Source organism: Podarcis filfolensis, assembly GCF_964270895.1.
Source record: "Podarcis filfolensis genome assembly, chromosome: W".
Taxonomy (NCBI): domain Eukaryota; kingdom Metazoa; phylum Chordata; class Lepidosauria; order Squamata; family Lacertidae; genus Podarcis; species Podarcis filfolensis.
In genome coordinates this window covers 2,204,578-2,348,756 of record NC_139619.1, presented here as the reverse complement: position 1 = coordinate 2,348,756, position 144,179 = coordinate 2,204,578, and the positions used below count along the sequence as shown (strand labels likewise).

The following is a 144,179-nucleotide window of genomic DNA, read 5'->3' as shown; positions in this document are numbered from 1 at the left end:
TCCACTTCCAGTTGAGTGTAAATTGAGTCCCCTGCTGCTATGGGAAAGCACGCCTTGGTTTAAGAACGGACTTCCGGAACGGATTAAGTTCGTAAACCAGGGTACCACTGTATTCGGAATGTGGTTGCTCCATAGATTTGTATTGGTGTGCTTGGAAATTTTTTTCTCTTAATGGACTAACACTATGCCCTCGTTATTTTAACAATTTTCAAAGAGGTAGCCATGTTACTCTGTTGCAGCCTAAGCAACTAATTTCTTGGTCTTTAGGTGCCACTGGGCTTTCTGGGTTACTGCATGTCAGGGAATCAGGAGCAGGAGCACTGGGGAGAGAGGAATTGGAGAGCGAAGGGGAAGAATCCGAGGGAAGCGTAGGGGACTATGACAGTGGCCCGAGAGATTCCATGAGCTTCTCCAGCGAATCAGAAGATTCCCAGAAGGGGGCTCCGATGGTCAGGGCAAGGGGGGTCCCAGGGGGGACGCACCAGAAACAAGGAGCCAGAGGGGAACCCCAAAGCAGCAGTGGAGGATCGGGACCAGTTTCCCCACCAGAGCGTAGTGGGGGGGAAGAGTCACATGTGTCAGGGCCAGCGTCTCCTCCGGAGGGGAGGGAGAGTAAGTCAGGGCTGACCACGCCTCCATCGGGGAGTGGGGGAATGGAGGGGAGGTCAGTTGCAGCTAGCCCACCCGAAGGGGGAAGCAGTGACAGCAGCAGTGAAACGGTTAGGAGGAAAACTGCTGGCTGGGCGCGCGCGCCAAGTTCAAATGTGCAGGCGCGCGGGACAGCAGGAGACCCGGATGGGGAACCAGCTCCTAAAGCCCGCCGGAGGGAGGGAGAAGGCTCAGGGGAATCAGCGTCAGAAGAGGCTAGGAAGGGCGAGACCCCGGCGGGCAGGCGGACCCAGAGGAGGAAGGAGCAGCGGAAAAGGTGGAGCAAGGCGAGGGTCTTAAATTGGTGTACAGGGGGAGGAGATTCAGAAGGGTCATCAGCGGTCTGACATTTGAGACGTGGGGCTGCGCGCTGCGGCTCTGGAAGTGAAACTGAACTTCAATAAAGCCTTTTGTATTTAACAACAAAGCAGTGTTGGTCCTTTGTGAGCTGGGACCTTGGGCAGCCTTGACACTGCAGTTTTCTGTTTTTCTTTTGTCTGCCACCTCTTTGCCTTTCTGATGTATTGCTTCCTTTCCTGTTTGGTTTAATGCTTAAGCGTCTTTTCAGTATTTTTGTCTTGCCAGTTAGGCTGACTCATAAAACAGTTTGTTCTTCCTTGCCTGGATCTTCCAGGATCTTGGCTATATATCTTTTCTAAAACCTTGCACAGTTATTGAGAGTCCAAACGTGTGTTTGAAGACTGTGATTGAATTACAAGATGGCTAGGGATATGTTTGTGTGGCTGCTGAATAGACTCCATGTAAGTAAAGTACACAGCACCATTTTGTTAGGATATTTCTGTTCCACCTTAAAAGGGAGCAGGCTTTGTGAGTCACAGAGTCTGCGTATTTCCTGTTCACAGGAAGTTTATGTTGTGTCTTTGCTTTCGTTTCTCCTTCTGTGTCTGAGACACTGAAGCAGGCAGTCATGGTTTTTCTTTGTTCTGACCAACACTGAATAAACTTCTAAATAATGCTCTCCTGCGTGCATCTTTCGCTGTGCATTATCTGCTGATAGAGCGTGCATCAGCTCTGGAATGTGGCAAGCTATTTCTGGAGCTCGTGTCGCTAATTGCTGATACTGCGTTTCTACGAGAGATCGATGGATCGCAACAGAGACGACGTGGGGTCATGATGGACTTTGTCTCCCTGGCAGTATCCCAACAACAAGGTTTCGGGCCCAGATTCACGGCACTTACAGGAGAGTAAGACTGCGTTGAGGTATGTGGGAAAAGCGAAAGCAAATAAGGCTTTTCTGTTTGCCGCGGCAAGAGTCTTTGATGTCCGGCTGGCCTAATTGGCCTGGGAGCCGAGCCAAGCAGGCTTCGTGATTAATGGGAGCCAAGATAAGGAGTCTCTGAAGTGAAAAAGTCTCACGGCTCAAGTAAAGAGCTGGAATGGAGTTTTTCCAAGCCTCTGAAGCTGCTGAGTGCCCAAAGTTAAATCGGCACAATTATGAGACTTGGGCAAGTTGCTGTGAAAGTTTGCTGCGACAGTTTGGAGTGTGGCATACTGTGTGTGAAGCCCCTCCAGTTCCTCTGACAGATAGATGGAGGGCCCAAGATTCAAAGGCCATAGACCTAATAGTCTTATCCGTCTCTCTGGAGGATATTGCCACGCTGGCTGGCAACACGACTGCACGTCAGATGTGGAATGCTTTGAAAGTAGCTCATCTGCCGGTCATCCCAGCCCAGAGTTTGACTGTATCGGAGATCCTGGCTGTTTCCCAGAATGAGAGTGTATGCAGGGATGCCGAGGGCACCGGTTGCAAGCTGCAGGGGGAGCTGACTGTGATGTCATCCCAGGTAGCATTCCAGCCTCCAGGGGGAGCCAAGGAGTCGGCAGCTGAGAGCTCTGTTTCTCATGGGAGCCAAGGTCATCCTCACAGATACCGGAAGGCCAGAGGTAAACAGAGACAGATGCCTGCAGATGGCCCGAAGCAGAAGGGGGGTGTAAAGCCCAAGCCAGGGAAAAACAAGGCTTTGTTTGCTGGCACTGCTTCTCCAAAAGCCGAAGGCAAGTCTGATGGCCAGGAGCAGGGGGGCAAGCAGCAAAAGCCCACGCCGGTGGAAAACAAGGTTTTGCTTGCCAGAAAAGCTGCTCCAAAGGCCAAGGCCAGATTTATTGTAGATTCTGGATGCACCCGCCATTTGGCAAAAGATAAGCATCTGTTTATCTCTTTCAAACCTCAAGACGGAGAGATCCACCTGGCTGATGGAAAGACGTTGCAAATTGCAGGAGAAGGGACTGTGAAACTGGCAAGTCTGCACACTACCATCAGAGATGTACTTTATGTTCCAGGTGCTGCAGACAATTTGCTTAGTGTCCCACAGCTGACTGGGCGTGGTTTTGAGATTTCCTTCAAGAGGAGCGTCTGTGTCATCAGGAAAGGCAAAGAGGACATTTTGCTTGCAAAGTTTATGGATGGCTTATTCTGTATAACTTATGATGACAATGGTGCTGTTGCTGTGTCTAATGTTGATTCTTGTTGTGTTGCACAAACTAACAAAGTTCTTCATGCAGGATGCATTCATGAAGCACACAGAAGATTTTGTCACATGTCTTGGCAGGCACTGGCCAAGATGCCTGGATTGGTTCAGGGTTTGAACATCAAACCCTGTAAGTTTCACATGAAATGTGTATCTTGTGCAGAGAACAAGGTGAAGGTTGCTCCAAAAGGCCAGGAGTCTAGCAGGCAGGCTTCCAAACCCTACCAGCTAGTCCACGCTGACCTGGTTGGTCCACTTGCGCCCTCTTTGGGTGGAGCAAGGTACTTCGTGGTTCTTATTGATTCTTTTTCCAGGTACATTCATGTGTTTATGCTCGAGCAGAAATCGCAAGCGTTTCCTAGGTTCAAGGCATTCTGTGCTTGGTTGGAGAATGTTCACAGTAAACGTATCGGCTGTCTCTTTAGTGATCGGGGCGGGGAGTTCACTTCTCAGCAGTTTGAAGCTTTCCTGACTGAGAAGGGAATCCAGCATGACTTGTCAACACCTAGATCGCCATGGATGAATGGACTTGCAGAGCGAGCAAATCAGACTTTGCTTCAAGGCCTGAAAACCTTGTTGCATGATGCCAATCTCCCTGAGAAGTTTTGGGGGGAGGCTCTGTCAACATTTGTTTACACTTTTAATCGCAGACTGTCATCACCTATTGGTTGTACCCCCTATGAGAAGATGTTTGGTAAGAAACCTAACGTCAAGCACATGAGAATCTTTGGTTCTGACATATGGGTACACACCCCACAGAGCAACAAGCTTGGGAAGCGTGGGGCACATGGTTTGTTCATGGGGTACGAAAAAGGTGCATACAGTGGTGCCTCGCAAGACGAAATTAATTCGTTCCGCGAGTCTTTTCGTCTTGCGATGTTTTTCGTCTTGCGAAGCACGGTCAGTCGCAACTGCACCTCTTCAAGCGGTTTTTTTAAAAAAGGAAACAAACTCGCAAGACGTTTTCGTCTTGCGAAGCAAGCCCATAGGGAAAATCGTCTTGCGAAGCAACTCAAAAAACGAAAAACTCTTTCGTCTTGCAAGTTTTTCGACTTCCGAGGCATTCACCTTGCGAGGTACCACTGTACAGGGTATGGATGACTGACTCTAAGTCCATTAAGTTCACAAAGAGTGTTGAGTACAATCCTAAGTGGGGGGTAAATGTGGGAATTTTCCAGAGATACCCAGAGGAGGATGAAGGTGATGTGAAAAAGGCAGATGGTGTTGAGGTAGAAGAGGAAGATGAGGATGATGATGATGATGATCAGAGTTCGGATTCCAGTTCAGTGGGCGGCGCTGCTGCTGGTGTCAGCGACAGTGATGACACAGCAGACTACAAGAGCGCAAAGGCCTCAGTCAGACCATCTGATGCGTCTGACAATGAACTGGAAGAACCACTGTTCACCATTGGTCATTTTTCTCCTAAGAAGGAGGAGATGAGTCCAGAAGACTTGCGTCTAGTACGCAGGTCTGAAAGGGCGACCAAAGGCAGACCTCCAAAGAGATTTGCTGATGAGTTTGCTAAGACAGCAACTGCTGTTCTTAGTAGCTCAGAGAAGGTGTGGGAACCTTCAAGCTTCAAAGAGGTTCAGGAGTTAACCTCTAAAGATGCTGAGCCTTGGCTTAATGCCATGAAGGCTGAAGTTGATTCCTTGAATAGGAACCAAACTTGGGAACTGGTACCAGTAGTCCCAGGAATGAGACTGGTTGGCAGCAAATGGGTCTTCAATGCCAAGACAGACCAGAATGGCAAGGTTGTCAGACACAAAGCCAGATTGGTTGCCAGAGGTTTTTCACAGGTACCAGGACAGGATTACCCCGAGACCTACTCACCCACCGTCAAATATGAGAGCATTCGGCTAATGCTCAAGATTGCTGCAGAGGAGAAACTGCATGTTTCCCATCATGACATCAATACAGCTTTTTTGTACTGGGTTTTGGGGGAGGAGCTGTATATGCTTCCACCTGATGGAATGCAGATACAGAAAGGAATGGTCTGTAAACTTCGGAAATCCTTATATGGTCTCAAGCAGAGTGCCAGGTGTTGGAACACAAAACTCACTGAGACATTGCTTTCTCTAGGTTTTCACCAGGGCAAAGCTGATCCGTGTGTGTTTGTCAAGGAGGAGGGGCAAAACAAACTGTAGAATCATAGAATCATAGAGTTGGAAGAGACCACAAGGGCCATCGAGTCCAACCCCCTGCCAAGCAGGAAACACCATCAGAGCACTCCTGACATATGGTTGTCAAGCCTCTGCTTAAAGACCTCCAAAGAAGGAGACTCCACCACACTCCTTGGCAGCAAATTCCACTGTCGAACAGCTCTTATTGTCAGGAAGTTCTTCCTAATGTTTAGGTGGAATCTTCTTTCTTGTAGTTTGGATCTATTGCTCCATGTCCGCTTCTCTGGAGCAGCAGAAAACAACCTTTCTCCCTCCTCTATGTGACATCCTTTTATATATTTGAACATGGCTATCATATCACCCCTTAACCTCCTCTTCTCCAGGCTAAACATGCCCAGCTCCCTTAGCCGTTCCTCATAAGGCATCGTTTCCAGGCCTTTGACCATTTTGGTTGCCCTCCTCTGGACACGTTCCAGTTTGTCAGTGTCCTTCTTGAACTGTGGTGCCCAGAACTGGACACAGTACTCCAGGTGAGGTCTGACCAGAGCAGAATACAGTGGCACTATTACTTCCCTTGATCTAGATGCTATACTCCTATTGATGCAGCCCAGAATTGCATTGGCTTTTTTAGCTGCCGCGTCACACTGTTGGCTCATGTCAAGTTTGTGGTCAACCAAGACTCCTAGATCCTTTTCACATGTAGTGCTCTCAAGCCAGGTGTCACCCATCTTGTATTTGTGCCTCTCATTTTTTTTGCCCAAGTGCAATACTTTACATTTCTCCCTGTTAAAATTCATCTTGTTCGTTTTGGCCCAGTTCTCTAATCTGTCAAGGTCGTTTTGAAGTGTGATCCTGTCCTCTGGGGTGTTAGCCACCCCTCCCAGTTTGGTGTCATCTGCAAATTTGATCAGGATGTCCTTGAGTCCATCATCCAAGTCGTTGATAAAGATGTTGAATAAGACCGGGCCCAAGACAGAACCCTGTGGCACCCCACTAGTCACTCTTCTCCAGGATGAAGAGGAACCATTGATGAGCACCCTTTGGGTTCGGTCAGTCAGCCAGTTACAAATCCACTGAGTGGTAGCATAGTCAAGACCGCATTTTACCAGCTTCTTTACAAGAATATCATGGGGCACCTTGTCAAATGCCTTGCTGAAATCAAGGTAGGCTACATCCACTGCGTTCCCTTCATCTACCAGGCTTGTAATTCTGTCAAAAAACGAGATCAGGTTAGTCTGACATGACTTATTTTTCAGAAATCCATGCTGACTATTGGTGATCACAGCATTCCTTTCTAGGTGCTCACAGACTGTTTGCTTAATGATCTGCTCCAGAATCTTCCCTGGTATTGATGTCAGACTGACTGGGCGGTAATTATTTGGGTCCTCTCTTTTCCCCTTTTTGAAAATAGGGACAACATTTGCCCTCCTCCAGTCTGCCGGGACTTCGCCTGTTCTCCAGGAATTCTCAAAGATGACTGCCAGTGGTTCTGAGATCACATCTGCCAGTTCTTTTAATACTCTTGGATACAGTTCATCTGGCCCTGGAGACTTGAATACATCTAGACTAGCCAAGTATTCTTGTACTATCTCCTTAGTTATTCTGGGCTGTGTTTCCTCTGCTGAATCATTTGCTCCAAATTCTTCAGGTCGGGCATTGTTTTCTTTATCTGAGAAGACTGAAGCAAAGGCGGCATTGAGGAGTTCAGCCCTTTCTGTGTCCCCTGTTTGCATTTCACCATCTTCTCCTCTGAGTGACCCCACTGTTTCTTTGTTCTTCCTTTTGCTACGAACATACCCATAAAACCCTTTTTTGTTGCTTTTAACCTCTCTAGCAAGCCTGAGTTCATTCTGTGCTTTAGCTTTTCTGACTTTGTGTCTACACGTGCTGGCTATTTGTTTGAATTCCTCTTTGGTGGTTCCCCCCTTTTCCATTTTTTGTACACATCCTTTTTTAATCTTAACTCAGTTAAAAGTTCTTTAGATAGCCACCCTGGCTTCTTTAGGCACCTTCCATGTTTCCCTCTCATTGGTATTGCCTGAAGTTGTGCTTTTGCTATCTCCCTCTTAACAAACTCCCAGCCATCATGAACTCCCTTTCCTTTTAATATTACTGTCCATGGGATCTCACCCAGCACTTCCCTAAGTTTTATGAAGTCGGCTTTCTTAAAGTCAAGAAATTGAGTCCTAGTATGCTTGGCTGCTCCTTTCTGCTGTATAGTAAACTTTAGAAGAGCATGATCACTCACGCCTAATGATCCTTCCACTTCTACCCCACTAACCAGGTCATCAACATTGGTTAGGACCAGATCTAAAATGGCTGTTCCTCTTGTTGCTTCTCCCACTTTCTGGACAATGAAGTTGTCTTCAAGGCCAGTGGTCCCCCATTACTACTATCTCCCTTCCTTTTGCATGCTTGGCCATCTGTTCCAGGAAGGCATCATCTATGTCCTCCGTTTGGCTTGGGGATCTATAGTAAACTCCCACAATGAGGTCACTGTTCTTCTTCTCTCCCTTAATTTTGACCCAAATGCTCTCACTTTGGCTTTGAGGTTCTAAATCTTGGATCTCTTCACAGGTATACACATCCCTGACATATAACGCCACTCCTCCTCCTTTCTTGTCTGGTCTGTTTCTCTGAAATAGATTGTATCCCTCCATTATTACATTCCAATCATGGGACTTATCCCACCAGGTTTCAGTGATGCCTATTATGTCATATTTAGTTTGCTGTACCAAGAGCTCAAGCTCATCTTGTTTATTTCCCATGCTTTGCGCATTAGTGTACAGACATTGAAGTCCATTAATCATTCCCCCGTGTCTCTTATTTAAGGATTTTTTCCTCCCACCACTAGGTCTGCGTGCTGTTTGCTCCATTCGGTCTATGACATTTGGATGATCATCTTCATCAATTGATAGACTCCTACCTTCAGGAGCACTGTCTCTCTCCCCCACATTAGTCAGTTTAAAGCCCTCCTGATGAGGTTTCTGAGATTTTTGGCAAAAAACATTCCTCCCAACCGTTGTGAGGTGCAGCCCATCGCTTGCCAGAAGTCCATCTTCAAGAAACTGCAGTCCGTGATCTCAGAATCCAAACCGTTCCTGTTTACACCATTTGCGAAGCCAGTTGTTCACTTCCACTATTTTCCCCTCTCTCCCTGGGCCACGTCGTTCAACTGGGAGGACAGATGAGATGACAATTTGTGCATTTAATTGCTTCAATTTCCTGCCCAGAGCCTCGTAGTCTCTTTTGATCTTCTGGAGGCTATTGCTTGCAGTGTCATTGGTTCCCACATGAACCAAGAGGAAGGGGTATTTGTCAGTGGGTTTTATGATTCCTTGCAGTCGTTCAATTACATCTTGGATCTTAGCCCCGGGGAGACAGCACACTTCCCGAGACATCTTGTCAGGCCCACAGATCACTGCTTCTGTTCCCCTCAGTAGGGAATCCCCTATCACCACTACACGCCTCCTCTTAGGTTTGGTCGGGGTTCTTCCGTGAGCTGTCCATTCCAAGGTCGCCTGCACATTCCCTGAGGACTGACTTTGCTGCTCGTCTTCATATACCTGATCAACTGTAATGAGGGAGAGATCCTCAAATGGAGTCTGCTCTTCGTCTTCCATGCTAGGGGAGAGGACCTCAAAGCAATTGTGTATTTCTAAACAATCAGAGCGACCCCTGAGCCTCCTACTTCTTTGAGTCACGTTTCTCCATATATCTGGCTCCTGTGTTGGTGAACTAGCCTCCTTCTCAGGGGAGTCCCCTGTCTCCTCCTTGGTGGAGACGGTGTGCTCTGTTGCTTCCAAGAAGAGCTCCAGCTCTCTAATTCTTTGGAGCGTAGCTACACGTTCCTCCAGTTGCTGGACTTTGTCTTCTAAGAGGGCAATCAACATGCAATTGCTGCAGGTAAAGCTGCCTGCAACCTTTGGCAAGATGGCAAACATTGCGCAGGAATCGCAAGCGACTGCAGCTGTTCCCTCCCCCTCCATCTTGAGAACGTGTCGTTGGGGGTGGCTACAGCGGTCCTCCATCATAAAAAGCGTGAAGACAGGACAAATAACTCCCCCCAAAAAAACCTAGGTCTCCCCCAACAAGTGTTTGAGACTAGCTCCCCTAAATCTAAAAGATGGATCAAACTGCAAGAAAACCCTTTTTGCTCCTTCTTCAGCTGCTGCCCTGCAAGCTCTGATAAGCTCCTCCCACAGCTAATCACCTGCCTCAACAGAAACCCTGCCCCCTCTGACCTTTGCACAGGGAGAGCAGCTAATCAGCCACAAAGAAACACACACACGAGAAAACCCTTTTTGCTCCTTCTACAGCTGCTTCCCTACAAGCTCTGATATGAGATGAACTCAGACTCTTTATTGTGTAACTACCAAGTAAAGCCTGCCTTTCAGGGATCAAATGAACTGAAATGTGAGTAAACATTTTGTTACTTTACTCAGAAAGACTCTTGTGTCTTTATTCTTTGAAGAGGGATTAAAGGGGACACCAGGAAAAATAAAGTCACTCAGATTCGGGAAGAGGTAGACTCCACCGTGGCAGCAGGGCCGGGGCGGGAGAGTGCTAGAGTCCTGTCTAGTCAAGTTGCGTGGGATCAAGTCCAATCTGTTACCTCCGAGGATGTGGACAGGCTGCTTAGACAAGTGAAACCAACCACCTGTCTCCTTGACAGCCCATCCTGGCTCATAAAAGCAAGCCAGGAAGTGCTGGGCTGGGAGATGGGTGGTGAATGCTTTCCTCTGTGAGGGAGCCTTCCCAGACCCACTGAAAGAGGCAATTATTAAACCGCTTCTTAAAAAAGCAGCTTTGGACCCAGCCCATATGGCCAACTATTGCCCAGTCTCAAAACTTCCATTCTTGGGCAAGGTGATTGAGCGGGTGGCTGTGTTAGCATTTCACTCCACCGTCGCTGCATTTGAGATTGTTGTAAATCACGTGCCTGTCTGAGAAGACTATGGGAACGGAAGACAACCTTATCTCTCTTTCGTTGTATGTACTTTGGACTGTACTTTCACTTCTTCTGTTCTCTCGGAAGAGAACGGACACCATTATGCTGTAGTCTGTATATAGTGTGTAAATAAATAGTAGATTAGATCTCTGTTGTTTCACGCTTCTTGCTGTGTTATGCCAGAAGATTAGTGTGCATATGGCAGCTGGTATATGTCACTGAGTTCCCTGGAGATGAAGGGAGATGCCTTTTCCAGTGCTGTACACATCGGAGGATGCTCGGAGATACGGGGGCTTGCAGGCATCCCCAGGGCGTTTTCCTTTTTTTCCCCAAATTTTTTTTATTGGTTTTCACAATATTATAAACAAACAAACACAACAAACATAAATCATAGCCTTATTGAAAATTACACTTATTAACTTTGTTAAGTGACTTCCTCGCTTCCCCTTGGTTGAATTTCATTGCATGTCCTTTTAACGGTTTTCCAAATCCCAATTCTTATGAAATTTAACTTCAACATTAACATCCTTAAATCCTCACCTTATGGAATTAAACATATTAATTCATCACTTAACATAAATAAAATCCTAAGCCAATCAAGTATCTGCAAGCTGTTTTCAGTTAATTTAACTTAACAAATTTAACTAGATAATCATTAAATTTAATCCACTCTTCCTGATACTCCTCCTCCTTCTGGTCGCAGACTCTTCCGGTTAGGTTGGCTAGCTCCGAAAAATCCATCATCTTCATCTGCCATTCTTCTATCATTGGTAATTCTTGGGTTTTCCACTTTTTAGCTAACAAAATACGAGCAGCAGTTGTGGCATACAAAAATAATTTAACATCTTTCTTGGGCAATTCCAAACCTGTTATTCCAAGAAGAAAGGCCTCTGGTTTCTTTATAAATGTATATTTCAACATTTTTTTCAATTCATTATAAATCTTTTCCCAGAAGTCTTTCACCTTGGGACAGGTCCACCACATATGATAAAAGGTTCCTTTCTTTTCTTTACATTTCCAACATATATTGTCACAATTATGATATATCTTTGCTAATTTTACAGGAGTCAAATACCATCTATACATCATTTTCATTATATTTTCCTTTAACAGAGTACATGCGGTGAACTTGACCCCTTTCTTCCACAATCTTTCCCAGTCCTCAAACATTATATTATTTTCTTCATCTCTTGCCCAATCTATCACCACAGATTTAACTTGTTCATCTTTTGTGTGCCACTCCAACAATAGCTTGTACATTTTAGATAAATTTTTATCTTTTTTTTTAATGAAATATTTATTAGGATTTTCAAATTCAATACAAAAGAAATAAAAAAAACAAAAAACTACAAAAAAATAAAAAAGGAGAAATTTAAAAACACATAAAATTTACTATTCCATATTTTCATTACCATATTTCCCAGACTTCCCCACACTTCCCCTTCTTGCATTCCAGTTCAAGTTGTTTGTTCAACAGGTTCTTATCCCCAATTTTTAACCTTTTTATATTTAATTCATTTTTTTAAACTTATTTTAACTTATAAACATCAATATTTGTACCTCAATACACAAATCTTTTTCCTAAAATTGACCCTGATTCCATTCCACGAATTTCCCAATTTTCATATTAATAACCAAACAAAAAAAAAGACAGATCATAATTATACACCCTTTCGATTCTCAAACCCCACCACCCCCTTTCCCGGTTCCGATCCCCAACAAATGTCCAGTTTTAATCTTCTATCAGCCTGGAGATCTCACGTCCGAGGCTCTTAATTCTCTCTCAGTTCCTCTCTGCCGGTTTTTTTGATAGTCCTTAATATTAAACTCCAAACTTCGGAGGAGCTCTGTCTCAATAAAGTCCAAATTTCTTCCAGCCAGACCTCCATACTTAAAAGCAAGGTCCAAAAGTCCAATTGTCACCAAGACTCCAGCTTCCACTTTAATCAAATTTGTAATCCATAGATCTTCAGGTCTCCACACAAAGGAATCTCTCCATTCTTCCTTCACCAATTTAAACCAGGATTTCATCATCCAGTACTTATTTTCCTTTGTAATCATCCTGTCAGGCCTTTGGTTTGATTTTTTGTTTCCCTTTTTGAGCATGATGTCAGGCCTCTGGCTCTCCTTTGTCATTTGCAAGGTTACAGCTCCTCCTTCCTTCTCCTCAGGAACAACATATATCTCTTTCTCCACACTTTCAGAATTCTCAAAGTCCTCTTTTTGTCCAGCTGCATGGGCTTCCTGAGTCAAGTCCTTATCAAGTTCCGTAATGTTATTTACTTTTAAACTCAAGGTTGTTACATTTGTAGACAAAACCTCAATTTGGCCTTGTAACTTTCCCAGGAGAACAAATATTCTGTCCAGCCCAGCCTGAATTTTCCCTTTTCCAGCCATTCTTGTAATGTCCCAAATCCTCCTCTAGAGGGATTTAGTAACTTAGTATTCTTTCCAGTTAAAATCCAAAAGTCAGGTTAATTTGTATCAGTTCTTACTTATTTTCAACAAAATATAACCAAGTTGCAGCAACTGTATCCAGCAGAGACAGCAGACACAAAGTTCTCTTTTTCCTTTTTGACAGCTAAATTTGACAGCTGTCAAACTTCTCTATGTCTCCTCAGCAGGCTCTCTCGCGGATCACTCCCGGGTCCGGGGGGGGGGGTGGAACTTCAACTCTCAAAGTTAACTCTTATCCTCCAGCACAATTTCTTATACTTGTATCGCCAAATCATGAAATTGATATCTTTTATCGAAAAGACAATTCTCTCGACTTTAGTTAACTAGTCCTTGCTTTAGATCTTTTACAAGGCGGGGAGGCGGACTTCCTGTTTGCACCTTCCCCGATCGTGCCAAATTCCAAAGAAATTTCCTTAAAAAGTCCAATTTCCGTACTACTCACGGGTTGTTACTTTTAGGGTCCGATTGTTCACAGGAAGAAGTCAGCGCCCTCCGACCATGGCTCGCGGCTTCACTCCCCAGGAGAAGCAGTCGACTCTCAGCACCGCGCCACTCACCCCGTCCCCCGTTCCAAAGCCTTTAAAAAGGCTTCTTCACGGGTCGGGGGGGACGCAAATGGTGCCCGCTGAGTCACCAAGTTCACAGGCTTCCCCGCCTGTGATTTCTAAGGGTCCCCGCGTCGCCGCAGCGGCAAGACCCCGCTCCTGAAGAGCCGATTCCCTCCGGAGCTCGGAGGGAATCCGCCATTAGCCGTTCGCGCTAACCCGGAAGTCCTAGATAAATTTTTATCTTTAGTATCCAACAACTCGGTCTCCAACTTAGATTTTTCATAAGCAAAACCATTTTTCTTATCCAATTTATACAATTCATTGATCTGGTGGTAATGTAACCAGTTTAGCTTATCTTTAACTTGATCAAATGGTTTTAATTTGTAACCTCCTTCTTCTTCTGTTAATAAATCATAATATCTCAACCATTTGGTGTCCATATTTAGTTTTTTCTGGGCCTTTGTCTTCATTGGTGAAAACCATCTGGGCGTCTTTCTTTCTAAGAGTTCTTTATATTTTATACAAACATTATACAATGATGTCAGAGCTGCCCGAGATCCCAGCTCACAAAGGACCAACGCCGCTTCGTTGTTAAGTATGAAAGTCTTTATTGAAGTTCAGTTTCACTTCCACAGCCGCAGTGTGCAGCTCTACGTCTCAAACTCTAGACCGCTGAAGCTCCGTCTGAATCTCCTCCCCCCAGACACCAGTTTAAGACTCTAGCCTTGCTCCACCTGTTCCTCTGCTCTTTCCTCCTCTGGTTCCGCCTGTCCGTCGGGGTCTCGCCCTTTCTAGACTCTTCTGACGCTGAATCCCCTGAGTCTTCCCCCCCCCTCCGGTGGGCTTTAGGAGCTGGTTCCCAATCCGGGTCTCCTGCTGTCCCTCGCGCCTGTACATTTGAACTTGGCGCGCGCGCCCAGCCGGCAACTTTCCTCCTGACCGTTTCACTGCTGCTGTCACTGCTTCCCCCTTCGGGGAGGCTAGCTGCAACTGACCTCCCCTCCGTTCCCCCACTCTCCGATGGAGGTGTGGTCAGCCCTGACTCATCTTCTCTCCCCGCTGGAGGAGACGCTGGTCCTGACACATGTGACTCTTCCCCCCCACTACGCTCTGGTGGGGAAACTGGTCCTGATCCCCCGCTGCTGCTTTGGGGGTCCCCGCTGGCTCCTTGTTTCTGGTGCGTCCCCCCTGGGACCCCCCTTGCCCTGATAATCGGCGCCCCCTTCTGGGAATCTTCTGATTCGTTGGAGAAGCTCATGGAATCTCTCGGGTCACTGTCATACTCCCCTACGCTGCCCTCGGATTCTTCCCCTTCGCTCTCCATTTCCTCTCTCCCCTGTGCTCCTGCTCCCGAGCCCCTGACATCCATCCCCCCCTCGAAGCCCCCCCTTCCCCCCTCCCCCTCTTCGGGTGTGGGTTCCGGGTGCTCCAGTGCTGTGGGTGTGAGTGCGGGATACCGTTCTTCCCCCCCGGTGTACAGCTGGCCAGCGGGATCCGGCCAGACCGCAATGGGCTTGTCGACGTCGATTTCTTCTGCTTCCATCTCTCTGCTGTTGTGCTCGAATCCAGGATCCTCCCCCAACACGTCCATGCCCTTCCCTCCCCCTGGTACCTCGGGTGAGGCTGCGTGTAAGGGTCCCCGCAGCAGTTCCCTGCTCCACCCCACCTCCGGTTGATTGTCCCACCAATAGGAGCGGTCTGTGACAAACCCCGAGGGTGACCCCCTCCGGGGAGCTTGTTTCCGGCGTCGTCTCCTCAGCTGATGAAAAACCCTGGAACGTACTGGCTGAAAGTGTGGGTGTGAAAAGCCAGTCGTCGAAATACTCTGCTGGCATAGGTCTGTGTGGGAAGAGTGCATGGAACTCGTCTTTGAGGTAGTGCTCCTCCACGGCATAGCACGGTACCCACCTGTTGGCGCTGGCTGGGGTACCTTCCCTGGCGAGGAGATATTCCACTCCCTCTTCCCCCCACCTTGAGTCCAAAATCTCCGTGACCTCGTTGAGTGGCGTCGCCCTCTGTGACCCCTCCCCTGTTGGCGATTTGTTAAGTGGGTCTGGCGCGTTCCCTGGCGCCTGAAACCTGTGGGGTGCCCTGTAGGGTGTGAGCACTGACCTATGAAAGACTGGATGCATTCTGGAGCCCTCCGGGAGTGTCAACCGGAAGGCCACTGGATTGATTTGTGCCACGACCTGGTAAGGCCCCAGCTGCTTGTGTTTGAGCTTCCTCTTAGCTAACGTCCTGGCCGGCACTGCCTGGGCTGCTAACCAGACCCAGTCCCCCACCTGGATGTTTTCCCCGACTCTCCTGTGCCTGTCTGCCTGCATTTTGTAGGCGTGTTTCGCCAGTTCCAATTGCCTTCGGAGTTGCTCGTGGACCTCCTGTAACTCTGCTGCTAAGTGCTCTGCTCCCCGTGGCTCCCCCTCCCCCTTCGTCTCTAACCCCGGGAAGGTTCTGGGATGCCACCCATTGTTGGCGAAGAAAGGGGTCACCCCTGTAGACCCGTGCTTCGTGTTGTTGTAGGCAAACTCTGCCAGCGGTAGGTAGTCCACCCAGGTCGAGGGTTGTTGATTCACGTAGCATCGCAGGTACTGCTGCATGATGGCGTTGACCCTCTCCGCTTGTCCGTTGGTCTGCGGGTGTCGTGCCGACGCTAAGTTGATCTTGACGTTCAGGATGCCCAGCAGCTTCTGCCAGAAGCTCGAGATGAATTGGCGAACCCGGTCGGACAGGATGGACCGTGGCAAGCCGTGAGCTTTGAACACGTGGTCTATGAACAGCTTGGCGGTCTGTTCCGCTGTGGCCACCTTCGCGCAAGGAATGAAGTGCGCCATCTTGGTGAACATGTCTACGACCACGAGTACCGCTGTTTTGCCTCGCGAGCTGGGCAGATCTGTGACAAAGTCCAGGGCCACTTTCTCCCACGGTTCGAGCGGCGTCTGTAGGGGTTCTAGCAGACCCGCCGGCTTCCTGTGTACTGGCTTGGCCCTTTGGCAGGTGTCACACCTGGAGACGTAATCCGCGACTTCTCCCCTCATCTTGGGCCACCAAAAGTCTCTGGTTACTAATTCAGCCGTCTTGTCCTTGCCGAAGTGCCCAGCGCTGGGCGCGTCGTGTAACTGCTGCAGGACTTTCGCGCGGAGGTCGTCTCCGGGTACGTAGAGAGCCCCTTTGCGGATGAGCAGTCCGTCTCGTATCTGGAACTCGTCGTCCTTCGCTGTGCCTCTTCGCACCTCCTCCATCTTGGATTGTGCGAACGAATCCGTCTGCAGCGCTCGGCGCACCGCGTCCAAGTACACGGCGGCTGAAGCGCATGCCCACGCTTTCGGTGCGAAAATGTGTTTGGCCGCCACCGGTGCCGCTTCCTCGAGATACTGCGGCTTCCTGGATAGTGCATCCGCCATGACGTTGTTGTCTCCCGGGATGTATTCTATCCGGAAATCGAAATCCGCAAAGAACTCCGCCCAGCGGATGTGTCTCTGGTTCAGGAACCGTGCCGTGCGCCAATACTCCAGGTTCTTATGGTCCGTGCGGACCTGCACTGTGTGTCTGGCTCCGACAAGGAAGTGCCGCCACGCCTTGAAGGCTGCATGAATGGCCAGCAACTCCCTGTCCCAGATGGTGTAGTTCTGTTCCGACTTGCTGAGTTTCCTGGAGTAGAATGCGCACGGCCTCCAGTCCCCTTGCGGATCTTGCTGCAACAGGACCGCCCCCACCACTCTGTCCGAGGCGTCCGTCTCAACCCTCATTGGTTTGCTGGGGTTTACGTGTAGCAGCTGTTCTTCGGACGCGAAGAGACGCTTGAGTCTCCGAAAGGACTGCTCCGCCTGGTCCGTCCATGTGAACTTCTTCTTCTTGGAGCTGAGGGTGTCCGTGATGGCCGCCGTCTCTTTCGCGAACCCCTTGATGAACTTGCGATAAAAGTTGGCGAAGCCGACGAACTTCTGGACCTCCTTCCGATTGCGCGGGCTCTTCCAGTCCAACACCGCGCGGACCTTGGTGCTGTCCATGGCGAGTCCCTTGTCGGACAGCTTGTAGCCCAGGAAATCCACCTCCGTCATGTCGAACTGGCACTTCTCTAGTTTGGCGTAAAGTCTGTGCTCCCGTAGCCTCTGCAGGACCTCCTTGACGTCCCCCTCGTGAGCCTCCTGCGATTCCGAGAAGATCAGGATGTCGTCCAGGAAGCAGACGCACTTCTTGTAGAGGAGTCCCGCTAACACGTGATGCATGAAGGCTTGGAAACAATGGGAGCCATTTTGCAGACCAAACGGCATTACACGATATTCATAGGTGCCTAAAGGTGTAAACATGGCCGTCTTCCACTCATCGCCCTCCCGCATGCGTATAAGGTTGTACGCCCCTCGTAGATCCAACTTGGTGAAGAGTCGTCCCTTCCTCACCGTCGCGAGCAGGTCGTCGATCTTGGGCATGGGGAATGCTGTGGGCTTCGTCCTGGAATTGATGATTCTATAATCAACTACGAGCCTCCGTTGGGGCGTGTCTTTCTTCTTCACGAAAAACACGGGACTGCCCCCCACTGCTTTGGATTCTTGGATGAATCCCCGCTTCAAGTTGTGATCTATGAACTCCCTGAGTTCTTGCAGTTCGTCCTCAGACATGGAATACAGTTTTCCAGTCGGCAGCGTCGCCCCCGGCAGGAGGTCAATCTTGCAGTCGTAAGGCCTGTGGGGAGGCAGCTTATCCGCTTCCTTCTCGCAGAAGACCTCCAAAAACTCCTTGTACTTGTTGGGTACCGCTTGCACCATGCCTAGGTGTAGCTGCGGTTCATCCTCTTGCCCCTCCTCTTCCTGGCAGGTCCGGACGCAGTGTTCTGCGCAGTAGGAAGAGCAGAAGGTCAATTGCCGCTGGTACCATGATAATGCCGGGCTGTGCCTATCCAGCCAACTCATGCCCAACACTATGGGCGTGTCCGACAGGTGGGTGACGTTGAAGCTGATGACTTCGCGGTGGTTTCCAATTTGCATTACCATAGGCGGTGTTTGCTGTACCACCTCTCCTCCCAGTATCTTCCTGCCATCGACCGTGACGACGTTTAGGGGCATCGTGGCTGGTAGGAGTGCTATGCGATGTTGCTTGATGAAGTCCACTCCTACAAAGTCTGCGTTGCTACCAGAGTCAATGGTAATTGGGACTTCCAGGGTGAGCCCATTGGGCAGCTGGAGCGATGCGGTGAGTTGCACCACTGGTTTGGGTGGGAGGGGGTCTGTGGGCTGTAAAATCTCTGGGGACTGCTTCACTGACTCGCCTGGCTGGGCCCCAGTGCTTCTGCTTCCAACCAGGCTTCTTCGTTTCCCTGCAGCTGTTCCCCCTGCTGAACTGCTCCCCTTACTGTTGCTGAGGCTGCAGTGTGCTTCAGGATCCTCTGGGGACACTCTTTGGCCATGTGCTGTGCACTGTCGCAGATGTAACACTTCCTGCTCCCTCTAGGAGCCTTCGCCTTGACTGCTCCTGATGTTTGGGCTCTGCTTGCTGTCTGAGCCCTGGCACCACCTATCTCCATCAGCTCTTCTCCCCTCCCCAGTGGAGGCGTGGATAGCGCGCGCCCTGTCTCTCTGGGTAGGAAGGGAGTTGTTCTGGCTGGTGTGCTTGCCCTACGTCCCTCCTCCCTGCTCCAAGGGCGGTCTTCCAGGCGCACCCCTATCGCCAGCGCTCTCTGGACGACTTCTGTGGTGCTTTTAGGTCTTTCTCCCCTTGCCAGCTCATCTTTCACGGCCCCATTTAGTCCCTCCCAGAACAGATCCCTGACGGCAACGGAGTCCTTCTGCCAGCCCAGCATGTTCACTAACGCAAAAAAGCGTGAGTGATATTGTCTCACCCTGGCTTTCCCCTGCTGCAGCCCATGCATTTCCCTCCTGGCCACATCCACATCTACCGTTGATTTAAAACAAGCGTCCATAGCTTTGATAAATGCGTTGGAGACTTCCGGTCAGCGCCAGCGATCGCAATGGCGGATTTCCTCTGAACTCCGGAGGAAATCGGCTTCGTGGAGCTGGGGTTCTACCGCTACGGCGAAGCGGGGACCCGAAAAAAATCACAGGTGGGGAAGCCTGTGAACTGAAGGCTCGGCGGGCTCCATTTGTGGCCCCCCCCCGCGCTGCAAAGGAGCCTTTTTAAAGGCTCTGGAACGGACCGGGGGTAAAGGGTGCGGAGCTGAGAGCTGTCTACCCGTCTCCGCGAAGTGAAGCCGCACAGCCAGGGTCAGAGAGCGCTGATTTCTTTTCTGGTTAATTGGACTCGAAAACAACTACCCGTGAGTAGGAATTTGACAATATTGGGAAGAAAATTATTTAAAAATTCGGCCGAAACGGGAAAGGCAAAAACAGGAAGTCTGCCTTCCCGGACTGTTGACAGATTAAAGTAAAGACACTGCAAAGCTGGGACCTAGAAAGAGGAGTTGGGAGGATTAAAATACAGCATCTGAAGAGGGAAACTACCCCACTGTCAGCAGGAACGGTGGGGAGATACTGGAAAGACTTTTTAACCTGCAGGAAAAGGAAATTTAAAATACATCTGCTGTCTTTAAAACCTGGGAACGGACTGCCCATGAAAGGGAAGCCATCAGAGGGAACTGTCAAACGGAGTGTGGAATTAAAAATCTGATTTAGCTCTGCAAAAGATACAGTGTGGAAATATTTGGGAAAGGAAAGTAACATTTTGGGACTAAAAACTTGATACTAAGATACTGGGACTTTATTAGAACACTATTTGCTATAAAGTTGCAATAAGAAGTTGGATTTCTGACCCCTAGAGGCAACAATGTTGCAATGATTTTTTAAATAACAAGTTCTGCTGTGGGAAAATTTCTACTTTACCTAAACAAATCCTCCAAGCGTGTGACTGACCTTGGGAGTGTATGTGAGTGTTATGGCAGATAAAGCAGAGTTGACACAGGAAAAAACTACCAGGTCTGGAAGACAATACAAAGTTGACACTACAAGAAGGCCTTCAACAGGGAGTGTAGTGGGCACAGCAGGAGCTGCTGCCCCACAGGCAAAATTAAAGGTTATGTCAACTGATGAACTGTTGGCCCAAGCATTGGGTAAAATTGATGCATCTTTGGAAAAGTTGGCAAACAGGGTGGAAGAGACAAATAAACAGGTAGCAGAGGCTTGTGCAAAAATTGAAGCGAATACTTCTAGTATCAATGAATTAGGGAAAAAGGTGAACTCTAATACACAGTCTATTGAAAAATTACTGGAAGAATCGGCCTCAACTAAAAAATTGGCTGAAGAGGCCAAGGAAATTGCAACTGCTGTCCAGGAACAGATTCCACCGGTACATAAGAAGTTTGAAGAGTATGATTTGACGCTGTCCATGATAGATCTTGAAAGGAAAGCTAGAAATTTAAGAATAAGAGGTGTGCCAGAAAATGAGAACGAGAATTTGACAGAATTCCTTACAAAAGAATTCTCACAATTTTGGCAGAAGGACCTGGGGGAGGAAGAATTCACTATCGTGAGTGCTTTTAGACTTGGTAGAAGACAAGGAAAGAATAAAGCAAGAGACTGTTTGATAACTTTGAAAACAAAGGAGGAAAGGGATAAAATATTGAATCTACACTATCAAAGAACCTTGGAAATTGAGGACACCTTTGTGGAAATTTTTAAAGACATACCTAAACATATCTTGGAGGTAAGGGCCTATTACAGAGACCTGGTGACCCTGCTGAGGAAAAACAGAATTATCTTCAGGTGGGAATTCCCCCAAGGCCTATCTTTTAAATACAGAGGAAAGAAAATAAGAATAAGGACAGTAAATGACAAGGACAAGTTTCTGAAAGACCACGAAGAGGACTTACAGAAGGAAGTGGACTCTGCTGAGGATGTATTGATGCCAGGACAAGGACTTTTGGAGATTGCAAATCTGATATTTGGACGTTCCGGCCCAAGGAGAGACAAGCCACCGACAGAAGAAGAACAACAACTTGGTGCAGTAGGAGGGAAAACTAACTAACCAATCATGTCTCTGCAACTTTTAAGCTGGAATTGTAATGGACTTAACTCCCCTAGAAAGAGAAAAGAGATCTTTCATATATTAAAGAAAGAACATTTGGACTTGATTTGTTTACAAGAGACTCATGTTATGAGGCTACACAGGAAAATATTGGTTAATAAAAGATTAGGACAAGAATTTATTTCGTCTGATAAAGTTAAAAAAAGAGGAGTGGTAATTTACGCTAAGGAGAAATTTTTACCGAAATTTATCCTCAAAGATGAACAAGGAAGATATTTGGCTATTGAAATCCAGTTTCAAGGGGAGAAATTTTTGATAGTAGGTGTGTATGCACCAAATGAGGGGAAGTCGGAATTTTTCAAGAAGCTGCATGAGACTTTGATGGACTTTATGGACTATAATATAATTTTGATGGGGGACATGAATGGAGTCGTATCTACCAATATGGACAAGGCGCAAAAACAGGTAGTTACTAAAGATGGTAGACTACCAAAAACTTTCTTTGAAATGACTGATAATATGGACTTGATCGATAGCTGGAGAACTAAGAACCCCTTGGAGAGAGAAGGAACATTCTTCTCTGAAGCCAAGATGACATGGACCAGAATTGACCAAATTTGGATTACTAGAGGAATGGCACCAAAGATAAAAAAAAGTGGAAATCTGCCCCAAAACATGCTCCGACCATAACGCTGTAAAGATGGAGATGAAGTTAACAACAACCAGTACCTTCAGATGGAGGATGAATGACACCCTATTTAGAGATGAAGAAGTATACAACAAGGCCCAAAAGACTTTAAAAGACTATTTTGAATTAAACTTGCCAACAAATGTGGAAAAAAGAGTAATCTGGGATGCAAGTAAAGCCGTGATGAGAGGGTTTTTGATACAACAGAATGCATTAAAAAAGAGAAGGCAAAATGAGAAAAAAGATAAAATTTTGGAGAAAATTAAAGAAGGTGAGAAAAAATTGAGAGCCAAGCCGAAGTCACAAGAGATTCTGAGAGAAATAAAGATTTATCAAACACAATATATGGAGTTGATGAATCAGGAAATAGAATGGAAAATTAAACAAATGAGACAGAAGACATTTGAATCGGCGGACAAATGTGGGAAATTATTGGCTTGGCAATTGAAAAAAAGACAAAAATTAAATACAATTACAAACCTGGAAGTAGAAGGAAAAGATATAAACAACCCAAATGAGATTAGAAATTGTTTCCAGAAATACTTCAAGCAACTATATGCACAAGGGCCACAGAATGAAAGGGATATTGACGGATTTTTTAAAACAAATGGATTACAAAAAATTTCACAGGAAAGTAAAGTATTGTTGAACTGTAAAATAACAGATCAGGAGATAGAAGGTGCCATTTTAAATATGCAATTGGGCAAATCTCCGGGACCGGATGGACTGACTGCTAGATACTATAGATCCTTAAAGGATTGGATAGTACAACCTTTGAAGGAAGTCTGCAATGAGATTTTGGAAGGGAAAAGGGCACCAGAATCGTTGAAAGAGGCCTACATCACACTTATACCGAAAACAGAGACTGAAAAGACTCAACTTATGAACTACCGTCCCATATCCTTATTAAATGTGGATTACAAAATTTTTGCTGACATTTTGGCCAAGAGATTGAAAAGAGTATTGACTGAAGAGATACATAAGGACCAAGCGGGCTTTCTACTGGGAAGACACATATCTGATAATTTGAGGAATGTAATTGACATTTTGGAAAAGTTAGATGTGGACATAAATACTAAAGCTGTTTTGATATTTGTGGACGCGGAGAAAGCCTTTGACGGATGTCAGGGAATCAGGAGCAGGAGCAATGGGGAGAGAGGAATTGGAGAGCGAAGGGGAAGAATCCGAGGGCAGCGTAGGGGAGTATGACAGTGGCCCGAGAGATTCCATGAGCTTCTCCAGCGAATCAGAAGATTCCCAGAAGGGGGCGCCGATGGTCAGGGCAAGGGGGGTCCCAGGGGGGACGCACCAGAAGCAAGGAGCCAGAGGGGAACCCCAAAACAGCAGTGGAAGATCGAGACCAGTTTCCCCACCAGAGCGTAGTGGGGGGGAAGAGTCACATGTGTCAGGGCCAGCGTCTCCTCCAGAGAGGGAGTCAGGGCTGACCACGCCTCCATCGGAGAGTGGAGGAACGGAAGGGAGGTCAGTTGCAGCTAGCCCCCCTGAAGGGGGAAGCAGTGGCAGCAGCAGTGAAACGGTCAGGAGGAAAGCTGCTGGCTGGGCGCGCGCGCCAAGTTCAAATGTGCAGGCGCGCAGGACAGCAGGAGACCCGGATGGGGAACCAGCTCCTAAAGCCCGCCGGAGGGAGGGAGACGGCTCATGGGAATCAGCGTCAGAGGAGGCTAGAAAGGGCGAGACCCCGGCGGGCAGGCGGACCCAGAGGAGGAAAGAGCAGCGGAAAAGGTGGAGCAAGGCTAGAATCTTAAATTGGTGTCAAGGGGGAGGAGACTCAGACGGAGCATCAGCGGTCTAACGGTTGAGACGTAGAGCTGCGCGCTGCGGCTCTGGAAGTGAAACTGAACTTCAATAAAGACTTTGGTACTTAACAATGAAGCAGCGTTGGTCCTTTGTGAGCTGGGACCTAGGGTAGCTCTGACAACATTACTTGGAGTTTTATGAAAAAGAATCTTCAGGGTATGGGGGTAGGCCAAGGTTTTGAAAATGGTATAGGTGCAATATATTCTGAACAAAAGGCCAAATTAATTGTAAATAACGTGGTTACGGAACAATTTATGATTGAAAAAGGGACACGACAAGGATGCCCAATTTCCCCTTTACTTTTTATATCGGTCCTGGAGGTTTTGCTGAATATGATTAGAAGGGACCGGTTGGTTAAAGGCATACAGGTCGGAGCCAAACAGTATAAATTGAGAGCATTTGCAGATGACATAGTTTTGACGTTACAGGAGCCAGAATCTAGTACTAAAAGAGTGTTAGAATTAATTCAAGAATTTGGTCAGGTGGCACGATTTAAACTGAACAAGTCCAAAACTAAGGTTTTAGAGAAAAATATGACATTGTTTGAAAAAGAGAAATTTCAGAATGAAACAGGTTTATTAGTGGTGAGGAAGGTGAAATATCTGGGGATTAACATGACATCTAAAAATGGGAACTTATTCAAAAATAATAATGAGAAATGCTGGTTAGAAGTGAAAAAAGATCTCGAAATATGGTCAAATTTGAAGCTTTCCTTGATGGGTCGAATAGCAGCTATAAAGATGAATGTATTGCCTAAAATGTTGTTTTTGTTTCAAACACTACAAATTGTGGACAAGTTGGAATGTTTTAAGAAGTGGCAGAAAGATATTTCTAAATTTGTCTGGCAGGGCAAGAAGCCTAGGATAAAATATAAGATTTTAACTGATGCAAAAGAAAGGGGTGGCTTCACCCTGCCAGACTTCAGACTGTACTATGAGTCAGCAGCATTCTGCTGGTTGAAAGATTGGCTGCTTCTTGAAAACACGGACATCTTGGATTTAGAAGGTTTCAACAATGTTTTTGGATGGCATGCATATTTGTGGTATGACAAGGTTAAAGCTCACAAAGCATTTAAAAATCATATTGTTAGGAGATCTTTGTTTAATGTTTGGATTAGATACAAGGATGTACTGGAAAACAAAACCCCAAGGTGGTTGTCACCAATGGAAGCGAAAGCTCAGAAAAAACTCAATATGGAGGCCAGTTGGCCAAAATATTGGGAAATTTTGGAGCAAGAAGGAGATGGACTGAAACTGCAGAGCTTTGAGAAATTAAAAAACAAGGTCCGAGACTGGCTACGTTATTTTCAGATAAGGGAGGCATATAATTTGGACAGGAAAATTGGCTTCCAGGTGGAAAAATCTAAATTAGAAACAGAAGTGCTAGAACCTAAAACTAAGATCATGTCAAAAATGTATAACTTGCTGCTGAAATGGAATACACAGGATGAAACGGTTAAGTCAGCTATGATTAAATGGGCACAAGATGTTGGACATAACATTATGTTTGCTGACTGGGAACAGTTATGGACCACTGGTATGAAATTTACGGCATGTAATGCCTTAAGAGAGAATATTATGAAAATGATATACAGGTGGTACATGACCCCAGTCAAGCTTGCAAAAATATATCATTTGCCCGATAATAAATGCTGGAAATGTAAGGAGGTTGAAGGTACATTCTTTCACCTTTGGTGGACGTGCCCAAAGATTAAGGCCTTCTGGGAAATGATTTATAATGAAATGAAAAAGATATTTAAGTATACTTTTCTGAAAAAACCAGAGGCTTTTCTCCTGGGTATAGTCGGCCATTTGGTGCCAAAGAAGGACAGAACGTTTTTTATGTATGCTACAACGGCAGCAAGAGTACTCATAGCAAAGCACTGGAAGACTCAAGATCTACCCACTCTGGAAGAATGGCAGATGAAGTTGATTGACTGTATGGGGCTGGCAGAAATGACCGGCAGAATCCGAGACCAGGGAGAAAAGTCAGCAGAAGAAGATTGGAAGAAATTTAAGGAATATCTACAGAAATACTATAAAATTAATGAAGTCTGAAAAGATGTTGGTTTGAACTTTGGTGGTCTCTAGCTGTTATGATAAAGATAATGGGGATTATAATTGTTTTTGTTATTAAATTTAAAAAAGTTGAGTGGAAAATAAGGTGATATTCTAAAAGGAATGTTAAGAGATTAGGATTTGCTGAATTAACAAACTGAACTAGAGAACAAGAAGGGGAGGTATGAGGAAGTCAAAGAAACATGTGATTGAAAGACTGTTATGGAAACTGAATTGTTTTTAATATTTTACTTTTTCCTTTTCTTTTTGTGTTTATATAAAATTGGAAAACTTAATAAATATTCATTAAAAAAAAAAAGATAAATGCGTTGGAATCTTGGAGGGCGGGATCATTTTCGCGCCATAAATTCCGCAGCCACGATTTAGCTTCCCCATGCAGATGAGTAATTATGAAGCCTACTTTCTCTTCCTCATCTCTAAAGTCTTTCCGAAGCAAATTGAGCGCGAAAACTATGTCGGCTCTGAAGTTGGGATACTGCTGCAGGTTCCCGTCGAAGTGGGCTACTATGCTGCCCCCCCTCTTCCCGAGGCTAACTCCCTCCGGCTTGGGTCCTGGCAGCCCCTCCTTGCCCAAACGTTCCCACCTGGTCTGCAGATCCCGGCAGAGCGCTACTGCTTCTTCTTCTCTTTTCCTGGATGCTGCTACTTCTGCGTAAAGCGTCGTGACTGCGTTTTGCAGTTCTGTCACCTTCTCCTCTGTAGTCATCTTTGCCTATCTTCGTGAGCTCGCAAAACACCAAGTTTTGCCCCTCGCTGCGCCAACTCACGCTGCGAGGGTTAAATTCTATAGGAGACGGAGCTTACTGTCAGAGCTGCCCAAGATCCCAGCTCACAAAGGACCAACACCGCTTCGTTGTTAAGTACGAAAGTCTTTATTGAAGTTCAGTTTCACTTCCACAGCCGCAGCGTGCAGCTCTACGTCTCAAACTCTAGACCGCTGAAGCTCCGTCTGAATCTCCTCCCCCCAGACACCAGTTTAAGACTCTAGCCTTGCTCCACCTCTTCCTCTGCTCTTTCCTCCTCTGGTTCCGCCTGTCCGTCGGGGTCTCGCCCTTTCTAGACTCTTCTGACGCTGAATCCCCTGAGTCTCCCCCCCCCTCCGGCGGGCTTTAGGAGCTGGTTCCCAATCCGGGTCTCCTGCTGTCCCTCGCGCCTGTACATTTGAACTTGGCGCGCGCGCCCAGCCGGCAACTTTCCTCCTGACCGTTTCACTGCTGCTGTCACTGCTCCCCCCTTCGGGGAGGCTAGCTGCAACTGACCTCCCCTCCGTTCCCCCACTCTCCGATGGAGGCGTGGTCAGCCCTGACTCATCTTCTCTCCCCGCTGGAGGAGACGCTGGTCCTGACACATGTGACTCTTCCCCCCCCACTACGCTCTGGTGGGGAAACTGGTCCTGATCCCCCGCTGCTGCTTTGGGGGTCCTCGCTGGCTCCTTGTTTCTGGTGCGTCCCCCCTGGGACCCCCCTTGCCCTGATCATCGGCGCCCCCTTCTGGGAATCTTCTGATTCGCTGGAGAAGCTCATGGAATCTCTCGGGTCACTGTCATACTCCCCTACGCTGCCCTCGGATTCTTCCCCTTCGCTCTCCATTTCCTCTCTCCCCTGTGCTCCTGCTCCCGAGCCCCTGACAAATGATTTCCTAATTGCATGGTTTTTAAATGCATTATGGGCCTTTACCTTGTCATACCATAAATATGCATGCCAACCGAACACATTGTTCAATCCCTCCAAATCTAACTGGGCCAAAACAAACAAGATGAATTTTAACAGGGAGAAATGTAAAGTGTTGCACTTGGGCAAAAAAAATGAGAGGCACAAATACAAGATGGGTGACACCTGGCTTGAGAGCACTACATGTGAAAAGGATCTAGGAGTCTTGGTTGACCACAAACTTGACATGAGCCAACAGTGTGACGCGGCAGCTAAAAAAGCCAATGCAATTCTGGGCTGCATCAATAGGAGTATAGCATCTAGATCACGGGAAGTAATAGTGCCACTGTATTCTGCTCTGGTCAGACCTCACCTGGAGTACTGTGTCCAGTTCTGGGCACCACAGTTCAAGAAGGACACTGACAAACTGGAACGTGTCCAGAGGAGGGCAACCAAAATGGTCAAAGGCCTGGAAACGATGCCTTATGAGGAACGGCTAAGGGAGCTGGGCATGTTTAGCCTGGAGAAGAGGAGGTTAAGGGGTGATATGATAGCCATGTTCAAATATATAAAAGGATGTCACATAGAGGAGGGAGAAAGGTTGTTTTCTGCTGCTCCAGAGAAGCGGACACGGAGCAATGGATCCAAACTACAAGAAAGAAGATTCCACCTAAACATTAGGAAGAACTTTCTGACAGTAAGAGCTGTTTGACAGTGGAATTTGCTGCCAAGGAGTGTGGTGGAGTCTCCTTCTTTGGAGGTCTTTAAGCAGAGGCTTGACAACCATATGTCAGGAGTGCTCTGATGGTGTTTCCTGCTTGGCAGGGGGTTGGACTCGATGGCCCTTGTGGTCTCTTCCAACTCTATGATTCTATGATTCTATGATTCTATAATAGATCTGTGTCTTCTAGTTGCATCCATTCTTTAATCCAGCAAAGTGCAGCAGCTTCAAAATAGATTTTTAAATCTGGCGGGGAAAATCCCCCTCTTTCTTTAGAATCCGTAACTAATTTATATTTAATTCTGGGTTTCCTCCCCTGCCAGATAAATCTAGAGAGTGCTTTCTGCCATTCTTTAAAGCATTTCGCATTATCTATAATTGGGAGGGCTTGAAACAAAAAAAGCATCTTTGGCAGCACATTCATCTTAATCACAGAAATCCGGCCCATTAATGACAATTTTAAATTTGACCATATCTCCAAATCTCTCTTAATTTCATTCCATAATTTCTCATAATTATCTTTGTACAAGTTCAGATTTTCCCCAGACAACTTCACGCCCAAATATTTAACTTTTTTCACAAAATCTAGGCCCGTTTTTTCTTGTAATAGTTTTCTTTCTTCATTATCCAGATTTTTCTCAATTACTTTGGTCTTGCTCTTGTTTAATTTAAATCCTGCTACCTGACCAAACTCTTGTATCAGCTCCAGTGCTTTGACTGCACTGGAATCTGGATCTTGTAATGTCAGAACTAGATCATCAGCAAAGGCTTTTAATTTATATTGTTTCGAACCTACTGTAATACCTTTGACTTGTTCATCTTTTCTAATCGTAGACCTCCAGGACTGAAATAAACAGCAGAGGGGAAAGTGGGCACCCTTGCCTGGTTCCTTTCTCAATTCTAATTTCCTCTGAAACCACATTATTTACAATAATTTTGGCTTTTTGTTCTAGATAGATCGCTTTAATACCATTTAAAAAATCATGACCTATCCCCATACTCTCTAAATTATGTAACATAAAACTCCAAGAAACATTGTCAAAGGCTTTCTCTGCATCAATAAACATTAACATTGCTTTACAGCTCTTTCTTGCTTCTAACTTTTCCAAAATATCTACAACATTTGTAATGTTGTCTTTCATATGTCTTCCAGGCAGAAATCCTGCCTGGTCTTTATGAATATACTCAGATAAAACCTTCTTTAGCCTGTTGGCCAGTATGTTTGCAAAAATTTTATAATCCACATTGAGTAGGGAGATTGGTCTGTAGTTTTTAACATTGGATCTATCTTGACCCTGTTTAGGAATCAGAGTAATATAAGCTTGCTTCCAGGTTTCAGGTGCTTTACCCCCTCCCAAAATCGAATTAGATACTTCTACCAGAGGTTGAATGAGCCAGTCTTTCAATGTCTTATAATATTTCGCTGATAGACCATCAGGTCCTGGTGTCTTGCCAAGTTGCATTGAATTTATTGCCTGTTCCACTTCCTGGTTTGTAATTAAACCTTTTAGTAGATTCTTTTTATCCTCCGGAATCTGTTGCAACCCATTAGTCTTTATAAATTGCTCGATTTTCCCTATATCTTCTTTATCCTTTTTATACAGTTGTTTATGATATTTGTAAAAGCATTTTCTAATGTCTGCAGGGTTCTCTACAGATTTTCCTTCTGCATCAATGTTTGTAATAGTACTTTGTTTTTGTCTCTTCTTTAGTTGCTAGGCTAATAATTTCCCACATTTATTTGCAGATTTATATATATATATATATAAATTTTTATTGATTTTCCAACATATATCAAAACACAACACAACTAACAGTACACAAACAAACAAACATACAAACACGTATAATTTCATATCCTCTTTTTCTTAAACCTTGTTTCAACGACTTCCCCATGCCTCCCTTTTCTGCATCCCTGTTTTAAATTTTCCCAGCAACTCCTAATTTCAATTACTTATAATTCACTTTCTTTGATCCTTTTTCTCTTACCCAATTATTTGTCACTGCAATTCTGTTTTACATTACCCATAACATTTTAACACTCATTAATTTTACAACAGTTCTTAAGATAAATTTTAAATTTCTTCCAATCTTCTTCCACCGTCTCTTTCCCTTGGTCACGGATTCTGCCAGTCATCTCAGCCAGTCCCATATAGTCTATCACCTTCGTCTGCCACTCTTCCAGCGTGGGTAGTTCTTGTGTCTTCCAATACTTTGCTAAAAGAACTCTTGCTGCTGTTGTAGCATACATAAAGAACGTCCTATCTTTCCTTGACACCAATTGGCCTACCATGCCCAGGAGGAAGGCCTCTGGTTTCTTATGAAAAGTACACTTAAGTACTTTCTTGATTTCGTTATAGATCATTTCCCAGAAGGCCTTGATCCTTGGGCACGTCCACCAAAGGTGATAGAAGGTACCTTCAGTTTCCTTACATTTCCAGCATTTATTATTGGGCGTATAATAGATTTTTGCAAGCTTGACTGGGGTCATGTACCACCTGTACATCATTTTCATAATATTCTCTCTTAAGGCATTACATGCCGTAAACTTTATACCGGTGGTCCATAACTGTTCCCAGTCAGCAAACATAATGTCATGACCAATGTCTTGTGCCCATTTAATCATAGCTGATTTAACTATCTCATCTTGTGTATTCCATTTCAACAGCAAGTTATACATTCTTGACAAATTCTTAGTATTGGGTTCCAACAATTCAGTTTCTAATTTTGATCTCTCCACCTGAAAGCCGATTTTCCTGTCCTGTTTGAAAACTTCATTTATCTGATAATAATGAAGCCAGTCTCTTACTTTAGACTTCAGTTTCTCGTAACTCTGCAATTTCACTTTTCCCTCCTCTTGTTCTATGATTTCCCAGTATTTTGGCCATTTAGATTCCATATTAAGTTTTTTCACTTCCTTAGCTTCCATTGGTGACAACCACCTAGGGGTTTTGTTCTCCAACAAATCTTTATACCGAATCCAAACATTATATAATGCTTTCCTAACAATATGGTTTTTAAAACCTTTGTGAATTTTTACCTTGTCATACCATATATATGCATGCCAACCAAATCTATTGTTAAACCCTTCCAGATCCAAAATGTCTGTGTTCTCAAGAAGTAGCCAGTTTTTCAGCCAGCAAAAAGCCGCTGATTCATAATACAGTTTTAAGTCTGGCAGGGCAAACCCCCCTCTTTCTTTTGCATCAGTTAATATCTTAAATTTTATTCTGGGCTTTTTGCCCTGCCAGACAAATCTAGATATGTCTTTCTGCCACCTCTTGAAACAATCCATCTTGTCCACAATCTGCAGTGTTTGAAACAAAAACAACATTCTCGGCAAAACATTCATCCATTTATTTGCAGATTCAAAATTTCTTTGTCTCATCCTTCTTATCTTCCATTCAATTTCTTGATTTACTAACTGTGAATATTGAACCTGTAGGGCTTTAATTTCTTTTTGGATCTGCAAATTCTTTGGGTTTCCTCTAAGCTTCTTCTCTTTATCATTTAGTTGTTCCATAATTTTATCTTTTGTCTCATTCTGTGACTTTCTCCTAATTGTGTTTTGTTGTATCAGAAACCCTTTCATTACCGCTTTGCTGGCCTCCCAAATAATCCTTATTTCCGTTCCTTGATTCATATTAAGTTCAAAATAATCCTTTAGGGTTTTTTGGGCCTTATTAACAATTAATGAACTTCTCAACAGATCATCATTCAGTTGCCATCTGAAGGAGCCTCCCCAGGGCATTTTCCAACAGGTTGCGGAACAACTCCAGGCACGCCTGGAGGATGCGGACCATTTGGATCCCTTCCATTTGCGATTCAGGCTTCATCATGGGACTGAAACTGCCTTGGTCGTGCTGGTTGATGATCTCCGGCGGGCTAGGGACAGAGGTGAAAGCTGTTTCCTAGTTCTGCTGGATCTCTCAGCGGCCTTTGACACCATTGAACACGACATCCTTCTGGACCGTCTAGAGGGGGTGGGAGCTGGGGGCACTGTTAGACAGTGATTCCTCTCCTTCCTCCTGGGCCGTGTTCAGAAAGTGGAGTTAGGGGATGGATGTTCGGGCCCCTGGGCTCTCACTTGTGGGGTGCCTCAGCGTTCCGTCCTCTCCCCCATGTTTTCTAACATCTATCTGAAGCCTCTGGGAGAGATCATCAGGGGGTTTGGGCTATGTGTTCATCAGTATGCGAATGTTACCCAGCTCTACCTCTCTTCCAAATCAGAACCAGTGAAGGTCTTGTGTGAGTGTCTGGAGGTGGTTGCAGGATGGGTGGCGGCTAACAGATTGAGGCTGAATCCTAACAAGACAGAAGTACTGTTTTGGGGGGACAGGGGGCAGGTGGGTGTGGAGGACTCCCTGGTTCTGAATGGGGCAACTGTGCCCCTGAAGGACCAGATGCGCAGCCTGGGAGTCATTTTGAACTCACAGCTGTCCATGGAGGCACAGGTCAATTCTGTATCTACCAACTCCACCTGGTACGCAGGCTGAGACCCTACCTGTCTCACCAGAGTGGTGCATGCTCTAGTTATCTCCCGCTTGAACCATTGCAATGCGCTCTACATGGGGCTACCTTTGAAGGTGACCCGGAAACTGCAATTAATCCAGAATGCGGCAGCTAGACTGGTGACTGGGAGTGGCCGCCAGGAGCATATAACACCAGTCTTTTCTTCTTTCTTTTTTTTGAATTTTTTTATTAACAATTTCAACATAGCAAATTATCAAAACAAATCATCTTCCTTATTCCCCCCCATTTTTTCCCTCCCACCTCCCCAACAAACCCTCCCTCCCTCCCTCCCCCCTACGACTTCCCTCAGCTCCTCTCTGATTTCTCATCCAGTGTTAACTTTTGCATATTATAAAACTGTATACATCCTTATATTATCTATCTTCTATGTTATCCCTCAATAAATTTGTGTATGTTTATTCAAAACCTGCCAGGGAGTCCAATTCATTTTGTTGTTTTTTTAGGTAATTTGTAAAAGGTTCCCATTCTTCTTTGAAGTCACAGTTGTCCTTGTCTCGTAGTTTGCATGTCAATTTCGCCAGTTCTGCATAGTTCATCAGTTTCTCTTGCCACTGTTCTTTTGTCAGGATTTCCTCATTCTTCCATCCTTGTGCAATCAAGACTCTTGCCGCTGTTGTCACATACATAAATAAGTTATTTCTTTTCCTTGGCAGGTCTTTCCCTACAATCCTTAACAAAAGTGCTTCTGGTTTTTTTTACAAATGTTAATTTAAACATTTTCTTCAACTCATTATATATCATTTCCCCAAAATTTTTAATTTCTCTACATTCCCACCGCATTTGGTAAAAAGTCCCTTCTATTTCTTTACACTTCCAGCATACATTTGACCCGGTTTTATACATTCCTGCAATCTGTACTGGTGTTATATACCATCTATACATCACTTTCATATAATTTTCTTTCAAAAGAGAACAGTCTGTAAATTTTAAATCTATTCTCCACAATTTAACCCAATCTTCAAATTGTATATTATGTCCTATATCTTGTGCCCATTTGATCATGACCGATTTCACCTCATCTTTTGTTTCCCATTCTAGCAGAATAATATATGCACCGTTCAGCAACTTCACTTTTCCTTCTATCAGTTCCTTTTGAAATCTAGAAGTAGTATAACTAAATCCTTTCTTGTTGTCTTCTTTGTATATCTTGTGTAATTGCCTGTAAGGTAACCAACTCTGAAAATGATCTTTTATTTCCTCATACTCTTTTAGCTTCCATTTTCCTTCTCGGTCCTTTAGTAAATCACTGTATGTAAGCCATTTTCCTTTTTTACCAAGTGGCTTGAGCAGCAAAGCTTCAAGTGGTGAGAGCCACCAAGGTGTCTTCTGTTCTATTAAATCTTTATATCTCTCCCAAACCCTCATTAATGATTTCCTAATTATATGATTATAAAATCCTTTATGTACTTTTCCTTTCCCATACCATAGATATGCATGCCATCCGAATCTATTATCATGACCTTCCAAATCCAATGCTTCTTGCTTTTCCAGCTTTATCCAGTCCCTAATCCATATCAAACATGCAGCCTCATAATACAATTTAAGGTATGGGAGGGCAGGCCAAACCGCCTCTTTCTTTTGTATCTGTAAGTAACTTATACTTTATCCTTGGCCTTTTGCCCCCCCCCCCCCAGATAAACTTTGAAATTTCCTTCTGCCATTTTTTAAGGCAATCATCTTTTACCATTACTGGGACTGACTGGAACAGAAATAGCATTTTTGGCAAAACATTCATTTTTACCACTACTATTTTTCCTAGCAGGGAGAGGTTCATTCTGCTCCATAATTCTCAATTTCTTTTTATCTCGAGCCACACTTTTTCATAATTATCTTTGTAAATATTTATGTTTCTTGATGTTAACCATATCCCTAAATATTTGACCTTTTTATGGACTTCTATCTCGATATTTTGCTCCAACTCTTTTTTCTCTTCTTCCTTCAAACTTTTGACTAATAATTTAGTTTTATTCCTATTTACTTTAAATCCTGCCACTTCCCCAAATTTTGAATCTTTTCTATAACTCCAGGGAGATAATTTTTTGGACATATAACATCAGTCTTGAAAGACCTACATTGGCTCCCAGTATGTTTCCAATCACAATTCAAAGTGTTGGTGCTGACCTTTAAAGCCCTAAATGGCCTCGGCCCAGTATACTTGAAGGAGCATCTCCACCCCCATCGTTCAGCCCAGACACTGAGGTCCAGCTGCGAGGGCCTTCTGCCGGTTCCCTCACTGCAAGATGTGAGGTTACATGGAACCAGGCAGAGGGCCTTCTCAGTGGTGGCACCTGCCCTGTGGAATGCCCTCCCATCAGATGTCAAGGAAATAAACAACTATCTGACTTTTAGAAGACATTTGAAGGCAGCCCTGTTTAGGGAAGTTTTTAATGTTTGATGTTTTATTCTGTTTTTAATCTGTTGGGAGCTGCCCAGAGTGGTGCCCATAATAATCTAATGCGACCCCGCAGAAACCAGGCTCCCTGGTTTACTGAGGAGCTCCGGAAAATGAAGCGGGACCTCAGACGGCTAGAGCGAGTATGGCAGGGTGCCCGCGATGGAGCCTCAAGAACATCTTATAGGGTTTTTATGAAAACCTACGAGATGGCAGTGAAGGCCGCTAAGAAGTCTTACTTCTCGGCCTCTGTTGCATCCGCTAGCTCTCGCCCGGCACAATTATTTAGTATAATTAGGTCTTTAACGTCCCTTGAGGGACAGCCAAATTTAAATAACAATTTGACACACAGCTGTGAGGCATTTGCGAGCTTTTTTGCGGAGAAGGTCCTGTTGCTCCACTGTGACCTCCCTGCCAATTTGGATATAATAACGGAACTGGAGGCCCCTCGACTGTCCTCGGGTCCAGTATTGGACCACTTTGACCGGATATCCCCAGCCAATGTGGACAGACTCCTCCGAGCTGGAAAGCCCACCACCTGTCCTCTTGACCCGTGCCCGTCTTGGCTGATTAGAGCGTGTCCAGACGAGGTGCGGGCCCCCCTGGGGGGTATCATCAATTTGTCCCTTGGCACCGGGATATTTCCAGGGGAATTGAAGGAGGCAGTGGTGCGCCCGCTCTTAAAGAAAACATCATTAGATCCCTTACATCTATTCAATCACCGCCCGGTTTCGAATCTTCCATTCCTGGGTAAGGTGATTGAGAGAGCAGTTGCTGAACAGCTTGGTGGGTTTCTGGATGAAACATCGGCTTTGGATCCATTCCAGTCCGGCTTCCGCGCTGGTCATGGGACCGAGACAGCTCTGGTCGCCCTAACAGATGATCTCCGCAGGCAGCTGGATCGAGGCGGGTCGGGGCTGCTGATTCTTCTAGACCTGTCAGCAGCCTTCAACATGGTCGATCACGAACTCCTGGACCACCGCCTCGCCGACGTGGGGATCCAGGGCACAGTCCTTCAGTGGCTGTGCTCGTTTCTCTCTGGTCGGGGACAGAAGGTGGCGCTTGGGGGGGAATTGTCATCGCACCACTCCTTGCTGTGGAGTGCCTCAGGGTGCGATACTCTCCCCGATACTTTTCAACATCTTTATGCGCCCCCTCGCCCAGCTTGTCCGGAGTTTTGGGCTGGGCTGCCATCAGTATGCTGATGACACCCAACTCTATCTGTTGATGGATGGCCATCCTGACTCGGCCCCAGACACACTGATCAGATGTTTGGAAGCTGTGGCTGGATGGTTATGTGGGAGTCGGTTGAAGTTAAATCTTTCGAAGACAGAGGTCCTTTGGCTGGGTCGGGACGATATGGGATTGGGGGGGCAACTCCCATCTCTTACGGGGGCGCAATTAGTGCCAGCACCGTCCTTTAAGAGTTTGGGTGTAATCTTTGACACCTCCCTTTCCATGGAGGCGCAGATTGCAGCTATAACAAAGGCGGCATTTTTTCATCTCCGCCAAGCTAAGCAGTTGGCTCCTTACCTCTCTCACCCTGACCTAGCCACTGTGATCCACGCGACGGTCACCTCCAGACTGGATTATTGTAACTCACTCTACATGGGGCTGCCCTTGAGACTGACCCAGAAACTCCAGTGGGTGCAGAATGCCACGGTGAGACTCCTTACGGGGTCCTCGCTGCAAGATCACATTCACCCGGTGCTATACCAGCTGCACTGGCTCCCGGTGGAGTACAGGATCAGGTTTAAAGTGCTGGCTTTAACCTTTAAAGCCCTATACGGCCCAGGACCCTCATACCTACGGGACCGCCTCTCCTGGTATGTCCCACAGAGGAACTTACGGTCTTCAAACAAAAACATCTTGGAGGTCCCGGGCCACAGAGAGTTTAGCCTGGCCTCAACTAGAGCCAGGACTTTTTCAGCTGTGGCTCCGATCTGGTGGAACGCTCTGTCACAAGAGACTAGGGCCCTGAGGGACTTGACATCTTTCCGCAGGGCCTGCAAGACAGAGCTCTTCCACCAGGCCTTTGGCCAGGGCACAGCCTGACTCCCTCCTTTGGCAATCTTCACAGAACTCTAGCCCAATGGTTGCCATCAATTTGATTTGAATTAATTTTAGAATGAAATGGTTTCTAATTTTGCATTATTTTATTGTTGTTAGCTGCCCTGAGCCTGGCTTCGACTGGGGAGGGCGGGATATAAATAAAATTTATATTTCAAACGAATCCGCAAGCTAGCTTCCAGGTATATTGAGGGGAATCTGCTCTGCTACACCACTTACTAGCATGAATGAAGGAAGGATAATACTTATTCAATATATCCTTTCCTACTATACTTAACATTCCCACACACACCCCCAATCTCATTTGTTCTTGCAACAGCAGTGTGTAAAATACAGGTTATATTCCCATTTTACATATGAGAAAAGTGAGGCGCAACAGCCCACCTACTGACTCAAGTAATCTCTCCAATCTACCATGTGCTCCCTCGCTTGCTCTCTCACTGTTTACATAGTTTTCTATTTCAGACAAGAAGTGTGGAGTTTTCTTTAACTTCATAAAAGTGTGGTTTGTTTCCTTCTCAATCAGTTTCACCTCTCTTTTGGGGATGAGTGGTGGTGGTAAAGAGAGAAGTGTATTTAGGATGGCACCATACGACATTCCTTTTCTCTACAGAGTCGGGGAAGTTGACCTCGTGGATGGGTTCCAGGGCCGTGAGAAGGACTGTATCATTGTGTCCTGTGTTCGAGTGAACAGCATGCAAGGATCAGTTGGGTAAGACTTTGCTGTCATAGTGCGAGGTGACAACTGAGGTGCCTCAACTTGGCAATTCTGACACTTAAGATGTGATCCTTGGGGTGGTCAAGTAGAGGCTTGACAACCATATGTCAGGAGTACTCTGATGGTGTTTCCTGCTTGGCAGGGGGTTGGACTCGATGGCCCTTGTGGTCTCTTCCAACTCTATGATTCTATGATTCTATGATTCTAAGTATGTGGACCACTGTCCACAATTCAAGGTTGGAACAAGGGGTGTTGGAGCCCCTATGGTGGTCTTGTACTCCACTCTTGACCACCTGTGATGCCCATAAGGGATCTTATGAGAGGAGTTCCCAAAGTGTGGCACTCTGGCAGGGCCAAGGCTGTGTTAGCTTCCTCATTTCACCTCCCTTATCCCAATGAATTTACAATTCCTTATGTTGGCGAATCTGGGAGGGGGCTTCCACTGTGTCTAGCTGGGGGGGGAGAGAAGAGGGGGCCTCTAACCAGTGGTAGCAACTCTTCTGGCTCTTCCAGAAAAAAATAGCAGGATGTGAAAGTGCCTGCCTGTCCCACAACCCAAAAACTGTGTGTATGTGCCCTTCTGTCAAACTGCCTGGAAGGAACCTAATGGCAGTCTAGGGTAGCACACAATAAAAGCCAGATCTTGAAGCCAGAAGTTCATATTGTAAGTGGAGGTGCAGTGTGTGTTGAAGGTGAGGGGCACTTTGTTAGCTTACAACTGAACTATATATCTGGGAAGTGGGCGAACAGGGAAGTTGAGGGGTTGGCAAGGCCAGAAGGAAGCATTGGGCTTTGGGGCAGAATGGAGGGCAGAGTGCAGACACCCTCTTGCCTCTCCTCTTCTGTAGCTTCAGATGGGTCACAAAATGGGGAGCCCCTATCAGAGGGCTCCTGGCTTCGATGGGTCCAGTGCTTTTAGATGCGCCCCAGAAGAACTGCTGTTCAAGTGTCAAGGTGGGAGTCGAGAGCAGGTCAGGAATAACTCACAAGGGGCTGAAATCAGGCAAGCAGGGTTGGACTTCTTTTTATTATTTTATTTAAAAGTGGGGGGGGGTTAGAAGGAGAAAAAATTTCACTGTTGTGCTAATGATGCATTTCTGTTTTTCAAGTCACCTGAATCACAACAAATAGTATTACTCCACCAACAGGTTGTGCTGGATAGGCAGCTGAAGGTCCTGACATGGAATGAAGCTGGTTTCCACCACCAGCCCACTTCCTTTCCACATGTGGTTTTTTTTTATGGTGGTGGGGGTGTCTGCGCTTGGAAGCCACATGGTGGCGGGTAGGGAGCAGCTGAAATTGCAAAAGCAGAGCATGGACTGATTTTAAGATTTATTCCTCCTTGGTGGGAATGCCTGAAACTTTTTTAATGCCTTTGAAATTTAAACAGGGATTTAGTTGAACCCCACAGTGGTAGCTAGTAGGGCACTGTGGACATAGCTGCCCATCCTGAGCCAGCCTTACATACAGGGTTTTTTCCCATCCCTAGGTGTCAGAGGCTTTATGCTGTCAAGCCGGCATAGATAAAACTCCGGGCTCACGGCCAGTTCCAATCTGTTTGATTTATTGACAAAGTTCAAAAGTACATCTCCAGTGTTTCAATTAACGTCCGACCCCTTTGGCACAGTTGCAGCGTCTGCTCCCCCCCCCCCTTTTTTATCCAGCATGCAAGTCTGCGGAAACCCCGCCCCTGACTTCCTCTGTGTACAGAATGACTTGTTCCAGGCTCATCCTCCTCCCCCCCTGCCTCTGACTCGCTGTCAGACGACAGGCTGCTAATGATCTCTTTAGGCTCTCTATAAGTGCTGGTTTCTGTTCTTAAATCTTCTCCCGTCTTCCTCTCCCTGACATCCACCCCCTCCTCAAAGGCCCCCTCCCGCTCAGGAGACCCAACTGTATCCCTATCTCTTTCCTCTGGTGTGGTAGGGGAGAAGCCCGCAAAACTACCCTCTTCCTCATCCGTCTCTTCGAACACCCCCCTCCAACCCCCAATTCCTGGTGTTCCCCAGTCTACTCCTTCATCTTCTTCCTCCTCCACGTCCGATGCTGGGAAACCTTCAAATTCCTCTTCATCGTCTGTTGTTTCGAACACCTGTTGTAAGAACCTACCCTTGCCTTTGGGTTTGTCAGGGAAAAAACTGTGGAACTCCACCAGTTCCTTGTTGGAAATACTGTCTTCCGGGACCCAGGTATTCTCTGATGTCGGGGCCCCTTCCCAAGCAACCAAATATTCCAAATTCCCCCCTCTCCAACGAGAGTGCAGTATTTCCGTAACCTCATTGCACTGCTCCCTTTCCTCCATTTCGGGTGGTGGGCCTCCCCCTCCCCCACTACCCTGCCTCCTTCCCCCCTCCCTGTAGGGGAACAGCAGTGACCTGTGGAACACCGGGTGGATTCTCATGCTCTCTGGCAACCTGAGCTTAAACGCCACCGGATTTATTTGTTGGATAACCTCTATTTTAGATTGTTTGGGAACCGGTGAGAGAGCTACATCCTCTGGGTCCCTGTGGCGTTTACTAGCAGGCATAGCGTCACCGTGGGGAGTAAACAAGGAGAGGTTTCACCAGCCAAAAAAGGGAGAAAAAATAGAAAGTGCTCAGTTTGTTCAATTTAAGAGCTTCTCTGTGTGGAGACTGCCAGGAGTTTCAGGAACAAAGTATAGAAGGGAGTTGGCGGTTAATAGCTAGCAGCTGGCGGCCTGCCCAGGATTCTTCACAGAACTTGCCCAAGATGTTTCTCATAGCATAGACAAGAAGGTGCTGTTAGAATCTCAGTAAGTTAAAAAGTAGAGAAGTAAAAAAGGAAAAATTACTTCCCTGGGTGGCAGTCAATGCTAATTACAGTCCTGTTATCTGCGGAGCTCCGAAGCCTGCTTGCTAAGCCGTCGCCATCTTGGACCCAAAGTCGGGACTTTCCAAGCAGAGCTTGCTGCCAGCTTGTAAACAGCTCATAGACTTTTGGATTTTCCAGCTTGTAGCTGAAAGCTGAAGCTTGGAATCAAGATGGATGCCAAGAAAGGGGCAGGTTTACCTTATCCACCTCCCCTGACTAATGACAATTATTCCTCACGGTCTGTGAAAATGAAAGCCATGCTTCAGAGTCAGAGGGTGTTTGGAGTGATTGAAAATCCAACCCCAGCTGCACCCACACCAGCTTGGAATTCTCAGAATGTGAAAGCCAGGTCGGCTATGATTCTGTGTGTCTCAGATGAGCAGCTCGTGCATATAGCAGATATGCAACACGCGCGCGAAATTTGGCAAACGCTGCAAAGAATCCATCGAAGGGATGCTGCAGGTACTGCGCTGTTGCATTTTGAAAAACTCACAAACATGAGACTGGCGCCTGATGGGGATGTGATGGTGCATTTGACAGAGATGAAACATTTACACCAGCAGATGGCGCAACACAATTTCCCTCTTCAGGAAGAGATATTTTGCTTTATGATCATTAACAGCCTTAATCGGACTTACAAAACCGTTGCAAGTCAACTTGGATCTCTACCTGTATCTGTTAACTTTTGATAAGAGTGATTACAAAAGTTGTACTGCATGTGAGTCTAAAATGCTTTCTCTTGCAGGTATATCGGACGGAGCCAAGGATAAAAAGGCACCTAAGATTACCAGTGTTTTTCAGCGAGTGTATGCTGATGTAATTGGTCCTCTAGCACCATCTAGAGGCAATGCAAAATACTACCTTGTATTTGTTGATTCTCAGTATGTATGGCTATATATATTGGGATCACCCAGAGAAACCTTAGCAAGGTTTAAAGAGTTTTGTGATAAGGTTAAGAATATTCATGATGCTAATATTGATCTTCTTTTCACAGATGAAAAGCCAATTTTTCTTTCACAGGATTTTCAGGATTTCATCAAGAGACAACGGATAGAGCATAAAATTGCTGTCTCAGAAGCTGCATGGAACAAAAGTGTGTGTGTAAAGGTGAACAAAGAGTTGCAGAATGGCATGAATGCACAATTGCTGAGTTCACATTTGCCACATGAGTATTGGGCTGAATCTTTATCTTCTTATTGTTACACTTGGGTGAGAAAGGTTTCAAAAGGTATGGAAAGTTCTCCTTTTGAGAAGCTATTCCACAGGAAACCTTCTGTAAATCATTTTAAGGTTTTTGGATCTCACATCCGTACAGAAACTCCAGATGGGGTAAAGAATGCCAGAGGCATTTTTGTGGGTTATGAAAAGGGTCTCTACAGAGTAATTTTGTCTGAATCTGGTCAGGTGATTCTCACAAAGTTTCTAGAGAGCACTCCGAGACAGGAGACAGAGGTTTTTCAAACATTTCCCATTGCTGACAATTCAGATGATGATTCTGATTATTCTGGTACTGAGAGTGACACAGAAAGCTCAGGAAGTTCTGTTGACATAGTCATTGAGAGAGGTTCACACACAATGGCTAGACCTTCACAGGTTAAGGTTGAACCACTGTTTACTGTTGGAACTGGTTCTCCAAAAGGTCCTGAGGATGAACCAGTCAGCAAGGAGGATCAGCACCTCATACGCAGGTCTGAAAGAATCACAAAGGGTGTACCACCCAAGAGGTATTCTCAAGAGTTTGCTAATTCAGCTGTTGCATGTGTTACTATTGTTGACAACTCAAGCCTGGTAAAAGGTGTGTCTAAGTCAGAGACAAAGACACAACAGGGAGTTGCTAAGCGTAACACTACATTCCCTAACCAAGGTAATGCAGATGCACTCATTCCTTGGAAAACAGACACCCAAAGAGTTACATTGGTGAAACCAGTGGCGAGTAGTTCCAAGGGTGGAACTGAAACAACACGAGATTGTTACATGTATAACAACTGTTTGTTTTCTTCTCTGGATCAACCTTTGTTTGCAGCTAACGTTGATTCATATGGGGGAGTATGTTACGATATGAGAGCAACGCAGCTGCAAACTGGCAGCTTGGTGAAAACATCACATGATGTGACTAGCTGTGGGAAAGAATCTTCCTGGAAGTTCACAGGCTTCTCAAAGCTTTGTGAAGTGTGTAATATGAGACCTTCCTGTTGCATATGTGAAGGAAGTCTTAGTCACTTGCTTGCTGAACACTGAACTGTTCGGACATGTTTTTTGTAGAGTTACATCAGTCAGAAATAAACAAGATGTAAAAGGATTTCTGACTATCTCCTTTCTCTTGCCGGTATGCAAGGAGGGAGGGGGTGTGCATTTTCCACGCTGGGAAATGTTGCCTATCAAGATCTCCCTGGTCTGTCCGGGATGTCAGCCAGAGGAAGATCACCGGTAAACAAGCTCCGAGAGCAGGGAGAGGGGCCAGCCTCTCCGGAGGGGACTTGTTTTTCCAACACGCGGTACCCCATAAAAAACCTTGGATTGAGCATTCTGAGGACTTGGTGTTCCTGCGGGTGCCTGGAACAACTCCCCCACTCCCCGGTAAGCTCTTGATAAGGGCTCCAAGAGCGAGTGGGGTTGGAGACAGAGGCACTTGGGAATAGACTCGCTTCCTTCATCGCATGAAGCTCCGAGTCCAGCGATTGTGAGCGGCCAATTTCTCCAAGCAACTTTGATTGGAAAAGAGTGAGTAATAAATTAAAAATTTGGACATCTATTTGGAAAGGATAGGGGCTTAAAAATGGAGGTCAGTCCCTTCCTCTGATTAAGAGAGAAAACAGCTACACTAGCCGAAGCCGTGATCTAAAATATACGACTTTCTGAAGACTTTCAAGTTAACTTTCGGATTTCCTCTTCTAGCAGGGGGAAGGGGGGAGATACTTTTCTGACTTTTATAATCCCTGCAGACAGTTTGGATTTATGAGGTATTTTCTTTGTGGAAGCAGACTACTCAGTCGGGGAGACTAGACTCCATTGTGACGTCGTAAAGAAAAAGGACACTTTCAACTTTCGTTTTCCTATTTGGGGGGGAGGGTGGAAAGTAACTGCAGCTGCCCGAACTCAAAGGTTTTTCTTTTCTCTTTTTTTTTTTAACAGTACCCCTACCTCCAGATATAAATTGTAAATTGTAACTGTGTTATTAACTTCTGGGGAATTAAGAAAGGAGTAAGAAAAAGGATTACAAGTTAGAGAGACTGTTGACTTTTATATTAAGACTGGTGGAGAGGCTTGAGAAGGGAAACTGTCTGCCTCCTTATCTCCCCCTTGTGTCTGAGACTGACCTTGAACAAAAGAATTACAAGTTATGGATGGGGGAGAGAAACGAGAAAAGACAGAGAAAACAAAAACCAAAGGACTCCAACTTTTGAGGAGTCTGTCTTGCAATTGCTTCAGGAAATTAAAACAGAAGTAAGAGGAAATCAAAAGTCTATAAAGGAATTAAAAAGTGACTTTGCTCAATTAAGACAAGATTTGATGCAAGTTAACTCAGATGTATCAGCACATGAGTCAGGACTGGCACATTTGGAAACTGTGAGAATTCCTGACTTAGAGACAGTTCAGCGAGAATCTCAAATTTCAATTGCGTCTCTGCAAATAAAACAGAGGGAATGTAATCTGAGATTGAGGGGCGTACCCCAGAAAGAGCAGGATAATTTGAAGGATGGTTAATTGAAGAATTTGCAACATACTGGGTTCTCTCAAAAGAAGAATTAAATTCCTGGATTGACAAGGCCTACAGGTTTGGACCTAAAACAGATACTAAGATTACACATGACTGTATGGTGTTTTTTAAAACTAAAGAACAGGGAGATATTATTTTAGGCCACCATTATAAAAAAAGTTTAAAGATAGATGAGAAGGGAAGAATTCTGTTTAAAGACATTCTGACACACTTTTTGGCCCCGAGAAATAATTATACGGATTTGGCTAGTGCCCTAAGAAGAAAGAACATTTTCTTCAGGTGGGAGTTCCCGGAGGGACTATCTTTTAAATTTCAAGGAAGGAAACAAAGAATAAGAACTGTTGGAGAGAAAGAAAGATTTCTGGAGAAAAACGCAAAAGAGCTTGGACTGGAAAGTTCTCCTTACTGGGGGCAGGGGCAGTGGGCCCCTAACAAATCAGGATGTCTTTGAAAATTTACTCCTGGAATGTAAATGGTCTAAATTCACGTTTTAAAAGGAATCAAGTTTATCATGTATTGGCAAGACAGAATTTGGATATAATCTGTTTACAAGAAACACGTTATAAGACTTCACAGGAAAATTCTCCAAAATAAGAAACTTGGGCAGGAATTTATTTCATCCGACAAAGTGAAAAAAAGAGGCGTGGTTTTTTATGTTAAAGAAAAATGGAACCCCAAATTGCTGTTTAAAGATGAGGAAGGGAGGTACATTGCAGTTGAAATTACGGCACAAGGCGATAAATTTCTTTTGCTGGGAATTTATGCACCAAATGATGGCAAAGTGGAATTCTTTAAGAATCTGGACTTAAAATTTATGGATTATATGGATTACAAATTGATTTTAATGGGAGACCTGAATGGAGTAGCATCAACATTAATGGATAAAACACAGGGACAGAAAAATCCAAGTTCCGGCAGACTACCAAAGATTGTCTTTGATATGACTGATAAATACAATTTGTCGGACGTATGGAGGCTACGAAATCCAATGGAGAGAGACTATACTATACCAGAGATTTGGTTCCTAAGGTTACTAAAACAGAAATTTGCCCTAAGACTTGCTCAGATCATAATGCAGTGGTTTTGGAGATGAAATTATACCTGCAGGGCTCCTTTAGATGGAGGATGAATGATGAGTTGTTGAGGAATGAACAGATGATTAGTAAGGCCCAAAAGACTCTAAAAGACTATTTTGAACTAAATATGAACACAGAGGTAGAAACAAGAGTCATTTGGGATGCAAGTAAGGCAGTAATGAGAGGTTTCCTCATACAACAGAACTCGATAAAGAAAAAGATACAGGATGAGAAAAAAGAGAAAATTCTGTCTCAAATAAAGGACAAAGAGAAGAGTTTAAGATTAATGCCAAAGAGTCAACAGATTCCAAAAGAAATTAAAGCATTGCAGATTCAATTTTCTCAAATTATTAACCAGGAAATATAATGGAAAATTAAAATGATGAAACAGAGAAATTTTGAATCTGCGAATAAATGTGGGAAATTGTTGGCTTGGCAATTAAAAAAGAGACAGAAGCAAAGTACTATTACAAATATTGTATCTGATGGAAAATCTATGGAAAACCCTGCAGATATAAGAAAATGTTTCCAGAAATACTCAGGATGAAACGGTGAAATCTGCACAAGATGTTGGACACAACATTATGATGGCTGACTGGGAACAGTTATGGACCACAGGTATGAAGTTTATGGCATGTACAGTGGTGCCTCGCAAGACGAAATTAATCCGTTCTGCGAGTCTCTTCGTCTTGCGGTTTTTTCGTCTTGCGAAGCACGGCTATTAGCGGCTTAGCGGCTATTAGCGGCTTAGCGGCTTAGTGGCTATTAACGGCTTAGCAGCTTAGCGGCTTAGCAGCTATTAACGGCTTAGCAGCTTTAAGAAAAAGGAAACAGACTCGCAAGAACTCGCAAGACGTTTCATCTTGCGAAGCAAGCCCATAGGGAAATTCGTCTTGCGGAACGACTCAAAAAACGGAAAACTCTTTCGTCTTGCGCGTTTTTCCTCTTGCGAGGCATTCGTCTTGCGAGGTACCACTGTAATGCCTTAAGAGAGAATTTAATGAAAATGATTTACAGGTGGTACATGACACCAGTCAAGCTCGCAAAAATTTATAACTTACCTGACAATAAATGTTGGAAATGTAATGAGACGGAAGGTACATTCTTTCACCTTTGGTGGACATGCCCAAGGATTAAGACATTCTGGGAGATGATTTATAATGAAATGAAAAAGGTATTTAAATATACCTTCCTGAAGAAACCAGATGCCTTTCTCCTGGGCATGGTCGGCCAATTGGTGCCAAAGAAGGATAGAACTTTCTTTATGTATGCTACAACAGCAGCAAGAATACTCATCGCAAAGCATTGGAAGACACAAGATCTACCCACCCGGGAAGAATGACAGATGAAGTTGATGGACTACATGGAACTGGCGGAAATGACTGGCAGAATCCGAGACCAGGGAGAAGAGTCGGTGGAAGAAGATTGGAAAAAATTTAAAGACTATTTACAGAAACACTGTAAAATTAATGAATGTTAGAAGGATGCTGGAATGAAGTTATATGGCTTTAGCAGAAATGTTATAAAGAATTAAGTAAAAATAGATTGTTAATAGGCCAAAGGGGAAAAAATAAGGTTAGACTGTGTTAAGATAAATTATAGGACAAAAACTGAGAAAGATGGAAAGGATTTGCTGAAATAGCGAACTGAACTAGAATACAAAAAAGGGAGGTGTGAGGAGGTCGTTGAAACAAGTAAATGAAAGATAAGATATGGAAATATTGGATGTGTTTTTAATTGTTTCTGTTTTTGTTTTTGTTTTGTTAAGATAAGTAGTGTTTTTTGTTTTTCATGTATTGTATTGTATTGTTTTGCTTTGTTTAACTCTTTTTCTTCTTTTTGTAATCTTTAAACTCTTAATAAATATTACTTTTTTTAAAAAAGAAAATGTTTTCAGAAATACTTTAAACAGCTGTATAAAAAAGGTAAAGAAGATAAGGATAAAATTGAGCAATTTCTTGAGGCAAATGAAATGCAGAAAATTCCTGAGGATAAAAGGTTCCTATTAAATGGCATGAAAAACAGATCAAGATAGATCTGATGTAAAAAATTATAGACCAATCTCATTACTTAATGCGGATTAGTCTATCTTTGCAAATATTTTGGCCAATAGACTAAAAAAGGTTCTATCAGATTATATACACAAGGACCAGGCAGGATTTCTGCTTGGGAGACAAATGAAAGATCATAGAATCATAGAATCATAGAGTTGGAAGAGACCACAAGGGCCATCGAGTCCAACCCCCTGCCAAGCAGGAAACACCATCAGAGCACTCCTCACATATGGTTGTCAAGCCTCTGCTTAAAGACCTCCAAAGAAGGACACTCCACCACACTCCTTGGCAGCAAATTCCACTGTCGAACAGCTCTTACTGTCAGGAAGTTCTTCCTAATGTTTAGGTGGAATCTTCTTTCTTGTAGTTTGGATCCATTGCTCCATGTCCGCTTCTCTGGAGCAGCAGAAAACAACCTTTCTCCCTCCTCTATGTGACATCCTTTTATATATTTGAACATGGCTATCATATCACCCCTTAACCTCCTCTTCTCCAGGCTAAACATGCCCAGCTCCCTTAGCCGTTCCTCATAAGGCATCGTTTCCAGGCCTTTGACCATTTTGGTTGCCCTCCTCTGGACACGTTCCAGTTTGTCAGTGTCCTTCTTGAACTGTGGTGCCCAGAACTGGACACAGTACTCCAGGTGAGGTCTGACCAGAGCAGAATACAGTGGCACTATTACTTCCCTTGATCTAGATGCTATACTCCTATTGATGCAGCCCAGAAATGCATTGGCTTTTTTAGCTGCCGCGTCACACTGTTGGCTCATGTCAAGTTTGTGGTCAACCAAGACTCCTAGATCCTTTTCACATGTAGTGCTCTCAAGCCAGGTGTCACCCATCTTGTATTTGTGCCTCTCATTTTTTTTTTGCCCAAGTGCAATACTTTACATTTCTCCCTGTTAAAATTCATCTTGTTTGTTTTGGCCCAGTTCTCTAATCTGTCAAGGTCGTTTTGAAGTGTGATCCTGTCCTCTGGGGTGTTAGCCACCCCTCCCAGTTTGGTGTCATCTGCAAATTTGATCAGGATGCCCTTGAGTCCATCATCCAAGTCGTTGATAAAGATGTTGAATAAGACCGGGCCCAAGACAGAACCTCTTTGGTGGTTGAATAAGACCGGGCCCATCCTCTTTGGTGGTTTCCCCCCTTTTCCAAGTCTGCCGGGACTTCGCCTGTTCTCCAGGAATTCTCAAAGATGACTGCCAGTGGTTCTGAGATCACATCTGCCAGTTCTTTTAATACTCTTGGATACAGTTCATCTGGCCCTGGAGACTTGAATACATCTAGACTAGCCAAGTATTCTTGTACTATCTCCTTAGTTATTCTGGGCTGTGTTTCCTCTGCTGAATCATTTGCTCCAAATTCTTCAGGTCGGGCATTGTTTTCTTTATCTGAGAAGACTGAAGCAAAGGCGGCATTGAGGAGTTCAGCCCTTTCTGTGTCCCCTGTTTGCATTTCACCATCTTCTCCTCTGAGTGACCCCACTGTTTCTTTGTTCTTCCTTTTGCTACGAACATACCCATAAAACCCTTTTTTGTTGCTTTTAACCTCTCTAGCAAGCCTGAGTTCATTCTGTGCTTTAGCTTTTCTGACTTTGTGTCTACACGTGCTGGCTATTTGTTTGAATTCCTCTTTGGTGGTTCCCCCCTTTTCCATTTTTTGTACACATCCTTTTTTAATCTTAACTCAGTTAAAAGTTCTTTAGATAGCCACCCTGGCTTCTTTAGGCACCTTCCATGTTTCCCTCTCATTGGTATTGCCTGAAGTTGTGCTTTTGCTATCTCCCTCTTAACAAACTCCCAGCCATCATGAACTCCCTTTCCTTTTAGTATTACTGTCCATGGGATCTCACCCAGCACTTCCCTAAGTTTTATGAAGTCGGCTTTCTTAAAGTCAAGAAATTGAGTCCTAGTATGCTTGGCTGCTCCTTTCCGCTGTATAGTAAACTTTAGAAGAGCATGATCACTCGCGCCTAATGATCCTTCCACTTCTACCCCACTAACCAGGTCATCAACATTGGTTAGGACCAGATCTAAAATGGCTGTTCCTCTTGTTGCTTCTCCCACTTTCTGGACAATGAAGTTGTCTGCAAGGCCAGTGAGGAATCTGTTTGACCTTATGCTCTTGGCTGAGTTTGACATCCAACAAATATCCGGGTAATTGAAGTCCCCCATTACTACTATCTCCCTTCCTTTTGCATGCTTGGCCATCTGTTCCAGGAAGGCATCATCTATGTCCTCCGTTTGGCTTGGGGATCTATAGTAAACTCCCACAATGAGGTCACTGTTATTCTTCTCTCCCTTAATTTTGACCCAAATGCTCTCACTTTGGCTTTGAGGTTCTAAATCTTGGATCTCTTCACAGGTATACACATCCCTGACATATAACGCCACTCCTCCTCCTTTCTTGTCTGGTCTGTTTCTCTGAAATAGATTGTATCCCTCCATTATTACATTCCAATTGTGGGACTTATCCCACCAGGTTTCAGTGATGCCTATTATGTCATATTTAGTTTGCTGTACCAAGAGCTCAAGCTCATCTTGTTTATTTCCCACGCTTTGCGCATTAGTGTACAGACATTGAAGTCCATTAATCATTCCCCCGTGTCTCTTATTTAAGGATTTTTTCCTCCCACCACTAGGTCTGCGTGCTGTTTGCTCCATTTGGTCTATGACATTTGGATGATCATCTTCATCAATTGATAGACTCCTACCTTCAGGAGCACTGTCTCTCTCCCCCACATTAGTCAGTTTAAAGCCCTCCTGATGAGGTTTCTGAGATTTTTGGCAAAAACATTCCTCCCAACCATTGTGAGGTGCAGCCCATCGCTTGCCAGAAGTCCATCTTCAAGAAACTGCAGTCCGTGATCTAAGAATCCAAACCGTTCCCGTTTACACCATTTGCGAAGCCAGCTGTTCACTTCCCCTATTTTTCCCTCTCTCCCTGGGCCACGCTGTTCAACTGGGACGACAGATGAGATGACAATTTGTGCGTTTAATTGCTTCAATTTCCTGCCCAGAGCCTCACAGTCTCTTTTGATCTTCTGGAGGCTATTGCTTGCAGTGTCATTGGTTCCCACATGAACCAAGAGGAAGGGGTATTTGTCAGTGGGTTTTATGATTCCTTGCAGTCGTTCAATTACATCTTGGATCTTAGCCCCGGGGAGACAGCACACTTCCCGAGACATCTTGTCAGGCCCACAGATCACTGCTTCTGTTCCCCTCAGTAGGGAATCCCCTATCACCACTACATGCCTCCTCTTAGGTTTGGTCGGGGTTCTTCCGTGAGCTGTCCATTCCAAGGTCGCCTGCACATTCCCTGAGGACTGACTTTGCTGCTCGTCTTCATATACCTGATCGACTGTAATGAGGGAGAGATCCTCAAATGGAGTCTGTTCTTCGTCTTCCATGCTAGGGGAGAGGACCTCAAAGCGATTGTGTATTTCTAAACAATCAGAGCGAACCCTGGGCCTCCTACTTCTTTGAGTCACGTTTCTCCATATATCTGGCTCCTGTGTTGGTGAACTAGCCTCCTTCTCAGGGGAGTCCCCTGTCTCCTCCTTGGTGGAGACGGTGTGCTCTGTTGCTTCCAAGAAGAGCTCCAGCTCTCTAATTCTTTGGAGCGTAGCTACACGTTCCTCCAGTTGCTGGACTTTGTCTTCTAAGAGGGTAATCAACATGCAATTGCTGCAGGTAAAGCTGCCTGCAACCTTTGGCAAGATGGCAAACATTGCGCAGGAACCGCAGGCGACTGCAGCTGTTCCCTCCCCCTCCATCTTGAGAACGTGTCGTTGGGGGTGGCTACAGCGGTCCTCCATCATAAAAAGCGTGAAGACAGGACAAATAACTCCCTCCCCAAAAAAACCTAGGTCTCCCCCAAAAAACGTTTGAGACTAGCTCCTCTAAATCTAAAAGATGGATCAAACTGCAAGAAAACCCTTTTTGCTCCTTCTTCAGCTGCTGCCCTACAAGCTCTGATAAGCTCCTCCCACAGCTAATCACCTGCCTCAACAGCTGACAGCTCCTTTTGGAATCTCCCTCAGGAAGAGCAACAAACAGTTATCAAGAGGCTTGATCTTATGAGCCAGACATTGAAAGAGATTAAAGAACCGGAGGCAGAGATTGATAATAGACCCAATGGCCACAACAGAATGATAACTATAGAACCACCGGAGTATTGGACAAAGATGAGATATTTAGAAGAGGAGGAGTCAGGAAACACACCCAAGAAATCCCCATTGGCAAACAATTTGCAAAGTCTGAGAGTACATTGGCCAACAGTTGACTAAGAATAAATCACTGTAAAACAATTAAACTTCTCTCATGGAATGTAACAGGGTGGATGAACAAGATCCATGACAGTGATTTCTGTTCTTATCTACAAACACATGATATCATCTTTCTTCAAGAAACCTGGGCAAAAGAGGGCACTATGGTTGAACTACAGGGTTTTACAAGTTACACTCAACCAGCTCTTAAAACTGTAAAGTATGGAAGGCCTAGTGGGGGGCTGGCGGTGCTGGTGTCAACCTCTCTTAACGTATCAATTCAACAGTGTCCCTCGTTGACCACCCCTAATTTTTTAGTGTTGTCCCTTTCTGATAGTCTTCTGAGAAATACTTATTGCATCTGTGTGTACATACCTCCAGTAAAGTCTTGTGGGGAACTGAGATCATATTGGGATAAACTTGACCAACTACTCGAAAGTATAAACTCTCTGTCACCTAACCCTCGGCTTGTCTTGGGAGGTGACTTCAATACCCGGATCGGCCTTGTTTCCCCACAAAATACAATATTATCTGGTCTAAACTTGGAGGACGAACCTGAAATCTGTCAGAGGGCAGCAATGGACACCACCTCTAATCTCGCTGGGAAATATCTTTGTGAACTTATAATAAAGCATAACCTTTTGTTATGCAATGGGCACGGTCAAGGGGATCAAGAGGGTTATTTTACTTTTATCTCCCACAGAGGATTTACTAGCACCATAGATTATATCCTAACATCTAATAATGTGCCAGTTAACCGAGATACCTTCAGGATAATTCCCAGAGCTGAAAGTGACCACTTTCCACTTGAGTTATCTCTGACATCATTCTTTTCTCCTGCCTTTCCTAAATTATTGGATGAAACAGAATATCTGATACTTGGAAAGAGAAGGTTAAAATGGAATGCACAGGTCCAAGAAAAAATGATTCAGATCCTGGATTCCCATGAATTTGCTTTATTAAAGGGGGAAATGTTGTTAGAAACAGGAAACATAATTGGACTTTATGAGAATATAATCAACCGAATGCGCCCACTGATGACCACAGCTAGTGTGATAAAAAACAAAAAGTTTAAGAGACAGACTTAGTTTGATAAGGAATGTCAGAATAGCAAAAAATACCTAGCTAGGGTACTTAGAAAATTGAAGTTAAAACAAGATAAGCACAATCTTGCTTTACAAGCTGAGGTAGCCCAGTTACAAAACAATTATAAATTATTACTTAAAAGCAAGAAACAAATATATTATAAACAATAGTGGTAAGAATTGGGAGATGCAGCACTTCAAAAGGACTCACGGAAATTTTGGCATCTGGTTGCCCAAGGCACAAATGGGCTGGGCTACTCGTTAGAAGCATCTGTCCAAGGAAAGGATTGGGTGACATATTTTACAGAAATATATGGCCCCTGTCCTGACCCACCCTGACAAGTTTACTATACTCAGTTATTAGAACTGACAGAATGGCCATACGTCACGCCCAATCAGATTAAGAGGCTAATCGCAAGCCAACTAGCTAATAAAGCTCCAGGAGAAGACATGATCCCAATGGAGATCTATAAGATAAGACCTGATTTCTGGTCACCCATTTTTGCAAAATTGTTTTCATACATTAACAGCTCAGGTCGCATACCTGAAGGGTGGAAGTTGAGTATAATTGCCCCAATATATAAAAAGGGTGATAAGAAAAACCCTGCCAATTATAGACCCATTAGTTTGTTAGATGTAGCCTCCAAACTATATGCCAGGCTCCTTCTTGGGAGACTAGAAGAATGGGCAGATACAAATAAGGAAAGTCCCTTCCAACAGCCCTTTGCAGCCTTTGTGCCTTTTTACTGCTCTGGCTTGCTTCCCTTTGCCTTTGAAGCTAACGAGCTCATAAATCAGCCCCAGAAAGTACTCACGTCTTGTTGCTAGGCAACGGCAGTTATCAGCTCTCCCCCGGAATGCTTGGTATGTGGCCTTCTCTCCGCTCTGTTTTAATCCAAAAAGAGGAGCCCGTCAGTGAACCGAAGAATTTTCAATCCGCGCTCACCATACAGCCATAAATCAGCAATCATCAGGGGTCCGTGGAATGTAGCAAAACAGCAAACACGTCTCCACCAGCCGTCCTTAGTCGTTACTTTGTAGCCACCATCCGCGTGCTACCATTTCCTTTCAGAGGATGTATACGATCCAACAACCATCCTCTGCTACCATATGTTGGAAAAACAAGTCCCCTCCGGAGAGGCTGGCCCCTCTCCCTGCTCTCGGAGCTTGTTTACCGGTGATCTTCCTCTGGCTGACATCCCGGACAGACCAGGGAGATCTTGATAGGCGACATTTCCCAGCGTGGAAAATGCACACCCCCTCCCTCCTTGCATACCGGCAAGAGAAAGGAGATAGTCAGAAATCCTTTTACATCTTGTTTATTTCTGACTGATGTAACTCTACAAAAAACATGTCCGAACAGTTCAGTGTTCAGCAAGCAAGTGACTAAGACTTCCTTCACATATGCAACAGGAAGGTCTCATATTACACACTTCACAAAGCTTTGAGAAGCCTGTGAACTTCCAGGAAGATTCTTTCCCACAGCTAGTCACATCATGTGATGTTTTCACCAAGCTGCCAGTTTGCAGCTGCGTTGCTCTCATATCGTAACACCGCGTCGCTCTAGCGGTTTCCCCGACCTTCAAAGCACCGGTGCTATTTCAGGCGAAAGAGCTCACCCTTCCAGCAGAACGGGAAGTCTGCTAGAGCCCTCCCCAATGTTACTCCGTCCCTCTGGATTTCACAACATGCGTCTTTGAAAAGAACATAAAACCCAGAATTCACCAAACAAGAGACAGACGTCAGGTTGCTCTGCAGTGAGGGAATGCACAGTACATTGTCCAGCTGCGTGTGCAGACAGGGTACGAAGACAGATCCCTCCGATTTCACGTTGGACTTCCTCCCGTCTGCCAACACGACCTGTTTTCGTGGTGAAGAGGCCTTCTTGGCAAAAAACACCTTTGAAGCAATCAGATGTCTGGAGCTGCCTGAATTGATGACCCAAGTGATTTGCTGCTCATCTTCGGAACTCTTGTCCACTGCAGTCACGAGGTGCACCGTCTGCTTCCTCTTGCTTCTTTTGCTGCTGTTGACGGTGCAAATGACCTTCGGAAGCAGCCCCCTCCGGACAGGACTTCCACAGATGCTTAGTCGAACAGCACTTGTAACAAATCTGGTGGCCACCAACAAGAAACATCTGACCTTTGTAACTGCCAACAAGGGTTTTGCCACCAAGTGCTAAGTCATCTTTTGCAAAGGGATCAAATTCTTATTTCACTCATTATAATGCACATCAATCTCTGACTTTTGTCTTCTGGGTTTCTGGGGGTTTTCCTGTTGTTATTGTGTCTCTCACAGCTACAATAAACCTACCATTAAAATTATGGACTGGTCATTTCTTTGTCAGAGGGCAAACGGGCAAATTTAGCAGGGGATCAAATACTTTCCCCCCTCACTGTATATGCTGCTATCAATTTCAGATCTTGCTGGCTATTAGACACTAGAAAACAACTAGATAGCGAGGAAAGCATATTGCAGAATTACAGCTGGATATGTGTTTCTCCTTCTGAGCTTTGAAGAACAGGGTCAGACCAAGTGACACAAAGGGTGGGTTCTTGTGGCCAAGCAGCTGCTTTGCTTCTCTCCCAAAGGTGAGGGAAGATGTGGAGCAAAGTAAGAGCAGCACCAGCTGCTTTCCAGGGGAAACGCTGCCAGGTGGGTGGGGTATACATCGTCATCATCACCATCATATTATTCCCACTCCAACCAAGAGGAGGAAAGATTGCTGACTCAGAGCTGCTCTATTTTCAAGGTCGGGACACAACAGAACCATGGCACAAATCCCAAAGTGACTCTCATCCCCAGTTGAAATGGGGCCTCTCACCCACAAAAGAAATAACCTTATGAAGTAAACTTCAAAATGGAATTGTATGCACTTTAATTCAAGTGGTGCCAGAACCCTGTTGCTACAAACCATGCAGGAACAGCAAAGATGGATCTAGGGGAGCAGTACCAGTGTGGTTGCACCGGACACGAGAGTTTCTAGCATGCTGCAGCAGGCACAACAACTATGACAGCCAATGGAAGGCAAGATGTGTGGGGCACCAGATTTAGACATCACGCAGGGTGCCACTGAAATTTGAGATGCCAAGGTCCACCACTGGGAACAGTCTTAGGGGCTCTGACTATCAACAAAGATGAGGTACTACCCAGTACTAAAGACTGCTCCACCATGGAACCACTACAGTATTTTCCATGCTACTGATCTGGGGCTACAGTCCCCATCATTCTCAGTCCTCAGCTTGCCAGAAGATCTCACACAGTACTTGTGAGCCTTTGTTTACATTGCTTGGCACAAAAACCACAAGAACATAAGAGTCTTGCTGGATCAGACCAGAGACCCATCTAGTCCAGCATCTTGTTCTCACAGTAGCCAGCTGAATGCCCCTGTGGAAAGAACCCAACCAGGACCTTAACAGCAAAAGCATTCTCTCCAATTTTGATTTCCAGCAACTGGTATTTGGAGGCATACTGTCTCCAAGAGTAAAGGTAGAACATAGTTCTATCTTCCACAGGGTTGTCTAATACACTTTAAAGTCATCCGGGTACTCACCTTGTTGCATAATTTTCACTCATGATTGTTTTTTAAGAGGTGTAGTACCATTGGCGACTTTTGCTCTCAGATGCTCCCCGTCAGATAAAGCACCTCCCACAAACTGCTGAATCATTTGGGAAATGCAGTTAAAAGGTCAAGAGCTACGTTGAAAAGCTCATTTGGCACAACATCATATTCTGCATTGGGAACAATATTTTTGTGAGCCATTAACACCATTTTAAAACTCTGGTGAACCCTCAATCCTATTTTGGTACCTAATTGTGACTACAGAGCTAACCTGGGTCATTTTTGAAAAGCTAATTGCAGCTGCTCAACATGCTAACCCTTTCAAGATTTCTGCATGTCAGAGTTTCAGGTCTGATCGCCATGGCGTTTGGCTGCTTTCCCAGAGCACCGGACCCCAATCATGCATTTATTCAGGGATGATATGGGGGTAATTATCCCTGCCAACCCCCCAGGGTTGTCCGATAACTGCCGCTCACTACAGAATGCGGGGGCAGAGACACTGGGTGCTGAGCATTGCACAAATTGGAAACTCTCCAGAACCATCGCCATGAGCAGGAGGATCCCTGTTCTTTAAAAATATTTGAATTCAGACTCTGAAACAGGCATGTTCTGGAAAGAAGGAGACAAAAAAAAGACCTGCTAAATAATTCAGTCGCTGAGTGCCAAGGCTTTGATCGGAGAAGGACTTTTGTCGTTTTGCTACAGTTTATGTGAGGTGAGCGACTGTTTCTTTCCTATACTTGCTAATTCATGATTTGGCAAGCCTCACTTAGAAAGATCTAATTAATCAAACGGAATGCAGGAGGAACTGTGTAAAAATATGAGAATCTGATGCTTCATGGCGCAGTCCTCTGTGGAGGGCTCTAATTAGAACTGGCAAAAACAAGATTGATGTGCTTCCAGTTTGGGACAATAAAATGGCAAACTGTGACACAGTTGAAAAAGAAAGGAGCCTAAGGGGCGGAAGACAGCTGGTAGATTACAATTGGGGTATATTTCACACAAAAACTGCATCTGCTTGTATGGATTTGTGTCGTATATGGATGAAGGTGAATCTATAAAGTGAAGGTGAATCTCTGGTCCTTGTGAGCTTTCCCTAGGGAGGGCAAGCTTGGATTTTAGAGGAACCAAATAATTTTTAACTCTGGAATATACTCGATGGCATTGCCTTCTACAGAAGATTCTTATCTGGATCCGGGAAACATCTGCTCATTAAGAGACTTGAAAGACTACTGTAAAGGGAATTGGGGTTGCTCGTGCGTAAGGTGGCTGCTGCTCAAGGCAACGTTGTCTGGCTAAACCTTTCCCTGGCTGGACAGCCCTTTCTTCGTGGCTGTGTCAGTCACTGGCAGAATCCGTCAGTGGGCGTTTCCTGAACTTCTTCCAACATAAAAGCTCTTTGACGCCAAGTCTCCGCCTAGCCTCCCTGCGTGGAAGTCTTCTGCGCAGAGTGGGCGTGGCCAGCGGAGGTCCTGGGCTCTCCCCGCTGGTCTCTGTGGAAGAGTCTTGGAGCCATCTCTCCGAAGTCCTTCCCTGCTCCCCTTTCTTCCTGGTGTCACGCCGATTTCTTTCCCCAAAGGAAGTGTTCTCTCTCTCCCTGCTGGTCCCTTCTCCTGCATCGTTGGGGAGCCTTACCTCCACTCTTGGCTCCGATGGCAGTTCCCTGACATCCACCTCCCCCCCAGGACCCCCCTCACCTCCGTCCCGTTCCTTTGGCCTAAATTCCTCCCTTTCCTCTGACGGTGATGCGGGGAATCCCCGGAAGGAGCTATCCCCATCCCCAGAAGATTCAAACATTGCTCTCCACCTGCTGCTATCTCTTCGCACAGGGTAATCTTCCCAGTCCGATTCCTCTCCCTCGGATACCTCTCCTCCCTCCTCTTCGGAGGCCGGAAACCCCATAAAATCTTCTTCCTCATCTGTGGTGCCAAATTGCTCCTCCCAGAACCTCGCTGTTGGTTTGGGCTTCCTTGGGAACCTGCTGTGAAACTCCCCCCGGAGATACTCATCCCTGATGGTTTCCGCAGGAACCCACGTGTTTTCCGACTCGGGTTCCCCCTCCCAAGCCACCAAATACTCAACCTGTCCCCCTCGCCATCTTGAATCGAGTATTTCCGTGGCTTGACTACTAAGTTCCCTCTCCTCTACGTGTGGGTGTGTGGGGACCTCTCTCTCTCGCCCTGGAAATTCCAGTCCCTCCCTATATGGTGAGAGTAAAGACCTATGGAACACCGGGTGTAGTTTCATGCTGGTCGGCAACTTGAGCCTAAAGGCCACGGGATTAACCTGCTGTGTCACCTTGAAAGGTCCCAGCCGCCTTGGCCGCAACTTCTTGCAACCTCCCTTGAACGGTAACCCTTGGGTTGACAACCACACCCGCTCCCCTACCCGTATGGTTTCTCCTTCCCTACGGTGCTTGTCTGCCTGCCTCTTGTACACTTCCTTGGCCCGTTCCAAGTTCATCTTAAGTTGTTGGTGTAAGGCCTCCATTTCTTCCACAAACTGCTCCGCTGCCGGTACACTCCACCTCTCCTCCCCTTCCCCTGGGAAGGCCCTGGGGTGACACCCATAATTGGCCATGAACGGGCTCATTCCCGTGGACACATGTTCCGCGTTATTGTACGCAAATTCGGCCAGCGCTAGTTTCTCCACCCAATCGTTCTGCCTCTCGCTGACATAGCAGCGTAGGTATTGTTGGAGTATACTGTTCGCTCTTTCCGCTTGCCCGTTGGTCTCCGGGTGTCTGGCCGTCGAGAAGCTCACCTCGACTTGGAGCAAGCTCATGAGCTTCCTCCAGAACCTGGAAGTAAATTGCTTCCCTCAGTCGGACAAAACCCTCAAGGGGGCGCCATGCAGCCTGAAGATGTGATCCACAAACAGCCTGGCAGTTTCCTCTGCCGTCACCACATGCGAGCAAGCGATAAAATGGCACATTTTTGTTAACAGGTCAACAACCACCATGACGGCTGTTTTGCCCCTTGACTTGGGCAAATCGGTCATAAAATCTATGGATACTACCTCTCATGGTCTTCCCGGTGTGGGTAAGGGTTCCAGTAACCCCGCGGGCACCGCCCTCTCCCCCTTCGCTCGCTGGCAGCAGTCGCACCCTCGTACGTACTCCCGTACATCTTCCCTCACTCTTGGCCACCAGAACTGCCTGGTGACAAGCAACATGGTTTTGTGTTGACCGAAATGCCCCGCCGTCGGGTTATCATGGAGTTGTTTGAGTACCCTTCTCCTCAAGTCATCCCCTGGTACGTACAGTGCTCCCCTGTAATACAGTACCCCTTCTTTCTCCGCAAAACCCCCATGGTTTTCCCCCGTGCCCCTGAGTTCCCTGATTTTGGTTTGGGCGAACTCATCGTCCCTCGTCAGCCCGGCTAGTTCTCGTCTCCCTACTAATACTCCCCCCCACACCCATCGGTTCTCGGGGATCACATGTCGGGCTTCTGGTGGTCCTTCTCCTTCCATGTACTCCGGCTTCAGGGAGAGGGCGTCTGCTCTGACGTTTTCTTCGAATCTCGAAGAAAAACTTGGAGAACTCCTGAGCCCATCGCACCTGTCGCTGGTTGAGTACTCGTGCAGTCCTCCAGTATTCCAGGTTCTTATGGTCTGTGCACACCTGGATCTTGTGCTGCGCCCCTATTAACAAATGTCTCCAGCATCGAAAGGCTTCATAAATTGCAAGCAGTTCCCGGTCATACACCGTGTAGTTTTGCTCCGACTTGCTCAGCTTCCTCGAGAAGAACGCGCACGGCCTCCAGCTGGACTGGTCTCCCGGCTGGAGCAGCACCGCCCCTACGGCTCGGTCTGACGCGTCTGTCTCCAGCCTCATTGGCTTCTGCAGATCCACGTGCAAGAGCTGCTCTTCCAAAGCGAACACCCTCTTTAGCCTTTCAAAAGATTGCTGTGCCTCTTCTGTCCAGACGAACTTCCTTTTGCTACTGAGACAATCTGTGATGGGTGCGGTTAAGTGGGCGAAGTTCTTGATGAACTTCCGATAGAAGTTCCCAAACCCCAGGAACTTCTGCACATCCTTCCGGGTCTTGGGGGTCTTCCATTCCAGCACCGCCTGCACCTTGCCTGGGTCCATAGCTAGGCCCTTGTCCTGTATCCCAGGAACTCGACCTCTCGGGCGTGGAATTGGCACTTCTCCAGTTTGACCCACAACTGGTGTTCCTGTAGCCTCTTTAGCACTTCCCGGACGTCTCTGACATGCTGCTCCTCGTTGTCCGAATAGATTAACACATCATCTAAAAAGGCCACGCAATTCTTGTACAGCAGGGATCCCAACACGTGGTGCATGAAAGATTGAAAACAGGCGGAGCCTGATTGTAATCCAAAAGGCATAACGAGGTACTCAAAGGCCCCCAGAGGGGTGAACATGGTGGTTTTCCATTCGTCCCCCTCCCTCATCCTAATCAAATTGTACGCTCCCCGAAGGTCCAGCTTGGTAAAAATTTTCCCCTTCCTCACCCTGGTTAAAATATCGTCAATCCTGGGCATTGGGAAGGTCACGGGTTCCGATACAAGGTTCAATGCCCTGAAATCTACGACCAATCTGGGCTGTTTAGTGTCCTTTTTGTCCACAAAGAACACCGGACTGCCTCCCACCGCCCTTGATTCTCTTATGAAACCTCTTTTCAGGTTCTTGTCAATAAACTCCCGCAATTCCTGCATCTCCCTGTCCGACATGGCATACAGTTTACCCACTGGTAGCTGAGCTCCTGGGAGTAGGTTGATTTGGCAGTCGAAGGGCCTATGGGGGGGGTAGTTTATCCGCTTCCTTCTCGTTGAAGACATCCTGCAGGTCAGCGTATTGTGATGGTACCTTCCCCTTTTCCCCCACCGCCATCCCTGCCACCCTGGCTACGGCCATCCTCGGGGCTTCCCCCCCGTGACAGTGTTCCAATCAGTGAGCTGACCCAAAAGCAACTGTCCGCTGGTGCCATGCCACTACTGGATCATGTAGTGCCAGCCAGCTCATTCCCAGTATGATTGGTGGTCCTGCCAGTGTGGCTACGTGAAAGGCAATGGTTTCTGTGTGTCTGGAGACCCTCATTCTCATGGGGGGAGTCTGGTGCGTCACTTCCCCTCCCAGGAGCTCTCTGCCATCAATGGTCGTTACTTGTAAGGGACACTCTAGAGGCAGGAGGTGTAGCTGGTGCTCCAGCGCGAAATCCTTGCTGAAAAAATTGCAGGAACTGCCTGAATCCAGCAGTGCCTTAACCTTGATTGGGTGCCCATTAGGGAGTTCTAGCATCACCTCTATGGCTATGGCTGCTTGGGGGGGGGTCTGGCTTGGGCACTCTTACTGGTTGCTGGCCTGGCTGCTGTGCCCGCTGATCGGCAGCCAAGCGTTGGCTTTTCCCTGCTCCTTATCTCCCCCCTCCTCACAGCCAGCAGCCCCCACCATTCCTTGCCATGCCTTCCTTTGAGGGCAGACCCTGGCAAAATGTCCTGGCTGTTGGCAGAGGAAACACTTCTTGACTGTTTTCCCCTCCTTTCCCTCCTTCTTTCGAACTTCGCTGGAGTTTGAAACCCCGCACGCGCGCGCTCCCCCAATCTCCATTGGTTCCACTGGCTGGGAAGATTGCTTCGGTATTTCAGGAATGCGGTTGTCATGCCAACGCTCTCCTCTCCCCTCCCGCTTCTCTAGAGCGTGCGCTTCTTGGCGTACTCCTATCGCAAGTACAGCCTTAGTCAGCTGATCCATCGATTGAGGGCGGGGCACGCGGGAAAGTTCGTCCTTCACTGAGGGGGATAAGCCTTCCTCAAACAGCATTTGCACTGGTTCCGAGCCCAGTTCCCAGCCAAGTCTATGGATAAGCATCGCAAAACGCGACCAGTACTCTCTAACTGACTGGCCCCCTTGCTTGCACGCCATCAGTTCCCTGCGAGTCACACTCTGCTCCACTTGACTTGAGAACATGGCATCCATGGCGCCAAAAAATTTCCTAAGGTCCTTTAGGGCAGCATTCTGCGTTGCCATTAATGGCCGGATCCATTCCCTGGCAGCGTCCTGAAGATGCCCGATAACATAAGCGACCCTCTCCCCATCGTCAGCAAAGTCATCATACTGCAGTTCCAGCGCGTACTGTACCTCCGTCCTGAATGCATTGTAATCTCTGGGGTTTCCCCCAAACTTGTGCACCAGTCCTTGCGATGGGGGTGGGCTTCCCGTGGGCATCCTGAGTCCGCCTTGTTAAGGTGTGAAACCTAAGACGCTGGCAAGTTAGCAATGTCATGTGACTTTAAGTAGTCAAGCTCGTTAAGTTGTTAAGTTGCTCAGTATATAAAGAGTGTTTGTTTTCTCTGCCTGTGGGGCGTGAAGCAAAAATGTCTGAAAGCTCCGGAGGTGTTTCTGTTATCTTTCTGCAATAAACCTGTCTTTGGAAAGACAGGCTTCCCTGTGTCGTTATTTCTTTGCTGCTGAGACTTTGAAGCTTGTACTGCAACAAGAATCTCTGCACTGGACTTAATTAATGCTCTGCAAAGAGAACTGTTGCTGGTGGCGCAGCGGAAGTGTTTACTGGACCAGTACACAGACTCTCTTAGGTTATGGCTCATTCTACGTTTCTACAGCTGTATTGTGTGCAGAGAAAGTGAAAGCAGCTTTCGGATGAGAGAAGACCGGCTTGGTCGTAAATCCAGCTCTTAAAGGAACTGAGAGGCTGCAGAAAGTTGAGAGAGCTGCGTAAGTGAAGATTTACAGCTTCATTAGCTGCAAAAGGCTAGCTTGACCTCCCGTTGTGTTTTTGTTTTGTTAATAAAAACAGAAGACGGTGGTAGGTTGCTAGTGAAGAGACGGAGGGAAAAAGTTTAAAAGGCGTCAGAGGAGGCTGGAGGCGTCTGAAAAGTGAGTAAAACAAATCCCAAGGGGAAAGAGAAGCAAGGGCACACAGAGGGAGTAGCAGCAGACCCCAAGAATGGCAGTGGAAAATTTCCAGGTTCCCTTTACAAAGTTGAACTCTGCTAATTACGTGCAGTGGTCTAAGAGGGCTCAAGTCTTGTTGGAAGCCAAAGAAGTGTGGGCTGACTATGTCCAGAGGCGAAAGCCGTTTGTGGCTGTTGCAGCAGATGCCACAGCAGAGCAACAGGCTGCTGCACATGCTCAGAACAGGGAACATGATAAAATGGACACTAAAGCTAGATGCATGTTGATGGTATTGATAGACGATTCCCAATTACTTCATGTGGAAAATTTAAGGTCTGCATTTGAAATTTGGGAAACTCTTAGGCGAATTCACCATAGAGCCACGCCCGGAGAGAAGGTGAACATTATACGTGCTTTGTATGAGTTGAAACTGAAGCCAGGGGATAGTGTGGTTGAACACACGTCACAGATGACTGAGTATTTCAACCAACTGTCATCTCTAGGTGTGAATTTTCCTGAAAATATTAAAGTTTATACTCTGCTTAGCAGCCTGCATGCAGGGTTTGAAAACTTAGTACTAACTTTACAAGTTTTGCCAGAGGACCAGCTGAATATGAATTATGTGACTGGTAGATTGTGTGAGCAAGAATATCAACACCATCGAAAACGTATTGATAATTCAAATACTCCAAGGGTTGGATGTTCAGATAATTCCCAGTGTGGGGGAACTAGCAGGCAGAGCTGTAAGGAAGCCTCACAAGTGTCTGCTATGGCCAGCAAGTCATGTTTTCGATGTGGCAGCAGGTTTCATTTGATAGCAAAGTGTCCAGAAAAGCAACAGGAATTTCAACAGTCCAAGGGCAGTTTCCGGAGCTACAGGGGAAGACGACGTGAGAACTACAAGAATCAACGATCCAGAGGGGGAGCAGGTGCTGATAAGGGACTATCTGCAATGGCAGCACAACAGAGTCCTAAAAGGAGCCAACAAACCTTGAAGTGGATAATTGACAGTGGAGCAAGTCACAGTTTAGTTCCAGCGACATCTAGTGGCAGCTTGATGAACTGCAAGACATTGCCAGTTGCAAAAACTGTGACTATAGCAGACAATAGTAAACGAGAAATGAACCTTAAAGGCACAATTTATGTTAACTGTTTGCAAACTAACCTTCCTGTTTTTGTTCTTCCAGGAATGAAGAATGGACTTTTGAGTGTGTCATGCCTGGTAAAAAGTGGTTTTAAGGTTGAGTTTGAAAATGATGTGTGCACCATTTCGAAACAGGGGAAGGAGCTAGTTAAAATTCCCTGTGAGGATGGGCTTTTTGTTTTGGATGAAGAGCAGTTAGCAGCAGGTAGATGTTCAACAGGTGAAGCGCAAGCTAAGTGTGTAAATAAGGCTCCTCATACAGGTTGTGCACATCTACTACACAGAAGGTTAGCTCATATATGCTTTAAGTATGTAAGCAAGATGCCAGATTTAGCTGAGGAGTGTAACATTAAACCCTGTCCAAATTTTCTGGATTGTTGTGCTTGTAAACATGCTAAGGTTAAGACATGTAACTATCCTAGATCTGATAGAGTAAGCAAAAAACCCTTTGAACTTGTGCACACAGACGTGTGTGGCCCTATGCCAGTCAAATCGCTTGGAGGTGCGAGATTTATGCAAATTTTGGTGGATGATTTTTCAAGGGCTAGTTGGGTTTTCTTTCTGAAAGAAAAATCACAAGCAGCTTCCATCCTGATGGATTGGATTGAAGAAGTCGAATGTAAATTTGACACCAGGGTACGTAAAATACAATCAGATCGTGGTGGGGAATATGTGAACCACACGCTGGAGACGTGGTTAAAAAGGAAAGGTATAGTTCATAGACTTACCAATCCCTATTCACCACAGGAGAATGCAGTTGCCGAAAGAAAATTTCGTACATTACAGGAAGCCATTGCTGCTTTGCTGTTTGATTCTGGACTTCCACAGCGTTTTTGGGCTGAGGCTGCACTGTATGCGAATTATACTTTTAACAGAGTATACAATAGCACAGTAGGCAACACTCCTTACTTCATGCTATTTGGAAAAAAACCAAAAATTGATCATCTAAGAGTTTTTGGATGTCGTGCTTATGTGCTGGTGCCTAGGGCACAACGTAGGAAAGGCGATCCTAGATCTAAAGAAATGTTTTTCTGTGGTTATCAAGCAAACACAAAAGGTTGGAGATTTGTGAATGTAGAAGGCAATCAAACGAAAATCACAATCAGCAGAAGTGCAGAATTTTGTGAACAGGATGGTTGGAATAAAATTCATGGAAATCCTGACATACTATTTGATGTGGTGAACAGTAACAATGAAACTCAGACCCCCGGGCAGGTATTAGTTCCAGAACAGGCTGAGGAATTTGAGTCTAAGGACGAGGGTGAGAAATCGTCTAGTTCACCCAAGTCTGTAAAGTCAGAATCTTCTAGCTCTAAAAGTTCACCTGTACAGCAAGAGAGACGTGTAAAGTCAGAATCAGAAAGTTCTTCAACTACTAGTGACAAACAGGTGACGACTAGTGATTCTGGGTCAGAGGGAGAAACTGAAGGAACATCGCAGGAACTGTTAAGGCGTTCCAAGCGTACCAACAAAGGTAAACCTCCTGAAAGGTACCAAGCTATTAGTGTTTGGGCTGGTTTGGCAAATTGCGAACCTGAAAGTTTTGAGGAGGTTGAGCAATTACCCCAGGAGGAGGCCAGTAGGTGGCATGAGGCCATGCAAAAAGAGTTGAATTCTATGAAAGAACTGGGTGTGTTTTCCATCACCAAACTGCCAGAAGGTACCAAGGCAGTAAGTTGTAGGTGGGTGTACAGGATAAAGACAACAGCGATGGGGAAACCAGAGTACAAAGCAAGGCTTGTAGCTCGAGGTTTTACGCAAAGAAAGGGGTTACATTATTCCGAAGTCTATGCACCCACTTCAAGGAGTGAAACCCTACGGGCACTATTAGCAGTTGCTGCTCAGAAAGGATTCAAAGTGAATCAATTTGATGTCTCTACAGCTTATCTTCATTCAGACTTGACTGAAGAGCTATATATGGAGCTACCGCCAGGATTGAAAGTTGGTAAATCAAATCAGGTATGGAAACTACATAAATCTATTTATGGACTCAAGCAATCTGCTCATAATTGGAATGAGTGTTTGAATGACGTTTTGGTAGGCATTGGTTTTAGCAGGAGCAAGGCTGACAATTGCTTATATTTCAGAGGTTCAGGAGATGCTCAAGAATCTTTGCTTGTTTATGTAGATGACCTGATTTATACTTCAAAGACACAAGAACAAGTAAAAAAACTAGCCAAAGAGTTAAATAAACACTTCAAAGTTAAGAATCTTGGTGATGTGAAGGTCTATCTTGGTGTTCAGATAGATAGGACCAAAAATGGCAGCTTTCTACTGAATCAAAAAGGCAAGATATTGCAAATGTTGAAAAAATTTGGCATGACGGAGTGTGCAGGTCAGAGAACACCAATGGAAATGGGTTTTGTAAAAGACAATGAGTTCAAGGATAGTGCTGAATTCAAGCGTGCTGAAATCTTTCAGTCAGCACTGGGAAGCTTACTTCATCTTTCGCAATGGAGTAGACCAGATATTGCTTACGCTGTTAACTTACTCAGCAGAGAAGCTTCAAAACCTAGTGTAAATGCATGGAAAGGAATTCAAAGAGTGTTAAGATATTTACAATACACCAAAGATTTTTGCCTTGAATTATCTTCTGAAGGACAAGCACAGATTACTTGTTGGGCAGATAGTGATTGGGCAAATTTAAAAGATAGAAAATCAGTGTTTGGCTGTGTAATAAAATTTGGTAACTCTCTGATTGGGTGGAGATCCAAGAAACAGAACCTGATTGCTTTGTCATCAACAGAAGCTGAGTTCTGTGCCTTATCTGAGTTATGTAGAGATCTAGAATTTTACAAATGCTTGGCACAAGAGATGTATGAAAAGGCCATCACTCCAATCACTGTATGGGGTGATAATCAACCGTGTCTTAAGTTAGCACAAAATGGGCAGTTTAAAGGTCGTACAAAACATTTGGACATCCGCTTTCAAAATGTTTGTCAAACGGTAAAAGCAGGAATTGTTAAATTAAATTACTGTCCCAGTCATGAAAATCAAGCTGATGGTTTTACGAAACCGCTTGGGTTTCAGCGGCATGAAAACTTTTGTGAAGAAATGGGTCTGAAGTAATTTTGTTTTTGTATTGCCAGCGAGAGGGGGTGTTAAGGTGTGAAACCTAAGACGCTGGCAAGTTAGCAATGTCATGTGACTTTAAGTAGTCAAGCTCGTTAAGTTGTTAAGTTGCTCAGTATATAAAGAGTGTTTGTTTTCTCTGCCTGTGGGGCGTGAAGCAAAAATGTCTGAAAGCTCCGGAGGTGTTTGTTATCTTTCTGCAATAAACCTGTCTTTGGAAAGACAGGCTTCCCTGTGTCGTTATTTCTTTGCTGCTGAGACTTTGAAGCTTGTACTGCAACAAGAATCTCTGCACTGGACTTAATTAATGCTCTGCAAAGAGAACTGTTGCTGGTGGCGCAGCGGAAGTGTTTACTGGACCAGTACACAGACTCTCTCTTCATCTAGCCGCGCCGCTAACAGAGCCACCTGCCGTTCCAAATCTCGGTTTCTCTCCTCCAGATTTGGCGCTGCCGCTGCTCCCTCTCCGGCGCCTGCTCCTCCGGTTTGACTCATGATGCTGCCTGTCCTGTCGTTGTGCACAAGCAACGTCAAGGACTGACGGATTGCTGTAAAGGGAATTGGGGTTGCTCGTGCGTAAGGTGGCTGCTGCTCAAGGCAACGTTGTCTGGCTAAACCTTTCCCTGGCTGGACAGCCCTTTCTTCGTGGCTGTGTCAGTCACTGGCAGAATCCGTCAGTGGGCGTTTCCTGAACTTCTTCCAACATAAAAGCTCTTTGACGCCAAGTCTCCGCCTAGCCTCCCTGCGTGGAAGTCTTCTGCGCAGAGTGGGCGTGGCCAGCGGAGGTCCTGGGCTCTCCCCGCTGGTCTCTGTGGAAGAGTCTTGGAGCCATCTCTCCGAAGTCCTTCCCTGCTCCCCTTTCTTCCTGGTGTCACGCCGATTTCCTTCCCCAAAGGAAGTGTTCTCTCTCTCCCTGCTGGTCCCTTCTCCTGCATCGTTGGGGAGCCTTACCTCCACTCTTGGCTCCGATGGCAGTTCCCTGACAACTACTTTGAATTTTATTAAAGGAAAGCTGGAAGACAGCCCAGAGTTTTAGAGATAAAAGCGTGAAACGGTAACAACAAGAATAAAATTCCTCTTGCAAGCCAACATATATATGGATTAGTTAAACACGATTGAAAGTCGCATACCAGTGATTGTGATGACGATAAAGGATTAAGATCGGAATTATGATCTTGGGAATAAACAACAGAGAAAAATGCAGGAACAAGAATAAAAGATTCTCTCCTTCCGGCCAGAACATGGGAAGTCCTTTTTAAATTATTTAATTTGGAATGTAGAATTGGCTTTATTATTTGTGCTATGATGTGGTATGATTTGACATGTTATTAATTGGAATGTTATTAATGGAAAATTAATAAAAATTGTTTTTTTAAAAAAGAGCTTCAGGTTTTCTCCCTTCTGTCACCTGCCTTTTGGAAGTGGCATCTCTGATCCCACAGGACTGCTCCTCATTTCCAAAACCACCATCATTTGCTGAAACGCTGTGCCTCTGCTTTTCCAGTCAACATAACAGCTGCTGGAATTCCAGTGTCAATACAATATTGGCACAGAACTGGAAGCTTTTAATATTAACATGCCTGTTGTGAAAACTTTAGAAAAACCTGTGTTTTCATGAACAAATAGTGCTTAAGTGTTCAGCAGAAGTGAATGCACATTATATAAAGTTATTTCCTTCCTTAGATCTAGGAGTATAGGGCAGGTTGTGCTATCATTTTTATCAAGCAAAATGCCCCCAAAAGAGAGTCTGTTGAAGGCTTCAATTAATCTGCTTGTCTTTTCTTTTCTCTGCACAGCTACAGCTGTTGCTTATTTTACCCTCCAAAACAGTATACACTTCAACACATTATATTGTGGTAGAGAATACCACACTGTTATCACTGTGCTTATCAAGTGAGTTTTTTGTATATCTCATGTTCTTCACCAAACCCTCCACTCAACTTGATCATTTTCCATCTTGCTCATCCCCCTCTCTTGAGCAGGTGGGCCTAGAGGCTTCTGGCTATTTTGGCATTTCTCTTGGGCTCTGTTTTAGTTTTATTTATTCATTTTGTGAAATGCAGAAATATTACTTTTCACAGCCTTTACTTGCCAGTGTTTTTCAAAATCAAAAGACATGATTTCGTGCTTTCTTTCCAGATTAGATCCTGTTCTGGTTTTGGTAACCCAAAGCTCAACTTTAACTTTGGAGCTCAGGATGAGGTTGCTTCTGTTCTGACCCAAATATGACATCAGCAAATACTTTTAATAAATCCATGCTGAATACTATTTGCTCTATCCAAATCCATAGCTGAAGGTTCAAGAGTGGGGTAGGATTGATATGTGGAAAGTAATTGTGACATACGTTTTCCCCTCCTTGGCTTGGACATCATCAGCCTCCCTGTTGGAAAGGGACTACTGGAAACAGAAAAACTTGCAAGGTGGTGGTATTTAGGAGCTAGATAACCCTAAATATTGGTGGGGAGGAGGGGAGAACTCAACATGGGGATGCCATTTTGACATGCATAATATATAGTTCAGTGTTGGAATGCGTTGGAATAAAGACAAACAAGTGGATGGTGTGTTTTTGAGAGCGTCTTCAGAGTTCCGAGGTTGCTTTTTGAGAGTCCTCCTGAGAGTCCTCTTTTAGAGTTCTCCTGAGAGTTCTCTTGAAAGTTCTCTTGAAAGTTCCCCGGAACCCACACGTCTCTCTCTTTTATTGAATCTTACAAAGCACGGCCACTGGTATGCTAGTGGCTGATTGGTTAAAATACAAACAAAGAGGCTAGTTCCTTATTGGTTAACATAAGTATAAGGCGGGATTACACAAATCCATTAATCTCCAATACTTCAAAAGATATTGGGAGAAATGGGCATTAGACAAGTATCTAAGCTTTTAATCCACTTAGACTAAAGATTGATTATAATATGTCTATAGCAATTACTAATGTTATGATCATAATATAAGAACACCTAATTAATTATACACTGAAGGAAAACAGATCATTGTAAACTTAATGTGACCTAAGTGAAAAAAGAGTGGAATGCAAAGAATGGAATTTATGTGTGTGCCTGGCACAGCGTGTATGTGAGGGAGAAGCAGAGAAAGATTTTAAGGTACAAAAGCTAAGAAAAAGAAGCTAAGAAAAGTTTCCCAGAATGCCACAGAAAAGAACCAGTGTTTTACTATACTGGCACATAAAGAGAACATCTCTTCAGTTCAGAACCTAAACACTATGATGAAAGGGTTCTTCTCTGATGCTCACATAGAAAATCCCCCATTTGCTTTTCAGTCTTTTAAATTATGGAGTATGTGTTTCTTACCATTGTCTTTTTTGTCACATTTACTTCCCTACACCCCCCTGACAGGTCACATTAGGAAAAGTGTTAAAAGTCATAGTGATAATGCGGAGCCTCTTCATTTACCGAACAATTGTCAAGGGGTATCATGAAAATGTATACACGGACGATGGCAAGGTAAGTGTCTCTTCCATATTTCCCTTTGCTATGGATGTTTATATGGAACTTGGTGCTCAGACATTTACAGAAGAGCAAGTCTCTACAACTGATGCATCTCTGGCCCAAGAAGCTGTCCTAATGTTATTTATGTAAAGCATCCCACTTTTAATTTTAGATAACTTATCTACTGATTTACTATATCCTCAGCCCTTAGACCAGGTGTGAGGACCCTTGGCACCCCAGATGTTGCTGGATGGCAAGTATCACAATCCTTGGCCATTACCCATGCTTGCTAAAGCTGATGGGAGTTATCATTAAGCAGCTTCTGAATGGCCAAAGGTTCTCCACACTTGCCTTAGGCCCATGTTGCATCATTATTAGTATCTACTATTGCTGGGGCACATCAGTTGTCCAGGCTTTGGATCCCTCCCCCCCCCTGAGCCACCAGGAAATTGTACACAAATTTTCCATTCAAGAAGGAAAAACCTCTTTTTGGTGAGAAATCGGGGGCTTGTCCCAAGTTGGTTTAATCTGATGGCAGCCACAGCATTCTGAATGGCAGCTATTAAGGAAGTGTAACCTGCTTCCATGAGTGATCTGCTTCATGGGGGGGTCACCTGGCTTGAACCCCTAATTGCTCTTGACTGCATGCACTCCATATGGCTTTCTGTGGCGCTTTAGAGGATGCTAATGGGACCTGACAGCCTTCAAGTTGGTTTCTTTCTCTCTTCAGAGTGGAATGGGCTCTTGCTGTCAGAGAAGTTCCCTCACTGAAAAGGGTAGATCAAGCAGGTACAGAGGCAGAGGGAAGAGAATGCCTCAGAGAGGAGGGAGAAGCAGGGAGTAGCAGGAATTTGACCTCTGTACAGAGAGGCACAGCGAACTGGAATGCAACTGACAGGCTCCAGTGAAGACAAAACAGAAGGAGAGGGGGAGATAGGAGGGGTGGAATCGCCCAGAAGCAGGAGACTTTTGAAGCTAGCCGAGAAGAGGGGGGCTGGAAGGAGGAAAAGGTGGGGGATTTCCTGCTGGGACAGGAAAGGGAGGAATCACCATGTTTCGGCAGCTGGATCATCATCAGAGGACTTACCAGAGCTCCTTGTAATGTAGTAATAAATCTGCAATAATTAACTGCCGGAGTTGTGTCATGTGGGGGAGAGACACTTGCTGAGACACCCACCTAGGCTCACCTTTTTGCCAATAACAAGTACTAAGCACTCCTGAGGGACGCGGGTGGCACTGTGGTCTAAACCACAGAGCCTAGGGCTTGCACATCAGAAGGTTGGCGGTTCGAATCCCCGCGACGGGGTGAGCTCCCGTTGCTCGGTCCCTGCTCCTGCCAACCTAGCAGTTCAAAAGCACATCAAAGTACAAGTAGATAAATAGGTACCGCTCCGGCGGGAAGGTAAACGGCATTTCTGTGCGCTGCTCTGGTTCTCCAGAAGCAGCTTAGCCATGCTGGCCACATGACCCAGGAAAACTGTCTGCGGACAAATGCCGGCTCCCTCAGCCTATAGAGCGCGCATCCCGAAAGTCGTCCACGACTGGACCAGGGGTCCTTTTACCTTTACCTTTAGGCACTCTTGTCTCTCACATTCTTCCCCCGCCCCTCTGGATCTCTCTCTCTCCTTATTACAAAACCCATTAAAAACATAAGGTTCATAATAATCAGACAAGCACTTGCGCTTCGAGGCCCCCAAGCCCTTCCCCTGAAAATAACTTCACACTGACACGTAATTTTAGTTTAAGTTATTGGGCAAAATTTAGGCCACAATGTTATTGATTACAGCAAAGTGAGCGGTGTTGGCTTAGGCATTGGCAACAGACTATAACTGACTCCTGCCTCTCTGGCTGGAACTCTGAAAGGGTAAACACCAAACGAGGGAACAACATCGATGAAGACCAACCAAAGCTCACCCCAGGGTTCCTGTGGTCCTGGCATGTCCCTAGCCCCTCAAGCGGACTTCGGACGAGATCCAGGACCCCCATTTTCCTTTACCGGAATACCCTTATTCATGGAGGGGCAGGTGATGGCTGCACCTCCCCTCCCACCCACTTCAATCAGCCAATGCCTAACTCCCACACGAGCCTAGCGCTCGCCGCCAACACCCTTACTTCGCAAACAGTCCTTCAAGCCATCTGGGACCTTGGCCAACCACACATTGTTACCTTTGTCAGATAAATGCACTCCATCTGCCCTAAACAGGGCTGCATTAGAGAAGGTAATACCAGGGTGGTATTACGAGTCTCAGATATGTTTAGAGACCCATGCACGCTCTATCAGCAGAGTGTGTAAATCTTCTCACAGCAGAAGAGGTGGACAGAGAAACGTGTAAGCATTATATTACAGCATTTTATTCAGCAGCAGGAACAAAGGAAAAAAATATGTCTGCTTCCCTTTGTCTGCAGCAAAAAAAAGCAGTAACACAAAAGCTATATACAAAAGCTATATAGAAAGTGCTGGAAGTAAACAGGCATGTGACACACAAATATCATGCCTGTACCCTTTTAAGGTGGAATGGAACTACATCCTCCCCCTTTCCATGTAACCTGTCGTACTTGTGGTTCAACCCAATTGCAACCTCTGTACATAAACCTTAAGTTGTTCTCTGTTAACAACCTTAGACAACAGATCTGTAGGAATTTCGTTTCCTGGCATGTAGGACACCAGAATGAGTCCTTTCTGAATACACTCTCTTGCACAATGTAGCTTTATCTGCAAATATTTGGTTCTTTGCTTGCAACTCTCTGAGGCCAACAAAGCCAAACAGGATCTGTTATCTTGATACACCTGTATAGGACATGTCACTTTGACTCTGATGTCCTGAAACAGTTGCATCAACCATTCACAACCCATGAGTGAAGATGACAGGGCATTGAGTTCTGCCTCACAGGAACTTAGGCTTACTGTCATCTGCTTTTTGCACAGCCAGTCAAACAGACAGTGGTTGTACATGTAGCACACTCCAGAAGTGCTTGTACCATCCGTGGTGTCACTTCCAAAACTAGCATCTGCAAAGATTTCAAGACCTCCAGTCTTCTGACTTGTGCACCTCAGTCTGTAGTGCAAAGTCCCCTTCAAATAGCGGGCTATGCGCTTCAGAGCTTTCCAATCCTGAACAGTAGGATTGTTGGCATGTCTGCTAAGCAGGTTAGTGCTTACAGCTATGTCAGGTCTTGAACATCTAGCAATAAAATTCAGCTTGCCTAGAATGCATCTGTACAGTGTGGTGTCAGAAAATGCTTCAGCAGTACTATCTACCTGGTAACCTGTCACCATCGGTGTGTCTACAGGATTTGCATCAACCAAATTCAGCCTGGTTAATACATCAGCAATTTTCTGTGTTTGGTGTACCAGAAAATTACCTGCCTGGTCTTTCTCTACCTGCAGAGGAAGATAGTTGGATACCTCACCAAGATCCGTCATGTCAAAGTGCTCCTTCAGTTGAGCTAGGGTGCTTTGGTACAAAGCCTGATTCTTCCAGAAAAGAAGAATATCATCAGCAAAGCATAAACAATACAGTTTGCTTTGCCCCTCCTCTTTGACAAACACACATGGATCAGCTTTGCCTTTGGTGAAAACCTAGAGAAAGCAATGTCTCAGTGAGTTTTGTGTCCCAATACCTGGCACTCTGCTTGAGACCCTATAGGGACTTCTGTAGTTTACAGACCATTTTCTTCTGTATCTGCTTTCCATCAGGTGGAAGCATATACAGCTCCTCCCCCAAAACCCCGTACAAAAAAGCTGTATTAATGTCATGATGGGAAACATGCAGTTTCTCCTCTTCAGCAATCTTGAGCATTAGTCTAATGCTCTCATACTTGACGGTGGGTGAGTAGGTCTCGTGGTAATCCTGTCCTGGTACCTGTGAAAAACCTCTGGCGACCAATCTGGTTTTGTGCCTGACAACCTTGCTAGTCTGGTCTGTCTTGGCCTTGAAGACCCATTTGCTGCCAACCAGTCTCATTCCTGGGACTACTGGCACTAGCTCCCAGGTTTGGTTCCTATTAAAGGAATCAACTTCAGCCTTCATGGCATTAAGCCATGGTTCAGCATCTTTAGAGGTTAATTCTTGCACCTCTTGGAAGCTTGATGGTTCCCACACCTTCTCTGAGCTACTAAGAACAGCAGTTGCTATCTTAGCAAACTCATCAGCAAATCTCTTTGGAGGTTTGTCTTTTGTGGCCCTTTCAGATCTGCGTGCTAGACGCAAGTCTTCTGCACACATCTCCTCCTTCTTAGGAGAAAAGAGGCCAATGGTGAACAGTGGTTCTTCCAGTTCAATGTCAGACGCATCAGATGGTCTGACTGAGGCCTTTGCGCTCTTGTAGTCTGCTGTGTCATCACTGTCGCTGACAGCAGCACCAGCGCTGCTCACTGAGCTGGAATCCGAATTCTGATCATCATCCTCAGCTTCCTCTTCTACCTCATCATCTTCATCCCCCTCTGAGTGACTCTGGAAAATTCCCACATCCCCCCCCCCATTTGGGATTGTACTCAACACTCTTTGTGACCCTAATGGTCTTAGAGTCAGTCATGAATACCCTGTATGCACCTTTTTCATACCCCATGAACAAACTATGTGCCCCACGCTTCCCAAGCTTGCTGCTCTGTGGGGTGTGGACCCACATGTCAGAACCAAAGATTCTCATGTGCTTGACGTAAGGTTTCTTACCAAACATCTTCTCATAGGGAGTACAACCAATAGGTGATGACAGTGTCCTGTTATAGGAATAAAGGAAACACGATAAAGCTTCAGCCCAATATTTCTCAGGGAGATTGGCATCATGCAACAAGGTTTTAAGGCCTTGCAACAAAGTCTGGCTTGCCCACTCGCAAAGTCCATTCTCCCATGGAGATCTGGGACTTGAGAGGTCATGCTGGATTCCCTTCTCAGTCAGGAAAGCTTCAAACTGCTGAGAAGTGAATTCACCGCCTCAATCAGTAAATAAACAGCCAGTGCGTTTACTGTGAGCATTCTCCAACCAAGCACAGAATGCCTTGAACTTAGGAAACACTTCTGACTTCTGCTGGAGCACAAACACATGAATGTACCTGGGAAAAGAATCAGTTAAAACCATTAAGTGCATTGCTCCACCCAAAGAGGGTGCAAGTGGACCTACCAGGTCTGCATGGACTAGCTGATAGGGTTTGGAAGCCTGTCTGTCAGACACCTTGCCTTTCAGAGCAATCTTTACTTTGTTTTCAGCACAAGATATACATTTCATGTGAAACTTACAGGGTTTGATGGACATACCCTGAACCAACCCAGGCATCTTGGCCAGTGCCTGCCATGACATGTGACCAAATCTTCGGTGCGCCTCATGAATACATCCTGCATGAAGAACTTTGTTAGTTCGTGCAACACAACAAGATTCAACATTAGACACATCAACAGCATTGTCATCATAAGTTATCAAGAACAAGCCACCCCGTTATCCAATTCGATTGATAAGACAATCAGAAAACATTGGCACCTGATACAAGACGTACCAGGCTGCCCTTTTATACCTTCACGGATCAGTTTCCGTAGAACCAGGAACTTTAAAGACATGCTTCTACACGCAGATATAACAGATAAGAACCAGCTGCAAAATTGCAATATAAAGGGACATTTTAAATGCGGAAGATGTGCAGCGTATAGTTTAACAGTTGAGATGAAAGATTTTATTATACCTGGAACCAACAGCATTATCAAACTGGAAGCATTTACCAACTGTAATTCCCGTGGAGTGGTATATGCAATTCAATGTATTTGCGACCGTTGGTACGTGGGCAGCACTACAAGAACGGTTAAAACTAGAATACTAGAGCATAAGAATCGTTTTGTTTTTTAAAAAATAATATTTATTAAAGGTTTAAAGATTACAGAAAAAAGAAGAATGAAAAAATGAAAAATTAAATAGAACAAATCAATACCTCACAATACATAGGAAAAAACAAAAAACAAAAAACAATACAGTAAAACAGAGAAAAGAAAAACAAAAGCATTTAAAAACACATCCAATATTTCCATATCTTTATCTTTCATTTACTTGTTTCATCGACCTCCTCACACCTCCCTTTTTTTGTATTCTAGTTCAATTAGCTGTTTCAGCAAATCCTTTCCATCTTACTCAATTTTTGTTCCATAATTTATCTTAACCCAATCTAACCTTAAATTTTCCACTTTGACCCATTAACAATCTATTTTTACTTAATTCTTTATAACCTTTCTGCTAAAGCCATGTAATTTCATTCCAGCATCCTTCTAACATTCCTTAATTTTACAGTATTTCTGTAAATAAACTTTAAATTTTTTCCAATCTTCTTCCACCGACTCTTCTCCCTGGTCTCGGATTCTGCCAGTCATTTCCGCCAGTTCCATGTAGTCCATCAACTTCATCTGCCATTCTTCCCAGGTGGGTAAATCTTGTGTCTTCCAATGCTTTGCGATGAGTATTCTTGCTGCTGTTGTAGCATACATAAATAAAGTTCTATCCTTCTTTGACACCAATTGGCCGAACATGCCCAGGAGAAAGGCCTCTGGTTTCTTCAAGAAGGTATATTTAAATACCTTTTTCATCTCATTATAAATCATCTCCCAGAAAGTCTTAATCCTTGGGCATGTCCACCAAAGGTGAAAGAATGTACCTTCCATCTCATTACATTTCCAACATTTATTATCGGGCAAATGATAGATTTTTGCGAGCTTGACTGGTGTAATGTACCACCTGTAGATCATTTTCATTAGATTCTCTTTTAAGGCATTACATGCTGTAAACTTCATACCTGTCGTCCATAACTGTGATGGGATGTTGAGCTGCTTGTGCGTAAAGTTCCTAGTCCCTCAGTGTTTGGCTAAGTCCACAAACCACTGTCTGTAACGGAGCGCCATAAGCATGGCTCCGTCAGTCGCTGGCAGAATCCGACAGTGGGCGTTTATGGAATTTCTTCCAGCATAACAGCTCCTTAACGGAAACACGTCTTCTGGACTCTCTACGTGACAATTTCCGGCGAGGAGTGGGTGTCCCTATAGGAGGTCCTGAAACCTCCTCGCTGTTCTCGCTGGAATTGTCTCTGAGCCATTCTTCTGACTCGCTTTCCCTTGGAGCTCTTTCTCGCCCCCTGCTGGTTCCCTCCTCCGCTGATAAGTCTCTCTCAACCTCTGGGAGCCCTTGCACCACCGGTTCTTCCGATGACAGTTCCCTGACATCCACCTCCCCTCCAGGGCCCCCTCCACCCCCTCCCCTCCCTTCCTCTGCTGGAGGCGAGGGAGCAAAACCCCTGAAAGAACTTCCCTCATCTTCCGAAGTCTCGAACATTTTCCTCCACCGGTTGCTGTTTCGGGTTTCTAAGTACTCATCCTCCTCGGAATCTATTCCTTCTTCCCACTCAGACCCCGTGAATCCTTCCAATTCCTCCTCCTCGTCGGTGGTGCCAAAGTACTCCCTCCGGAACCTCGCTACTGACTGAGGTTTCCTGGGGAACCTTTGATGGAACGCTTCGATCAAGACCTCGTCATTGACTTCCTCTGCCGTTACCCAGGTGTTTTCTGACTCCGGTTCCCCTTCCCACGCTACCAAATACTCCACCTGATTACCCTTCCACCTGGAGTCGAGGATTTCCGCCACATGGTTGCTGCTTTCCCTCTCTTCTAAGACTGGTCCCTGTGGGGAAACCCCTTCTTTTCCCCCCCTATACGGTGACAGTAATGACCTGTGGAATACTGGATGCAGTTTCATGTGGTTTGGTAACCGGAGTCTGAAAGCTACGGGGTTAACCTGTTGAATGACCTCAAATGGTCCCAATCTTTTGGGTCTCAATTTCTTGCAACCCCCCTTGAACGGCAGTCCTTGGGTGGACAGCCACACCTGATCCCCCACCCTTATGGTTTCACCTTCCCTTCTGTTCTTGTCTGCCTGCTTCTTATATTGTTCTTTGGCCCTTTCTAAGTTGAGTTGGAGTTGACGATGGATCGCTTCCATTTCTTCTACAAAAAGTTCTGCGGCTGGGACGCTCCATCTCTCCCCTCCTCCCCCTGGAAATGCCCTGGGGTGGCACCCATAATTAGCCAAAAAGGGGCTCATCCCGGTGGACACATTCTCCGCATTATTGTAGGCAAATTCCGCCAGCGCCAACTTTTCCACCCAATCGTTCTCTCTGTCATTGACATAACACCTCAGGTATTGTTGGAGGATACCGTTTGCTCTTTCCGCCTGCCCGTTGGTTTCTGGGTGCCGGGCAGTCGAAAAATTGACCTCCACGTGCAGTAAGCTCATGAGCTTCCTCCTGAACCTGGACGTGAATTGTTTGCCCCGGTCTGAGACCACCCTCAAGGGGGCGCCATGCAGTCTAAAAATATGTTCTACAAACAATTTAGCTGTCTCTTCCGCCGTGACTGCATGTGAGCAAGCTACAAAGTGGCCCATCTTAGTTAACAGGTCTACTACGACCAGTATGGCGGTTTTCCCCTTGGATTTCGGCAGATCAGTCATAAAATCTATCGATACCGCCTCCCATGGCCTCTCTGGTGTGGGCAACGGTTCTAACAACCCCGCCGGCACCCGCCTTTCTCCCTTGGCTTGCTGGCATTGGTCACACCCTCTTACATACTCCCTTACATCTTCCCTCACCCTGGGCCACCAAAATTCCCTGGTAACCAACCACATGGTTTTGTGTTGCCCAAAATGCCCTGCTGTAGGGCTGTCGTGCATCTGTTTGAGTACTCTCCCTCTCAATTCCCCTTCGGGTATATATAGTGCCCCTTTGTAATACAATGCCCCGTTTCTTTCTTCAAAACCTCCGGAGTTTTCTCCCTCCCTCCTTAGACCTTGGAGCTTATTCTGGGCGTATTCATCATTCTACCAGTTCCCTTTGCCCCACCAACGCCGCCCCACACACCCAGCGGTCCTCTGGGATGATATGTCTCTCTTCGGGTGCTCCCTCCCCCTCCAAATACTCTGGTTTGCGTGAGAGAGCGTCCGCCCTGACGTTTTCTGGGCCTGGCACATAGCAAATTTCAAAATAAAATTTGGAGAACTCCTGTGCCCATCTCACTTGCCGTTGGTTGAGCACTCGTGCCGTTCTCCAGTACTCTAAATTCTTGTGGTCCGTGCATACTTGCACCTTGTGTTGTGCACCAATTAGTAAGTGTCTCCATTTCCGGAACGCTTCGTGAATGGCGAGTAGTTCTCGGTCATATACCGTGTAGTTCTTCTCGGATTTGTTTAACTTCCGCGAGAAGAAGGCACACGGTCTCCACTCCGACTTATCCTTCCCCGGCTGAAGAAGCACCGCCCCCACCGCCCGGTCTGATGCATCCGTTTCCACTCTCATGGGTTTATGTAAATCCACGTGCAGGAGCTGTTCTTCCGAAGCGAAGGCCCTTTTCAATTCTTCGAATGCTTGCTCCGCTTCTGCCGTCCAAACAAATTTCTTCTTGCTGCTGAGACAGTCCGTGATGGGAGCCGTTAAATGGGCAAAGTTCTTGATCAACTTCCGATAAAAGTTCCCAAACCCTAAGAATCTTTGCACATCTTTTTTCGTTTTCGGTGTCTTCCATTCCAGTACCGCCTGGACCTTGCCTGGATCCATGGCTAATCCCTTGTCTGACAAGCGGTACCCCAGGAATTCCACCTCCTTGGTGTGAAACTGACACTTCTCCAATTTCACCCACAGCTGGTTAGCTTGCAGTTGGCTCAACACTTCCCTGACGTCCTTTACATGCTGCTCCTCATTCTCTGAATATACTAACACATCATCTAGGAACGCCACGCAATTCTTGTAGAGCAGAGGTCCCAGGACGTGGTTCATGAACGATTGAAAACATGCTGAGCCTGCTTGTAATCCAAAGGGCATAACGAGATATTCGAAAGCCCCCAAATGGGTGAACATGGTAGTCTTCCATTCATCCCCCTTCCTTATCCGTATCAGGTTGTATGCTCCCCTCAGGTCCAGTTTAGTAAAAATCTTTCCCTTCCTCACCCTGGTCAAAATGTCATCAATCCTGGGCATAGGGAAAGCCACTGGTTCCGACATGGCATTTAGGGCCCGGTAGTCCACGACCAATCTCGGTTTATCCGTGTTTTTTTTGTCCACAAAAAACACTGGGCTGCCCCCCACCGCTCTGGACTCTCTGATGAAACCTCTCTTCAGGTTTTTGTCAATAAACTCCCTCAACTCCTGCATTTCCCTGTCTGACATGGCATACAGCTTGCCCACAGGGAGCTGGGCTCCAGGGACTAGATTGATCTGGCAGTCAAAGGGTCTATGCGGTGGTAGTTTGTCTGCTTCCCTTTCGCTGAAGACATTGCTCAGGTCAGCGTATTGTTTGGGCACCTTTCTATTGTCCGTTACTTCTGTTCCTGCTAGAAAGGCCCTTGCCCCTTCTGGAGCCTTGCCCTCTTTGCAATGTTCTAGGCAATGTGCTGACCCAAAGGAGACCACTCTCTGATGCCAACCCACTAGCGGATCATGCAACGCTAGCCAGCTCATCCCCAAAATAATGGGAGCCCCTCCCAAGGTGGCCACATTGAACGCTATTCTTTCGGTGTGCCTGGCTACCCTCATTACCATTGGGACGGTCTGTAAGCTGACTTCTCCTCCCAACAGCTCTCTCCCATCGATCGTGGTCACCTGCAAGGGGTTGCTTAAAGGGATAGTCTGTATCTGGTGAAGACATTGCTCAGGTCAGCGTATTGTTTGGGCACCTTTCTATTGTCCGTTACTTCTGTTCCTGCTAGAAAGGCCCTTGCCCCTTCTGGAGCCTTGCCCTCTTTGCAATGTTCTAGGCAATGTGCTGACCCAAAGGAGACCACTCTCTGATGCCAACCCACTAGCGGATCATGCAACGCTAGCCAGCTCATCCCCAAAATAATGGGAGCCCCTCCCAAGGTGGCCACATTGAACGCTATTCTTTCGGTGTGCCTGGCTACCCTCATTACCATTGGGACGGTCTGTAAGCTGACTTCTCCTCCCAACAGCTCTCTCCCATCGATCATGGTCACCTGCAAGGGGTTGCTTAAAGGGATAGTCTGTATCTGGTGTTCTGCTGCAAACTCCTTGCTCATAAAATTACAGGAGCTGCCTGAGTCCAATAGCGCCCTTATCTTTAAGGGATGTCCGTTTGGCAGCTCTAGCAACACCTCTATCACTAGGGCTGGTCTCGGAGGTTCTGGCGTGGGCACTTTTACTGCTCCTTGGCCTGACTGCTGTGCCCTGATGGTGGCAGTCAGGCGCTGGCTTTTACTTGGTCCTGCCCTTCCTCCTCCTTCCCCCCAACAGCTCCTGCCATCCCTTGCCATTCCTTTCTTTGTGGACAGACTCTGGCAAAATGACCTGGCTGCTGGCAGAGATAACATTTCTTGGGGCTCTTCCCCTCCTTCTTCCGCCCTTCACTGGGATTTGAAACTGCGCGCGCGCGCTGTTCCAACTTCCATCGGCTCTGCGGGCGGGAAAGTTGGCTCCGGAATCTCTGGAATGCAGAAATCCCTCCAACGCTCCCCTTTCCCTTCCCGCTTCTCCAAGGCTCTAGCCTCCTGGCGTGCTCCAATGGTCAGCGCTGATTTGGTCAGCTGGTCCATAGACTCCGCCCTGGGCGCCCGGGAAAGTTTGTCTTTCACAGCCAAAGAAAGTCCCTCTTCGAAAAGCATTTGAATGGGTTCCGCTGACAGATCCCACCCCAATTTGTGTATCAACATAGTAAACTCAGTCCAGTACTCACGGACAGATCGGCTCCCCTGTTTACAAGCCATCAACTGTCTGCGCACCACTCCCTGTTCAATGTCGCTGGAAAACATCAGGTCCATGGCACGAAAAAACTTCCGTGCGTCTTTCAAGACTTCATTATGCCCTGCCATCAGGGGTCTAACCCAGTCTCTCGCCCCCCCTTCGAGATGGCTAACCACAAACGCCACTCGCGATTCCTCGTCGGGAAAGTCATCAAACTGCAGATTAAGAGCATACTGCATCTCTGTCCTAAAGGCTTGATAGTTCCTGGGATCCCCCCCAAACTTCTGCACCAATCCTGGCATCTTTCTTGCTTGTGGGGGGGGCTTTGCCTTTTCTGCATCCTGAGCCCTCCTCTCATCGAGCCTCGCCGTTTGCAGCGCTAGCTGGACCTCCAACACCCGGTACCTTTCTTCCAGGCTTGGACCGGCTCCAGCTCCTCCTGCATCTCCGGTTCCGGCTGGGTTGCTCATGATGCCTTCTCTGCACAAGCTGCTTTCAGGGACTGTCGGATTGCTGTGATGGGATGTTGAGCTGCTTGTGCTTAAAGTTCCTAGTCCCTCAGTGTTTGGCTAAGTCCACAAACCACTGTCTGTAACGGAGCGCCATAAGCATGGCTCTGTCAGTCGCTGGCAGAATCCGACAGTGGGCGTTTACGGAATTTCTTCCAGCATAACAGCTCCTTAACGGAAACACGTCTTCTGGACTCTCTACGTGACAATTTCCAGCGAGGAGTGGGTGTCCCTATAGGAGGTCCTGAAACCTCCTCGCTGTTCTCGCTGGAATTGTCTCTGAGCCATTCTTCTGACTCGCTTTCCCTTGGAGCTCTTTCTCGCCCCCTGCTGGTACCCTCCTCCGCTGATAAGTCTCTCTCAACCTCTGGGAGCCCTTGCACCACCTGTTCTTCCGATGACAGTTCCCTGACAATAACTGTTCCCAGTCAGCCATCATAATGTTATGTCCAACATCTTGTGCCCATTTAATCATAGCAGATTTCACTGTTTCATCCTGCGTATTCCATTTCAACAGCAAGTTATACATTCTTGACAAATTCTTAACTTTGGGATCTAACAATTCTGTTTCCAATTTTGATTTTTCCACCTGGAAGCCTAGTTTTTTGTCCAGATTATATGCCTCCATTATTTGATAATAATGGAGCCAGTCTCGCACTCTATTTTTTAATTTTTCAAAACTTTGCAGTTTTAATCTATCTCCCTCTTGTTCCAGAATTTCCCAATACTTCGGCCATTTGGCCTCCATATTGAGTTTTTTCTGAGCCTTTGCTTCCATTGGTGACAACCATCTTGGGGTTTTATTTTCTAGCAAGTCCTTATATCTTATCCAGACATTAAACAATGCTTTTCTGACAATATGGTTTTTAAACGCTTTATGTGCTTTAACCTTATCATACCACAGATATGCATGCCAACCAAATACATTGTTAAAACCTTCCAAGAATCGTATTTTTAACAAGGTGTTGGAAGCACCTCTTACATCTCACTTCTTAGAGGCTAAACATAAGGCAACGAATTTCAGATGGTTTATCATTTATAAACATCACACTCCTGAGGCAAACACGGATATCTTAAGAAAGAAATTATTACAGAAAGAAATATATTGGATTTTTAGATTTGGCTCCTTAATTCCGTCAGGTCTCAATGCTTATATTGACTTTAGTTCATTTTTATAATTTTCTACAACTCCATTCAATATCATTCTTGTTATTTTTTCCAAACTTTTCCAATCCCGCCCATTGTTTGAACAAAATGGCCTGTCCCTTAAAAAAAAAATTCACCCTATAGTATATAAACCTGTGATTGGAAACAGTATCAGTCTTTAACATCAGCAGTAACAAGTTCAAGTTCAAGTTTTATTGCGGCAAAAGCCAGTGACACTAAACACCACAAGATCAAACAAAAAGAAATCAACAACAACATCAGAAAAGAAAAGAAAAGAAAAAAAAAAGATTACACAAGGGAACTTCGCAGTGTGCCATTCAACAGATTTGAGATTTACGCTTCCTGATTACTAAAGTGCAAAATTTGGCCACCTCATATGATATTGAGCTTGAGGAATCTTCCAGAAGGTATTTTCGTAGAATTTCGGGGGAGGATTCCAAATAATGTTGTAGGGGTATAAATTTTGATAAAAGCGGCAAAATAAGTTGAACTCGTTCTTCACTGTAAAATTCACAAAATAGAAGGATGTGTGTGACAGATTCTACCTTATTAGACATACAGGGGCAGAGCATGCATTGGTACCCGCGTAAATTTGCCGTACAGCACTGCTGAGGGCATTGTCTCAAAGCGGGCTCTAGAGAAAGCCCATCTATAAGCTTCGTTAGTGATGTTAGTTAAGTAAGGGGCAGCTGCAAAATTAGGCCAAGCTTTTAAGCATCTATACGTCTCCGGGAGTAGGGCGTCTTCTTGTTGTAATTCGACATCGTAGAGTCTCTGAGTGATAATTGCTTTTGCCTTGTTCGGAGTTTCAATAAAAAGATTTTCAGGGTTTAGGCCAATAAATCAGCAGTAACATCTAGACCATGGGAGCGTTTCAGCCCTGTTCTTGAGTTTGTTTGAAATCTAAAACAGCTTATCTTGTATTCCTTTCTTTGAATTTGTGCCATTTAGGTTTTTAAACCTTTTTGTAAAAGCAGCACTAGAATTTTCACAGTTGAGTCCTCAACCCTTTATTACTGTGCTTTGCTTTCTTCAAGTTGGGCTTTGTTTAAAACTTGCCATTTAGGTTTTCAACCTTTTTTTGTAAATTCAGTATTAGAAACTGTACTTTTGAGTCCTCAATCCTTTATTACTGCGCTTTGCCTTACCTAGGTCAAGCTAGGATTATAATACTTCAGAGTTTTGGGGGGTTCTACCCCCCTTTTTTGAATTTTGTTCATTTAAAGTTTATGATTTTTCTATTTCCTTCCGAGGAAACTGAATAGTTCAGTGAAATGAGGTTTGTAGCCGGCATCCCGTTAAGGCTCTGTTCAATCTTAGGTTTTTCTAATTTTTTCCTTTTTGATTTTTATTATTTAGTTTATTTCCACAAGATAATATTTCTAGTCGATTACTTCTCGTTTCAGGGATTTTCACGGTATTTCATTTGTTTTGTGCAATTTCTCAGTTCCATGACTGTCTTTTTTCTATTGCTATCTGGTATGCAGGCTGAGACCCTCTCTGCCCATGGACTCTCTTGCCAGAGTGGTGCATGCTCTGGTTATTTCCCGCTTGGACTACTACAATGCGCTCTACGTGGGGCTACCTTTGAAGGTGACCCAGAAATTACAACTAATCCAGAATGCGGCAGCTAGACTGGTGACGGGGAGTGGCCGCCGAGACCACATAACACTGGTCCTGAAAGACCTACATTGGCTCCCAGTACGTTTCTGGGCACAATTCAAAGTGTTGGTGCTGACCTTTAAAGCCCTAAACGGCCTCAGCCCAGTAGACCTGAAGGAGCGTCTCCACCCCCATCGTTCTGCCCGGACACTGAGATCCAGCACCGAGGGCCTTCTGGCGGTTCCCTCACTGTGAGAAGCGAAGTTACAGGGAACCAGGCAGAGGGCCTTCTTGGTAGTGGCTCCCGCCCTGTGGAACACCCTCCCATCAGATGTCAACGAAATAAACAACTATCGGACTTTTAGAAGACATCTGAAGGCAGCCCTGTTTGTTTAGGGAAGCTTTTAATATTTGATGAATCATTGTATTTTAATATTCTGTTGGAAGCCGCCCAGAGTGGCTGGGGAAACCCAGCCAGATGGGTGGGGTCTAAATAATAAAGTATTATATTTATTATTATCAGTTAAACTCCTGAACTGGTGCCTGGAAGCTGTTTGGGGCTAAATGAGGGAGAACAAGCAGAGACTTTAGTCCAGACAAAATGGAGGCACTATAAGTAGGGAAACAGACTGCACGGGATAGAGGTTTTTGGCTGGTCTTAGATGAAGGTTGCACTCCCCCCTGAAGGACCAACCAAGTTTGCCCAGATGATGGCAGCCAAGAATCCTTTATAGGAGCTAGGGAAGGTATGCCAGTTGTCTCAGTTATCTATGCACTAGTGGGATCCTGACTATTGTAATGCACTGAGGCTGCCCAGACAACATGAGGTTGATTTTGAAGATGGTTTGGAAATTTCAGCTGGTGCAAAATTGTGGCCACCTAGGTACTGTTCGGTGCCAGTCAGTCAGTTCACATTATGTTTATAGTGTATTAATTATGCTGTTTGCCAGTGTATTTCCAGTCCCCATTTTAAAATTCTGGTGCTCAGAGTTACAGGTCACAGGGACAGCTGATACATGTTCAGGAGGTTTTTCCACAATAGGCATATCTCTAGCATGCAGGCAGCATTTGTGAGGGAATGGTTTGTGTGTCTAAGCAGGGTCAACATGCACAGACCCACTCTCGCACTCAGGGCTGGCCCAATACATTTTAGCACCTGAGGCAAGCCATAAAATGGTGTCCCCCACACCAGGGAAGAAGGGAGGAGTGAAGATCTACATAGAAAACAAGGGTGAGGGTCAAAGCAACTTTACCTGATGGTTGGACTGGTAATCAAAGGCAGGTGCAGAGTCCAGGAGACCCCAGAGGGCAGTCTCCATAGGAGGAAGACCAGCAGTCCCTCCTATTTTCCAAGAGGCCATTGTGGAGGCAACATTTGGAGCAGCTGCTGAGGAGGCAGCAGATTGGGCCTCCAAGGAACCCTGGCACTGCAGCAGCAACAGAGGCAATGCATTCCTCAGAGGCTTGATTTGCCACTTCTGTGGATCCTGCTGACAGAGGCAGTTGCCTCACCTTGCTATATGAGTAGGCCAACCCTGCTCCTATCTCATGTGAGGCTGGATGCCTGAATAGGCCTTACGTTGCATGTGCACTGTCTTAAGATCGTCCTACTCTCGTGTAGGACCCTGGCAGAGACACATGCCCAACTGGCAAGTTCTCTCCCTCCTGGTCTGTTGTTTGGCAGCTTCAAAAGCTTTCTTCAGCCTGAACATCACAGTGATTGATACCAAAAGGCATCAGCACACTTAGGAACCTGCAGAGTATTTGCAGTTTGAATAACGAAACTCAGTATCACAGCATTTTGGCTTATCTACTTTATTTACATATACACTTGGAGCATTCTACCTTAGCTCCTTCCTCTTTCTCATCAGACAGCAAAGAGAGAAAGAACAAAGGTCAATAGTCCCACTTCACGGAACACAGTAACACAAACCATCCTGTCTCTGTCACTTCCCATACTGTGGAATGAAAACATACACCATCATGTGAAAGACAACAATTCCATGACTGCAAACACGGAGCAAGAATCCTCTGTCTAGTGGAAAGGTTTAGGATTCCAGTTTAAATTTTGTTGTCAGGTATAATTCCAAGAGGAATCAGTCTAATAAAAAGGTGGAATGAATCTGTGTTTCTTAATATTTCATGTATGTTGATATTGCTTGCATCCGCCACAGGACCTTGACTCCACTGTTACAGCAGATGAATTTCAAGAGATGTCCAGAGTACTGTTTCAGTTAGTAAGTTTCAAGGATGCAAACAAGGTGCTTGGATTGGTCAGGGTGACAGTTTGTATTCTGGACCCATGGCCCTCTTGGCTGAGAAAAACTTAACAGGGAAGGGACAGCTGGCTGGCCCAGGGAAGTATTCATGCTTCCTTGTGAGAGGGACAGGGCCCTGTCTGCTTGAAGAAGGCAGTGGCAAAACCACTCATTAAGAAACTCTCCCTGGATTCAGAAAATCTAAGTAATTACCAGCCAGTTGCCAATTTCCCCTTCTTGGGCAAGGTTCTTGAGCAAGTAGTCACGGGCCAGATCCAGGCACTGTTGGAGGAAATTGATTTTCTTTAAAAAATATATATTGTCAGGGAACTGCCATCGGCAGGTGAAGGTTTTTTTTTTGCACCAATAACAAGGCTTTACAACAGACCAGGGAGGCATTTGCCTGATTGCTCTCGAGCAACCCCCTGATACCCGTAACAGCAATCTGAGAGAGTCCCTGATATTGCTCGAGGGTAGCCATGTGAAGGCAGCACGATGAGCCAGACCGGACCAGCCACGGAGACGGAGCAGGAAGCTATGGTGCGAAGGCTAATTGAGAGAACTGAGACCTCGAGGCGCACGTTGCTATGCTGTCAGCCCAGCTGGAGGAGAGGCGAGCACAGGATGGTCAGGTCAGAGCTACCCCGATCGGAAGGAAGGTCCCAGGGCTAGTGAATAAGTTTGGAGAAAAGCCCCAAGATTACAACACGTTTAAAACAGAGATACAATATGCGTTGGAATTGCAAGAAGGGGAGTTTACTAGTGACCGGGAGCGCGTTGCTTTTGTAATTGGACACCTTGAGGGGGGTGCTCGCGAATGGATTAGGCCGCTCATAGCAGCGGGGAATGATGCTTTGAAAGACCTGAAGAAATTTTATGACAGATCTGCCAAGTCAAGGGGAAAGACAGCGGTGATGGTGGTGGTCGATCTACTGACCAAAATGTGTCACTTCGTGGTCTGCTCCCATGCAGCGTCAGCAGGGGAGACAGACAGGCTGTTTGTGGACCACATTTTTAGGCTGCATGGGACGCCATTGAGGGTTGTATCCGATCGAGGGAGACAGTTTACCTCACGGTTCTGGCGTAAACTCATGAGCCTGCTGCAGGTAGAGGTGAGCTTCTCGATGGCAAGGCACCCAGAAACCAACGGCCAGGCCGAAAGAGCGAACGGAATATTGCAGCAGTACCTACGCTGATACGTCAGTGAGAGGCAGAATGATTGGGTAGAGAATTTGCGCTAGTTGAGTTTGTGTATATCAACGCTGAACACATGTCCATGGGAATGAGCCCCTTTATGGACAACTACGGGTGTCACCCCAGGGCCTTCCCAGGGCGCGGAGAGGAGGAATGGAGTGTGCCAGCGGCGGAGCAATTTGCAGAAGAGATGGAGGCTTTGCACCAACAACTCAGGCTAAATTTGGAAAGGGCTAAAGAAGTCTACAAAAGGCAGGCAGACAGGCACCGCAGGCCAGGGGAGGTCATACGGGTGAGGGACAGGGTGTGGTTGTCGTCCCAGGGTTTGCCCCTAAAGGGAGGTTGCAAAAAATTGCAGCCTAGATGGCTGGGGGCCTTTGAGGTAATACAGCAGGTTAACCCAGTGACCTTCAGGCTGAAATTGCCAGACAGCATGAAGATACATCCGGTGTTTCATAGGTCCCTGCTTTCGTATTACAGGGAGGGGTGGGGCTTCCCAGGGAAGGAGGAAGGGGTGCCTACCCATCCATGGGCAAAGGAGAGGGAACACTGTAATGAAGCAATGGAAAAACTTGATTCCAGGTGGAGAGGGCACCAGGTAGAGTACTTGGTGGCCTGGGACGGAGAACCCAGCTCCGAAAACACGTGGGTTCCCGCAGGATCCATCACAGAGGATTATCTGGTGGAAGAATTCCATGGTTTGTTCCTGCATAAGCCTAAACCCCCAGCGAGGTTCTTGGAGGAGGAGTTTAGACCCACGGACGACGAAGGGGACTTCGTAGGTTTCCCTGCCTCAGAGGAGGAGGAAGGCCGCAGGGACGAGGTCAGGGAAGTGTCCGAGGGAGAAGAACCAGACTGGGAAGTCCAACCAGCGGGAAGGGACCCGAGAGGATGGCAAGCAGCTTTTGAATCCACGGAGGATGATGACGGGTCTTTCTGGGGTTTTCCTCCATCGTCGGCCGATGCTCAAGAGGAGGAGATGGTTAAAGACCTCCCCAACGGGGAGGGGGGTCTTGAGGAGGGGGTGGATGCCAGGGAACTGCCATCGGCTCAGGGGCGAGAGGGGAAAAGCCGGATGGATTACAGAGAGCCCCCAAAGATCGTGGGAAGCAGCACCTCCTCAGCGGAGGGGAATAGCCACGCCTCTAGTGGAGAGGAGCTTCAGGGCTCGGAGGAGGCGAGGCGGTGCCAGGACACCTTGCCTGAGCAAAGTGGGGAGGAGAGAGGTCCTCCGTTACCCACGCCTTCCTTGTGCAGTAGGCTTCTGCGCAGAGAGGGGAGGCGCAGACTGGGCATCAAGCAACTACTCTGCTGGGGAAGGTTTAAGGACCGCCCACTCTCAGATTCTGCCAGTGAATGAGCAAGCCACGGGATAGAGGCGCTCTGCATGGTGAAGGGGTTTTTTTTGCACCAATAACAAGGCTTTACAACAGACTAGGGAGGCATTTGCCTGATTGTTCTCGAGCAACCCCCTAATACCTGTAACATATATACTGTATTTTTTGCTCTATAGGATGCACTTTTCCCCCTTCAAAAATTAAGGGCAAATGTGTGTGCGTCCTATGGAATGAATGCAGGCTCCTTGGCTTCAGCGATAGCAACTCGAAGCCTCCAAAGCACAGAGGGAGCGCTCCCTCCGCGCCTTGGAGGCTTCGCCTTGCTTTCGCTGAAGCGTGGAGAGCGAGAGGGGTCAGTGCACACTGACCCCTCTTGCTCTCCAGGCTTCAGGGATAGCCGCCTGAAGCCTTCAGAGCGCAGCGCGAGTTCCTGCTGCGCTCCGCAGGCTTCAGGTTCCTTTTGCTGAAGCCAGGAGAGCAAGACTCTCTCAGCTTCAGCAGAGAGGGAGAGCTATGCAGCGCCCCTTCAGCCAAGCGGGAGGAGAAATGGAAGGGGCTCCGTTTCTCCTGCCACTTCGCTGAAGGGGCGCTGAGCAGAGAGGGGGAGAATTTTTTTTCGTGTTCTCCCCCTCTAAAACAAGGTGCGTCTTATAGAGCGAAAAATACCGTATATTGGTTTTTCCATGTATACATCCTCTAACAATATTTCTCTAACAATTTTTCATATTTCCCCCCCTCCTCCCCTGGACTTCCCTCATGTTCCCATTTTGTTTTATTTCCATATTACTCACCCTGCGTGTTGTTTCCCAAAATTTTCCCCATACATCTTACTTTTTGTTATATACAATTGTGTTTGTTTATTCAAACCCTGCCAGTGAGTCCAATTCTTTATGTTGCCTCTTCATATATGTTGTAAATGGTTCCCATTCTCTTTTAAAATCTTTGTTATCCTTTTCATGTCATTTCTGTGTTAATTTTGCCAGTTCTGCATATTCCATAAGTTTCCCTTGCCATTGTTCTTTCGTTGGTATTTCTTCTGTCTTCCAAACTTGTGCTAATATAATTCTTGCTGCTGTTGTTGCATACATAAATAATTTCCAATTTTCTTTTTTTAAATCTTGAGCTAAAATTCCTAGGAGGAATGCTTCTGGTTTCTTAACAAAAGTCTTTTTAAGCATTTTTTTCAATTCATTATATATCATTTCCTAATAATTTCTAGCCCTTTTGCACTCCCACCACATATGATAAAATGTACCATCTTTTTCTTTACGTTTCCAACAGGTTTTAAATCCCTTTTTATACATTTTTGTCACTTTCTTTGGTGTAATATACCATCATATTCAAATAATTCTCTTTCAATAAGATACAATCTGTAAATTTTAAATTCACCTCCCACATCTTTTCCCAATCTTCCAGTTGTATATTATGACCTAAATCCTGAGCCCACTTTATTTGTGCTGACTTTACCATTTTGTTCAGCGTTTCCCCATATAACAGGAGATTATACATTTTTAAAAGTAATTTCGTATCACTCTCAATTATCTAGAGTGCCTTCCATAAGCTTTGGCTGATGGTCCAGCTGCACCCCTATCTGGACAGGGTTAACCTAACTTCTATCATCTGTGCTTTGGCAAGATCTAGGTTAGATTTCTGCAATGTGTTATACAAAGGACTGCCTCTGAAGAAAGCTGCTGCAAAATTTGGTAGTCAGATTGCTCACCAGGGCAATACAGTTTGAGCATAAAATGCCAACCCTAGCCCAACTGCACTGCGTGCAAGTTAGTTTCTGGGCCCAATTCAGAGTACTGGTTTTGACCTATAAAGCCTTAACCAGCTCAGGAATGCAATAACTCAAGGACCACCTCTCCCTATATGCGCCGTCTCTGATGCTCTTGCTTGTGTGCCTCCACCATGAGAGGTCTGGAGGGCAGCAAAATGAGAATGGGCCTCTTCTGTGGTGGCTTCCCACTTGTGGAAGGCTTTCCCCAGAGAGGCTTGCCTGACGCCATCGTTGCATATCTTTAGGCACCAGACAAAAACATTCCTCTTCTTCCAGGCCTAATTAAACAACCTATGGCCTTTTAAACTGGGGGGTACTGTTTTTGCTTATTACTATGTTACATATTTTTGTGTTTTTATATTGTAAACTTCCCTGTAATCCTCAGATGAAGATGAAGATATACATTTAATGATGATGATATGGGACTTGTTTCTTTTTCTGCAGCTTGACATATGGTCCAAGTCCAACTATCAAGTGTTTCAAAAGGCAAGTTTCTTTGTTTCTAAATGGTGTCTGCTTTATGTTATGTTATGTTATTTCATATTTGAATATGACATTGTATATACACCGTTTTCAAAATGTGGACATACAGTGGAACCTCGTTTTGTGGCTGGGATCCGTTCCGGAGCCCCGGTCCCTAACCAAAAATGACGCAGGCCAAAGTGCATGCACGAGCGGCAAACCTGGAAGTAACCCGTTCCTGTACTTCTGGGTTTGCTGCGGACGTTCACCGGAATGGACGCAAGCGGAGGCAGACGCAGGATGAGGTTTGACTGTACTGTCTCTTAGGTTGCATATGCATTTTGAAGTAAGTGAATGCTTGTTTAGTTAAATGTTCTGGCAACTGTTCTGGATTCCACCTTCCTCAACACACTTGGAGCTTCACAGATGTGCTAGAAGGCAAAGGTGGCCATTTTAAGAACAGGTTGAAGTAATTCTCTGCATATGCAGAGAGCTCACAATTTGGTTTAAAAGAAAACACTCAATTTCATTCTGTCTTCTGTATTACGTCTGTGAAGTATTAGGATGTTGAGTCTATAGATCCAGTAGTCAACTCTTCTAAATTCCCAAGCAAAATATAAAGCATATGTACGTGTGCATGTACTATATATGATTGGTAAAAAGTATTTATCCACCCACATGTCAGAAAAATAAATTAGATGTTTGCTGCATGTGGTGGGAATGTGTGGAAGCAATAAGGTTTTGGAAAACAATAGTCGACTAAAGGTTTTAGAATATGAGACTCCTTATGACTCGGTTTTTGTTTATTTTTGTTGAATCGTATGAAATGTTTTTCAATGGTAACAGCACCTAGAATTTTATATGCAGAAAATAGGGATTGTCAAAAGCACCATTTATTAAGGAAGGGTGTGATAAAATATAGGAACTTGTCTCAATGGGTAATTAACACATTTAAATTATATTTAAAAAATAATCATGGATTTACAGTATTTTTAAATATTACATTTATGTCAAGATTAATTTTGGTTATTCTGTTCCTAGCAGGTAGCCTATATTATCATTTTTGCCTTGAACTTTGTTTGTAAACATTGTAGAGTTGGAAGGGATTCCAAGGGTCATCTAGTCCAACCCCCTGCAATGCAGGAATGTAACATGTAACAACCAGGATTGGTTGGATGGTTCAGTTTTCATGTGAATTTTCATTTTAAGCTTCTGTAAATTTGGGGCATGAATTGTTGTTGCTGTTCTTAAACTTCATATGTAAGCTGAGCTATTGATACATACTCTCTAATACACACACACACACACACACACACACACAAATTACAAGACATTTGGTCCATTATAAGAGCTATTGAAACTGTAGTAATTGTATTGTAAATGGCCACTTGCTTGGCAGGGTCACAGTTGGTGAGTAAAGATTACCACGTGTGTACAACATGTTAGGCTTTAGCAGGTGTTGTTTACCACGTCCAAGAAACAGGTTGTCAACCCAAGGAAGGGCAGAGTTCTCATCGGCACTGGGACAACAGTAAAGAAGACAGTGCTCAGGACAAAGCAAAATACTCAGACTCTTGACAAGTTGCTTAGGCCCTAGAAGCTGGTTTTGAGCCTGGGGCTTTATAGGTCCTTGTTGATCCTGTTTGACCTGTGCAGCTAATAATATTCACTCTGTCTGGTTCTACATTCCATTGAGCTTTGTTTGACAGGCTTACCTGGCAAGTTAGAGTGCTGGTGACGACGGTCCTAGTTTCAGGTGTGGGCAGACACACACATGCATCTACATGTATATGTTTAAACTTACTATTTTTCTTTCAAAATAAGAAAGATTATTATTTTAAGTGTCCATCTTAAATGTGATTTGACACATCAGGGAGAGAAATGCTTAAATCATTCCCCTATGAACCTATACAATGTTGGTTTCTATGCCTATTTCAAGTTCTAGGGGTTGATGAATGACCTAAGAATTACAAGACTTTGGGTGCATTAAAAGACCTATTGATGATGTGGTGTAAGTAACCACTTGCCTAATGGTGTCTGTGGTGTTGTGTAAAAATCACTTCCATAAGGAGACCAGGTCAAAGATGGTAGACACTAGCAGATTTGCCTCAACTGCTTTAATCCCAACCCCAAGGGGATGACTTGACATTCCAAGTTTAAGCTAAACCCATTCTCATTTTATGGGATCCAAACCTGAAGTTGAAGGAACTTTAAAAGTCCAATATACTTTGCATAATTTCCTGTCCCATTTCCCCCCTCTGGTACAGTGGCTTACAAACTGTTCTGAAGAACCTTGTGATACGTCAGAGTGTATTGATGTTTTCTCAGTAGGAAGTGTTGGCATGCGACCAAGGAAACGGGGGCAGTTGGCAGGCCCCCATCTGGCTCCAGCCCACAGGCCGGTGTGCCGGGCAATCTCCAGTCCTTGGATCAGCATGAATCTGTGACCCGAGCCCAGGCTTTTGAAGACTGAGCATGCTACTCAGCAGCGTAAATGCACAAACAGAAGTGGCAGGAGAGGTTGTGTGAGCATATTTACAAGCAGTTTATTCAGCATACATCAGGACAAAAGGAAACATGTCTGATCTCCTTTGTGTCCAAAGCAAGACAGCTAAAGCAAAAGCAATGCACAAACGGAAGTTCCCAGCAAGCTGTGCTGGACTGTAAAGAGACATGTTGTCAGGGAATCAGGAGCAGGAGCAGAGAGGGAGTCAGGGCTGACCACGCCTCCAACGGAGGGGAGGTCAGTTGCAGCTGGCCCCCCCAAAGGGGGAAGCAGTGACAGCAGCAGTGGAACGGTCAGGAGGAAAGCTGCTGGCTGGGCGCGCGCGCCAAGTTCAAATGTGCAGGCGCGCGGAACAGCAGGAGACCCGGATGGGGAACCAGCTCCTAAAGCCCGCCGGAGGGAGGGAGAAGGCTCAGGGGAATCAGCGGGAGAAGAGGCTAGAAAGGGCGGAACCCCGGCGGGCAGGCGGACCCAGAGGAGGAAGGAGCAGCGGAGAAGGTGGAGCAAGGCTAGAATCTTAAATTGGTGTCAAGGGGGAGGAGACTCAGACGGAGCATCAGCGGTCTGACACTTGAGACGTGGAGCTGCGCGCTGCGGCTCTGGAAGTGAAACTGAACTTCAATAAGAACTTTTATACTTAACAACGAAGCAGCATTGGTCCTTTGTGAGCTGGGACCTAGGGTAGCTCTGACAGTATGCTCCGTCTCTCATAAAAACCTTGCAGCGTGAGTTGGTGCAGCGAGGGGCAAGACTTGGTGTTTTGCGAGCTCACGAAGATAGGCAAAGATGGCTACAGAGAGCCAGGTGAAAGAACTGCAAGAAGCAGTCACGACGCTTTACGCAGAAGTAGCAGCATCCAGGAAAAGAGAAGAAGAAGCAGTAGCGCTCTGCCGGGATCTGCAGGCCAGGTGGGACCGTTGGGGGAAAGAGGGGCTGCCAGGACCCAAACCGGAGGGAGTTGGCCTAGGGAAGAGGGGGGGCAGCCTAGTAGCCCACTTCGATGGGAACCTGCAGCAATACCCTAACTTCAGAGCTGACGTGGTTTACGCGCTCAATTTGCTTCGGCAAGGACAAGACGGCGGAATTAGTAACCAGAGACTTTTGGTGGCCCAAGGTGAGGGGAGAAGTCGCGGATTACGTCTCCAGGTGTGACACCTGCCAAAGGGCCAAGCCAGTACACAGGAAGCCGGCGGGTCTACTAGAACCCCTACAGACGCCGCTCGAACCGTGGGAGAAAGTGGCCCTGGACTTTGTCACAGATCTGCCCAGCTCGCGAGGCAAAACAGCGGTGCTCGTGGTCGTAGACATGTTCACCAAGATGGCGCACTTTATTCCGTGCGCGAAGGTGGCCACAGCGGAACAGACCGCCAAGCTGTTCATAGACCACGTGTTCAAAGCTCACGGCTTGCCGCGGTCCATCCTGTCCGACCGGGGTCGCCAATTCGTCTCGAGCTTCTGGCAGAAGCTGCTGGGCATCCTGAACGTCAAGATCAACTTAGCGTCGGCACGACACCCGCAGACCAACGGACAAGCGGAGAGGGTCAACGCCATCATGCAGCAGTACCTGCGATGCTACGGCAATCAACAACCCTCGACCTGGGTGGACTACCTACCGCTGGCCGAGTTTGCCTACAACAACACGAAGCACGGGTCTACAGGAGTGACACCGTTCTTCGCCAATAATGGGCGGCATCCCAGAACTTTCCCGGGGTTAGAGACGAAGGGGGAGGGGGAGCCAAGGGGAGCAGAGCACTTAGCAGCAGAGTTACAGGAGGTCCACGAGCAACTCCAAAGGCAATTGGAACTGGCGAAACACGCCTACAAAATGCAGGCAGACAAGCACAGGAGGGTCGGGGAGGACATCCAGGTGGGGGACTGGGTCTGGTTAGCAGCCCAGGCAGTGCCGGCCAGGACGCTAGCTAAGAGGAAGCTCAAGCACAAGCAGCTGGGACCTTACCAGGTCGCGGCGCAAATCAATCCAGTGGCCTTCCGGTTGACACTCCCAGAGGGCTCCAGAATGCACCCAGTCTTTCATAGGTCAGTGCTCACACCCTACAGGGAACCCCACAGGTTTCAGGCGACAGGGAACGCGCCAGACCCACTTAACGAATCTCCGAAGAGGGAGGGGTCACGGAGGGCGACGCCACTCAACGAGGTCACGGAGATTTTGGACTCGAGGTGGGGGGAAGAGGGGGTGGAATACCTCCTCGCCAGGGAAGGTACCCCAGCCAGTGCCAACAGGTGGGTACCGTGCTATGCCGTGGAGGAGCACTATCTTAAAGACGAGTTCCATGCACTCTTCCCACACAGACCTAGGCCGGCAGAGTATTTCGACGACTGGCTCTTCACACCCACACTGTCAGCCAGTACGTTCCAGGGTTTTTCATCAGCTGAAGAGACGACGCCGGACACTAGCTCCTCGGAGGGGTCTCTCTCGGGGTTTGCCACAGACCGCTCCTATTGGTGGGACACTCAACCGGAGGTGGGGTGGCGCAGGGAGCTGCTGCGGGGACCTTTGCAAGCAGTCTCACCAGAGGTACCCGGGGGAGGGGAGGACATGGACGTGTTGGGGGAGGATCCTGGATTCGAGCACATCAGCAGAGAGATGGAAGCAGAGGAAATCGACGTCGACGAGCCCGTTGCGGTTGGGCCGGATCCAGTGGACCGGCTACACACCAGGGGGGAAGAATGGTATCCCGCACTCACACCCACAGGACTGGAGCACCCGGAACCCACACCCGAAGAGGGGGAGGGGGGAAGGGGGGGCTTCGAGGGGGGGTGGATGTCAGGGAATCAGGAGCAGGAGCACTGGGGAGAGAGGATTGGGAGAGCGAAGGGGAAGAATCCGAGGGCAGCGTAGGGGAGTATGACAGTGGCCCGAGAGATTCCATGAGCTTCTCCAGCGAATCAGAAGATTCCCAGAAGGGGGCGCCGATGGTCAGGGCAAGGGGGGTCCCAGGGGGGACGCACCAGAAACAAGGAGCCAGAGGGGAACCCCAAAGCAGCTGTGGAGGATCGGGACCAGTTTCCCCACCAGAGCGTAGTGGGGGGGAAGAGTCACATGTGTCAGGGGCAGTGTCTCCTCCAGAGAGGGAGTCAGGGATGACCACGCCTCCAACGGAGGGGAGGTCAGTTGCAGCTAGCCCCCCCGAAGGGGGAAGCAGTGACAGCAGCAGTGGAACGGTCAGGAGGAAAGCTGCTGGCTGGGCCCGCGCGCCAAGTTCAAATGTGCAGGCGCGCGGAACAGCAGGAGACCCGGATGGGGAACCAGCTCCTAAAGCCCGCCGGAGGGAGGGAGAAGGCTCAGGGGAATCAGCGGGAGAAGAGGCTAGAAAGGGCGGAACCCCGGCGGGCAGGCGGACCCAGAGGAGGAAGGAGCAGCGGAGAAGGTGGAGCAAGGCTAGAATCTTAAATTGGTGTCAAGGGGGAGGAGACTCAGACGGAGCATCAGCGGTCTGACACTTGAGACGTGGAGCTGCGCGCTGCGGCTCTGGAAGTGAAACTGAACTTCAATAAGAACTTTTATACTTAACAACGAAGCAGCATTGGTCCTTTGTGAGCTGGGACCTAGGGTAGCTCTGACACATGTGACATGCAACAATCCACACGTCTGTTCTTAAGGTGGTACGGAATATCCAAACAGGAAGATCAGGAAGATTACCAATCTTTCCCTCCAATATATGGCTGACAGTGTTATACACTTGCTAAGGAACCTGGTTCACATGGAATGACATTGAGGGGCCTAATAGGACCTGTCCAGCATCCTATGTGACATCCTAGAATGCCACATATGGAGAAGTTCTTCAACAGATGTGGAAAATAGTTCACTAAAAGTTGAAAGTTTCAAAAAGCCATTGCTCAAGTTTGTCAAACAAATACCAGCAGGAGACTCTTGAGCTTGGGCCTGGCCTGGAGGCATTCCACTACAATTCCTGTATAGTTATCTCTTGAAACTTTTGGTGCCAGGATTCTGTGTTCACCCAGAAGTAAATAATTTTGACCTGTGATGCCAGCTTCCTCCAGATCATAGAATAGCTTCAGGGAGGTAGGTATCAGCCCATTCCCTGACTAGCATTAAGAGGCAGAATAACACAGTAAGTTAGTCTGTTACCCGAGAGACAAGTGAGAATTAACAGATGATTGAGAAAAAATTGGTCAAGCCATAAGACTGAGAGAGGGTGAGAGCTTAGCATAAGTTTACCAGACGTCCCCGTTTCCCAGGGACAGTCCCTGGATTTACAAATCAGTCCCCTGACAAAATCCATCTATTTAGTAGGAAGTTGAAATGTGTCCCCGGATTCGTTGAAAAAAGTCTGGTAACCTTAGCTTAGCAGATAAGATGGGAACTCCGGAGTGGAAATAAATGGTGTGCTGGTTAGAGTGTTGGACTACGACCTGGGAGACCAAGCTTCAAATCCCCACTCAGACATGTAGCTTTATGGGTGATCTTGGGCCAGTCACCATCTCCCAGCCTACCTATTGCACAAGGCTGGTTGTCAGGATGCTATGGGTTTGGGAAGAGAGAGAGCGAAAGAGAGATGCCACCCTGAGCTTCTTGGAAAATAAGGCTGATGTTTCATTTATTTGTTTGCTTTTCTCTGTTTTTACACCACCCTTCAGCAAAGCTACCAGGGCAGTATACAATGAAATACAAAAACACAGAAAAAACAGACCAGGAGCATAGAAACTCCGCAGAACAAGTAAAACCTAACCAGCCACTTTGCACATTCCATTGTGGAAGGCAAATCATCAGCATCAGCATCAGCATCAGCATCTTTGCTTAAAACGCAGCATAGTTGGCACTAGGCAAACCTTCTTGGAAAAGGGAAATAGTTTTAAAGGTGCTTCAGTGCATAGTCAGAGGCTACAGGCAACCACCTCCCTTCAGGGTTACACAAGTCCAGACATGGGGACTTCCGGTGGAGCGTGATCCCGTCGGAAGCGAGGGATTTTTCGGTGAGAGGAATCCCGGCTATTTCGGAAGGAAAAGGGGGTGCTACAGGGCGCAGTAGCCCCCTATTAAGCCTCTGGAGGGTGTCCAGGGTCTCAGGTTCCCGGCAGTGCCCAAAAAGCTGCCTGTCCGGCCGTCAGGTAGCCTCCAAAAAGGGGTGAAGAGTACGGCGGAACGGGATAGCGGGCTATCGGGAAGCCATTGCTGCATCCGAATAGCGAAGCCCCGAGCTTGCAAGGAACAGCGCTCCGCTCTCAAAACTAAGAAATTTGGACCCAATTAAACTACAAATTAGAAGATGTGGATTTAAGGAAGGCTCCGAAATAACAAGGATTTATTTGAGTTCAGCTGCTATCTGGAATCAGCTTAGACGCAGCAATACATGCAGAGCTCGAAAATGAAAGTAAGTTGCCGCTAGCGGCTATTGTCTCCGTTTCCCTTGTAACTTTTAGGAACAAAGTAAAGAAGTTAAAAGTAACTTTTGTAGAAGATATAAAGAAGTACAAGGCTACTACAAAAAAGGGGGAACAGAAAGTTATTATTGTGGCGTATAGAGGTCTTGGATGTAAAGGAGGATATATAAAGAACAAGATTCTTTGTCTCTCCACTGTCGCTTTTAAAGACAAAGAATGGAGAAAAGGAAGGATAGTTTCCGACTCCATTGTTAATAGTAAAAGCTTCGGAAAGGCTGCAGTTGCAGTGAAGAGGAATTAATACATTTTTCTTTCACTCTCCCTATTAACTAAAATTGAAAGTTGGAAATAGTTGGAGTTTGTATATTTGGACTTATTAATTTATGTCGCTCAAATTTGGACATTGATCTCCTAGTGGATGGAATGGGACAGTACAACTTGTTTTTCATGGTTCATTTCAAGGTTAGTGGATTATTTATGAAGTGACTTTGGCTTTTCTCCCCTTCTGTGCTGTATTCTTGCGGAACGCTTCCCTTTGGAATAATATTGGTTAATTTTTGCAGATACTTTAATTCTCTCCTGGTTCTTTTTTTTATCATCACTATTACTATTTTGGAGGGGTCATTTCATTTCATCTGGATTACAACATAATTTGAACTTGGATTTTAATGTTGTTTTTACTTCAATAAGCACACTCCTAAATCCATTTTATTTTCAAACTATAAATTGGACGTGTTCTGGATTACAATACAAGCCCATCAGGATTACAATTTGATTTATTTGGTTTACAATTCTTTTTGGATTACAAATTTGTTCGGATTACAACCCCATTTGGATTACAATTGATGCAAGCATAAATCCAGAAAGATAACCCAACTACGGATTAGCCCAATTGGGGGCAAGAAGATTGGAACTTTGGATTTGATTCTGATTTGACTTTTATTTCTCCCAAATTATTGAGGGAGATTAATTAAATTCTATTTTGGGGTTTAAGTTGTGAGATATCTCTATTCGTAAAAAGACTCTGTTTTTGCTATTTCTGACACTCTTCCCTTCATCCCTGTAATGGTTATAGGGGTTGCTTGTGCGTAAGTTGCCGCCACTCCTGGCTAGGTTGCCTGGTTAAACCTTTTCTGTCTGGACAGCCTTTCACTTCGTGGCTGTTTCAGTCGCTGGCAGAATCCGTCAGTGGGCGTTTCTTGAACTTCTTCCAGCAAAGAAGTTCTTTGACGCCAAGTCTACGCCTACTTTCCCTGCGCGGAAGTCTTCTGCGCAGGGTGGGTGTGGGTAGCGGAGGACCCGTGCTCTCCCCGCTGGTCTCCAGCGAGGAGTCCTGGAGCCCCCTCGCCGATTCCCCCATCTGCCCCCCTTTATCCCTGGTGTTACTTTGATTTCCTTCCCCAGCCGATGAGTTGCCTCTCTCCCTGCTGGGCCCTTCTGCAGCATCGCTTGGGAGCCTTGCCTCCGCCTCTCGCTCCGATGTCAGTTCCCTGACATCCACCTCCCCCCCAGGACCCCCTCCACCCCCACCCCGACCTTTTGACCCAACCTCGTCCCTTTCCTCGGCTGACGATGCGGGGAATCCCCGGAAGGAGCTGTCGCCATCCTCTGAGGATTCAAAACCCGCTTCCCACCCGCTCCGATCTCTTCCCGCGGGGTGGGCCTCCCAGTCTGATTCCTCTTCCTCTGACGCCTCTCCTCCCTCCTCTTCGGAGGCAGGAAAACCCACAAAATCCTCTTCGTCGTCTGTGGTTCCAAATTGCTCCTCCTAGAATCTCGCTAGTGGTTTAGGTTTATCTGGGAACAGGCTGTGGAACTCCTCCACAAGATACCCGTCATTGATTGCCTCCATGGGAACCCACGTGTTTTCTGACCCGGGTTCTCCCTCCCAAGCTACCAAATACTCCACCTGGCGCCCTCGCCACCTTGAATCGAGTATTTCCGTGGCTTGGTTGTGGTGTTCCCTTTCCTCTACCTGCGGGTGTGTGGTGACTTCTCCCTCTCGCCCCGGGAATTCCCGCCCCTCCCTGTACAGTGAGAGTAGGGACCTATGGAACACCGGGTGTATCTTCATGCTGTCAGGCAACTTGAGCTTGAATGCCACGGGGTTCACCTGCTGTGTTACCTCAAAAGGTCCCAGCCGCCTTGGCTGCAACTTCTTGTACCATCCCTTAAAGGGTAACCCTTGGGTTGACAACCACACCCGGTCTCCCACCCGTATGGTCTCCCCTTCCCGACGGTGCTTGTCTGCCTGCCTCTTGTAAATTTCCTTGGCCCGTTCCAAGTTCATCTTAAGTTGCTGGTGCAAGGCCTCCATTTCTTCCACAAACTGCTCTGCCGCAGGTACGCTCCATCCTTCCTCCCCCCCTCCCCGGGAAGGCCCTGGGGTGACACCCATAATTGGCCATAAACGGTCTCATTCCCGTGGACACATGTTCAGCGTTATTGTACGCAAATTCAGCCAGCGCTAGTTTCTCTACCCAATCGTTCTGTCTCTCGCTGACGTAGCAGCGTAGGTATTGCTGGAGTATCCTGTTCGCTCTTTCTGCTTGCCCGTTGGTTTCCGGGTGTCTCGCCATCGAGAAGCCCACCTCGACCTGTAGCAAGCTCATGAGCTTCCTCCAGAACCGGGAAGTAAATTGTTTCCCGCGATCTGACATGACCCTCGAGGGAGCCCCATGCAGCCTGAAGATGTGATCCACAAACAACCTGGCTGTTTCCTCTGCCGTCACCGCATGTGAGCAAGCTATGAAATGGCACATTTTTGTCAGTAGATCGACTACTACCATGACTGCTGTCTTCCCCCTTGACTTGGGCAAATCTGTCATAAAATCGATGGACACCACCTCCCAGGGTCTTCCCGGAGTGGGTAAGGGTTCCAGTAACCCTGCGGGGGCAGCCCTCTCCCCCTTTGCCCTCTGGCAGCGGTCGCACCCCCGTACATCTTCCCGTACATCTTCCCTTACCCTTGGCCACCAGAACTGCCTGGTGACAAGCAACATGGTTTTGTGTTGACCAAAGTGCCCCGCTGTTGGGTTGTCGTGGAGTTGTTTGAGTACCCTTCCCCTCAAGGTCTCCCCCGGTACGTGCAATGCCCCCTTGTAGTACAGTAGCCCTTCCTTTTCCTCAAACCCTCCATGGTTTTCCCTTCCGTCCCGGAGTTCCCTGATTTTAGTTTGAGCGAACTCGTCGTTTCTAGTAAGCCCGGCCAGTTTTCGTTTCCCAACCAACGCTCCCCCACACACCCATCGGTTCTCGGGGAACACGTGTCGGACCTCCGGCGGTTCCTCTCCTTCCATGTACTCCGGCTTTCGGGAGAGAGCATCTGCTCTTACGTTTTCCTCTCCCGGCACGTACTGGATCTTGAAGGAAAACTTGGAGAACTCCTGTGCCCATCGAATCTGTCTCTGGTTGAGTACTCGTGCAGTCCTCCAGTATTCCAAGTTCTTGTGATCCGTACAAACCTGGATCTTGTGCTGCGCCCCTATTAACAGATGTCTCCATCGGCGAAACGCTGCATAGATTGCAAGCAGTTCGCGGTCATACACCGTGTAGTTTTGCTCCGACTTGCTCAGCTTCCTCGAGAAAAAGGCACACGGCCTCCATCCCTGCTGGACCCCTGGCTGCAAAAGTACCGCTCCGATGGCTCGGTCTGACGCGTCGGTCTCCAGCCTCATGGGCTTCTCCAGATCCACGTGCAGGAGCTGCTCTTCCGAAGCGAACGCCTTCTTCAGTCTTTCAAAGGATTGCTGCACATCCTTTGTCCACGCAAACTTCTTTTTGCTACTGAGACAATCTGTGATGGGCGCTGTCAAGTGGGCGAAGTTCTTGATGAACTTCCTGTAGAAGTTGCTGAACCCTAGGAACCTCTGCACGTCTTTCCGGGTTTTGGGGGCCTTCCATTCCAGCACCGCCTGCACCTTGCTGGGGTCCATAGCTAGGCCCTTGTCTGACAACTTGTACCCCAGAAACTCAACCTCTCGCGTGAAATTGGCATTTTTCCAGCTTGACCCACAACTGGTGCTTCTGCAGTCTCCTTAGCACTTCCCTGACGTCTCTGACATGTTGCTTCTCATTGTCAGAATAGATTAGGACGTCGTCCAAAAAGGCTACGCAGTTCTTGTACAGCAAGGACCCCAACACGTGGTGCATGAATGCTTGAAAGCAGGCGGAGCCCGACTGTAATCCAAATGGCATAACTAAGTACTCAAAGGCCCCCAGGGGTTGAACATGGTGGTTTTCCATTCGTCCCCCTCCCTCATCCTAATCAAATTGTACGCTCCCCGGAGGTCCAGCTTAGTAAATATTTTCCCCTGCCTCACCCGTGTTAAAATGTCGTCAATCCTGGGCATTGGGAAGGTCACGGGTTCTGATACCAGGTTTAACGCCCAGTAATCTACGACTAATCTAGGCTGATTAGTTTCCTTTTTGTCCACAAAGAACACCGGACTGCCCCCCACCGCCTTTGATTCTCTTATGAAACCTCTTTTCAGGTTCTTGTCAATAAATTGCCGCAACTCCTGCATTTCCCAGTCCGACATGGCATACAGCTTACCCACCGGCAGCTGAGCCCCTGGGAGTAAGTTGATTTGGCAGTCAAAGGGCCTATGGGGGGGGGTAGTCTATCCGCCTCCTTCTCGCTGAAGACCTCCTGCAGGTCAGCATATCGTGGTGGCACCTCCCCTTTTGGCTCCACACCCATCCCAGCCACCCTGGCCACGGTCATCCTTGGTTTTTCCCCCCCAGACAGTGTTCCAAGCAGTAAGCTGACCCAAAGGTGACTGTCCGCTGATGCCATCCCACTACTGGATCATGTAGTGCCAGCCAGCTCATCCCTAATATTATTGGGGGTCCTGCCAGTGTGGCTACGTGAAAGGCAATGGTCTCCGTGTGCCTGGAAACCCTCATTCTCATTGGTGGGGTCTGGTGCATCACTTCCCCTCCCAGAAGTTCCCTGCCATCGATGGTGGTCACTTGCAAGGGAAAATCCAGGGGCAGCAGGTGGAGTTGGTGCTCTAGAGCGAAGTCCTTGCTGAAGAAATTGCAGGAGCTGCCTGAATCCAGCAGCCCCTTCACCTTGACTGGGTGCCCATTCGGGAGTTCTAGCACCACTTCTATGGCTATAGCTGCCCTGGGAGGGTCAGGCTGGGGCACTTCTATTGGTTGCTGGCCTGGCTGCTGTGCCCGCTGATTGGCAGCCAAGCGTTGGCGTTTCCCTGCGCCTGCCCCTTTCCCCCCTCCTCCTCACAGCCAGCAGCTCCCACCATCCCTTGCCAGGCCTTTCTTTGAGGGCAGACCCTGGCAAAATGTCCTGGCCGTTGGCAGATGAAACACTTCTTGATGGTTTTCCAATCCTTTCTCTCCCTCTTGCGACCTTCACTGGAGTTTGAAACCTCTCTCTCGCGCGTGCCATCTATTTCCATTGGCGCAGCCGGCTGGGAAGGCTGCCTCGGCATTTCAGGAATGCGGTAGTCATGGCAACGTTCCCCTCTCCCTTCGTGCTTCTCCTGAGCCCGCACTTCCTGTCTTACTCCAATCGCAAGCACAGCCTTGGTCAGCTGATCCATCGACTGCGTGTGGGGCGTGCGGGAAAGCTCGTCCTTCACAGTTGGGGACAACCCCTCCTCAAACAACATTTGAATGGGTTCAGAGTCCAGATTCCACCCTAGCCGGTGGATCAACATCGCAAAGCGCGACCAGTAGTCTCTAACTGATTGGCTCCCCTGCTTGCACCCCATCAATTCCCGTCGAGTCACATTTTGCTCCACTTCACTGGAAAACATTGCATCCATCGCCTGATAGAATTTCCTAAGGTCCTTCAAGGCAGCATTTTGCATCGCCATTAGGGGCCTGATCCATTCCCAGGCCCCATCCTGTAGATGCCCGACAATATAGGCCACCCTTTCCCCATCATCAGCAAAGTCATTATGCTGCAGTTCCAAAGCGTACTCTATTTCCGTTCGGAACGCATTATAGTCCTGGGGCTTCCCCCCAAACTTGTGTACCAGTCCCGGTACCTTCCTTGCGACGGGGGTGGGTCTGACCTGTGCATCCTGAGTCCGCCTTTCGTCCAGCCGCGCCGTCAGGAGAGCCACATGCTGTTCCAAATCTCGGTTCCTCTCCACCAGATTTTGCACTCCAGCTGCTTGCTCCGTCGCGCCGGCTCCTCCGGTTTGGCTCATGGTGCTGCCTGCCTGTCGCTGTGCACAAGCAATGTCAGGGACTGACGGATTGCTGTATTGGTTGTAGGGGTTGCTCGTGCGTAAGTTGCCGCCACTCCTGGCTAGGTTGCCTGGTTAAACCTTTTCTGTCTGGGCGTTTCTTGAACTTCTTCCAGCAAAGAAGTTCTTTGACGCCAAGTCTACACCTACTTTCCCTGCGCGGAAGTCTTCTGCGCAGGGTGGGTGTGGGTAGCGGAGGACCCGTGCTCTCCCCGCTGGTCTCCGGCGAGGAGTCCTGGAGCCCCCTCGCCGATTCCCCCATCTGCCCCCCTTTATCCCTGGTGTTACTTTGATTTCCTTCCCCAGCCGATGAGTTGCCTCTCTCCCTGCTGGGCCCTTCTCCAGCATTGCTTGGGAGCCTTGCCTCCGCCTCTCGCTCCGATGTCAGTTCCCTGACAATCCCCCTTTTCTTTTTTACTTTTTATTTTTTCTGTCTTTTCTAAAAGTGATACATTACAATTTAAAATTGGTTAAATTTTATATTTATCTGTGCTGTGATTTGACTAAGTGGGGAACGTGTTACGAGATCAGTGTTAAGTGATATTTTGTCGAAAATGACGCATCAACAGAAGAAAGGGATGGATGGGGGGATGCCAACAGACAGGAGAGCATCTAAACAAGAAACAGATTTTAAAGCAGAAATATTGAAAATGTTTGCAGAAATTAGACAAAGTGAAAACAATTTGGAAACAAAATTAGAACAAGTGGATAGTAAAATTGGGAAAATGGATAAAAAAATTGATGTGACAGTTAATGAACTGAAAGGGCAAATTAAAGAGCTATCTAAGAGAACACAATCACTAGAAGAGGGGTTGAAAAAGACAAAATCGGAGATGAGGGAAGTGAAACGAGAGGAAGAAAGGATGACGGCGGAAATGATAGAATTAAATAAATCTCAGGAGGAAATCAAAGATGCAATTGCTATGAATGAACTGAGACAGAGGGAAGTGAACCTGAGGCTGAGATCTGTGCCAGAAATACAGAATGAAAATATCAAAGAGAGACTGATAACGGAAATTGTGCAGTGGTTGGAGCTACCAGTGGAAGAAGTTGCAAAAACAGTACAAAATGCATTTAGAATGAGAGTAAGAACAACTAAGGCAAGAAAATTTCCGGGAGACTGTTTAATTATGTTTAAGGACAGAGAGATGAGAAATCTGATACTACAGAAGAATAGAGAGAAAAGACTATATATAGATGGAAACTACATAATCATTTTTAAAGACATCCCTATAAGGCTGTTGAAACGAAGAGACCCATATAAGCCACTGGTGCAGATTCTTAAGAAAAACAAGATCGACTTCAAATGGGAATTTCCAGAGGGAATTTCATTTTTCTACAAAACTAAGAAGCGCAGATTGACAAGCCCAGAAGAAATAGGGAAATTTACAAGAAGGTACAAGGAGTTACAAGTGGAAGAAGAAGAGGTCAAAGGTGCAGAAGGAGGAGTAGGATCTTCAGAATCGGGGGAAGAAGAAGAAGAGAAAGGAAAGAAGTCTGAAGAAGAAGGAGGAGGAGAAGAGGTAGATAGGTCATAAAGAAACTAAACTAAATTTATTTAATTGGAATTTAACATGGCCTTAAAATTATGGAATTGGAATATTAATGGGATGAATGATAAGAAGAAAGGAAATAAAATTGAACAATTCTTAAAAAAGAAAAATCTGGACATTATATGCCTTACAAGAAACCCATGTGGCAAGGAAACATAGGAAAATTTTGATCAACAAAAGACTTGGGAATGAATTTATATCTTCGGATAAAGAGAAAAAAAGGGGGGTTGTTTTATACATCAAAAACAAAATTGAATCCCAACAAATATTTAAAGATGAAGAAGGAAGAATCATAGCAGTCCAGATCAAATGGCAAGGCGAAAATTTAATTATTGTCGGGATCTATGCACCTAATGGAAATAAGACTGATTTCTACAAAGTTTTGGAAGAAAAACTATTTGAATATATGGATCAGAAAATCATAATAATGGGAGATATGAACGGAGTGGTTTCATTGGAAATGGATAGATTAAGAGAAGGAACAAACAAAGAAGGGAAATTACCTAAGACTTTTTTCACAATGACCAAGAATTACAATTTGATTGACATTTGGAGACTTAGACACCCATTGGAGAAGCAATTTACGTATCATTCAGAACCGAATCAGTCAATGTCAAGAATTGATCAAATATGGGTTTCGAATGAATTGACTCCAAGAATCCAACAAATTGAAATACAACCTAAAGTAATCTCAGACCACAACCCAATAAAATTGGAACTAAAAGGTTTTGAAGAAAGAACTTTCAGATGGAGAATCAACGATTATCTGTTGGATGACCAGAAGATCATAGAAAAAGTGCAAAAGAAATTAACCAAATATTTTATGGATAACATCAATAAAGGTACAAAGATGAACATTGTTTGGGACGCAAGCAAAGCAGTCATGAGAGCATTTTTTATTCAGCAGAATTCATTGAAGAATAAAAACAGGGGAAAAGGGAAAAAAGAATTTTTAAAGCAGATTATGGACAATGAACAAAAACTAATAAAAAAAACCCAATAATTTAAAAATTAAGCAAGAAATTAAGATTCTACAAACTCAATTTGCAATGATAATAAACAAAGAAGTAGAATGGAACATCAAAAGGTTAAGACAGAAAAACTTTGAATTCGCTAACAAATCAGGGAAATGGCTTGCGTGGCAAATTAAAAAGAGAAAGGAGCAGAATACAATCAATAATAATATTGTAAATGGTGAAGAGACATCCAATCCGAAAGAAATTAGAAAGGGATTCTTGGATTTTTATAGGCAACTATATAGAAATAAGGAAAGGAACAATATGAAGAAAATAGAAAGATTTCTAAAAGATAAAAAGGTGCAGAAGATCCCGACAGAACAAAAAGACCAGCTGAACGCCCCAATAGAAATTGATGAGATTAAAGAGGTTATAAAAGAATTGAAGAGGGGAAAGGCCCCGGGACTAGATGGATTTACATCAGGCTACTATAAAGAAATGAGAAACGTTTTGATGACACCATTGAAAGAAGTTATGAATAATATTTTAAAAGTAAGAGAGATTCCAGAAACGTGGAAAGAAGCATTTATTACTCTGATTCCAAAACAAGATTCTGATTTAACACAAGTTAAAAACTACAGGCCTATCTCACTGTTGAATACGGATTATAAAATATTTGCAGGGATTTTAGCGAAGAGAATGAAAAAGATATTGATAAGAATCATCCACAAAGACCAAGCAGGTTTCCTGCCAGGCAGACAAATGAAAGATAACATAAGAAATATAATCAATATTTTGGAATACCTGACTGCCAGGAATGAGAAGCAAGCGATACTAATGTTTGTGGATGCAGAAAAGGCCTTTGATAATATAGTTTGGGATTTTATGCTGAAAAATTTGGAATACATGGATGTGGGGAAAGAGTTTTTCAATGGAATCAAGGCAATATATACAGAACAGAGAGCTAAACTTGGCTAAGATCAAGTGTAGTGTAATTACGGAAGATATAAAAATATCTAAAGGAACGAAACAGGGGTGTCCACTCTCGCCATTGTTATTTATAACGGTCCTAGAGGTCTTTTTAAGTGCGATCAGACAAAACAGATTAATAAAAGGGGTGACAGTAGGTCAGAATGAATATAAAGTTAAAGCCTTTGCCGATGACCTGGTAATAACGATTGAAGAACCAATGGAAAGTGTAAAAGTAGTATTGGAGGAAATCGAACAATTTGGAAATGTGGCCGGATTTAGATTGAATAAGAAAAAAACAAAAATAATGGCTAAAAACATGGAGCAAAATACGATAGAAATAATGCAACAATTGACAGAGATAGAGGTGGTGAAAAGGGTAAAATACTTGGGAATTTGGTTAACTCCTAAAAATATTGATCTGTTCCAGAATAATTATGTACAGGTTTGGAAGGGAATAAGGAATGATCTGGAGGTGTGGAGTAGAATGAAATTGTCCTTTTGGGGCAGAATTTCTACGATAAAGATGAGCGTGCTTCCAAAGATGTTATTTTTATTTCAGACTATCCCCATTATAAAGGGGTTAGGGATTTTCAAAGAATGGCAAAGAGTGATTTCAAGGTATATCTGGCAGGGGGGGAAGCCAAGAATAAAATATAAGTTACTAACGGATGCAAAAGAAAGAGGAGGCTTTGCCCTGCCAGATATGAAATTATATTATGAAGCAGCATGCCTATGTTGGTTAAAGGAATGGATAAAACTAGAAAACAAGGAATTACTAGATCTTGAAGGTTTTGATAACAGATTTGGATGGCACGCATATCTATGGTGTGACAAAAAGAAAGTCCATAAAGGTTTTGGGAACCACATCTTCAGGAATTCGTTAATAGAAGTATGGGACAGATACAAAAATTTATTGGAACCAAGAGTACCACATTGGCTATCTCCGTTGGAGGTTATGAGTGTAAAGAAAATTAATATGAGAAGTAAATGGATTACATATGGTGAAATGGTAATTAAAGAAGGAGGAAAATGGAAATTGAAACCATATGAACAAGTTAAAGAGCATGTATATGACTGGTTACATTATTTCCAAGTAAATGAAATGTTTAAAAAAGATATAAAAGAAAGTGGTTATGAAGAAAAAGAATCAAAGTTTCAAATAGACATTATAAATAATGAATGCAAAATTCTGTCAAAAATGTATAAGATATTATTGGAATGGTATACGAAAGATGAAGAGGTCAAATGATGCAATGGGCCAAAGACTTTGGGTATAATATTCAATTTGATGACTGGGAAAAGTTGTGGAAAGAAAATTTAAAATTCACTGCATGCATGACGTTGAAGGAAAATGTTATGAAAATGTTTTATAGATGGTACATCACACCGGTAAAATTAGCAAAAATGTATAAGACATGTAATAAGTGTTGGAAATGTAAAGAAAAAGAAGGAACGTTTTATCATATGTGGTGGGAATGTAAGAAAGTGAAGAGTTTCTGGGAAGCGATATATAATGAATTGAAAAAGATGTTAAAATATACCTTTGTAAAGAAACCAGAAGCTTTTCTTTTAGGGATTACAGGAAAAGAAATAAGAAGAAAGGATTGTAAACTATTTCAGTATGCAGTTACAGCAGCAAGAACTTTATTGGCCCAGAAATGGAAACAAGAGGAAATACCGACGATACAAGAATGGAGAATGAAATTGACAGACTATGCGGAACTGGACAAACTAACTGGGAAAATTAGATATCTGCGAGAACAAAAGTTCATCGAAGACTGGGGAAAGTTTGTAGAGTATCTGAAAAATGTGTGTGATGTGCAAACAACGCTAGTGGGGTTTCAAGAAGCACTGTAAAAGTTAAGATGCATTGTCAAAAAGAAATAGAAGGGAGAGGGATGCCAAATGGCAATACAATGAAGGGGATGCGTACTGAAGAATAACTATGGATGATTGCCAGAGAAGCTGAAGGAAGTCCAAAAAAAATTTAATTTGTTAAAATTTGGATAAAATTGTATAATTGTATAATTTTGTTGGAAAATTAATAAAAATTTATTTAAAAAAACAAACACACAAGTCCAGACATGCTTTACACGAATGAGAATAAGCTTCTTACATCTTTCTCAACAACAGATGGCTAAGCATCGGATTACAGTGGTACCTCGGGTTACAGACGCTTCAGGTTACATACGCTTCAGGTTACGCACTCTGCTAACCCAGAAATAGTGCTTCAGGTTAAGAACTTTGCTTCAGGATAAGAACAGAAATTGGGCTCCGGTGGCGCAGTGACAGCAGGAGGCCCCATTAGGTAAAGTGGTGCTTCAGGTTAAGAACAGTTTCAGGTTAAGAACGGACCTCCAGAATGAATTAAGTACTTAACCCGAGGTACCACTGTATATAGAAAAAATGATGCATTTAAATATAACCATTATTGTGGGTGGGTGTTTTGTTTGAGGAGGAGACCCAACAGTACATCATAGAATCTTTGTGAACGCCTTTATTTTTCATTTTTTTTTTGTAATAACATAATTTATTAATTATTGTTTCCCTTCCCATCCCAAGAGCTTGGGAGCAGACTGTGAATGTAGCTTTAAAAATAAAGAAAAAGAATCAGGTAACATCGTCATCAATAATTGTTTCCCAACCCAATAACTTGGGATTGGTAACAATTGTTTGTTTGTTATTTCTATTTCAGTGTATGTATATTCGTTAAAACCCACTGACTCTAATCCTGTCCACCAAAACCCAGTTTAAATGAAGAATTTTCACACTGCTTCCAGAATACACCTCGCCAGGTCTCAATGTGACAGGAATTTCGAAGTAGAGGGGCTGCCACCACAAGCCACCCTGGACCCCTTACGATTCTGGCCTGGTTTTGCATCCAGGTTGTCTCTCTGTAAGGTTTGCAGTCCTAAAGTATCGTTTTCCTCCAGGCACATAAGTATTGTAATGTAGGAAGATGTATTCCTGTCATTAACCTCTGTGAATAGGTGTGTGGAATGAATGCATGTATGAGTCAACTATATATTGACAGTATCTGCTCAAGGACAGGTGATGGGCAGTTCCAGGGTCAGCCTATAGAACTGTTACCCTGCATGGCTGAATTGTGAAACTGCAACAACTGGATTTTTTTAATTTTTCAAAGGCTGTTAACTGGAAGGTTGGTGGTTTAAGCCCATCCAGGGATGTCTGAGGGCAGAATTCCTGCATTGCAGGGGGTTGGACTTAGATGACCCTCAGGGGCCCCATCCAGCTCTACAATTCTGTGATTCTAATTTTTATTGATTGCAGCCAATGGCCATTACAATATAAACATAAAACACATACAGTAAGCCCACAACTTGTGCTCGATTTATTTGCATGTTCACAACTTTACACTGGGAGTGTGTGGGGAATATATACCGTGGTACCTCGGGTTACAAACACCTCGGGTTACAAACACAAGCTTCCCAGACCCCAGTTAGTAGCACTCCAAGACCACACAGGGGGGCAGTTCTGGGGGGTTCCTGACTTTGCATGATCTTGCGTTTGCCCATGAATGCCCAGAACTGAACCCCCTCATAAGGGGCAGGCCCACTGTATGTGTAAAACATAGGGTAGCAGTCATTGGCCCAGTAAGACAGGGATAAACGCTGAGAATACAAATAGACAGGTTTCAAAACATTCATTTAGTTTAGTCTGGTGGTTCTCAATTTAACTCAGAGCAGGGAATTGGATAGGCATCAAATAAATAAAATATATATGTTTTAAATTTTATGTCAGGTTGTTCTTAATGTTTAATTTTATCTGCATTTTTAAAATGAAAATTTTATGATGTTTGTAAAAAAAAAGACGAAAATTATGGCTAAAAACATGAATCAAGAATTAATTGAGGAAATACAACAAAGGACAGAGATAGAAGTGGTGAACAAAGTGAAGTATTTAGGAATATGGTTAACCCCCAAGAACATTGATTTGTTTCAAAACAATTATTTACCTATGTGGAATCAAATAAAAAGGGATTTGGAGGTGTGGGGAAGACTGAAATTGTCCTTTTGGGGAGAATATCTACGATAAAAATGAGTGTGCTACCAAAGATGTTATTCCTTTTCCAATCACTGCCGATAATCAAGGGGGCATCAATTTTTAAAGAATGGCAAAAAATAATTTCAAGATATATCTGGCAGGGTAAGAAGCCAAGGATTCAGTTTAAGTTATTAACAGATGCAAAAGAAAGAGGTGGCTTCGCCCTGCCAGATTTGAAATTATATTATGAAGCATCATGCCTCTGTTGGATAAAGGAATGGATTAAATTAGAGAATGGAGAGCTGTTAGATTTAGAAGGATTTGATAACAGATTTGGTTGGCATGCTTATCTATGGTATGAGAAGAAAAAAATTCACAAAGGTTTCGAAAACCACATCTTCTGAAGATCATTGATAGAGGTGTGGGAGAGGTATAAAAACTTGTTGGAACCTAGATTCCCCCATTGGATTTCACCATTAGAAGTGATGAGTGTGAAAAAAATTAATATGAGGGGGAGGTGGATAACATATGGAGAATTGGTAACAAGAGAGGGGGGGAAATGGAAAATGAAAACTTATGAAGAGGTGAAAGAATCTGTTTACGACTGGTTACATTACTTTCAGATTAATGAAATGTTTAAAAAAGATTGTAAAATGTGTGGGTATGAAGGTAAAGAATCAAAATTCCAAGTGGAGGTATTGAATAATGAGTGTAAAAATCTGTCTAAAATGTATAAAATGTTGCTGGAGTGGCATACAAAAGATGAAGAGGTAAAAGCAGTAATGATACACTGGGCAAGAGACTTTGGTTATAATATACAGTATGATGATTGGATGAAATTATGGAATGAAAGGTTAAAATTTACGGCATGTACTGCATTGAAAGAAAATGTAATGGAAATGTTCTACAGATGGTATATAACGCCAGTTAAACTGGCCAAAATGTATAAAACATGCAATAAGTGTTGGAAATGTAAAGAAAAAGAAGGTACTTTCTATCATAAGTAGTGGGAGTGTAAAAGGGTGAAAGACTTCTGGGAAATGATATACAATGAATTGAAAAAGATGTTGAAATATACGTTCGTTAAAAAACCAGAGGCCTTTCTATTAGGAATGGTAGGAAACGAAATTAATAAGAGAGACTGTAAACTGTTTCAATATGCAGTGACTGCCGCAAGGATACTTCTGGCCCAAAGATGGAAACAGGAAGAAATTCCAACAGTGGAAGAATGGAGAAGGAAATTGACTGAATATGCAGAATTGGACAAATTGACTGGGAAGATTCGATATCAGAAAGACCAAAAGTTTATCGAGGACTGGGGAAAATTTACAGAATATCTGAAAAATATATGTGATGTACACACAACGCTTGTTGGTTTTGAAGAGACTCTGTGAGATAGTAAGAAATATTGCAAAAAAGAGAGTAAGAGGAAAAGGAGTTGGGAATGGCAATATCATGTTTAGAAATGCGTCAATAAATAGAAATTTTACGAAAGATTGACAGAGAAACTGAGGGAAGTCAAAAATTGAAGAATGAGTGCAAAATAATTTGTTGATTGTATAAAATTTGTTTGGAAAATGAATAAAATATTATTATTTTTAAAAAAGAAAATGTTATGATGTTTGATGTAAACAGCTTAGAGTACTGGTTGCTGGTACTGTTTTTATTTGCTGGTACTGTTTTTATTTAAGCAGTATCTAAATGTTATTAAATAGGCATGTGGTAGCAGTAGTCTCCACAATCAGGTCTTTCCTATGCTATCATGATTTTGGAATTTTATGAAACATGTGTGCTTCTGAATTCTATTTCCAGCACAGAAATAGAGACAAACATGTTCAAAGGAAACACCATTTAAGAATTTACATTCCAGAGACATTCCAGGCTGTTGGAAGTCTCACGGAAGACAGGAGACGGATGTGAAGTTACTGGTTTCCTGTTCCTTTGTTTTCCAGTTGCTCTCTGCTCTCACAGAGAGAGGATGTGTTTTCTGTCTGCGTAGTAAGAAATAAAGCATAGCGATGTAGCCATAAATCTCATCACTTCCGCGTGCTGCTTTGATTCTCTCCTGAATGGGAATGTGCCTGACGCCTCGTCAAAGGCTCAGGTCGTTAATCACGTCAGAGGGCGATTCCGGAAGATGAGCTTTATCAGCTCGGTCGAACGCAGATTCCGACATTTATTACTTCCAAGAATTTTCTATTTATCTTATATCACAATATTTAGCTAAATATTCTTTAAATTTCTTCCAATCCTCTTGTATCTCCTCTTCTTTCTGGTCGCGGATTCTTCCACTCAGGTCGGCCAGCTCCAAAAAGTCCAACATCTTCATCTGCCATTCTTCTACAGTTGGTATTTCTTGCGATTTCCAGTTTTTGGCTAATAAAAGTCTTGCCGCTGTAGTGGCATACAAAAACAGTCTAGCATCTTTTTTGGGCAATCCCAATCCTAGTATTCCAAGTAGAAAGGCTTCTGGTTTCTTAATAAATGTATTTTTCAACATTTTTTTCAACTCATTATAAATCTTTCCCTAGAAGTCTTTCACTTTAGGACACGTCCACTGTAGCCTTATTGGAGTTCACCGATTGGGTCTGCGTTGCTCCGGGACAGGAGGAAGGAAGTCAAATGACACCGAGTTGGTTCAAAGAAAGAGTTTATTCTGCTCTCCGGATAGCAGAAGGCACTTGCGTGATCAAGTCCACAGCAAGTCCAAAGAAATGACAGGTTTCATGCAGTATATATATCCTCCAGGCACCCTCTCACTCCTCCCCTAGGAGCCCAACCACGTCGGCCTACATACGCAGGTTGACATCACATATGTTCCTGCTCTGGTACTCTCAACCATAAAAGGATCTTCCTTCCTGTACTTCTGACCATAAAAGGATCTTCCTCCTCCTACTCTTATCTGGGACGCAGGGGTCACCATTTCCGAGAACACACTCTGGCGTTATTCCCAGACGTGGGTCTGCGCGTCTTTGTGGTCAGCACACAAGGTAAGGCACACACACATCATCCCTGCTGTACTGGAACTTGGCAAGGTCACTCATTGCCGCCACGGACTGATAAGGGAGAGAGCTTTGTTCTTGTTATGGATTTGCTCAACGGCTCAACTTTATGCATTTTAGCTAAGGAAAAATAGGGATTTTGGTGCAGTCAGTTTTTGGGTTTTGGGAAACCCATTCCTTCACCACCACATATGATAAAAAGTACCTTCTTTTTCTTTGCATTTCCAACATTGATTATCATTTGTATGATAGATCTTTGCTAATTTCATTGGGGTTAAGTACCATCTATACATCATTTTCATAATATTTTCTTTTAATACAGTACATGCAGTGAACTTAAACCCTTTCTTCCACAGCCTTTCCCAATCTTCCAACATTATATTGTGTCCAACATCTCTTGCGCAATCAGTCATCACAGATTTAACTTGTTCATTCTTTGTATGCCATTCCAACAATAAATTGTACATTTTAGAGAGATTTTTAACATTGGTATCTAACAGTTCCATTTCCAATTTGGATTTTTCAAACGCAAAACCATTTTTCTTATCAAGCTTACACAATTCATTAATCTGATAATATTGTAACCATCCATCCAATTTATCTTTAATTTGATCAAATGGTCTCAATTTAAATCCTTCATTATCTTCCAACAATAAATCAGCGTATTTCAACCATTTAGTCTCCATATTCAGCTTTTCTGTGCCTTTGCTTCCATTGGTGAAAGCCACCTGGGTGTTCTCCTTTCTAAGAGATCTTTATATCTTATTCATACATTATATACAGATTTTCTAATTACATTGTTTTTTAAACCTTTGTCATACCATAAATATGCATGCCATATTTGTCATTGTCAAATCCTTCCAAATCTAACACATCAGCATTATCTAGTTGAATCCATTCCTTGATCCAGCAGAAAGCCGCAACTTCAAAATATATCTTCAAATCTGGCAGGGAAAATCCCCCCCCCCTTTTGAATCTGTTAATATTTTATATTTAATTCTGGGTTTTTTTCCCCTGCCAGATAAATTTAGACAATGTTTTCTGCCATTCTTTAAAGCATCTTACATTATCAATATTGGTATAGCTTGGAACAAAAACAACATAGTTGGCAATACATTCATCTTAACCACCAATATTCGGCCCATTAATGACAATTTTAAATTTGACCTGACGTCAAGATCTCTCTTAATTTCATTCCATAATTTTTCATAATTATCTTTATAGAAATTCAATTTTTTCGCAATAAATTTACACCCAAATATTTCACTTTTTTCACAAAAACAAGGCCTGTCTTTTCCTGGAGGATTTTTTTTTCTCCTCGTTATCTAAATTTTTTCCCAACACTTTGGTTTTGCTCTTATTTAATTTAAATCCTGCTACTTGCCCAAACTATTGAATCAGCTCCAGTGGTTTCACTGCACTGGTATCTGGATCTTGTAAAGTTATCACCAAATCATCAGCAAAGGCTTTTAGCTTATATTCTTTAGATCCTACTGTTATACCTTTAACCTCTTCCTCTTTCCTTAGCATGTTTAGCAAAACCTCCAGAACTGAAATAAAAAGCAGAGGGGAAAGTGGTCACCCTTGCCTGGTTCCTTTCTCAATTCTAATTGCTTCTGAAACCACATTATTAACTATAATTTTTGCTTTTTGCTCAAAATAGATCACATTAATACCATTTAGAAATTCTTGCCCAACCTCAATACATGTTAAATTCCTTTTCATAAAACTCAATGAGACATTATCAAAGGCCTTCTTAGCATCAATGAACATTAACATCGCTTTACAAATTTTTTTAACTTCCAACCTTTCTAACACATTGATTATATTCCTAATATTATCTTTCATATGTCTCCCAGGCAGAAATCCTGCCTGGTCCTTATGAATATAATCTGTTAGCACCTTCTTCAACTTATTGGCCAAAATGTTAGCAAAAGAATTATAATCCACATTGAGTAATGAGATCGGTCTATAATTTTTCATACTGGATCTGTCTTGATCTGGTTTTGGTATCAGAGTTATAAATGCTTCCTTCCAGGTTTCAGGTGCTTTGTCCCCTCTTAATATCTTATTGCATACATCCACCAACGGCTGAATAAGCCAATCTTTCAAAGTCTTATAATACTTTGCTGACAAACCATCTGGCCCTGGGGCTTTGCCAAGCTGCATCTGATTTATTGCCTTCTCAACCTCTTGTCTTGTAATCAATCCATTAAGCAGGATCTTTTTATTTTCGGGAATTTTTTGCAGTCCATTTACTTTTATAAATTGCTCAATTTTTTCTTTATCTTCTTTTCCACTTTTATACAGCTGTTTATAATATTTCTGAAAACATCTTCTTATCTCTGCAGGGTTCTCCACAGACTTTCCCTCTGATACAATATTAATAATAGTACTTTGTTTCTGTCTCTTTTTTAATTGCCAAGCAAGCAATTTTCCACATTTGTTTGCAGATTAAAAATTCCTTTGTCTCATCATCCTTAATTTCCATTCTATCTCCTGATTTATAATCTGAGAATACTGAGTCTGTAAAGCTTTGATTTCCTTTTGGATCTGCTGATTCTTTAGGTTGCGTCTCAACTTCTTCTCTTTATCTTTTAATTGAGACAAAATATTATCTTTTTCTCATTCTGTGTCTTTTTCTTAATCAAATTTTGTTGTATGAGGAATCCTCTCATCACCGCTTTACTTGCATCCCAAACGACTCTTGTTTCCACCTCAGAAATCATATTTGTCTCAAAGTAATCCTTTAGAGCCTTTTGGGCCTTTCCAATCGACTGTTCATTCCTCAAGAAATCATCATTCATTCTCCATCTGTAGGATCCCTGCAGAAATACTTTCATTTCCAACAACACTGCATTATGGTCAAAGCAAGTCTTTGGGCAAATTTCAACTTTAGTTACTCTGGGAACAAAGTCTCTGGATATCCATAAATAGTCAATTCTCAAAAATGCTTAATTTGTATCTGAATAAAATGTGAAGTCTTTTTCAGTTGGATTTCTCACTCTCCATATGTCTGACAGATCAAATTTATCCACCATTTCAAAAAAAGCCTTTGGTAATCTGCCAGCATTCATTACTTTCTGTCTCTGTGTTCTATCCATAAATGTTGATGCCACTCCATTCAAGTCCCCCATCAGTATTAATTTGTAATCCAAATAGTCCAGAGGTCTTGTTTCCAGGTTCTTAAAAAATTCTGCTTTGCCATCATTTGGTGCATAAATTCCCAACAGCAAGTATTTTTCGCCTTGTGCATTAATTTCTACTGCAATGTATCTTCACTCCTAATCTTTAAACAACATTTTGGGATTCCTTTTTTTCTGTTACATAGAAAACCACTCCTCTTTTCTTCACTTTGTCAGATGAAATAAATTCTGGAGGACTTTTCTATGTAATCTAATAACATGGGTTTCTTGCAAACAAATTATGTCCAAATTCTGTTTTGCTAACACGATATACTTGGTTTCTTTTTGGTCATGAGTTCAAACCATTAACATTCCAAGAGTAGATTCTCAATGCCATCTTGTACTATTAGAGAGCTCCTGCCTCTGCCCCTGCCCCTGGTGTCTGCACTTTCCAATCCAAAATTCTTAACGTTTTCCCCAAAAAAACCTTGTTTTTTCTTTTACGGTCCTAATTCTTTGTTTCTTTCCTTGAATTTGAAGGAGAGGCCCTCTGGAAACTCCCACCTGAAAAATATGTTCTTCCTTCTCAGAGCTCCAGCCAAATCTGCGTAATTATTCCTTAAATTCAGGAAATGTTTTGGGATCTCCTTAAACAAAACAATTGGCTTATCTTTAATCTTCAAACTTTTTTTATAATGTAGACCCAGAATATTGTCCCTCTGTTCCTTCGTCTTGAAGACCACTATATAGTCATGTACATTTTTTGAGTCTTTCTCAAGCCCAAACCTATAGGCCCTCTCAATCCAAGAATTTAGCTCTTCTTTTCCCTGATCCCAACACGCTGCAAACTCCTCAACTAGCCAGTCCTTAAGATTATCTTGTTCCAATTGGGGTGCGCCTCTTACTCTCAGTTGGTTCTCCCGTTCCTTCATCTGTAAAAAAGCAATTGCATTGAGCGCATCCTGTTGAATCTTCTCCACGTCAGGCACTCTCACTGTTTCCAATTCCGTCAATCTTGTTTCATGACCAGCATCTTCTTCCCTGACCTCTTGAACACCTTTTTTCAAATCCACAAATTCTTGTTTAAGCTCCTGTACACTCTGCTGCGTTCCTCTGACATCTGTTCTTATGTCCGTTAACATTTGCATCACCTCCTCTTCAAAATTTGGTGTTTTGGAGCCTCTTCTGTCTTTAATTTTACTTTTCTCAGGCTTATCTACACCATTAGCCATAACTATTCCAAAGTATCAAGGTCAACTCACCCAGTCACAGTCAACAAGATTTTTTTTATATATATAAATTTTTATTGATTTTCCAACATGAATTAAGACACTTTACAACTAACAATACATAGACAAACAAACATATAAACACGTATAATTTCATAACCTTTTTTTATTATCCTTATTTCAACGACTTCCCCATACCTCCCTTTTCTGCATCCCTGTTTTAAACTTTTTCAGCAACCCCTAATTTCAATTACTTATGATTCAATTTCCTTGATCCTTTTTCTCTTACCCAATCATTTATCGCTGCGATTCTGTTTTACATTACCCATGACATTTTAGCACTCATTAATTTTACAACAGTTCGTAAGATAAACTTTAAATTTCTTCCAATCTTCTTCCACCGTCTCTTTTCCTTGGTCACGGATTCTGCCAGTCATCTCAGCCAATCCCATATAGTCTATCACCTTCATCTGCCACTCTTTATACCGAATCCAAACATTATATAATGCTTTCCTAACAATATGGTTTTTGAAACCTTTGTGAATTTTTACCTTGTCATACCATATATATGCATGCCAACCAAACCTGTTATTAAACCCTTCCAGATCCAAAATATCTGTGTTCTCAAGAAGTAGCCAATTTTTCAGCCAGCAAAAAGCCGCTGATTCATAATACAATTTTAAGTCTGGCAGGGCAAACCCCCCTCTTTCTTTTGCATCAGTTAATATCTTGAATTTTATTCTGGGCTTTTTGCCCTGCCAGACAAATCTAGATATGTCTTTCTGCCACCTCTTGAAACAATCCATTTTATCCACAATCTGCAATGTTTGAAACAAAAACAACATTCTCGGCAAAACATTCATCTTAATAACAGCAATTCGGCCTAACAAGGAAAGTCTCAAATTTGACCATATTTCTAAATCTTTCTTAACTTCTGTCCAACATTTCTCATAATTGTCTTTAAATAAGTTCACATTCTTAGATGTCAAATTAATCCCAGATATTTCACTTTCTTTGCTACCATTAATCCGGTTTCACTATGAAACCTCTCTCTTTCAGCAACTGTTAGATTTTTCTCCAGTACTTTCGTTTTCTGTTTATTCAGTTTAAACCCTGCTACTTGACCAAATATTTGTATTAGCTCTAAAACTCTTTTCGTACTAGTGTCTGGCTCTTGTAAAGTTAATACTAGGTCATCTGCAAACGCTCTCAGTTTGTATTGTTTAGCTCCGACCTGAATCCCTTTAACCAGCTGGTCCCCTCTGATCCTGTTTAATAAAACCTCCAAGACAGATATAAAAAGTAATGGGGATATTGGGCACCCCTGTCGTGTCCCTTTTTCAATAGCAAATTCTTCAGTAACCACATTATTTACAATTAGTTTTGCTTTTTGTTCAGAATAAATTGCACCTATACCATTCTCAAAACCTTGGCCTACCCCCATCCCTTCAAGATTCTTTTTCATAAAGCTCCAAGAGATATTGTCAAAGGCTTTCTCCGCGTCCACAAATATTAATACTGCCTTAGTATTAATATTGGCTTCTAATAATTCCATAATATCTATTATGTTTCTCACATTGTCAGATAAATGTCTTCCTGGAAGAAAGCCCGCCTGATCTTTGTGAATCTCTCCCACCAAAACTCTCTTCAGTCTTTTTGCCAAAATGTCTGCAAAGATTTTGTAATCCACATTAAGTAATGATATAGGGCGGTAGTTCTTAATCTGGTTCTTCTCAGTCTCCGATTTTGGTATAAGTGTAATATACGCTTCTTTCCACGATTCGGGTGCCTTCTTCCCCTCTAAATTTCATTACAGACTTCCGTCAACGGTTGTACCAGCCATTCTTTCAAAGCTTTGTAGTATCTGGAAGTCAATCCATCTGGTCCTGGAGATTTTCCCAATTGCATATTTTGAATGGCTCCCTCTATTTCTTGCTCAGTTATCTTCTGGTTCAAAATCACTTTACTTTGTTCAGAAATTTTTTGTAATCCATATTTTTTAAGAAATTCTTCTATCTCTTTTTCATTCACCGGCCCTTGTGCGTAAAGTCTCCTGAAATAACTCTGAAAACAGTTTCTAATCTCATTTGGTTTATAAATATTCCTTCCTTCAACTTCTAGGCTTGTAACCATATTCAGTTTTTGTCTCTTCTTCAATTGCCAAGCCAGAAGTTTCCCACATTTATCTGCCGATTCAAATGTCCTTTGTCTCATTTGTTTTATCTTCCATTCTATCTCCTGATTCATCAGTTCCATATATTGCCTCTGATAAAACTTAATTTCTCTCAAAATTTCATGTGACTTTGGCTTTGATCTCAGTTTTTTCTCTCCTTCTTTTATCCTTTCCAGAATCTTGTCCTTCTTCTCATTCTGTCTCTTCATTTTTATAGCATTCTGCTGTATTAAAAATCCTCGCATGACGGCTTTACTTGCGTCCCAAATTACTCTTTTCTCCACCTCTGTTCTCAGATTTATCTCAAAGTAATCCTTCACCGCTTTCTGGGCCTTTTTGTACACCTCTTCATCTCTAAATAGGGAGTCATTCATCCTCCATCTGAAGGAGCCAGCTGTTGTTAAGTTCATCTCCATCTTTACAGCATTATGGTCGGAGCAAGTCTTTGGGCAGATTTCCACTTTTTTATCTTTGGTGCCATCCCACTAGTTACCCAAATTTGGTCAATTCTAGTCCAGGTCATTTTTGCTTCAGAGAAGAAAGTTCCCTCCCTCTCAAGAGGGTTCCTTGTTCTCCAAATGTCAATCAGGTCCATATTGTCTGTCATTTCAAAAAAAGTCTTTGGTAGTCTCCCATCCTTGGAAACCACCTGTCTTTGTGCTTTATCCATGTTTGTAGAGACCACTCCATTCATATCTCCCATCATAATTACATTATAATCCAGATAGTCCATTAATGTCTCATGCAATTTCTTGAAAAATTCTGACTTCCCTTCATTTGGAGCATAAATTCCTATTATCAATAATTTTTCTCCTTGGACTTGTATTTCAATTGCCAAATATCTTCCTTGTTCATCTTTAAAAATTAACTTAGGGGCCAACTTTTCCTTTGCATAGATCACCACTCCTCTTTTCTTCACTTTATCTGATGAAATAAATTCCTGTCCTAATCTTTTATTAATAAGTAATTTTCGGTGTACTCTGGTCACGTGGGTTTCTTGCAAAGATATCAAATCCAATTGTTCTCTTTTTAAAATATGAAAAACCTCACACCTTTTTCTGGGAAGATTCAGTCCATTACAATTCCAACTTAGGAATTGCAGAGCCATCTTGTTATTTACTTAATTGTTCCCCCAACTGCCCCAAGCAGTTGTTCTTCCTCTGTCGGTGTTTTAAGCCCAAATGTTAAATTTTAAATATCTGTTACTTCCTTTGCATTTGTAGGTTCCACCACTTCCTTCAAGAAGTCCTCCTCGTTCCTTCCCAAAAATTGTTCTTTGTCTTGCACTGTTTTTATTTTAATTTTCTTTCCTTTGTAGTTAAAAGACAAGCCTTGTGGAAACTCCCATCTAAATAGTATATTATTCTTTCTCAACAGAGTGACCAAGTCCTTGTAATGAGCTCTCACCTCCAAAATATATTTAGGGATGTCTTTATATATCTGCACATAGGAATCTTTAATCTCCAGAGTTCTTTGAAAGTGTAGATTTAATATTTTATCCCTCTCCTCCTTAGATCTTAAAGTTATCAAACAGTCCCTTGGACTCTTTCTATTTTGTCTCCTGCCCAATCTAAAAGCAGTTACTATCTTGAATTCCTCCTCCTTCAAATTTCCCTGCCAAAATTCCGAAAACTCTTTTGTGAGAAAGTCTATCAAATTATCATTTTCACTTTCTGGAACCAGTCTCAGTCTCAGATTCCTCTCTTTTCTCTGCAATTCCAGTAAAGACAGGGCCGCCTCATGCTCATCCAGCTTTTTGCAGACTGGTACTAACTTTTCCTGTGTAGTTTCTGCAGAAATTTTTGCCTCTTCAGCAATCTTTCGAATTGTAGCATTTTCTTCAATTAATTTATTTATTGTCTCTGTATTGGGCGTGACACTTTTGGTATTTAAATCTAATTTTGTTGACAGTTCTGTCAGCTGTTTGGAATTTTCTGTGCTCTGCTTAGTCAGAGCTTCCAAGGCCTCATTTATTTTGACTAATGCCTGTGTCACTGGCTCCATAGTTATAGTTGTCACTTTTTCCTGTCCAACTGCGCCTGCTGGAGTTGAACCTGATATAGAGCCCCTTTTCTTTTGTGCAGCTTTACTTTTAGCTATTGTTGTTATCTCTTCTGCTGGGCCACTCATGTCCCAAGGTCTTTCCCACGGGAATTACTTTTAGATGGAAAACTCCACTGGCTTGCTCTTTACAATCTAATTTGTAACTGTTTCCCTACAACCCTCTAGAGGGAGCAGTCCAAAGTCCCAAATACAAAGAAACAAGGATTCCCTTCAAAAGTAGCAACAAATTTTCCAATATGTTTCCAATAGTAGAGCTGTCAATTAGTAACTTCTGCAAAGTCCCAAACTTATAACAAATAAAGTCCTCACTTTATAGTAAATAGGTAAAGCACCAACTTTATAACAAATCTCTAATGGCAGTTCTCAGTCCCGGTGACTTACTTTCCAGGCAGTCCTTCCCAAGGATTTAAAACGGCAGAAAATTCCACTTCTTTACTTCTTTCATGCAGGTAATACAAATTAAATCTCCCCCCCCCGGCTCCTGCTTGCTAATGGGGAGGTTCAAATTCAATGTCCGAGTTAGTCAGTTTTAAAATTGTTTCCTGTCAAATTGCAGCTTTGTATTTCGTTGCTTTAGCTGTCATGCAGTCCGGAGAAGGCAGACTTCCTTACTTTTTACCTTCCCCGTTTTCAGCCAAATTTCAAGGGTTATTTTAAAGTTGTTGTTCAGTCCTACTCACGGGTAGTCAAATTAAGTTCCAAATGTCAGGAAGGAATCGGCGCTCTCCGTCCATGGCGACGCGGCTTCACTCCACGGGCTGGGTAGCAACTCTCAGCACCGCGCTCACACCCGATGCCGCTCCGGAGCCTTTAAAAAGGCTCCTTTGCAGTAAGGGGGGGTGCTTAAGGTGCCCACCGAGCCTCCGTGTTCACAGGCTTCCGCGCCTGTGATTTTAGGGGTCCCCGCTTCGCCGTAGCGGTCAGACCCAAACTCGTGGAGCAGTCTCCCTGAGCGGAGCTCAGCGGGAGACCGCCATTGAACGCTGGCGCCGACCGGAAGTCCACAGTCAACAAGATTTTTAGTGCGCAGGCAGCAGCAGACAACTCAGCAGCTCCCCCCTTTCAAAGTGTTATTCTCTTTACTCTTCTTATTCTTTTTAGGAACCATCCAAAATTAATTCAAGCACTTGTATCCAATTCAGGGAGGGTAAAAGAAACACTGTGTACTGTTTTAAGAAGTTCAGACGGCAGCAGTTACCTTGTAATCCCCAAAGAGGAAAACGAACGTTAAATGTATCCCCTCCCTTTGTGACACAATAATGGAGTCTAGCCTTCCCCCTCCAGGAAGTCCGCTTCCAAAAAGCAAGAGTCTATTCCACTGTCAAATCTATCTCATGCAGGGTCTCTCAATTCAATCAAATTCTCCCCCTTCCCCCTGCAGAAAGAGGGGTTTAAATTATTTCCTTGGAAGTTTTAACAAGTCTTTTAAAGTTACAGCTTCGGTCAGCAGTGACTGCTTTCACTTCTACTTCATCGGAAAGGGATCGACCACCGTAATTTAAATCCTTTCCAATCCAATTAACAGTCCAAATTTGAAACCTTTTTTACTCACAATTATCCAATCTTTTGTAATTTGGTCGGAGAAATTGGTCGCTCACGATCGCTGGACTTTGGAGCTTCGCACAATGAAGAAAGCGAATAGATTCCACAGTACCCACGTCTCCAACCCTGCTCGCTCTTGGGGCTCTTATTAGAGCTTACCGGGGAGCAGGGGAGTCACAAAGGGTACCCGCTGGAACACAAGGTCCTCAGAATGCTCGATCTGAGGTTTTTTTCGGGGTTCCGTGATGCTCTCGGTCACCCCAATCTTTAAAGCGCAAGGGCTCTTTCATCCGAAAGAGCTCCCGTCCGCCATTAATCGCACGGCCAACCAGTACAATGTAACTAAAGCATTTTTTACATTGCCATATCTTATCACAATATGTTTACTTTTACTCTTAAAGTTTTGTTGGTTGGCAAGCTGTTGTGCTGCCATGTTGTCACTGAGCACAGTGATTGGCATTTCAGAAGGTATTCCTAGTTCTTTTGTTAGGCAAGCAAACCACTCTAGTTGTGATGCACATTTGCTTATGGCCGAGTACTCTGCTTCACAAGTACTTGTGGCAACAAAAGTTTGTTTCTGGGATTTCCACTGAACCAGGGCATTTCCAATATATATAGCATAGCCAGTGGTAGACTTTCCATTTTCTCCCCAGCTGGCATCAGCCTATGCATACACTTGCTGATCATATCCTGTATTCAGCACCAGTTTGTAATCTTTTGTGCCTTTCAGATACCTTAGGATTCTTTTAAGTGCTGCCCAATCTCTCTGAGCACTGCCAATGTTATGTCGGGTCTCATCCACCAACTTAAATATAACAGAGAACCTAACAAAGAATGGAAAGCTGTTGCATTCTCACATTTTTGTCCTTCTGGTTCATTTTTGTACTGTTTAGTTATGGGAGTGTCAACCTCATTTGCCCTCTCCATTCCATATGTCTTCAGTAACTTTTTGATCTTTTCCTTCTGGCTTAGAGAGTAGATTCATTTCTCTGAATCTCTAATCCTAAGTAATTTTGAATCTCACCCAAATACTTCAGTTTGTATTTGTTACCTAGGCTGTTTATAAACCAAGACACTTGCTTTTGTGCAGTTGTTATTAGACAGATATTGGCAACATACAAAAGTAAATAACAAACGCTTCCTTGCACCATTGCTGAATATAAACAGGAATCAGCCAGGCTTTGTTTGAATCCCATCTTTTTCAGAGTTGTGTCTATGCATTCATGCCATAGACGTGCACTTTGGTGTAAACCATATAGTGCCCTTTGCAGCTTTAACACAATGTTGTCTTTTTCCAGCTCATAACCTGGTATTTGCTGTAAATACACCTCAGCATCAAGAGGAGCATTTAAATACGCTGAGGCAACATCAAAATGATTAACTTTCAATCCCCTAAGACTTGCCATTGCTAAAACTGATTTTACTATTTCAGCCTTTGCTGTTGGGGCAAAGACTTCATCACAATGCATCGTTTTCCTTTGTGTAAAGCCCCTTGTGACCAACCTGGCTTTCCTTTGACAACTACCATCAGCCAGCTTTTTCACTTTAAAAACCCCCTTACAGCTTATGGGCTTTTTACCTTCAGGCAATTCTGTAGGTACAAACATGTTGTTTAGCAGAGAGTTATACTCTGCCTGCATTGCCTTTAACCACGCCTCTTTCTCTAGAGTAGGTAACTCTTGCACTTCTTCAAAGTTTTCTGGCTCAGTTACATAAATCTGGTTTATGGGGGCTGGGAACCCATAACGGACTGGAGGTTGACCTTTATTACTTCTTGTAGACCTCCTTGGTTCATTAATCTCACCCCCTGGGCTATCTTCAGGACTGCTTTTGGGGTGGATTGACTCTGGAGATTTACCTCCTCCTGTCCCAGTTGCACTTTCTCCCCCCCCCCCTGCTCCACATGAGCAGCTGGAGAAAAATGCTCAGTCATTACCCCCTCCCTTTCAATTTTCCTGGGAGCGCTGCCAATTCTTAGCTTTGTTTCAACTGCCTTATCAGGTACGCTCGGTAGTAAAACCTTTTCTGGCAGTTGGTTTGCATGTATCTTGGGCCAATTTCTTTGCTCATTAAAGCTGGCTGACCGACTATAACTCAAATGATTTTGATTGTCTTCAAACCTATAGGCTTTCATTCCGCTTTCATAACCAAGAAATAACAACTACTGTGCCCTTTTCCCACCTTTTCTTCAGTTTTTTACAGATACATCAACCCATGCCTTTGTCCCAAAAATTCTCAAATGTTGCAAACTGGGACTTTTGTTATAGAGAATCTTGTAGGGTATGTCGTCTAATACCCTTGACCAGAAACGATTTCCAATATAATTGGCTGTCTTAATACTCTCAGCCCAATATTTTATTGGAAGATTTGCATCTGCTAACAATGCTTTCATTTGTGTCTGCAAGACACCTCCCCTACACTCTGCTACTCTGTTCTCCTGAGGAGTTGCCACGTAGGTAAGTCTATGTTTAATCCCTTGGGATCGCAACCAGTTTTTTAGGGAGCTTGCTATAAATTCTCCTCCTCTGTCTGTCTGAAAAAAGCACATCTTTTGGCCAAGCTGCCTCTCTATCCTTCTTACCCAGAACTTCAAAATTTGGGCAACTTCAGACTTTTCCTTCAGTGGGTAGACCCAGCCGAACCTAGAATAGTCATCCACTAGGATCACACAATACTTGTTACGGGAGACACTTGGTGGGAAAGGACCAGTTACATCAGCATGAATCGACTCCAGTCGTTTTTTGGTTTCTCTCTGGCTTGCTCTTGCTACTAGGCAAGCCCTGCTTTTAACCTCCTTGCAAATATTGCAGTCTAAGTAATTATCACAATTTTTAATGTTTTTCATCCCCCCCAACTCCAAAGTTTTGTTCAGCACCTTAAAGCTAGCATGAGCCAGACGCCTGTGCAGCAGATGAATGCACATATCATGGGTCGGGACATTTTGCACATTTGCAACCTTAGACTCACACTGCAGTACATACATATTAGTTCTAAGGTTAGCATTTGCCAATACTGCCCCATTTTGCTTTATCTGGCACTGATCTCCCACAAAGTTTACTTCAAAGCCTACTTTTGCCAAGTCATTCCAGAGTATTCCAGAGTCAGCTTATCAGTCTCTACTGTCTTGAGGGAATTGACCAGCATATCATAGCTGTCGTCAAGGGAACTCAGGACTATAAAGACTTTGTCCTCTTCCCCCACAGGCCTCCCTCTTAAGGCTAGCTCCTGGAAACAGCCTGTTAGGAACTTTAGGTGGTTTACCAGGGAGTCACCCGATTTTATCCAACACTGGTACATTCTCCTGGTCAGTGTTATCAGTGAGCCAGCTGTCCCTTGCACATGGACAGCCTTGAGCGCATTCCACGCCTCACTTGCCATCACCTTATCTGCTACGTAGACTAGTTGGCTGTCGTCCACTCCAAGGATGATCGTAGCCAAATCTTTCTCATCCTTTTCTAGCTGGGCCTCTGCTTGTGCCAGCTTTTCATCTTCGTCCTCATCCTCCTCAGGGGGCTGCGGTGGATCTTCCACCACTTTCCACAGGCCCTCACGCTTGAGGAAGTGTTGCATGCGGACCGACCAGATGCTGTAGTTTGTGGTCATCAGCTTCTCCAGCAACATGCCAGCTCTGGACTGCTCCATACCTGCAGCTCACCTCCAGCAACCACAGCTAACTGCTACCTGTACTCTTGCGCAGCGGAAGCGTGCTGGGCCCGTAACCCTGTCACGAATTCTTTGCGGCGCTTTAGCAGAAATGCTCAGAGTTCCAGGTTCTTCAGTGCAGTATATTTATTGTGAGTTATATATACAAATATCTACAGGCTATAATACACGAGCAGTTCATACAGTCAAACAGAGTACCTGGCTGCACCTTAAGGCAAATAGGAAGACCTTTCTATCTCTCTCTCTTTGACCACACTCTTCTACACCACACCTTTCCTGCTGGACAGGTTTCCCTTTTAAACCGATGACAGCCAATCAACTGTCAGCACATTACTGCTGAGTCATTCTGACCCAGCACTTCCATAGAAAGTATTGCAGGCTGATTGCAATCAGCCAGTTGCATCAGCTAGCAAACTCAAGCCTGCAGACTTACTATCTCACACAGCATTCTGCGCATCCCGACACCCCTTCCCTCTTGTAGATGGTACAGAGATAGATGGACCAATGATCAGGCTTTGTATAAGGCAGGTTGCTAGGTAACATTGGCTGATGATGAAATGCCCAAGCCTCCTTGTGCATTTTGTATCTGAGCTGCTGTAGCTTAGTGGGTAACAGTTTAAGCTGTGAACTTGCCATATGGCTTTCCTTGTCCCAATCCCACCTCCACATCTGTAACATGGGAATGATAATACTGGCTTACTGTATTGGGTTGGGTGCTTCTGAATGATTGCTGGCCTGTTACGTGAAGTGCCTCATGTATTTGAATTCTGCTTGCTTTTAGAGGGCATTCCGCACCCAGGGATGGCACCTTCCTCTGATCTGGATTAGTCAGGATCCACTCCAATCTCATGCTCTACAGTGGAAGGGGCCTTCCCACCCTTCAGGCCAGCCCTACCTATGACTGGAGTAGATTAGGTCTCTTGGTACTCCAAAAGAGCCCAGTTGACATCACTATTTTTTTTTGTGGTGGAGGGGGGTTGCTTCTTCTGTCTCCTTGTGTATTTTGCCTTCTGTGTTTTTGATGTGCCTTGCTTCTCCATTCATTGTTGCTTTCTAGTCTCTGTTACCTTTGATCAATCAATTTCCTTTATTCAACCGATAGTCAGAAATAAAACATTACACAATAATTATAAACTATAACATCATAGGGGTACATAAATAAGGTAGGGTTAGGCTACTAGACCTCTCACAGATACCTTTGATCACGTAGGTACTTGTGTTCAAGGGGGTAGGGTGTCATGGTATTGCCAGAGAATGCAGGGGAGGAGCAGAGACAGGCAGAGGGAGGGGGGCAGGAAGTGGCGATTGAGGAAAGAGGGGAAAGCCAGGAGGCGGGACGGCTCACAGATGTTGTACCAGAGCCTCAACACTGCACAGGAAGTTTTGGCACAGACAGTGAGACAATGCCTATTCCGTCTGCCAAAGAAAGGAGAGTGTTAAAGAGGAAGGGGGAGAGGCATCACATGAAACTTCCCAGCCTTTTCTGTTGGAGAAGGGGCTGGCATAAGTCACTCCCAGAATCTGAGCCGGAGCATTCGGATGCATGATTGTAATGCGCTGCTTGTACATATGTAAAATAAAGACTGTATATATGTATCTCAGAGTGAGCAGGGGCATTTCTTGTGAAGAGCATTCACAAGCCATCACATAGGGTTTCCCAATTCTCCCTTCCAGCTGCAACCCCACATGCTACAGCATCCTAAGTCTTTCTAGAAAATCCAATGAACCTCAATAATGACTTTTTGGGGGGGTGGATGGGACTACTGGCTGTACCAGAACAGTGGGGCACAGGAAAGCCCAATACTGTGAACATTCATTATTCATTAATATTTTGTAATAATATCCCCTGTCCTACCACCTAGCTATTTGACACCAAAATACTTTGGATACCTGAAGTCATGCTCTACTAGTCTACTTCATTGTGACCGCTTCTGTTAGACAAGTCAAAAGAAGGGCCAAGTGGAATATACATGGAAGGAGTTGTATGTTGTCAAAACATCACTGACAAGTCTTCCTCTCTCCCTCCCTCTCCCCTTTCTTGTCACCTCCAGGTAACTGATCATGCTACTACTGCCTTACTGCATTACCAGTTGCCTCAAATGCCAGATGTGGTGGTCAGGTCATTTATGGTAAGTTTGATACAAACTCTCTCAACTGGCATAACTTTGCATGTTGGGTTTTTATGAATGTCTTGAAAGGCTGTTTTGGTCAAGACAAGAGTCTGTATCACGAAAGGGAAGCAGTGTTGTCTGTTGTTCATCCCCACCCCAGGATGCTGTGGGAAGATGTTGGAAGTCTGGACAGGGAGCATATTGGAAACTACACCCATTGGTGTTTACCAGAGCATGTCTGAAAGTGTATCGGTGGAGCTGTTCAACAATATAATGGGGAGAGAAAGCAAGGAGCACAAGCTAATCCTGGCTAGAGCAATTACAGAATGATGCCTTTTGCCCTTCAAAAAGGGCTAGTGTGTCTGCTGAAGAATCCTACCCTGGATCCTATGTTTTACAACAGCTATTATCTCATTGTATTAATTTACAAGACCCTTAACAACTTGGGTCCATGATACCTCAGATACCACCTGAACCTTTATATCCCATGTAATCACTGAGGTATTTGGAGGAGCCACTGTTAGTGGTCCCTCATGCCTCGAATGCACCTTTCATATACACCAGGAGCCAGGCATTCAGTATTGTGAGCCCAAGTCTGTGGAACTCCCTGTTGGGAGAGTGCTCCGGGCTATCTGCAGCCCCCCCCCCCCCCGATCTCCGAGCGTCCTCCGGTGAGCATAGCTCTGGAAAAGGCATCCTCTTCTTCTCCAGGGCACACCAGCGACATAAACCAGTTTGGTTTATGCACACTAGCCTTCTGGCTTAACACAGCAAAAGGAAAGAGGCATCGTAGTTCTAAACTACTATTTATTTACAGAATATTTACAGACAACAGCATTATGGCATCTGTCCTTGCCAGCTCAAAGAACAAACAGAACAGCGTAAAAGTGAAAGTAAAGTTTCACAGACTCACACCGGAAGAGAGATAAGACAGACATCCTTTCTCACACTCCTCTCAGACAGGCGTGTGAAATATACCAATCACAAAATCAACATCGGGGAGCATGAAATCCTAACATCCTCCCCCATTTCAGGTAACCGATGCCGCATAAGCTAAGGCAGCAGTAAGTGAAGTAAACTTACAGTTGTCAAACACATAGTATACCCCTGTAGTACCCGTTCTACCTTTGGAACTTCATGCAACTGGACTGGCCTTGTGCCTGACCATTTTGCACTTCTGGTTACCTTCCTTCCATGGGACTAGAGCCTTAGCTCTTTTCCTGTCTGAGAAAAGTGTTGGCCCTTGCAGCCTTTGAGCGTGGTTTCGCGTCCTTTGAAGACAAACCTTGTACCCCTTGCAAGACCTCAGGTTCTGAAACCTGTTTCGTGCTACTACCCACAGCTATATTTGCAACAGCTGTGTTAGCAAACTCATGAGCATATTTGATGGGTCTTCTACCCTTTGGTGCTCTCTCTGACCTGCACATTAAGCTCATGTCTTCCTTACTGCGCTTCTCCTGTGGAGAATGGTGACCTATTGTGAACAGTGGTTCCTCCAGTTCATGATCAGACTGTTCAGATGGTCTAATCATCGTGACTGCACTCTTATAGTCTGCTGTATCAGTTGAATCGCTACCTGTGCCCCCACTGTCAGTGTCAGATCCCTCACCTGAGCCATCATTGACAGGATAACTTTGGAAAATAGTTACATTTGTTGGCATGCACCCAAGGAAACGAGGGCCATTGGCAGGCCCCCAGCTGGCTCCAGCCCACTGGCTGGTGTGCTGGGCGAACTCCGGTCCTTGGTGCAGCATAAATCTGCGGCCAAGGCTTTTGAAGACTGAGCACGCAATTCAGCAGAGAAAATGCTGTGCAAACAGAAGTGACACAAGAGGCTGTGTGAGCATATTTACAAGCAGGTTTATTCAGTGTAGATCAGGACAAAAGGAAACATGTCTGATCTCCTTCGTGTCCAAAGCAAAACAGAAAGTTCCCAGCATGCAATGCTGGTATGTGTTACAGATATGTGACACGCAACAGTCCCACATCTGTTCCTTACGGTGGAATGGAACATCCCAACAACATCCCCCCCCCCCCCCCGTTTTGCAGTGTACTCCACATCTCTATCAAGTAGAACTGTGTTGGTGTTAGACATCAGTACTCTGTACTAGCCTTTTTTGTACCCCAGAAATATACCATGTGCACCACTTTTGCTGAGCTTCCCACTCTGTGGTGTCTCCACCCACATGTCAGACCCAAAAACCCTAAGGTGTTTGACAAAAGGCTCTTTCTGGAACAGTTTCTCATAGGGTGTGCATTTGACAGCTTTGGAGTATCTCCTGTTATAAGAATACACATAACAATTCAGAGATTCAACCCAAAACTCATTTGGCAAGCCTGCACTAAGCAGTAACGCTCTCATGGCTTTTTGTAACTCCATGTTTACCCTTACACATAAATTGGTGTTCCATGAAGACTCCTGGGTAGCAACTTTGTGCTTCATCCCTTGTGCAGCCAGGAAACTTCCAAATTCCTGTGAAACAAAATCCTGTTTCTGACCTGTGAAAAGACAATCAATTTGCACATCATGGACAGATTTTACCCATGCACAAAATTCATTGAACGTTGTCAACACTTGATTTCTCTTCTCTAGCATATAGACCCATGCATATTTAGAATGAGAATCAACCAAAATCAGGTAATACTTGGCATTGCCTCTAGAAGGTGATAGAGGACCCACCTGCTGAAAAGCCGTTTTGCCTTTCAGAGCCGCATTGACTCTTACCTCTTGTGTCACATTATCATTACATTAATCATTATCAAATGAAAGTAAATACAAGCCGTCTTCATTGTAAGCATACAGAAGATCATGTCCATTCTTGGCAATGACACATTTCTGCCTGTCAAAAGAAACACAATAATCTTGCACCGTTAGCTGAGACACACTGAGCAAATTATAAGTCATTGTCCACTGTGGTCTGGATGCCCTGAAGGAATATTTTCCCAATCCCTTCACTTCTCAGACAAAGACCATCTGCTTGCTTGATGGTGTCATGTTGCTCCTTAAAGATAACAAACCTTTCTGTCCAGTTAGATGGACTGTCACCTCAGTATCTATGACAAAGGCATTCTGGGTAGTTGGGGAGGTGCTTGGTGTGATTAAAGCAAGTGCCTGGGTAGAGCTAGACTTGGCACGATTCTTGCCACTGGCCTCTCCTGCCCCGGAGCTCTTGGGCTTCTTGCCGTTCCTGCAGTTCTTCTGCAGGTGGCCCTCTTTTCCACACTTCCACCACCGTAGGGCTTTCAAAGCAACAGCCTCCCCTGTACCTTCCACTGCTGAGAGGGGTGCTTTTGTGGCTTTGGCCTCCCCCTCATCAGCTGCAAGCGCCATCTGGCAGTCAGACTCATTCAAGAGCGTTGAGCAGACTCTCTGAACAGTCAAATCAGCAGCTGGCAGAGCTCCAAGCTGTGATGCCACAACTGCATACGATGCATCCATGCTGTTGATAATCATAAAACAAAAGAGCGACTCCGGAAGTTCAAACTCCCTCTGCACCAGCTGGCCATGCAGAAACTTCATCTGGGTGAGGTGTTTCTGCAAGTCTCCCCCCACTTTCAGCTTCAAATTGGAAAGCCTCTGGAAGTGCAACAGGGTGGATCTTGCTGCGACATGAAGATGTGCTTCTCGTAAAGCAAGCCACACCTCCTGTGCTGTATTCAATCCTTGAATATGGATAAGCTGGTTGTCCAACACAGACAAGGTGATCGCAGCTCTCGCTTGTTTATCAGCTTCGCGACCCACCCTCTGTTCGGTACCTGTGGCATGGGGTCACCTATAACATGCCATACGTGTTGTCTTATTAAGACAGCTTGCGGAGAGAGTGTGCATGCTCTAGCTCGAGCCTGTCATCTGCCCTGGAACTCCCCTGCCAAGCTAAACAATTTATGGCCTAAAGGAATGTAAGATAAACTGAAAAAAGAAAATAAAGACTAAAGAGAGAGTGTGAAGTTGTAGAGAAACTGGGGTTGCCGAATTCAAGCCTGCAAACTTGGTCGCTAAATTAACTTCAAGCCTAACGGAGACGCCCAGCAGTTCCCTCTTATTTATGACTCTATTTAACAACCTAAGGATGGCAAAAATGTTGAAAGATTTATCAGTTCAGCTAGCAACTTTTCAGGACTTAATGCTTGCTTCCCAAAACAACATTAGAGAAGATATCAAGTCGGTGAAGGAGGATGTCTTACAGATAGGAGTCATAGAATCATAGAATCATAGAGTTGGAAGAGACCACAAGGGCCATCGAGTCCAACCCCCTGCCAAGCAGGAAACACCATCAGAGCACTCCTGACATATGGTTGTCAAGCCTCTGCTTAAAGACCTCCAAAGAAGGAGACTCCACCACACTCCTTGGCAGCAAATTCCACTGTCGAACAGCTCTTACTGTCAGGAAGTTCTTCCTAATGTTTAGGTGGAATCTTCTTTCTTGTAGTTTGGATCCATTGCTCCGTGTCCGCTTCTCTGGAGCAGCAGAAAACAACCTTTCTCCCTCCTCTATGTGACATCCTTTTATATATTTGAACATGGCTATCATATCACCCCTTAACCTCCTCTTCTCCAGGCTAAACATGCCCAGCTCCCTTAGCCGTTCCTCATAAGGCATCGTTTCCAGGCCTTTGACCATTTTGGTTGCCCTCCTCTGGACACGTTCCAGTTTGTCAGTGTCCTTCTTGAACTGTGGTGCCCAGAACTGGACACAGTACTCCAGGTGAGGTCTGACCAGAGCAGAATACAGTGGCACTATTACTTCCCTTGATCTAGATGCTATACTCCTATTGATGCAGCCCAGAATTGCATTGGCTTTTTTAGCTGCCGCGTCACACTGTTGGCTCATGTCAAGTTTGTGGTCAACCAAGACTCCTAGATCCTTTTCACATGTGCTGCTCTCAAGCCAGGTGCCACCCATCTTGTATTTGTGCCTCTCATTTTTTTTGCCCAAGTGCAATACTTTACATTTCTCCCTGTTAAAATTCATCTTGTTTGTTTTGGCCCAGTTCTCTAATCTGTCAAGGTCGTTTTGAAGTGTGATCCTGTCCTCTGGGGTGTTAGCCACCCCTCCCAGTTTGGTGTCAAATGCAAATTTGATCAGGATGCCCTTGAGTCCATCATCCAAGTCGTTGATAAAGATGTTGAATAAGACCGGGCCCAAGACAGAACCCTGTGGCACCCCACTAGTCACTCTTCTCCAGGATGAAGAGGAACCATTGATGAGCACCCTTTGGGTTCGGTCAGTCAGCCAGTTACAAATCCACTGAGTGGTAGCATAGTCAAGACCGCATTTTACCAGCTTCTTTACAAGAATATCATGGGGCACCTTGTCAAATGCCTTGCTGAAATCAAGGTAGGCTACATCCACTGCGTTCCCTTCATCTACCAGGCTTGTAATTCTGTCAAAAAACGAGATCAGGTTCGTCTGACATGACTTATTTTTCAGAAATCCATGCTGACTATTGGTGATCACAGCATTCCTTTCTAGGTGCTCACAGACTGTTTGCTTAATGATCTGCTCCAGAATCTTCCCTGGTATTGATGTCAGACTGACTGGGCGGTAATTATTTGGGTCCTCTCTTTTCCCCTTTTTGAAAATAGGGACAACATTTGCCCTCCTCCAGTCTGCCGGGACTTCGCCTGTTCTCCAGGAATTCTCAAAGATGACCGCCAGTGGTTCTGAAATCACATCTGCCAGTTCTTTTAATACTCTTGGATGCAGTTCATCTGGCCCTGGAGACTTGAATACATCTAGACTAGCCAAGTATTCTTGTACTATCTCCTTAGTTATTCTGGGCTGTGTTTCCTCTGCTGAATCATTTGCTCCAAATTCTTCAGGTCGGGCATTGTTTTCTTTATCGGAGAAGACTGAGGCAAAGAAGGCATTGAGGAGTTCAGCCCTTTCTGTGTCCCCTGTTTGCATTTCACCAAATTAAGGGGGTGAAGCAATTAGCAATTCAAGCTAAAGAGCTAGCCCAGAAAAAATGAAAAAAAGGTAACTACTCTATCTAAACAGGTGGCAGAATTGTCGGACCGCCAGAGAAGAGCTAATATGATTTTGGGAGGAATTCCGGAAGAAATACAGGCTAAAGAGTTGGAAGAAACTCTGAGAACCTGGCTATGTACTCAAGGAGTTAGTTTGAAGGCAGAAGATGTGGAACGAGCCCATCGCTGCCGAGGGCCCAAGGGGAGAAAATCCCCCAGGAATGTAATAGTTAAATTTTCTAGAGAGAAGCTGCAACAGCAGGTATACCAGACTTTAAAGAAAATTAAAGAACTGAGTTTCCAAGGGAAAAGAGTGTGGGTGAGTCGAGACATATGCCAGGCTAGGTAAAGGTAAAGGTAAAGGTAAAGGTAAAGGTAAAGGTAAAGGTAAAGGTAAAGGTAAAGGTAAAGGTAAAGGTACCCCTGCCCATCAGGGCCAGTCGTGTCTAACTCTAGGGTTGCACGCTCATCTCGCTCAAGAGGCCGGGAGCCAGCGCTGTCCGAAGACACTTCCGGGCCATGTGGCCAGCGTGACTAAGCTGCATCTGGCGAGCCAGCACCAGCGCAGCACACGGAAACGCCGTTTACCTTCCCGCTAGAAAGCGGTCCCTATTTATCTACTTGCACTTAGGGGTGCTTTTGAACTGCTAGGTAGGCAGGAGCTGAGACCGAACGACGGGAGCTCACCCCGCCGCGGGGATTCGAACTGCCGACCTTTCGATTGGCAGGTCCTAGGCTCTGTGGTTTAACCCACAGCGCCACCCACGTCCCATATGCCAGGCTACTCTAAGGCAAAAAAGCCAAATGAAACCTTATGCACAAAAACTGCATAATAACGACATAAGGTTTACCTGGCTATACCCTGCCTCTATACTGATTTTTAAAGACGGTAAAAGGTTTATAGCCGAGAACCCAACAGAGGCTGGGATTTTATTGACGCAGCTGGGAATCGAACTTGATGAGTTACTACTACAGGTAATTGAGGAGGAGGAGGCGGAAGAGGTGGATGCAGGAGAAGGACACTCAGGTGAAGCTTCAAGACGACCAGAGAAAAGACCAAGAACACACTCGCATGATGTTACGTCTTAAAGGAGTAAAGAGACCATCAAACAAACTGTTTTATTGAAATGTTTTGGTTAAGGGGAGGGAGGGGATGCGTGCTTTTTCGGAATGTGGAGAGAGGGGATGAAAATTCTTCCTCGATATATTTTCTCTTCCATGGGGGGGGAGGGGGGTAAAGAATTGTAAGGGGGGGGGAGAAATCCTCAGCTTAACGTACACAAAATTCAAAGCAACAAAGAATATGGTTAATTCAATCAAAATTATTTCACCGAATGTCAATGGTCTTACATCCAACCGTAAACGATATAGGTTATCCAGGCTAGCCAGAGAACAAGGAGCCAATATAATATGTCTTCAAGAAACCCATACACAGGCAGGGGTCTTTCCAAGCCTTACCTGGAGATGCCATTGAGCATTGAATCTGGGACCTTCTCCATGCAAAGCAGATGATCAATAACAAGCTATGGGCCTTTCCCTATATACTCTGCAGTCCCACTACTTTCCATAAGTAGATGCAACTAAAATTCAGTCTGCGCACCTGCAAGTAGGCATTTGGGGTCAATATAGTAAAAAAGTATCTCTGTAGAGATAAGGTTATGAACCAGATGCTTTGTATACTGAAAGTGCAGAAAATACTCCTGCCTGAAACATGGGGGGGGGGGGGCAGCTGCCAGTTTTTGTCGGCCAATCTTCCTACCCTGGTGCTGTTGGACTCCAATTCCCATCAGCCCTGGCCAGTATCACTAATGCTCAGAGATGATGGGAGTTGTAGTCAAACAACATCTGGAGGGCTGCAGGTTCCCTATGACAATAGCAAAACATACAGACCAATAATGTGTTTCTCTTTTCCAATTTTTTAAATTAATTTTCCACATTTATAACAGACATAACATATAAAACACACAAAAGAAAACACATTACAATACTAAAAAAAAGAAACAAAAATATAAACACTTATTACTTCTAAAACACCATTTAACTTTCATTGTTAACTGACTTCCTCAAATCCCCCCTAACTGAATTCCATTATATCACCATGTAACAGTTCTCCAAAATCATATTTCTAATAAAATTAACTCCTTCAATTTACTATCTTCTTCTCTTTTCTTATTGATCTAAATCCATAATGCTTTACAATTCATTCTTATTCTAATCCTAAACCTGTTTGATACTTTTAAGTGACTTCTAATTATTTTATGTTACAATATTTGGCTAAGTAATCTTTAAATTTCTTCCAATCCTCTTGTGTCTCCTCTTCTTTCTGGTCGCGGATTCTTCCAGTCAGGTCGGCCAGCTCCCAAAAGTCCAACATCTTCATCTGCCATTCTTCTACTGTTGGTATTTCTTGCGATTTCCAGTTTTTGGCTAATAGCAGTCTTGCCGTTGTAGTGGCATACAAAAACAACCTAACATCTTCTTTGGGCAATTCCAATCCTATTATTCCAAGTAGAAAGGCTTCTGGTTTCTTAACAAATGTATTTTTCAACATTTTTTTCAATTCATTATAAATCTTTTCCCAGAAGTCCTTCACCTTGGGACATGTCCACCACATGGTGCCTTCTTTTTCTTTGCACTTCCAACATAAATTATCATTTGTGTGGTAAATCTTTGCTAATTTTACCAGGGTTAAGTACCATCTATACATCATTTTCATAATGTTTTCTTTTAATGCAGTACATGCAGTAAACTTAACCCCTTTCTTCCACAACCTTTCCCAATCTTCTAACCCCCGGAGGGCTGCAGGTTCCCTATGACAATAGCAAAACATACAGACCAATAATGTGATTCAGCATTAGGCAGCTTCGTGTGTTTTTGTTCCCTTCTGTGCCCAGGAGTCGCAGAAACTGGTATGTTTTTTATCACTGCAGCCAAAATGGACCTGATCATATTTATTTATTTATTATATCCTGCTTTTCCTCCTTAAGGAGCCCAGGGTGGCAGATACATGAGTGATTAACAGTTTAATCATCTAAAAACATCCCCAATACAGAAACAGACTGGGAAATACCTCTATTTAAAAAAATGGTTGTTGAAAGAGGATGGTTTTCATTAGGTGCCAAAGACAACAGAGATGGTAAATATCAGATTATATATTTCCCCAACAAAGGCAGCGCTGCCAAACAGACCTGCCCTAAAATTGGCAACTCTTCCTGCCTAGTCATGGCCCTCCTTTCCGATCAAGATTTAAATCCATGTTGGCCATGAACAAAAGATATCTGCATATATTCTTGCTGAGACTTAAGGCACGTGTTTGAAAGGATAGCTGTGAAACTGGTTTTAGAAATGTTTCTGTATGATTTCACATTTCTGAAGCATGTGGCTCTTGGATAGATATCGTTTGGATGCAAGAGGCAGACTCCAGCATCTCATAATGAAAAGGTCACTTTTTATGAGCTGAATTTGATTTTGGTCTAGCTGCAAGGAAGTCCTGGCTGTCCATGGTGACCCTTCAGTTACAAATACCTGCTTGTCACTGCAGGAATTTCTGTTTATGTTGTTGCTTATTGAGAGAGGACAGGCATTCCAATAAAGTATACTATCAGCTATACTGTGACCTTGTGGGTTTTTTGTATACTTCCTTCTAAAGTCTGCCTCTCTCGGGACTCAAGCCAAGATACATTTCCCATCCTCTGCATCATTGGTCTTGACATAAGTGATGACCTTGGGAGTGTCCATATTAAGTTTCCTCCCTTCTTTCTTTTTCTTTCCGACTTTTAAAGACCTGGTTAAGAAGTTACATGAAGCTGTTCCAGGCTCCATGCCAGCGCTGCGGAAGGTATCTGCAAGATGGTCTATCACCCACATGGCGGGACTTTCGGACACTGGAGGAGTTCCATGACACCTGTAGGCAGTAGTACAACCTGGAGGCTGACGGAAGTCTGTGGAGGAAACAGACTCAGAAGTTGGGTCCCAAGAAACACCTCTTTACTGTTTCTCCAAATACAGTGGTGCCTCGCAAGACGAAATTAATTCGTTCCGCAAGTTTTTTCTTCTTGCGAGTTTTTCGTCTTGCGAAGCACGGTTTCCCATAGAAATGCATTGAAAATCAATTAATGCGTTCCTATGGAGACCGCCTTCAGACCAGGTCCGGGGACAGTCTGTCCCCGGACCTCTTCTGAAGGCTGGCGGGGGGAGAAGGACTTTTCTCCCCACCGCCAGCCTTCAGAACAGCCTTCTGAATGTTGGCGGTGGGGAGGAAAACCTTCCTCCCACCGCAAGTCTTCAGGACAGGTCCGAGAACAGAGGAGAAGCGCTGCGCGCCTTCTCCTCTGTTCCCGGACCTGTCCTGAAGGCTTGCGGTGGGAGGAGGGCTTTCCTCCCCACCACCAACATTCAGAATGCTGTTCTGAATGTTGGCGGTGGGGAGGAAAAACCCTCCTCCCACCGCAAGCCCCGGGAACAGAGGAGAAGCGCTGCGCGCCTTCTCCTCTGTTCCCGGACCTCCCACCGCAAGCCTTCAGGACAGGTCCGGGAACAGAGGAGAAGGCGCGCTGCGCTTCCCCGCTGTCCCCGGAGATTTCCCTGTGGGCTTTCGTCTTGCGAAGCAAGCCCATAGGGAAATTCGTCTTGCGAAGCCGCTAAAAAATCGGAAAACCCTTTCGTCTTGCGGGTTTTTTGTTTAGCGAGGCATTCGTCTTGCGGGGCACCACTGTATCTGTA

At 44.9% G+C, this 144,179-nt stretch overlaps 1 protein-coding gene across 1 annotated transcript; it reads left to right on the top strand.

Moving 5' to 3' along the window:
* Positions 1-70,890: 70,890 nt before the first annotated feature.
* On the top strand, positions 70,891-143,447 carry LOC310753793 (mediator of RNA polymerase II transcription subunit 27-like). Its single transcript, XM_083595137.1, has 4 exons — positions 70,891-70,996; positions 92,983-93,024; positions 133,427-133,504; positions 143,240-143,447. The coding sequence occupies exons 1-4, from the start codon at positions 70,925-70,927 to the stop codon at positions 143,372-143,374; spliced, it is 327 nt and encodes a 108-aa protein (XP_083451263.1). The 5' UTR covers positions 70,891-70,924; the 3' UTR covers positions 143,375-143,447.
* Positions 143,448-144,179: the final 732 nt, after the last annotated feature.

Coding starts and splice junctions, on each gene's coding strand:
- LOC310753793 (XM_083595137.1), top strand. CDS start 70,925: ATGCGGAGCCTCTTCATTTACCGAACAATTGTCAAGGGGTATCATGAA. Junction 70,997..92,982: donor TATACACGGACGATGGCAAG/GTAAGTGTCTCT, acceptor CTTTTTCTGCAG/CTTGACATATGGTCCAAGTC. Junction 93,025..133,426: donor ACTATCAAGTGTTTCAAAAG/GCAAGTTTCTTT, acceptor TGTCACCTCCAG/GTAACTGATCATGCTACTAC.